Here is a 143,129-nt window from a genome sequence, read left to right on the forward strand (position 1 = left end):
ATCCCATCTTGAAGGTTTGAATCAATAGATATGTGTTGTTTCTCGATTTATTGATGTTTATTATATCATATAGTTGAATGTTAGGGTATATAATATGCAAATATGGTGACTAACATTAGCTTACTCTTTCAATGTTGATGATATGCAGCTATCATGATGAGGATATATGTGAAAGCATATGATGCATTAGACACACCATTAGCTTCATCACCATCTATCTGGATCCCTCTTGTATGCACGAAAAGCAGTGGCTTATTGTGATACAAGATGTTGTCGAATGACTTGTGAAAGTTTGTATCCGAGTAGTGCTGCACGTATCATAACCCCGTATATCTCCACAGTGTCAATGTAACTATTTGTGTCCATCAACTATAGAAGGTTGATATTGAGAAAAAAGAATGATCAAAATATGATAATAAGTATGTGGCTACAACTACAATAAAAGGGCAAAATATTTATGTACCAACATAATTTTATTAAATAATTATCTTATTATAGACTATAGAGGCATTTTCTCTAAGACTAGTATTTAGTAACATATCTACGTTCGCTCTGTTCTTTTACAACAAACCATAGGTTTTTATAAATTTATGTGACCTGAATAGCCATTACATACCCATCCGTTTTGTCTAAACATCAAACAAGAGGTTATGAGCCTAAATTCAAAACTAATATGTAGTATATAACTATTTCTTGGTAATAAACTCAAATCGAACAAAGTTTGTCTATCTTATGACTGATATGAGCATAGAAATTGGAAAAATACTAAACTAAACCTTATTCTTGCCCTTCACATTAGGGCCTGAAACCTAGAGAAACAAAAATATATGAACAAAGTTGTTAGAGAAAAGATCAAGGAAAACAAATTAAGAAAACAATAAAATTAATTTTAATAGGGATATTTTAGACATTTTAAAGTCAAATGTTTGACATGTTAGTGAGATAACTGATTAATTTAACGAAATTGATAAAACTATTGATGATATATGAGTTCAAGGATATACTCTTTAAATTTGAAACCCAATTAACAAAACTGTTTTTAGGTATATAGATAGTATAATGTGTCACAAGTATTTAATCCAAATCAAATCAAATACCAAGCTTGACATAAAAGTTTATTGACACCTAGAATTCCAATTAAAAACCACTGGAGACCTCATTCAACTAATTCAAATGGGTACCCAACGGATAAAATATGGACTCTTATACCAGCATAAAATTAAGTTGTATAGCAAATATGACTAATTTTGTTCCATTCCACCACACATCACCAAGCAATTGGTGAAGAAAGAATAACTGCTCTAATTTTGCAAAAACCTCAACAAAATCACTCCTTCAAAACTCAACAAATGCAGAAAACATCACATACACGCATACAACCCAGCACCCTAACCCAATCCCATCTATTTATCTCCAAATTCAACAAATCAATATTGTACAACAAAAACCCCCAAACGTGTGATTTATAATAACACCCATCACTGGCACAAAATCGAAATCCAAATTTCTTAAAACCCATTTAGAAAGGGATAAACACGTGGCAGCAAAGACTCGAGGAAACTTGTCAGCAGTGATTCCAATGCTGACGGTGGAGGAGAAGTGACAAGCCGACTACCGACGTCAGGGGTGCTATAATAGGAGGATGTGTTGAGGATTTGGGGTGACGAGGACATGAGGTTCTTGACGTCATTGTTGGGAGAAAGGAGGTAAAAGCCCTGGGGAGTTGTGAAAAATTAATGGCCAGGCGTTTGGCCAAAGTTTGCCCGTTGCTGTAAATTTGCAGAATGATTTATTCTCTCTCCGCACTTTCTCTATTTTGCAGAATATGATGGAGTAGTTGTTGGAGTGAAAATTGAGTGATTTTTCTCCAAAATCTTCGATTTCTCTAAAATGTACAATATGTTGGAAATGCTCTAACACTGAATGTTGTTGTTTCATGTTGTGTTATATTCTCAGAAATTGTAAGCCTTTTTTGCTACATTAATGATGGGATCTTGTTTCTTGAGGAATGCAAAGCATAGATCATTTCTTGTTTTCAGCTCCAGCGGTGAAACCTGTGATGTTAAAGACTGTTCGCAATTTAAAGGGGGAAACATTCAATAAGCCTAACACGTTTGTATGATAATCAGTTGTCGTTTGGTTGTTTCTAATGTTCTTGTACCTCAGATCGTCGTAACTCTTGTATATGCTGCAGCTACAGTTATAAATTTGTTTACCTGCCTCATTTTATTGATCATGCTACATAGTAAAAATGAAGCTTTTGCTGTATCTTTTCGGTGGGATGCTTCCCCCGGTGACAAGGTATGGGTTGTACATAGTTAGAAGTTGAAAAAAATAATTTGCAGCCAGTACCAAGGGAAGCCTTGCTAAATTCAAATATCGTTGCTTTCTCTTGTGAACTTTGCAATCATAGTCCTGCAGTTTTTTGCCGAAGTTAATTAGTCGTGTCCGTATTTCATATTAAGCCTAACTTGCTCTTTTTAGATTCAGTGCGACATGTAGCAGCTAAACTTGCAGTGATTAATTTTCACATGGTAGAAGGAATCGTTAGATTAATGATATAGTCTCATGCTTGCCTGATCCTCATTGTTTGAGCTTTTATTACTATATTATTTATTGATAGCTGGTTCATTTTCATTTCATTGAAACCTTTGTGTTGAGTATTTAGCCTTGTAATCTGTGGTTGATTTTTCTTTTGGTGCGATACTTTTACAAACACAATAGCATTCCACTTGTATGTATACAACGGTATGTACACCAACTTAAGGCAATAGTTTAAGCAATCACGAGTTTGTTTCTTTTTTAGGTTTCTCGCTTGTGGTTGGGAAACCCTCACTAGAAAATTCATGTAAGTTGCCTGTATAGAAGGATTCCATACAGTTGGAATGGAATTCTATAGTAGAGGCTAAAGTTTTGTTATGCTCTAAGCCTCTAAGGCTTATCTGTACAAGTTAGACTTGTTGGTAGCTGCATCTGTATATGATGTGTTGCTTGTGTTTAGTCTCGTTATTACAATAATTACCTCAATTTTTCTTGTTGATCATATAGAGCTTTATTTTAATACCCAGCTACGGCCTATAAGTTTCTTGGTGAAAATGTGTAATAGATTATAGATATATAACAGACTTTAAGACAATCATAATCACTCAATTAACCCCCTATCTATGTAGCACGGACAGGGACACGAGTGTCCGTATTGGACACGATTCGATACGTAGACACGACATATATAAATTTTTTTGGACACGGACACGTGGTGGACACGTCAATTAAAATTATTTTAATATATATATATTTATTAAAAATTAATTTAAAAATTTGAAAGTATTTAAATGTATATATATTAAAGTGTGCATAAATATAACAAAAACTGAATCTGTTGGAATGGTTGAGGATTTGTTGGGTCATTTGGATGACCAAGGTTCGAATCCCACCACAAGCATTCTTATTTTTATCATAAGTTTCTCTCCTTATATATATTAAAGTGTGCATAAATATAACAAAAACTGAATCTGTTGGAAAGGTTGAGGAGTTGTTGGGTGCCTTGGATAACCAAGGTTCGATTCTCTCCATAATTACTTTCACTTCTATTATGAGTTGGTGCGTGTCCACGTGTCCGGGCTACCCTTTTTATTAATGAATCTCTCAAATACAATAGGAAGACATAGACCCTGATCCTCAATTACAAATGAATTAAGTCCCAAAATAATATTGAAACTCTCTACAAAGTACATGTATTCTAAACAAGTACAAATTAACAAAAAATTGTTCCGGGAGAATTACTATTCTACCCTTATGTGTGTCTTAGCCTAATAGGTTTCATGTTAGGAGATAGATTAGCATCTCCGTAATAGATTAGGACTCCGAATCCTACGGGATTGTGGTTTTGTAAATGCCTATATATAGGCCACCATATCATTCAATAATACATAATTATTTCATCCTGCATCACGTTATCACGCACTTTGCCCTAAAACCCTGAACTTTTAGAGCCCTATTTTTTTTTCTTTTCTCTCTCTCCGCCGCCGGCCGCTGTCGATTCCAAGCTCCGGCATCTCCTCGCCGGCGCACCTCTTGCGCGCCGCCGCATCACTGCCACCGCATCACCGCACCTCCTGCCCGCAGCCCCCCTGCAGCCCCTGCCGCCCCTGCACGCAGCCCCTGCACACAGCCCCGCAGCCCCTGCACGCAGCCCCGTAGCCTCGCAGCCCCTGCACGCAGCCCCGCAACACCGCAGGGTCTCCTCCGCATTCGCTCCGCAAAAACATCTTTTTGCCCCGCAAGTCCCCGCATCAAAGCCTTCAAAATTGCTCCTCCCGCATATTCACGCAAGAGACGTGAAATTCACAAGCAAGGACTTCGATCAAGAGAAGCTACTCCCGTATACTACAAACCTTCAAAGGTAAATTTTTCATAAACGTTCCCGCTTTTGAACGTATAGATATATTATATCGGGCGCTATTAGCCTTCTTCTTGTCTTAATTCCGGTCTTTCTTATAACGCCGATGAGACTATAGAGGGATGGATTTCCCCTCTTGGTCGATGTTTTCTGTGTGACGGTCCTGGGGGAGTCACGATTGTTTTGAAAGGGAAGTTAATCGATTTTCGTGTGGTCGCCTGAGTGCACCGCTGTTTTGGGTGTGATCATAAGTATCGCCGCTTGCATCGATTTTTCTTGTGACCATATACGTCACCCCTTCTAATTCCTATTATACTTGAATCTAATCGATTCCGCATTCGTTTTGTAGATGTCATCACCATCTCGACCGGAATTTGGCCTTCTTGATTTAGAAGGAAAGGAATACCACCGCTGGGTTTCCGACATGGAACTCGCTTTCGAGAGCCGAGGGATTGAAGGCCTATTTGCCGACCCTCCTGCTGATTTCCCACCCATGGCTAAGACTCAGACTCTCATCTTCATGAGACGTCACATCCATGCCACTCTCAAGAGGCAATACTTGAACGTAAAAGATCCTAAAGAATTATGGGACAAACTACGCTTGCGGTACAACAACGTTCATGATAAGCTTCTTCCTGAATTGACCGTTAGATGGGATAACATCTGTCTATTGGACTATAAGAGAGTGGATGATTTCAATCAGGATATGCTATGCTTGCAATCCGATCTTGGCACCGTTGGTGTCATCAAGACCGACCTAGATCTTCTCAATAAGACATTGGACACGTTTCCAATCAACTATGAGGTTCAAGCTCATACGTACCGCACTCATGTAGAAGAAGGGAAGATCCGGTCTTTTACCGACTTAATGGCACTCTTGGCTAAGAAGGAGAGACATTCTGAGATTCTCCTCAACAACAACAATAGACATGTTGGCACTAAAAGAATTTCTACGCCACAGTCTAACCATTGGAAAGCTCCTAAGCAAAAGAATCAATCAAGGAACGCTCCATATCAGTACCAAAATAACAACTCTCGTGGTGGGAGGCAACAAGGCCGATCTCGGCCTCGGTCCAATACTTGGACCCGTGATGGTGGCGGCGCCGCACCCTTTGGGGGAGGCCGTCCCCGTCCCAAACTCCAAGGAGACCGTGCGCCTCCTAATGCCTCCACTTCCGGTAATGGCAAGTCTCCATGCTTCAAATGTGGCTCCTTCAAGCACTTTAATTGCGATTGTCGCGCTAGTAAATAGATGATCAAGGCTTACTCCGCCTACAAGAAGTTTCCACAACCCGAATCGAATCATGTGGATGAGGACCATGAGATCGAGACTCACCATATCTCCATGAAGCCCGAGCCCCTTGCTTCTAAGGCTAGGCCTCCGGTTGCTACCATGGATACTCCCGACTTTGATTAGTCGTTTTAGCTTCATTAGCTTTATAATTCAAGTATTGTTATGGCCGACCGCCATTGTTATTTTCATTGACTTTGTAATAGTCTTTTGATTTTGGAATTAGAAGTTCATGTGTGATGTATTAAAGATTGGCATTCAATAAAATTTCTCATTTCTTGCTTACAAGACGATCTCTTTGAGAATTTTATTTATCCGACACTTAGCATGATGATCAACGTGTGCAACTCACGTGGTTTTTAAATTGGACGCTTTTTGGGTCACATGGGACCCCAATAGCACTACATTGTAAATTTAGAACTTAAAATTCGGAAAACGAACCTCGGAACGTCGAAAACGACGTCGTTTTGCCTTGGCCGGACCCGGTTACTATTCAGGCGTTTTCGGCACGTTTTGCCGGCGTATTCGCCATCTTTCGGCCATTTCCCGGCGTTTCCGGCACCGCCACCCGGTTCCTGCCGGCGTCCCCTGTCGGACCTGAAGTTCCGGCCTCCATACCGGCCAGTTCCGACCGCCGCCGGCCGGTTTTCCGGCAATCGGTGCCGCCGGTTTTCCAACGAGTTTTTCGACGATTTTTTCCGTCGTTTCTCGTCATTTTTCCGGCATATTGCAGCAGTCCCTGCTGCCACGTTTTTCTCGTCCAAAATTCACCCGGTTTTGAGTTCTTTTGACATGGTTTTCCGGTTTGTTTTTCCAGTTTTCTCCAAGTCCGTTATATGCACTCACCGGTACTCTTTGTGTGCGTTTTCCACACCATTTTTGGATGGTTTATACCACCCTAGCTTACTGTTTGGTATTTCACTGCTTCAATACCATGATTTCCAACTCTTTAGTTGAATAATGTAGTACTATTGCCATGTGATACATTCGATGAGATCGACTTTTGTTCTGATTCCCATTCTTACAATATCCTATGGCGTATTGTATAGAATTGTTCCCGTGTCGCTGACTCTCTTAATTGTCATTTTGTAGATGTCCCGCGGTGAAATCGAATGTCTAGCTGATTGCGGAACCACCCACACTGTCCTACGGCACATGCAGTTGTTCACGGATCTAGTGTTTTCGACTTCTTCGATGACTACAATGATTGGCTCAAAATCCATCATTCAAGGAAGAGGCACTGTTTCTTGCATGTTGCCTAATGGTACGACTCTTAACGTCGTAGACGCTCTTTATGCGCCGAAGTCTCCCCGCACCTTGCTAAGTTTTAAGGACATACGTGCCAATGGTTTTCACCTCGATACTTATGTTGAGAATGAAGAGGAATATCTTTGTGTTACCTCTGAGAAAGCAGGCCATCGCCGCATCTTAGAGAAGATGAAGAGTCTTGGGAATGGTTTGTATCTTACTTCCATTCAGATCTTTGAATCATATGCGATTGAACGCAACTTTTGTGATTCAGACTCTTATATGCTTTGGCATGCCCGTCTCGGGCACCCTGGACTCTTATTATTTCATCCTGCATCAAAAATATTATTGTGACGGTGATTTTATATGTTTTATCATAGCCGTGATATAATAATTTTTTTAATATGCACATGAATACACACATATATATCATAATGTCCAATAAATCAACTTTCTTACTATGTTACCACGAAAAAAACATGAGTTACATGACAACGCACAGTTTCATCCGATCACTAGGGGGTTGTAACCAATTAAATAAGCAAACCGTACGCCTCCCACTAGATAGAGTTGATGAGGCACGCAGTGCATAGAATGAGACCAATCCCATTTTCTCATATTTTTATAGTAATAAGGTATCATTACTTGCATAAAGCCATAAAATACTAGATTTAAGTATAAAAAATAAAATTGAAAATATTAAAATTTGGAGACGACGCCGGACACCACCACAAACCACCCTCTGCCCTTATGGCCCTAAAATTAGTAGACCGCCATGCCACCTTCAAACCACCAGCCAAACTATCTTCATCCTCTCCAAACCATCCAAGACCCTATGATGAAGACGATGTCGCCATGCATGTAGTACTAATTTCGACTGGACCTCCTTCTACAAGACACAATGGGGACAAAACTAAGATTGGAAAATCAGGTGGGCTGCACCCTTGAAGTTTCAATTGAGGATAGAAACTGTATCATACTGAAATTCAAACCAAAAATCATTTATATAGAACTGTATCATCTGTACCATCACATTGCAATTAGGTTTGATGATTTTAGGCATGTGAGTGTCCTTGTTCAAAAGATCAGTTCCTCTTCTTCGATTTGTCTTCCTCTTCTCATGATGTCGTTTCGTTGAAATCTTTTTTTTTAATCGAAGAAAGTCATGTATTAGAACTGGATAAAGTACGATATAGCATGTACACATTCTACCATCGTGAACTACGACATAATTGAAATGTGCAGAATAAATAAAAATCTAGCAATTAGATCTCTGACACTCCTATGCTGAATCTCTGGGTACTGGCACCAATAACCAAAACAAAATTATTAGCAAAGCTAACTTATTCAAACTCAGGAAAAACCAATCAAGTAGAAAACACACACCCATCAGGGTTGTCCTTAGCAAATTCGGCCTCATCTTCCACCTGCTTGGGCATGGGCTTGAGCTTGGACCCACCATCATCAAGAAACCCTAGCCGTAAACCAGGCCCAAAGCCCATTCTTATAGAATGGACCACCAACCTCCCCTACCGCCATAAGAGCAAACATGGTACAATCTCACCGCAGCCAAAGCCAAAGGACGAAGTTTGCCACTGTGAATCTCAAAGCGCCATCGTCTCTAGTCAAACGTAAAACCTCAAGGCAAGAAAGCTTCAACTCACTTCCCAATGGTGGATGAACCTGATCCCAGCCACCACACAAGCAACCAAGACCTCTACGATATGGATCCGGCCAACCAGTCTACTACCGAGGGGAGAAATCCTTGCCGCTCGACGTTGCAATCACACTAGGCTTGGCAAATGGGCGGGTTGGGTGGGTGGTGTGGCGGTCTTTAGTGGGTGGCGATCTTAGCGGGCTCAAACCACTTTAACCCGCTAAGAAGAGTGAGTTATGGTGAGTGAACCGGTTGGGTTTGGGGGTTACCTGGGGCCCGTTAAGACCCGTCAAGGTTTTTTGTGTATTAAGTCCAAATCTAAATATTTTCTGTATTAAGTCCTATGAAAATAAATACTCATGCTTTTCTAAATCCACACAAAAACTAAAATATGTTAAAATGGAACAATTCCATATCAAATTAAGTCTAATGTCAAATTATTAGATGAATCTACTACAAATAAGCTTTTAACTTCTATAGAGCTATGGGTGACTATTCATATAGACAATCTGCTCAAATTACTAATCAAGTCTTACGGCTTTGTCACTCTTACTAGTTTACTGTTCACATACTTAATTTTTATAGAGTTGGAGACTAGTCATATAGATATGACTGCGCTCCTAGCCTCCTAGTATTGGTTTAAATCCTGACCTATATAAGAAAATCCCTTGATGGCTGCCTCAAGCCCTACATAGGACTATTCACATATATCACTTCCAATTATAATCAATCCAATGTGTAGTGAGTGTCAAATAACCATAAGTTGTGTGAGAACTCCATAAATCAAGTGTCAAACAAATATTTCCTTGAATTGAACTTAACATGCTATGTAACGTCAACTTCACAATAAGCACTGAGAATAACCAAATTGAAAACAAAAAAAAGGTATGTGTATGTCATACTTTCATTATTTACACCACCTTCGAAATTGAAGGATACAAAGGGGTTGATTACAATTGCCCTTACATCAATATCTTAATCTTCTCTTAAAGTTATTTCATGATTCAATGTAAAGAGATGAACTCGATCGTATTCTAAAGAACAAAGTAAAATGATCACATACGAAAGTCATTTAATTTGTTTTAATAGAAAATTAAATATCTACAGAATTTGTAAAAAATATGTTGTAATTAAAGAAAAATAATGAGAAAAATGGAGAGAGAATAGATATAAATATAGATTTATTAAGGTTGGGAAATGAGAATAGAGTATTAGGTTTTTTTTCCCTAAGCGGGTTCCACGGGCCCCGTTGGGAAATCCGTTACTGTCCAATTATTAGCGGGTTGTTAGCAAGTTGCTAACCCATTGGTAAAAAACACTTAACGGGGCGGAAATGAGCGGGTTTTAGCGGGTGGTTCACATGCGGGTTGGCAAGTGGCGGTCAAAATTGCCAGGCCTAAATCACACCCACAAAGGATCGAAAATCCCAATTCCCACATGAACTCGCCCTCACCTCCTCACACATGCTCTGGAAGGGAAAAGAAGAAGATAAGATAGAGGACATCCACCCGTTACCTGACTATAGTTGAGACTATCATTACTTAAACCACCAATGTCAGAAACCCAAGAGCCCATGCCACCAAAGAATAAGGTGAAGGCAAAGCTGAGAGAGAGAAGACAACAACTCATCTTATAACAAATATAATTAAGCTTAGACACAAGTTAAATCTAATTCGTGAAATTTTTATCCTTTTAACTTTTCTTCTAAAATATGATAGCAAAATAATTTATTTACTTCCTTGAAAAATAATTATTAATGTAATTATTCCGGGATATTATAGTGATAGCCATATGTGTGTCTTAGCTAAGTAAGTTTGTTTATTAGAGTAGATTATGTTTTAATATAATAGATATGAGAATCTCTTATTCTTTGGGATACTTCATATGTAATACCTATATATATGCCTAATTACTAATTAATAAAGAATTTCGTTATATTACACTACGTTGTTATTCTCGTTTCGTCCCTCATCGAACATTAATACTCCCTCCGTTTTTTAATATAAGTCATTTTAGGTTTTAATTTTTGTTTCAATATATAAATCGTTTTAACTTTTACTCCATATTAGTTTTAAATTTATCCCTGAGCCACAATAATGTCAAGAATTTCATTGTCAGAATTTGTATATGAAAACACAAAAAGAGTATTATTTTACAATTTTGTTTGGAAACTAAGTAATTTAATGTCATTTGTCATATCTAATCTAGTCCATTCTATTCATTTATATCTAACGACTCACATAAAGTGTAAAATTTTGTGTTAAATTGTGCATGCGTCCATTGATTAGAAATATATATATATATATATATATATATGTTCCGGGAGAATTACTATTCTACCATTGTGTATGTCTTAACCTAATAGATTTCATGTTAGGAGATAGATTAGCATCTCTATAATAGATTATGACTCTGATTCCTACAAGATTGTGGTTTTGTAATACCTATATATATGCCCACATATCATTCAATAACGATACAGTTATTTCATTATGCATCACGTTATCACGCACTTTGTCCTAAAACCCTGAACTTTTAGAGCCATAGAATTTTTTTTTCTCCCGCCGGCCGCCCTTGTCTCCGGCCTCTGGGAACCTCCCTGTCGAAGCTTCTCGTCGGCGATAGCCCCTGCCCGCCACTCCTGTTCGCCGCCACTGCAGACCTTTATGCAGCCCTTTGCCGACCCCTGCAGTCCCCGTAGACATCCCTACAACCCCCCTGTAGTCTTTAACGATCCCTGACCCCTCCTGCCACAACTCATGCAGCCTCCCTGCAGACCCCGCAGCTCTGCATGGTCTCCTCCGCATTCGCTTCGCAAAATCATCTATTTTCCCCGCAAGTCCTCACATCAAAGCATTCAAGATTGCTCCCCCCGCATATTCATGCAAGAAACACGAACTTCACAAGCAAAGTCTTCGCTCAAGAGAAACTACTCCCGTTTTCTCCACACCTTCAAAGGTAAATTTTTCCTTAACGTTCACGCTTTTGAACGTATATATATATTATATCGAGCGCTATTAGTCATCTTCTTGTCTTCATTCCGACCTTTCTTATAACACCGATGAGACTATAGAATGATGAGTTTCCTCTCTTGGTCGATGTTTTTTGTGTGACGGTCCTGGGGGAGTCACGATTGTTTTAAAAGGAAAGTTAATCGATTTTCGTGTGGTGGCTTGAGTGCACCCCTGTTTTGGGTTCGATCGGAGTATCGTTGTTTGCATCGATTTTTCTTGTGACCATATACGTTACCCCTTTTAAATCCTATTATACTTGAATCTAATCGATTCCGTATTCGTTTTTGTAGATCTCATCACCATCTCGACCGGAATTTAGCCTTCTTGATCTAGAAGGCAAGGAATACCACCGTTGGTTTTCCGACATGGAGCTCGATTTCGAGAGATGAGGGATCGAAGACATGTTTGCCGATCCTCCTCTTGATTTCCCACCCATGGCCAAAACTCAAGCTCTCATCTTCATGAGAAGTCACATCCATGCAACTCTTAAGAGGCCATACTTGAACGTAAAAGATCCTAAAGAATTATGGGGCAAACTACGCTTGCGGTACAACAACGTTCATGATAATTTCTCCCTGAATTGACCGTTAGATGGGATAACATTCATCTATTGGACTATAAGAGTGTGGATGACTTCAATTAGGATATGTTATGCCTGCAATCCGATCTTGGCATCGTTGGTGTCATCAAGACCGACCTAGATCTTCTAATCGTTGGTGTCACCATGTATTGGACACGTTTCCAATCAACTATGAGGTTCAAGCTCATACGTACCTCACTCATGTAGAGGAAGGGAAGATCCAGTCTTTCACCGACTTAATGATGCTCATCGCTACGAAGGAGAGGCATTCTTAGATCCTCCTCAACAATAACAATAGACATGTTGGCACTAAAAAGATTTCTACGCCACAGTCTAACTACGGGAAAGCTTCTAAGCAAACTGATCAATAAAAGAACGCTCTATATCAGCACCAAAACAACAATTCTCATGGTGGGTGGCAACAAGGCCGGTCACGGCCCAAGTCCAATACATGGACTCATAATGGTGGCGGCGGCGCACCCTTCGGGGGAGGCCGTCTCCGTCCTAAACCTCAAGGAGGCCGTGTGCCTCCTCATGTCTCCACCTTCGATAATGGCAAGTCTCCATGCTTCAAATGTGGCTCATTCAAGCACTTTAATTGTGATTGACGTGCTAGTAAAGAGATGATTAAGGCATACTCCGTCTACAAAAATTTTCTACAACCCGAATCGAATCATGTGGATGAGGACCCTGAGATCGAGACTCACCACATCTCCATGAAGACCGAGCCCCTTGCTTCCAAGGCTAAGCCTCCGGCCACTACCATGGATACCCCCGACTTTGATTAGTCATTTTAGCTTCTTGTAGCTTTATATTTTCAAGTATTGTTATGGTCGACCGCCATTGTTATTTTCATTGACTTTGTAATAGTCTTTTGATTTTGGAATTAGAAGTTCATGTGTGATGTATTAAAGATTGACATTTAATAAAATTTCTCAATTTCTTGTTTACAAGACGATCTCTTTGAAAATTTTATTTACCTTACACTTATCATGATGATCAACGTGTGCAACTCACATGGTTTTAAATTGGACGCTTTTGGGTTACATGGGACGCCAAATTCACAACCAATTGCACTACATTGTCAATGACGTCGTTTGGCCTTTGGCTGTACCCGGTTACTGTTCCGGCGTTTTGCCGGCATTTTGGACGCCTTCCGCCACTTGCCGACGTTTCCAGCGCTGCCATCCAGTTCTTGCCGGCATCCCCTATCGAACTTGCCACTCCGGCCGCCGCCGGCCGGTTTTTCGGCAATCGGTGCGGCCTGTTTCCAGCGCATTTTTCCAACGTTTTTTCATTGTTTCTAATTATTTTTCCGGCTGTCCTTGCTGCCACGTTTTTCTAGTCCAAATTTCACTCGGTTTTGAGTTCTTTTGACATGGTTTTTTCAGTTAGTTTTTATATTTTCTCCAAGTTTGTTATATGCACTCATCGACACTTATTTTTGTGTGTTTTTACACCATTTTTTCTACCACCCTAGTTTACTATTTGGTATTTCACTACTTCAATACCATTTTTTTTCAACTCTTTAGTTGAAGAATGTAGTACTATTGCCATGTGATACATTCAATGGGATCACACTTTGTTCTGATTCTCTTTCTTACAATATCCTACGACGTATTGTATAGAATTGTTCCCGTGTCGCTGACTCTCTTAATTTTTATTTTGTAGATGGCTTGCGGCGAAATTGAATGTCTAGCTGATTGCGGAACCACCCACATTGTCCTACAGCATATGCAGTTGTTCACGGATCTAGTGTTTTTGACTTCTTCGATGACTACAATGATTGGCTTGAAATCCATCATTCAAGGAAGATGCACCGCTTCTTTTATGTTGCCTAATGGTACGCTATCAATGTCGTTGACGCTCTTTATGCGCCGAAGTCTCCCCGCACCTTGCTAAGTTTTAAGGACATACGTGCCAATGGTTTTCACCTCGATACTTATGTTGAGAATGGAGAGGAATATCTTTGTGTTACCTCTGAGAAAGCAGGCTAGCGCCGCATCTTAGAGAAGATGAAGAGTCTCGGGAATGGTTTGTATCTTACTTCCATTCGAATATTTGAATCATATGCGGTTGAACGCAATTTTTGTGATTCAGACTCTTATATGCTTTGGCATGCCAGTCTCGGGCACTCTGGACGTGATATGATGATTAGAATTCTTAAGAATTCACATGGTCATCCTTTTTTCAAGTCCCGGAAGTGATTGGAGGATCATCTCACCCGTGCTCCACACGGTGAGGCCGTGCCTACCCGTGCACTGCATAGTGTGACCGAGCCTGCCTCTCTCGGCAGCTCCACGGCTTTCACGCTGTCGGTGGCGGCATCCCCTTCTTTATAGGAGCTTGTGATGCCTCACGTGCTTTCTAATGCCTCCATGGCGATTTCTGATGCCCATCGCTCGTTTTGCAAAGCTTGTTCCAACGAAGTCCTTCTTTTGCTAAGGTTTCGACCGATAACATTCCATTCTTACAACGTATCCAAGGTGACATTTGTGGACCTATTTAACCAGAATGTGGACCTTTTAGATATTTTATGTATTGGTTGATGCATCGACACGTTGGTCACACGTCGCTTTGCTATCCACAAGGAATGCTGCATTTGCTAAGTTATTAGCTGAGATCATCAAACTTAGGGCTCACCCCCTGACTATCCTATTAAATCCATTCATTTGGATAATGCTGAAGAATTCACCTCCAACACTTTTGATGATTACTGCATGTCTATTGGGATTGAAGTTGAACATCTCATTCCTCATGTTCATTCACAAAACGGTCTAGTAGAGGTTACCATCAAGTGTATTCAGCTTGTTGCTCGGGCAATTGTTATGGGTACTAACATGCCGGTCTCTATGTGGGGATATGCAGTGTTGCATGTAGCGATACTTATTCGTTTCAGACCCGCGGCTAACCAAGCGTTTAGTGCATACCATATGGTAACTGGTTACGAACCCAATATTTCACACTTATGCATTTTTGGTTGCGCCATCTATGTGCCTATTACGCTTCCACTGCGTACTAAGATGGGTCCTCAGAGACGATTATGTATCTATGTTGACTATAATTCTCTAACGATTGTCCGCTGCTTAGAACTAACCACCAGAGATCTCTTTATTGCAAGATTTGCATATTGTCACTTTAATGAGACATGTTTCCCGTCGTTAGGGGGAGATGGGAATGTTATCATTCCAAATGAACGTCAGGAATTGACGTGGTGTATCCCCACTATGTCTCATTATGATCCCCACTATGTCTCATTATGATCCCCACACTGCTCAAAGTGAATTAGAAGTGCAACGCATTATAGACCTCCAGAAAGTTGCGGATTCGATGCTCGACGGCTTTGTAGATATTGCTAAAGTGACGAGATCAAACATCCCCGCTGGAAATGTACCGACACGGTTGGATGTCCAGAAATATGGACGTGGAAGACAAGCTCCTGGACCTAGCAACGTTGGCACCGCCCTTGACAGTGGGACGGAGGTCGGCGGCAACACCACCGTACGCCATGGTGTTGTCGGCGCCCCTTGTGGCGATGATGCCGAGATGGCCCGACATGGAGCAGCTTCAGCCTCAGATTCTCCAAGGAAAAGGTGGAGATCGATAAACTCACCATCGTATGAAGTTGTCTATGATTACAGTTATGTCCATGAATCAACTCAAGTGTTATCGTGAGAGGTTATGGAACCTTGTTTGATGCCAGAGAACAACGAAATCTCAATGAACTTCACAAGTGAGCATTCGGTCTGAAACCGAGCCACTACATGCATTGATGACATTTTCGCTTATTCTGTCGCACATGAGATCATATCTGACGACAACGTTGAACCTCGCTCTGTATCTGAATGCGAACACAGCGCAGATTGGCCAAAGTGGAAGGAAGCAATCCAGGCAGAACTTGACTCATTAGCAAAGAGAGAAGTCTTCAGAAAGATTGAATTGACTTTAAGAGATGTCAAACCAGTTGGACATAAATGGGTCTTCATTCGTAAGCGTAATGAGATGAACAAGATCGTGCGTTATAAAACAAGAATCGTGGTGCAAGGATTCTCACAACGACCTGACATTGACTATGAAGAGACTTATTGTCCTATTATGGACATCATTACCTTCTGCTACCTCATTAGTTTGGTAGTGTCCGAAAGACTAAACATGCAGCTTATGGATGTGGTCACATCTTATCTCTATGGATATCTTGACGCAGAGATATACATAAAAGCTCCAGAGGGACTACCTTTACCTCCATCAAGTGCCTCAAGACCACAGAGTGCTCATGCAGTCAGATTACGTCGTTCGTTGTAGGGTTGAAGCAATCTGGAAGAATATGGTACAATCGATTGCACAAGTACTTGAAAGAGAGAGGTTATAAGAATGATGAACTATGCCCATGCGTGTTCATACGAAAGACAAATTCTGGATTCGTCATCGTTGCGGTCTACGTTGATGACATGAATATAATTGGTACTCTTGAGATTGAAGAGACCATGTCTTATTTGAAGTCGGAATTTGAGATGAAGGACCTAGGGAGGACGAAATTTTGTCTCGGCCTTAGGCTTGTGCATAGGGCCGACGGTATCTTAGTCCACTAGTCGAATTACACGCAGAAAATGCTTCGACGTTTCAATATGGATCTATGTAGTCCATTGTCTACTCCCATGGTCATCCAAAGTCTAGATATCAAGAATGATCCATTACATCCTAAAGAGGATGATGAAGAAGTTCTTGGTCCTGAAGTTCTATACCTTAGTGCAATTGGGGCACTATTGTATCTTGCTCAATGCACTAGATCAGACATATCTTTCGCAGTGAACTTAATAGCTAGATTTAGCTCCGCGCCTACGCTACGTCATTGGAATGTAATCAAGCATTTGTTTTCGGTACTTGAAAGGTTCCCTTGACATGAGATTGTTCTATCCTTACAACAGAAAAAACACCATGGCGGTGCCACCTCACACTGGCGCCGCAGGCAGCCCCGGCAGCACCTCTGTACGCAACAGAGCCGCCGCCGGCAGCCACAACGTGGCAGCAAACCACGGTGCCGATAGCAGCAACCGGTCCCGTGCAACTCCTTCCCCCGATGCAAAGACTCCAAACAACTTGTTAGTTGATTATGTCGACGCAGAGTACCTCTATGACCCTCACAAGGCTCGTTCTCAACCGGTTATCTGTTTACCATTGGGAATACGACAATATCTTGGAGATCCACGAAGCAAACTCTTGTTGCTACTTCTTCAAATCACGCGAATATCATCGCTCTTTATGAAGCAGTTAAAGAATGTGTTTAGCTACGATCAATCGTTCGTCATATTCGTGATTCTTGTGGATTAGTCTCTACAACTGATCAACCTACGTGTATTTATGAAGATATTGCTGCTTCCATAGAGAAAACAAAGTTAGGTTTCATCAAGGGAGACAACACCAAGCATATTTCGCCCAAGTTCTTCTATAACGTTCAACAACATAAGTTCTTGAATGTTCAGATCAATCAAGTGAGTTCAGAATCCAATGTTGCAGATTTATTCACCAAGTCTTTGCCTAAATCTATTTTTGTGAAATATGTGATGAGCATTGGCATGCGTCGTTTATTAGAACTTTAGAGTTTGGTAGACTTCATGGGGAAAATTAATATTATACACTTGTGTGTGTCTTAGCCAATAGGTTTCATGTTAGGAGATAAATTAACATCTCTGTAATATATTAGGACTCTGAATCCTATGAGATTGTGGTTTTGTAATGCCTATATATATGCCCACATATCATTCAATAGATACAATTATTTCATCATGCATCAATATAGTATTATTAAAGAGTATAATGACTTTGGATTTTTAATCAATACGACGAACTTATGATTACACGATTACGCACGTATAATGTATACAAGTACTATACATTCATCATGTACGTAGAGGACTCCAACCAATCCATCTCTAGCCATGAAGTCCGCCATGGTTCTTGTATCTTTGTTCATTACCTTCAATTATAGAGTTAAAATTGCGAAAACAAAAACTCCAACTCCCCCGTCAGCAAAACCCAAAAGCTATCCATTCTTCTCTCCTCCAACCACCGCCTGTCGCTTTTAACCGTCACACAGCCGTCAGTCGCGCCGCCTCTTCCTCCTCCGTGTTGAATCAGATTCCACCCTCCCACCATCTGCCAACTGTACACCCCCTACCCGCCAAATCCCGCCAAAATTACAAATCCACCCACGTCTCAACACATGGCCGTGTTTCATTGGCTCTTGACATCAACACTGGCTTCCAGCAAGGCAGAAGAGCCCAGCTCAGCCTCCAAGGCCCCACCATCCACCACCAATAATTGATCATTCTTCCCCTCCTTCTAATCCTCTCTGTACTCAAGCTGGCATCACTGTCTCCTTCCTCCCTTCTCTACACTTCTACTCTTCTTCTACAGTTCTACTCCTTACAATCCTTCCCCTTTTTCTCCATTCAATCCTTAAACCCTAACCCTAGTCCTGTATATACCCAATACCCTGTTTTCTATTTTCTTCTTTGATATAAACCAAACACCAAACTCACTTCATTGATCACTCTGTTCAGCTCAAAGCTCAAACATGATGCTCCTACAGTTCACTTCCAACTCCATACCGATTCTCCTCTTCCTCTTACTACTCTCGATCATGACCCTTACCTCGGATTCAAAGCCGCCGCCGCCGCAGTCGGTCTACGACGTTCTCAGGGCACATGGGCTTCCAATGGGGCTGCTGCCTAAGGGAGTGACCAAGTTCGATACCGACGGGGATGGTCACTTCCAGGTGTACCTGGATCAAGCTTGCAATGCCAAGTTCGAGAGTAATTTGCATTACGACAGAAACGTGTCCGGGACTCTGAGCTATGGTCGGATCGGAGGTTTGTCGGGTATTTCGGCGCAGGAGCTCTTTCTCTGGTTTCCGGTGAAGGATATCCGGGTCGATGTTCCCAGCTCAGGGATTATTTACTTTGATGTTGGAGTTGTTTATAAGCAATTCTCGCTTTCGCTATTTGAAACGCCACCGGATTGTACTGCAGTCGCCGCCTATGTCCTTGACGCCGGTTCCAAGGTCTATATTTTGAAATTCTTGGACCAATTAGTCAACTACTGTCTTTTTTACTAATTGAGAAGCTGATATGATTTATTTTGATTGATATGCAGAGTAACTCGGGAAAACTGCGGTATGGGATTGATCAGGAGCAACATTTTGGGAGAGGTTTTGTGTAGAAATTTTGTGGGGAGAAATGTGATTTAGAATTGTGGGTTATACTAAGGGATGGGATAGTGTGGTTGCTTGCCTTGTTTTAAGTTTATATTGGCCGGTGAATTCGATTCGAACCAGAGATTGGACGAGGCAGAAAGAGAGGTGTGTTACCAAAGATTTGAATACCAAATCACAGGTTATCAATCTGCAACAAGTTTATGTTGTAATTTTGTGTATTGTTTAAGCCTATATGGCATCACGAAAATCATTGATAGCATAAAGCTTCCAATAAAATGATCTTTACTTTTACTTGTACCAATGTTTTGAGTAATGCTTGAATTGGCCAATTGGGGGTGGAAGAGATGAAATGAAGAATGCCAGGAATGCTGACAGGTTTTGGGGTTTCGGGTTTTTGCTTCTGTTTTTCTTCTTGTAATAGGTTTTGGTTTGTTTGATTATGTCGTTGATATAATAGGGGTAAATCGAGTTGGAGACTAACAGTGTAGGGATTCATGTCGACTGCAAGAACATATGCCTAAACTCCAGGCTGATATGTATGAATTGGATTCTGGACCACAGTGTCGAGACTGGTCAAACAGTGTACTGAGATGATGGGGTGGCTTTTTTGCATTTCCAGTACACATTTCATTTACGACCATAGCGATCTTGAGTTATGAAAGATCTACCAATATTAACGATTAGAACACGGGAGGTTTCATTACTCCGAAACACTATAACTCTGGCATTTTAGCGTATTAAGTTTACAAGTCGCAATCCCATTTCCTAGTCACTCCAGTACCGAAATCAAGGGTCGTTTCGATAACACCGAATCCAGGCCGAAGGACAAGAGTGTAGTCTCATTTCACAATCCTCTTCGGCTCGAAAGTTAATTTTGCGCAAAATATGCCTCAAAATGATTAAACCAGCCTGCTTAATTGTGTTAGGGAACAGCTTCGAGTGGCCTGGCACTTCAATCCAAACTCATTGATTAAAGCGTGGGACTTTTCTTTAGCACATTAAGGTTTTGTTTAGACTTTAGATGAACAATAAACATTTTTGGGGTAGGCATGCATATAAATTAGTGATTAGACATGTAACATTGTAACATGTAGTGGTACCCAAAGAGTTGTGTCTATTAGCACTAATTCTGCGGCTCGTGGTCTTTGCACATATCATGATATGTTTGGAACCCATAATGTAGCAACACTATCATTATTTTTATGGATTGATCCTATCAGAGAGTAGATATGACAACGGATTTAGGGTTCACTTGAACATTACAGGAACCTTTTTTTTTGTCTCCTTTCATGTGGTTAGTGGTCACCTCTATCTTTGTTGCTCTCGATCTATACAGGATCCTCCTGCAGCCCAAGTCATTTTCAATTTATTTCTTTTCTTGTCAGGGAAACGACTTTAATTTGTAAAGGATCATGTACAGAGAAGAGAATAGATCTAGAGCAAACCCGCCCTTATGTTGCCGGCGGCTTCCTAAAATGGTCATGTGAACCTTGTATCTTGATGAACATGCTTGAAAGAGATGTATTAAAGTCACTGAATTAGCCATAAAATGATTTTGAAACTTTTGAGTAGAATTTAGTTTCTTTCATACTCTTCATACTCTTATTCAGGATCGTTGAGTCTCCGATGAGAATTTTGTGTTGGATTTTGTCGATGAAATTTAACATTCTCGAAGAACAAGAGCTTCAGCAAAGACAATATTGTTGGTCTACAACTTAGCGTATATGGTGTTTAGATGTTGAACCTAGCCTATAAGTCTGTCACACCTATACGATCTTCAGAGGATGAACTATTGCTCAGCCGCCGCTTCATGTAAAAAAGAAGGGATAGCGATGTCAGGATCCGGCAGCAAAAAGTTGGAGGCATAGAAGAATCCTAGAGATCTTATTGTAAAATTAGTCGAGGTTTGTGCCGTGAGATTTAGATTTAGAATGCCGTTTTACTAAGGCTGAAAATCGTAATCGTATATTTAGAATTTAGAAGAAGAAAATCACTTGGAAGTCTGACGGAGACTCAGGAAAGAGTCTAGAACTACACATGTTTTGAGAATTGCTGCCTACAGTACGTACAAATTCTGTGACTCTTTGATTTTTCATATCATGATCCAGTTCATAAAGGAATTTTATATTCTTAGAAGCTTTGAATTACATAGTTAACAGCTTCTTTTACATGTTAGTATATATCCTTTCGTTTATTAGAAACATGTTAGTTTAGATTGGACTAGATGGACTATTAGAAGAAGAAAAGAATCAAACAATTTGCTTGTGCTAGTAGTCCTTGTCTGGAAAAAAAATGTTGCACACTAACTATTATTCGGACGATCATAATTCCATATAACCATCACATTCATACTGGACCAGGTTCTAATACTAATCCAAACTTAAAGAAGCCAGTGCCTCCTCCAAAATCTGTTTCAAAAATCACTGTCGGCATCATCAGAAAATGACGACAGCCAAAAAAGTATCTTCTATCGAGTATTTTGGTATCATTCTCTTTCATTTCACCAATTTCACAACTGGCACTGGATTTTTCCATAACACATCACTCAAGCGTTGAACACGAACCAGAAAGGCACCACCAACACGCGGCCAAACACGGCAGAGTTGGTTGCAATGCATGGACATGCACGGCCTTGATCACGGTGCTCTCTTCTACTTCCGAACACTTGTAGAACACCCTTGTCACATTTGCATGGCTTTTCCTACCATTTTCAGTTACATACCACAAGGCTGGTTCTATTTCTGCATAGTCCTCACATTATGTGGTTATCATGACAGAGAGTTAGATCGACGACTACAACTGTGATAACTATTGTCTATTGTAAGTAGTATGTATCATGTAATATCTAATTAGGTCAATATATCTTTATCAGCAACGTCAATCTTTATCGATTTCATGGTATCTACACTAATGTCACTAAATTTCAAGATGTCTTCTGCACTTTGATGGACATTTACGCTATGACCAAACTCACTAACTTCAATCGATTAAGGTCATATTTTCTTAAGTTACTACGAAATCGTGCTTGGAACTTACAATTTACCATTAAATCAATTGCCTTAGTTAAATCGATAAGAATCAATCCCATACTTTTTTTATCCTTCCTCCATGATTTTCTCCCTTTCCTTCTCAATCACATATTTCATGTTTGAGGGAGACGTATGCATAAAGTGATAAAACGCAAAAATCCATGGGTCCCTGCCTGAAAATGCAACAAGGTTGAAGACAATGACAAACACAAATTACACAATGGCACAAAAATTGCAATAAACCAAGGACTCTCTTGCAAAAATCACATGGAAGCTTCACATTCCCAACGCCCCGTGGCAGCCATCACCACCGTCCATTAAAACCTTCCCAAACTCTTTCCTAACACAAATTCAAATGGTCTCCTTCTGAGTTATGACCTTCTCCTCTCCCTTCACAAATAAACAACTCCATTCGACTCTACTCAATCTATTCCCCCCCCCCCCCCTGCCTCATCTCTCCCACCACCTCTCCTTTGTTTCCCACTCCTAAACCCGCCGGAAAACCCACCGTTCTCCGGCGGCCAAACTTCCCACCACAGCCATGTCCACTACTTCCACACCCCTCATTTCTCTCACACCCAACTCCTCAAAACTCGTGATAAAACCAAACACATACACACCGAGACTTTCAAGCTCTAAGTTCTCGTGCAGTTCGGTTTCGAAGAGAGGGTTCAGAAATGGGGGTCTGTCGATAAAGGGTTGCTCGACTTCGCCGTTTATAGGGAGAGTTGGGTCGCAATGGAGGGAAGGGAACTCTTCTTTGCTTTCGTTTGGGATGATAAACCCGCCAATGGCTATGTCTAATGAAGCTGAGCAGAGTAGTGAGGACTCGTCTCAGGTCTTGTCGGCAATGCTTCCGTTTGTGGTTGCCGCCACTGCTGTTGCTGCTCTGGCTCAGCCTGCTACGTTTACTTGGTAAGGGAGTACCGGAACTTGTTTCTTTGATTGGATTACTAGCTTTTCAGTAGTTGCATGTTGAATTTTCTTGTGGATTTGAGCACTGGGATTCTGTTCTTTCTTTTTCGAAGTTTATTGTGTGTCCAACTTGGATTATTTTATTACCTTAATTTTTTGTATCTGTGCTCAGAATTAGTCCGAGGACAATGAACTGAAGTTGAATTAGTTTCGTATAAATAATGCAATTTTCAGATGCCCTTTTGCATATTTTTTATTGTCATGTACTTTGCTGTAGTCCTTGAGCATTTCATTGAACTCTTGATCACTGAAGTTTATACTTTATAGTTCCTATTGGTTATTTAAAGTAGAACTTTGAAGCTGGGAGCCTGGGACTGATTGCATGTATTTGATAAAAGGCGGATGAGGGACTATGTTTTTTTTTTCTGGTTCAAGTTGTTATTGTTGCCAAAAAGACTGTTTCTTTTAGAGTTCTTATTTGGAAAGTTTGAGATTGGATATGTCCTAATTTAGAATTGATGCAGGGTATCCAAGGATTTATACGCCCCCGCTCTTGGTGGGATCATGCTCTCCATTGGAATCAAACTTTCCATTGATGATTTTGCGCTTGCTGTCAAAAGGTAATGTCTTGATTCACCACTCTGCATATGTTCTGCTTATTGTCATTGTTCCAAATTTGTTTGTGAGATTTTGAGTGTGCTCCCAATATTCTTTACTTCTCATCTCTTGCAGACCTTTACCACTCTCTATTGGGTTTATCGCGCAGTATGTGCTGAAACCGGCTCTGGGAGTGTTACTTGCAATGGCATTTGGCGTTCCTAAAATGTTCTACGCTGGCTTTGTCCTCACCGCTTGTGTTGCAGGGGCACAACTATCAAGCTATGCTAGTTTCTTGAGCAAAGGCGATGTGGCCTTGAGCATCCTCCTCACTAGCTCCTCCACAATTGCCTCGGTGATTGTTACCCCTCTGCTGACCGGCCTGTTAATTGGTTCTGTTGTTCCAGTTGACGCTGTTGCCATGGCAACGTCTATATTGCAGGTAATGGGGAGTTGGGATACATTCATTATACTGGACATACATTTTATTGACATTCATTGTTTTGGTTTTCATTTTTATTGACATTGTGATTTGGTGGTTCAGTTGTTTTTAAAATTATTGACACTGTGATTTGGTGGTTAGGTTGTTCTTGTTCCTGTCACTCTTGGCCTTGCGCTGAATACTTATGCCAAACCAGTTGTCGCCATCCTTCGTCCTGTGATGCCATTTGTTGCTATGATCTGTACTTCATTATGCATTGGTAGTCCTCTTGCGATTAATCAAAGACGAATTCTGTCTATGGATGGTCTCCGATTGATATTTCCAGTTTTAGCATTTCATGCAGTGGCCTTTATAGTCGGATACTGGGTATCCAAAATTCCAACTTTGAGGTAAATCTTCCTTTACCCTTGAATGTTAAGTTTTTGCTCTGAAGTCGTATAGAAAGTTCGAGTACTCAAATAGTGTTTCTCTTTTGCCCCTTTCAATAGTGAATAGCATGCATGTTTGATATAGCAAACATTTATTATTCACTTCCATTGCCAACCCCTAGCAATTACAGATTTCAAGTTTGATGTCAGTGGTTATGTTAGTATGATGAGCTCCTAGATATACATTGATCAGTCATTTTTTTTCCATCAAACATTTTACACATCAATTTATACGTGTAACTCAGCTTTGTTAAACAATAGTCGTTAGTGGTTCTATTAGTATGATGATCTTCTAAATACACTAATAACACAGTCATTTAGTTTCCTTGCTACGGCTTATTATCAAAGCAGAGTGTTCTTCTAAATTAGCATCTTTGAATCATTTTACTGTTAGCCTGAGATATGATTAAGTCTTGCAAGCTAGCTTGTCAAAGAATATAACAATTTTGGTGGGGTCCAATCAAAGCTAGTTTAATTTGTGTAATCAGTTTGGTGATTTAATATCCCAAATCAGCTAATAGATAAACTTATTGCTATGACAGGCAAGAAGAAGAAGTTAGCAGAACACTTTCTTTATGCACAGGAATGCAAAGCTCCACCCTTGCTGGTCTACTTGCTAGTCAGTTCCTTGGGAGCAGTCAAGCCGTTCCTCCAGCATGTTCAGTAGTTGCCATGGCCATCATGGGTCTTTTTCTCGCCTCTTTCTGGGGCACAGGCGCTCGAATTCGAGACCTTTCTTCCCTACTACTGCCTCAAACCAGCTCTACCATGGAAGCTTCATAGTGAATCTACAACCAGAGAAAGCTAATGTGGTGCAGACTGATGGCAGGGAAACTAACGCAGAGCATTTCGAGGCAAGTACAATAGAAAGGAATGCGCGGGGTGTTTGTGTTGAGCACCTCAACCGGGGTGGAAACAAATAGTGCGTACAGAAGGAAGCCAAAGAGACGAGGGAAAGATAGTTTAGGCTTAGATTACCTGTAAAGTTGTAAAGCTTTCTAGTTTCTATACTACAGCTACAACTTGGTGTTGCTACTTTGTATAGGCCCTCATTAAGGTATATATAAAGGTTCGCAACTCCCATCCACCTTCACTAATTTCACAATCAGCTCGCAGTGCTTTTGAGTCCGACTCTTCGCAGAATCACATGCTTACGCCCAAGCCAACCTAACTTGAGCGCATTAATGCTTTGATGGTATATCAATTTTCTGCAGCAGTTGGAACAAGAACAACAAACCAAAGAACATATCAACTAGCAAGATAGTCAATTACTTTTCCATTAAACCAACATTGAAGTTCCCCGAGCATTTGTATAGCCGGATTTCTTCAAAGCATGTAAGGAACTTTTTGATTGATTACATTGACGCAAAGAAGATAATGATGCTCAGCATCTCTGACCTAAACTCCCGGAACGGAACTGTACAATTTATTCTCGATCTATATCTACACTTACATTTGAGTCCAAATCGGTCAAAATGCTTAACTATTTTCTTATAGTATTGCATGTATTGATGTATAGATCTGTAATATATATCTGCATTTAGGCATTTGTATTGCTTTTGTCTTTGCTTTGCTTAAATCTGAAGATCGTTCTGTTTCTGTAAGACTGTAACCGAAATAGAATTTGAAGTATATATCGAAATACTGAATTCCTGATTACAACACCAAGTCACCAACCATGTCAATTATGTATCACCATAGTTCCACGTACATCAATATTCATGAGTCATTACTTCTTGCATGAGATTGAACGTACACTAATCTCAAGTAACCTAAAGTCTTCACCTGAAGAGAAGAAATGACCCATGGTAGATCAAGGAAACCAAACCCACTCTCACATGCCATAATACAAAGAATTACATCATTATATATACTTCATTATTATGATTGTTTGTTAATTATTACATTATATAGCTTAAACAGAGTACGTATTACATTATTAGTATATAGTTTTATACATACATAGAAACATAAAACCCTTTATATATTTTCATGACCTAAAGGAAAAAAAAGTATACAGCATGGAAGTTGGCCGACGAATCAGATCTTCCTCAAGTCAACATATATAGCTTTCTCTTGTAAAACGACATGAGCTTATCGTGAAAGATTTTGTCGTTCTTACGGGCGTAGGTAAATCACGGAAATTACTAGGTTAGAAACTCTCAATACTAATCGATGATAAACACATCATATTTGCAGCGATGATCTATTTATATATACCTAAATAGATAAAAAAAAATTGATGAAAATAAAGTGATCATCAACTAGTCCTCAATTTAATTAGCGGTCCTCATCAGTAAAGCTTGCTCCCTACAAATTAATGGACATATGCACAGATATCCACGAGTGCGATACTCAAATCTCGATCAATCGATCAGCAAAAGAACTGCTTGCGATAGCTGGCTAATGACTACTTCAAATGTTTGAGAATGAAAATAAAGCACATACATAACTTTCAAGGTCGTTAAGCCATCTTGTGCAAGCCATATGTAAAACCCATAACTAGTAAATACGTTATTGTGATGATAAATTAAAGAACATGGCGATGGAATACCAAAAGTAGAATTCATATATTACAATTCTTTCTTATTTTGACAATGGTAAATATCATGGACTTATATGCATTTTCAGACTGTTATTGGGATGATTGAAACTGTTCTTATCTTATAATTTCATCCATAAGTATGAACGGCTATCTCAGTTAATTAGCAGAGTACAGGTCTGCAATCATTGTCATCACCTTTACCTGAGTGTTGAGGCACCTTATGTAATGGGCAGCCTCATCCATCAGACTACAAGCATCCATGGCGTCGCCACCAGGTACAAACTTCTGAAGCTCCGTCATCTCCTTACAATACTTGAGCTTCTTCTTCTTCATCTTCTCCCCCACGCTTTTCGCTTTCATGCCAACTCTTCTGGTAGATAAACTAGATGACCGGCATTGTCTGCTACGAATCTTGAGAAGCAAAGCACGACTCCAAGCTCTTCTAGACCCGACAGCTGAAGCCATGGATGCATCAGCAGCAATCCTAATTTTCAGATATCGTCTACACATCTCCCTTGGAGAAGATACAGTTTTTGGTGGTGGTGGTGATAAAGGTTGCCTGTTTAATCTCTTCAGGGCTCGAAGAAACCTTAGTGTGAATCTAGCTTTTAAATTGGAACTGTTAGGGCTCAAGGACGAGTGATGAGAATTCATGGTGGCTCAGGATTTTTTTTTTTTTTTTTTTGCTAACTATGGCTTTCAGTAGCAGGTTTTAACAAAAGAGCAACAACAGATGGATTTTGTTTCTGACACAAAGGGTCCTTTGGGTTCTCACAACTCAGAAGGACAAATAGAGAATCAGTTCTGACTTCTCACACAAATTGTCTCTGCTCGTGTGGGACTATGGGTGAGATCAGAAACAGAGCTGAAATTCGGAGGTATAAATAAAGAGAGAGCAAGGCATCAATTCTTGTGGTATTCCCCTAAAATTATTGCAACAGATAGTAGTCATACATTTCTTTTCTGAGAAACTAATAATACATTGCATTGTATGACAATATCTGCTGCTGTTTTATCACGTATATTTTGCTTATTAACTCATTTGATGTATTGAATAAGGTAGTTCTTACATATATACCATGTTTAATTTGTATAAAATTCATGGAGTTGATCGAACTTAAAACTCATGTGCTTATAATCAACTTAAATTGTGAATATTGGTAACATGTCAATGATTTCATACAACAATTTAACTAACCACACAGCTAAAACTCACTAATTTAACTATTTGACTAAACTGATCACTAATTTAACTAATTTTTCCTTTCTTTTTCATTTTGGATCTTGAATTTGCAATTTAGGAGGTGCAAATTATGAAGAGGCTATTTAGGGTTTTGTGGGGTTGCTAGGGCCAACCACCATATGAGCGCACGCACATGGTTCCATCACCCACTTGGATTAACGTGGGGCCTTAATCAATATTTCCCTTCAATTAATTATCTTTATTCTTTCCCAGTAACTCCATGATACCTGATTACGCATTTACGCTATCTAATTAGCAATAATAATCAGAATTATAAGGTCATTGGTGACCAGATGGTGTTGGCAAATAAGGGTATCCGTTGGTGCTAAACCACCAAAGCACCACTACTAATAATTTACATAATGTATGTATGTATATATATATATATATAGTCAATTTCCAAAGCAGAGCCTTATTTTGAAATTAAAGTGCGGAGCTCAACATATATATATGCGCCACCGCAGTCCGGCGTTTATGGAATAATGATGGTGCTCGAGGCCCAATATGTTCTTCCATTGGTCGATCCCAAAGGATAAGTATATATAATGTTAGTCGATCTCTAAATTGTTGCTCGATCTCCACTTTGGTCTAAGAATTCGTTTATAACTTACAGAAACAAAAACAATTACAAAATTAAACCTAACCACGTAGCTGATATAGCCTGATCCATATATATGGAACGTTGAAGATACTGCAGCCATTCCTGATCGCAAGTACTGTAACATGTTTACAGTACTCCTGGGGCAACAGCATATATATGTAAACTGATGTTTAGTCCGAGTGTTGTGTTTCTATATGTATATTTTCAGAATTTCAGGACTGGACTGTGCCTGTATCGATCACTTAATTACTGAGTTACTGTACTTGATCGAAGTCAGAGAGACTAATTTAGTTTGAAGCTTAAAACAGGAAAACCACATTATATAGCATCTCGATGATTTCCTTGTCTCCTTTCCTTGAAATATAGACAAACGCATGCAACCCTGCATGGTGGTTGTTGAAGGTCACATGCATGGCTTCAATTCAAATGAGTGCTGTCGATATATATGCCTCTAAATGTTTACGGATAGCTTCAAACTACAAATCTATCACGAAGAAAACCAATCTTTACATGCACGTGCAGAAGTATTACTATATCGATCAATCTTTTCATAAAAGAATCGTTGGTTCATAAGATTCTAAGAAGGTTGACCATTACGTCGTAAAAACTAACCTGCTGTTATATAGTAGTGTATACATTCTTCTTTACTTCATCCCCAGATTGCACTCTATTAGAAAATGAAAGAAGAGGAATATTTGTAGGTTAAACCATCCAGAAGATGATGCCTAAGCAATACGATAAAGACTGGTCGATATGTTAATACTTTGAGAGCATGAACTTCATGAATAACTTGAAAAGAACAAAATGCATGACAGATATGTATATGCATGCATTGCCAAAATGAACACTGCAGGAATTGGAGGTATCTATTGACCTATATTCAACTAGAAGGAATAAGAACAAGCTGAGGATGCATGGATAGCCATTAGCTAGCTAGCTTCTACTATTGCTCCAGTACTACTAGCTAGCTAGCTTGGAAGTAGTTAGGAGTAGTGATCGATCGATGAGTAGCTTGCCGAAACACGAACATGGGTGGGCCTTGTTTGCCTTGCTATAGCATTACATTACCCCGCAACAAGTTCCAGAATTAGACTAGTTAACCAACTCATAATTAAAAATTAAGTAAGCTTAATCATGTTCAGATAAGCTGGATCAACATGTGGCTAGCTTTGCTAGCTATCTACCTCTCAATTGATTAGCGTTGTTTGAACGTCCACTGAGTTTTTCGATCCATGCTGTCTCAGTCTTTGGTGTGCTGCATCCTCATTTATCACATAAAAGGAATTTAATTATAATCTTTTTGTTGCAGTATGGAAACGAATCTTGATTCATTTGGGCACACATAATAAGATAAAGCTCACTAGCTATAGGATTTGAGAGGGAGGTTGTGTTTGTAATACTGGTATACATAGACGTCTAGCTAGTAGTTATTTTATATATGAACCCTAATTGATGGGTTCTCTGCTGGGTACTCGTTTAGCAATCGATGCCAATAATGTTTTCCAATTGATACTCTTCTTCAGTACGTTCTGCCCCTCTTCAAGTTCTAGCTAACTGTAGACAGGTTTCAGAGTCTTATTATTGCCATGGCCATCACATAGCTAGCTAGTAGTCAAATTTAATTATGAGGGTTATAAACGCTCTGCAAAATCTCTATATAGAATGAAAGCTACTAGTTATATGAGGTGCAAAGTAACTTAACTGTAACATCCAATTTCGTCGAAAGTATTGATGCACAGAGTGTTGACTAATAATGTTGATGTATGTGGTTCTCTTCCTTCTGAATATTTCAATCTTCCCTAGCATTGACAGATTTAAACTTAAGGTTGTCTACTTTGAGCCAAAATAGCAGTTTAGTCATGAGAACGTACAGCATATAATTAACCAACCAATTCGTACGTAGGAGTTATTTGAAGATTTTGGTAGCACCTTACTTATCAGCGAGAGTCACCTTAGAAAATTCAACCGCATAAAGGTTTCTTGAACTCGCTCATCCTTGCTATTTCTCAAAAAAAAAAATTAGAGTAAAGATGTGCTGCTTAGTCATGTACTATAGTTATTTAGCTCTTCTGCATAATAAAATTAATAATTTAGTCCCAAATGTAGCTATAAGAAATACATCGAAATTCATGTAGTTTATATTGTAGCGAGATCATTATCAAATCCTTGAGAACAAAATACTTCTCTATAGGGTGATTAACGAGGCGATGATATTTGCAATACTTTGGATCGTTGACACGATGCATTTCTTCAAGACGCTTGCACTCTGGAAGATCTATTATCTTGTTTTCGAGCAGATCCTCTAACATGCCCACCACATCAGAGTCTGGGAACGGGTACGTCTTTCGCTCCATCTCCTTCCACGTGCATTTACTCCTATCGTAGGTTCGAGGAGGTTCCACCTTATTGAACTCCTTCTTATCCCGCGTAGAGATCTTAACCGGTGCAGTATTGATGACCATTAATTCTTTGGAAGACTTCTTCACAACCTTGTCAAATATGTTTCTGAAGACTTTGTCTTTTCGTTGGCCAACTAGGGACTCATTCTTTCCCTTATGACTTGCCAAGCTTAACTCCATGTCGTGGGCTCGAGTAGCCAACTCTTCGAAAGAACGAGATTTGATTCCTTGCAAAATGTATAGCAAATCAAAGTGCATGCATTGGATGCACATTTCAACGACTAACACCTCTGATAGTCGGTCCTTGCAATCAAGGCTAAGTAAGTGTCATCTATTGATGTAGTCGACCACGGGTTCATCCTTCCGTTGCTTCGTGTTAGTTAGCTTTATCATGCTCACGGTCCGCCTTGTACTATAGAATCGATTGAGGAACTCGCGCTCCATCTGGTCCCAACTGTCAACATACTCCGACTCTAAGTCTGTATACCACTCAAAGGTGTTTCCCTTCAATGAGCGAACAAACTGCTTGACAAGGTGATCGGCTTCTGTCCCGGCGTTACTACAAGTCTCCACAAAGTGGGCGACGTTTTGCTTCGGGTTCCCTTTACCTTCAAATGTTGGAACTTTAGTGGCTGATACCCTGGCGGCATCCTTAAGTTGTTGATCCTCTTAGTGTAAGGTTTTGAGTAAGTGAGGGAGTCATGAGGAGGACTTCCATATTGAGCCCGGATTGAGTTGGTGATGATGTCCTGCAATTACTGGAGTGACAAGGAACCAAGCGAGTCGTCATTGTTCTTGGACGTTTCTCCCTTTTCATTTACTTTGTTCCTGCCAGGCGACCATTTGGTGGAGTTCTCATCATCGTGATCTTCCAACTTGCTATAGAGCTCAGCAATTTGCACGTCCTTTTTTCCAACCGTTCGGGTGAGCTTTTCAACCATCTCCAAAAGATTGGAGAGTTGCTCCTCAATTGTGGATGTCTCCGTCACCAAGACCTGCGCATTGTCAAAAGATGACTCATGCGCCATAAAATGAAAGTTATCGCCATCTTCTTTGGGACTTCGATGGTATGATGTCGTGCTCGATTCGTCATCAGAGAAAATGTCTTCCAGGATATGGCCATCACCGTGAACGGATAGAGGAGATTGCTCCTTTGGCTCCTTCTCTTTTGACACTTGCTTCTTCCCACTTTGAGAGGCATGCTCTATTGCTCCCAAGCTCTCCAAGGTGATGACTGGTTGACGAGGTTTACTAGCAAGCGACATATAGCAAGTGCCATAAATGTCGTGGGTTGAGCTCTAGCCACGCTCCGGGTGATAAGGGCAATCGGTTCACTCCTTGATTTGGAGAATATTTGTTTGGATTTCTTGACCGGCTCGGTCTCTCCGCTTAACCTCGCGGTTGTGGACTTGGATTTCGTCGATGGAATGGCTTGGTTGTTCTTGGAAGCCATCGCACAAACGAATTTTAAGATTTCTTCAGAGAAGGAGATGAGATGTCAAAAAAGTCTCACTGGTCGTGCCAATTTCTAGAACGAAAATCAGAAAAAAAATAAGAGTGCAGACACGTGTACAAATAAAATGTAATTTATTGATAATCAAGCGCGAGGTTACAATCTTTGTGAGCTCCTCTGATTCTATCTCGTATATAACTTTGCTTAAGGGTGACATGCACTTGATCTTGAGAATTTGAGTTTGGATTTGGATTTGATGAAGAACGAGCGATTTGGTAGCTTGATGATTCTTCGTGGACTTGCTTTTGGGTTTGGATTTGATGAAGAATGAGCGATTTTGGTAGCTTGATGATTCGTCGTGGAATTGAGTTTGGATTTGGATTTGATGAAGAACGAGCGATTTGTGGCTTGATGATTCTTCGTGGACTTGGGAGACTTCGGGATTTTTCGAGAGTGATCTTGCTGAAGTGGTTTTCTCTCTTCTTCTCAAGTTCATTCTCTTCATGTTGGAAAGAGTATTTATAGTGTCAAGACTTATTTTTATATAATATTTTAATGACACTAAAATAATAATATTTCTTTAATTGTATAATTAAATCAATATGTATTTTCTGATTAATTTAAAATTAGTTATTATCATAACTAAATTAAGCGAAAAATAATTGATTTAATTATAACCGTTAAAAAAGTTATTAATTTAATCAAATGTCCGATTACCATTTCGAATCGTCAATGACATTCAATTTCCGATTTAAGTCGGAATCACGTAGTTAAGGTAGCTTCGATTACGATCATCATTTATATGTTGACACAAGTTTTATTCAGATCCGCACTAACTTTTTGACTTTTGAGCTACGTGTGTAATTTTGTCAGATTCTTGGTCGATTGATTCATTAATGAAAATGATTTAGTTTACTAAATTTCATGTGTCTACATATATATTAGTCAGTTTTCTTTCTTTTCAAGTTTTCAAATATCTACTGCATCGAGTTTCATGCATATTCCGATATCGACAAAGTCCAGATAATCAGCTCCAACTAGCTCCCTTACAACTATATGAAAGATCAATGCTCCCTTTGGTAATCTGAATTCTCTTTCTGAACTAGCTGTGCACCCAACGACTCAAATCCAGAGTATCTATATATATATATAGCCAACTTTGTGTTTAGTAGTAGCGTATAGTACTCATTCCATACTCTAAACCAGCGTACACAAAACCTGAGAGCTACATTTCAAGCTTTACCGGCCGCTTTCCTAAACTCTCATATGATTTACATGAATATTATCCGCATGCCCAGGAAAAGCAGCATATATAAGTAGACAGAAAGTAAATATTTTGCATGTGACTACTTTCGAATCCCATATCTAAGATGATGAGTAATTGGACGAATATCACGGGCACAGTGGGCACTAGTATGGTTTTTCTTTGATAAAGGGAGAAGACCATGATTATCTTCTAGTATATACTTTGACCATTATTTCCAGTTCAACTAATGCACTTCCTTTCTAAAGAAAAGAATAGTGGTAATATGTCTGGAGAAGTCTGAGATCGGAAGCATTCTTCAATTAATGTGTGAGATATGTTTTCAGGGAGTAATTAACTATATATCTGAAATTGAGCAAGGTCAGAAAATTTCAGATATGGGAGAATTGTGAGGCAATTCATTGAAACCAACCAGACAAGAAAATTAAGATAATACATGAGAAATTGATAACTTAAGAAACCACACCCGTGACAGAAATCACAGAATCTCATCAAATGACCAGCTATATACACCCAGGCAACTAATAAAATCTCTTATTTTGTCCAAAAAGAAACTTATAAATCTCTTAACAAGTAACATACATATATATCACATCTCTCCATTTTACACTTAACAGATTCCAGAGTGATAACTATAATCTTCCATCGTATATATTCTCTTTTTCATTTTTATTCTCCACCTTTTCTTTTATTTTCTTTTTAACATCCAGAAAATATATATAATCAAACATTTCATCTTTCTTTCTGTTCTATGGGAGGCTGTAAATTTCCACAATGCTTGTCATTACCTTTACCTGTGTAACAAGGCACTTCATGTAATGAGCAGTCTCTTCCAACAAGCTGCAAGTATCCATGATCTGACCTCCAGGAACAAGCCTCCGGAGCTTATCTACTTGGCCCATACCACCAACCTCGACCCGGTTCTTGCTTTGATCCCCTTTCTGCAGATCACATATTCTTTTCTTCATGGACAACTGACGAGAACTGCTGGTAATGTTTCTCCTCGCTGCATAGCCTCTGCGTGTCTGGTTTCGAATCTTCCAAAGCAACGCCCGACTCCAAGCTCTTCTATTCCCTACAGAAGAAGCCATGGATCCATAAGCAGCAGCCTTGATTAGACGATGGCGTTTCCGGATCTCTCTTGCTGATCTGGGTTGCTGAGATTGCTTTCTGTTTATTCTCGAAAGGGCACTCAACAATCCATTAGTGAACCTATATTTCAGGGAATTAGGGTTTGGAGATAGCAATAAGCTCCTAGAATTCATGGACATCGAAAAGAGAAGATAATAGAATTAGGGTTATGGGGAGACAAATGAACAAGATAAAGATTTTGTTTCTGACACAAATTTGGGGTCCAGCTTGATCACACAACACAAACCCAACCAAGACAAAGAAGAAGAGAATTTAGCTCTGAAACTCTGACACACTTGTCTCTCAAATCTTATATACCCAAAGAAACAGGAGAAATCTAGAGAGAGAGAGAGAGAGGTAATTTAAGGAAGGACGATGGAAAATGAGGAAAAAGAAGAGAGGAGAAAATATTGGAAATGGGAGGTGTAAAGAAGAAGGAGACTTTTTTTTTTTTTGACAATGGTAAAGAAGAAGGAGACTTGAAGAATCAAACTTTAATAAGAATAAATGTTATCACTAATATTGGATTAGATTAGGGGATACGAGAGAGAGAGAGAGAGAGAGAGAGAGGGCTCTTGTAACGGGGGGATAATTGAATAATGGGGTTTGATCTTTCATTTTCGACATGGAGTTTTTGGAGGTGAAAAGGGAGCTTCGTGGGGCAACAAAAGGACCAACCACCATATGATCGCACATGGTTCCGTTTACCCACTTGCACATTTCATTTTTCTTCTTCTAATTCTTCATTTTGTTATCGTATACATATTAATTTGATTCTTTTCCACTAGCTAGCTAACATGATCTTTGTTTATGTATACATATATCACTCTTCGTATTTAAATTTTGAGTTTTATCTACTCTTTGTGTCATATATATACTCCTCTTTTGTATATATATCCAAAAACTTCACTAAATTGTGAACTGTCAAATTTACTCTTCCATCATTTTATCCTCATATAAAAACAGAAGAACAATTATGTAAAAATATAAATATTTCACAAATGTGTCTTATTAAATCTATCATTTTTAGGAAACAAAATTACATAAAGGATTTTCTTTCATGAATACACTTCAAAAAAATTATATAAATTCGTACGATGAAAACACATGTATCACACGGATACAAGTCTAGTTTGTGCATATATATGATCCATAACGAAGTCCCTTATTTATATACACACACAAATATAGTGCATGGTGATGGAGTGGTGGTGGTGACTAGTGATAAATGGGTGATGACAATTACTAGCCGGCGGCCGACATGAAAATGGTATGTGTGCGTGTGTTCTCAATAATCTTAAAAAACATAAATGAGATCCATGGCTTTGCTAGGGTTAGGGGTGGCGGCTGTCCATAGCTTGGCTACTTCGGCAAATTCATCTATCCTCCTTGGGGAAAACAAAGGATCTCACTCTTATTATCGGAATTGGAACTTGTTGGCGGGATTGGCAAAGGATTGGAAATGTTTCTCTCTCGATTCGTGGTGCGGGTTTGGCAAGTGATTGGGCAGTCTGGAAGGTAGCTTGGTGATGTTGCGTCGCTTTGGAAGGCAGCGTTGGAGGCCTGGGTCGTGCGCCGGTCGGAATGGGAGCTCCTGCGCCTTTTTTGGGCGGCGGGGCTAGTGGCTTGAGTCGGGTGTAGGCCTTGGATATGGGATCCAGGTCTTTCTCGCTGGTGGCATTAGTGGTTTATGGGGATGTAGTGCTTGGATCCATTTGGGAATGCTATGGTGATCCACCAGTGCCTAGGTATTCGGCCAATAGACTTTTGCTTGGATAAGCGACCGGTGGTGGCAACAACTATTGTTTGTGGTTGTCGGCCATGGAAATTGGTTCCCCTACATGAGGTGCCCATAATAGTTTTGGGTGCTACACTTCAGGGTTGGGCTTGTGTGGGTTTCTTCAGGGTTTGAGCTTTGCTTTTAAGACCCACCCACTAATTGGTTCGGATTTGGGACCCGGGATGGTATTCTTGGTGCTCTTTTGGTTTTGTGTTACGTGTGGTGCTACACTCTAGGATTTGTAGCATTGAGACTACATGGGCTTCTTTCGGTACTTTCGCATTGTTTCTTGGTGGCCCACAAGGGCATTCCATGTTTATGGTGCATTCCTACATAAGACACTCTCTTAGGTAACTGGCCTCTCTAGTTCCTTGGTGATTCTTATTTGGGAGCTTATTCTATGGTGTCAGTATAGAAATTGATATAATTTTAGTTTTCTAAGGTTTTAGTTGTTTTGCATATTTCAATTTTAACATAACCCAGATTGGCCAGTGGAATATGTTCATGTTGTAACCTATTCATAATCTATCAAACTTAACGTCTTTGGCTAAAAAAAAAGTATATGTGCACGTGCAAGATATCCAAATATTCCTACTTAAATTCAAGATTTTTCTTCCTCAAATATGCAAAAAAATTATAGAAATGGACCATTTTTAAACTCGTTGATTTTTCTTCCTACTACAATCTTGCTTCTCTGTTAAGAATATTAATTGTGAACTAAATCATTGAGAAAAAAATAGTAATGTTTTGTGTTGGTATAAAATTTACTAGTTCGAAGGCCGAATATTGAACTTTATTAGAGAGACATAATAACGAATATAATGGAGGGTCAAGATTTAGCTACATACCTACCTTTAACCAAAATAGTTAAGTGAGGACAATATATTACTATTAGTACATTATCACGGATCTTTACTGATGTAGCTAAGTGAGGATAATGTCGTTGCAAATTGAGTACGCTAGCTATTTGATTATCGACTGATATGAGGTCTTTGTGAATTGTGACGTTGGCGACGATGTATTAATTGATGGTTCATTCCTAGCAAGATATATATTCAGTGGTAATTTGTTCGGTTATGTGTGTAAGTGTATTTATAAGAACATTTACAAATGTTGGTACTTCTCAATACTTAAAGTTTTTCCAAATTACGAGAATGTTTTCAACTAGGGTGTGAAACATAAATAGAATTAAGTATAGTTTAATTTCATGTCCTCGCAAGAAAAAAAAAAGAAAACAAATTTGACGACAACTCTTTATTTATACGCTTTGTGCACATTTTTATAAACTCATATTATGTGTCTTTTCTTAACTCATAGTTAAATAATAATTTAACAACTGAACACATGACATGAGTTTAAAAATGTGGACAAATAGATAATATTCAGTAAATTTATTTCTGAAAAAGAACGATTCAATTGTCACAGACCTGGAAAACAAACACAGTAGTTCTGCATGTTCTTCCTCATAGGCCCTGAATGGCAAAGGTTCATGAATGATCAGGGTGGGCCAGGCGTGCCTACAAATGAGACACACACCATTTAACCCTTGGGGATTAGACTTTAACAAACTCATAATTAGAGATTGTATTTAGATGAGTAAGATCACATGCTTGCGTATATATTTATTCATCTTAAATTGGTTGCTGATACACAGGTGTCATCCATAGTACATGCTTACTGTAGGACATGCATACCCAAAAAAATTGGTGTTAGTCACACTAATATATATTCATGATTAGAACTTGATTAGAAGCATGAGATATAACAGTGTCTGCATATGACTAAACAGCTGGGCAAGTGTCTCATGCTTATTGAGAAACTTCTCCGCAGTTCACATGCCTTATCAACTGGGAGGGATCATCACAATATCATCCCTAATTCATAACCAATGACAAATTTGAGAATTTCACGTGTCTCGGTCTGAAAAAATATAAGATTAAATATTTGTGATACCTTATATTTTAGGTGTAAAAACAGTTTTGTCTTTTATTTTTAAATTTAATCTGTACATCATTTAACTCTTATTTTTTAACAGTTTTGTCTATTCCGTTAGTTGACCGTTAAAAAATTCTGTTAAGCCGTTAAAATGTCTAAAATACCCCCAATTCAAATAAGATTTTTTTCTTTATTTTCTTATGCCTTTTTTATTTTCTCTTTTGGTCTTTCTTTTTGTTTTTCTTGTTTTTAAATTTAATTCATCATATCTGTTATCAAATATATATAATTGTAATCAACACAAATCATCAAATTAATTGTAAATATCTTATAATCAATTGGATAATGCCTACAATGACATGTGAGTGTCAGTACTCAAATCCAGTTAGAACTTTCCTTTATATTATGATGCTCTACAAATATATTTTGATTATTTTCTACAATGCTAAGACAAAAAAGACTTCTACTATCATAACCATACTTTGATGCAAAAATAGTTTTAAATTATTTATTTCCAACTTGATGTTAAGCAATTGTCATTAATTCTCCTCTTACTGCACAAGCAAATTAACAAAATTTTCAACAATGAGCTTGGGTGCTCTGACCAAAAAAAGAAAAAAAGTTTAAAAGTAAACATCTTGTCGTACGACAATGATTAGATTATAATTTGAAATAGAGTGCAATTATTAGTAATAAAGTTTTCAAGCAATGCATTCACTATCATTTACTTGTTTTACATCTGCTCCAAGTTCTCACAAGCGTTCAACAAAATTACAGATAACTTGATAGGGAGCAAGATCGTCATTCTCTTGTTTACAATTAATTTGATAATTTGTGTTTATTACAATTATATATATTTGATAGCACATATGATGAATTAAATTTATAAACAAGAAAAACCAAAAGAGAAAATAAAAAAGGCATAAGAAAAGAAAAAAAAATCTGATTTGAATTGGGGGTATTCTAGGCATTTTAACGGTTTAACGGAATTTTTTTACGGTCAACTAACGGAATTGACAAAACTGTTTAAAAAAAAAAGAACAAAACTGTTAAAAATAAGAGTTAAATGATATACAAATTTAATTTAAAAATAGAAGGATAAAACTTTTTTTACACCTAAAGTATATGGTGTCACAAGTATTTAATCCAAAAATATATTATGAATTTTTTGGTTTTATGGCCGTGATTATAGTATACCATATTGAACTAGACCTTTAACCATATCTGACTTTCATCCAAGATCAAGGACAAAGAGAGCTTGCCAAACAGACACAGATAAGCTTCAGGGAGCTGAAAAGAGAAAACAAGGATGAAATAGAGAGGAAACCCTCTGATAGGACAGATTAACAAGACTAACATCGAGTCACAGGCCTTCCATGCATCAGGATTTTCCATCTATCATCTTTGGCCAAACAATCTTTAATAATCATCAAGGACCATCAGTTCGGTTGATCATATTATGTGTTGCCAGAGTATTCAATTGCATGTGTGTCGATTCGGTCAACAAATATTAGGTTTCACCAATTTGGTTGAAAAGATCCTTGAAGGCTAGGTAATATTCTTGAAGGCTTTCACCAATCTGTAAAAGGTGAAATGAAACAATCTAACAAGAGGGGCAGAATCAAATTGCATTCAGATAATACAAATGTTTATCAGGAAGGTGGGGGTGACTATTTACATATGCGGATATGCCTGAGTAAAATTTGCTTCAAAGAACACTTAGATTCCTACTACTTCATATATTCATTGTTGCAATCAATTTTAATAAAAAAATTAAAAGAAAAACTCATGAGCCTTTGAAATGGTAATTTGACAAAAGATTCCCAATAGTAGGATTTTATAGGTTTCCATTCTCCTCCATTGATGACTCAGAAGCAGAGTCATCAAGGGTAGAGTTGGAGATTGTCTCCAACTGGCTGGAACCCTCACTGTCTGAAATTGCAGACGGTCTGTCATCAGTCGGTTGTTTCAAAAACCAGTACATAATGCTTGCAGTCAATGTAAGGATCATTTTTTGATTCACCTGATGAAGTTACCATAAACTAGTTTAGGTACATGTATCAAAAGATAGATATTGAGGAAGCCTTAGAATCCCAGATGTACCTCAGTTATATCTTCAGGAAGCAAAAATATCGAGCATCCAAGCTTCCTTGCAATACTGATGATGTAGGTTGCGTTCATCTTTTTTTCCTCATCTATATTTTCCACGGATTAAAAAGACATTTGTGAATATCGTTTTCATAGGTATTGATATTTTGTAATGGAAGTGAATACTTATCAATTAATATTTATGAGAAATTGATCACAAACTATCATTATTTAAAGAAAGATGTTGAATGCAGTAATGAGAATCTTTTTTTTTAGCAGAAGACATGGTAAGTTCAACCTTGAAATCATTCTTACCAGTTACTCCTTTGGTAACCAGACTCCAATTCACTACTCTAGGCTGCACAGCACTAAGCAGCTCAAGGAAAAAAATGCCATCTGACAAACTCTTATCCTGAAGCAATTGAATAAATAACAGATTAGAAATAGAACACCCTTTTAAGCACGATGAGCTCCAAATATCTCCTGCTAAACGGAAATTCTGACTAGTTTAAACATTCAAGGTAAGACAAAAGAATAATCTGAATGTTTGATTTGCAGGAAGTTATTGGTGCATGTGATATCAGTCTGTCCAGATTGCTCAGCGTAACTACTCCACTAATCAGCTGAAATTCTTAGACCTACTTCACTATCACTACCCAATATTTGCATTTTTTTTTGTTTTGTATTTGGATGGTCGATCACCCATCACAGGGAGCTGATCATACTGATCTTCATCTCTTTCCTTATTACTTATTCGGCTAACACATGGTACCATTGGCAAAAGCACTGGAGTTCATATTTTTGTTTCATTTGAGTTACTGTGAGTTACACACTTACATTACACTAGCATACCTCCGTAACCTTAAGTCACAATTAACAAACTCTGTTATACCTGAAAAGGAGAAAATTACAGAAATGGTAGGACGGTACCTTAAAACTTTTCATGCAGCTCTGGCTTCCGGTGTTGCTGACTTTAGTATTGGCCCATTCAAGGATATCAGCATCACTAATTTCCTTCCCATGTGAGTGAAATCTCAAGTTCTTTAAAAGTTGAAGAATGTTGAACCGCATCAATTGCCACAAGTAAGCTGAAAGTTAAATCCAATATCTAATGAAATACTTACTAGATTTGAAAGATTATTAGAACATATAATTTTAGAACAATTATAGGGTTTCAAGAATGCTATGGTATTTTGGAACAATATGTTTACCCTTCTCAGAATGCAGTCAAGACTAATATGATGTTATTTCAAGAATGCAAATCCTATATCATCTTACAACAATAATGTAAACTGTAGTATTATCCTTAAGTTTGTCATAGTAAAACGTACCAAGTATTAACTTTTTATTTCCCTGCACAATATCATTTCCAGCAACATTTACCAAGGAAAATTTCAATTGCTTCCCGATTTTGACAACTTGGTTACAGTTTTCAACTTTTCTGAAAGGCATCTTAATTGGAGGCTTGTTTGCAATTTTCCAATTTACAATCCCAGGTGAAATCTTGTCCAAGGACTCTAGAAGCGCCCACCTGCAGAGGACCAATCAAACATCAGCTCCAGATGCAGAAAGTAGTATATTTAGATGCTGATGTGATAATAACATGCCAGGTAGAAGACAATCAAAAGTTATATTGTTCATGAGACAGATAAAAGCACTTCAATGTTAATAAACTCAAGGCCATAAGTGTATAAAATCGAATAAGTTGTACCCATTTCTGAGGTCTTCAAAGACATTATTGATATATGTTGAATGTCCAAGACTATTTAGCCAGAAGCGGAATGCTCTCTCTTCTCTGGAAATTAGAGCATCATCTGGAGAAGTTTCCAGGAACGATATCTGCTTTTGGGTTGAGAGCCCATTCCTGGAGGCGTAGAGGTACAATTAGCAAATTATGCTCCCAAGTTTTCCAAGCAATGATGATAACCAAATTTTTAAAAAGTAAATCATTGCTTAGCATAAACTCTCACCTATGCTGGAAGACATGTGCTACAAAAGCAAGGTTGAGATTTGGGGATCCTTCAACAATATCTTTTGGAGTTAAATATCTCTTGCAACCCATCCTATCTGCATGTTCAAGGACTAACTTTGCTCTTTCCAAAATATTTTTTGCAGCCAGTGCAGATGGTTTACTGTACTCAGGTGCAAGAACATTTAAGAGGTGAGCATAAGCCTCTGCATCCTGCAAGGAATAAACATCTCATACTCTCAAAATAAAAGCAATGTCCTCTCAATATAAGTTAAACTAGTGTAGACATGAAAGCTGTTGCAATTTGTTGAACCACAGTACTGGCTTCGTTTCGAATGTGCTTATATGAATGATAATAGAATGCTATATATAGCACCTTGACAAAACATAAACTTGATTTCATACCTTGACATCAGAGGAGAAGTTTGCAACTATCTTTCTATATTGTGCTTTCTTCAATTGGAAATTCATCCACCTGAGCAATATCTTCTCAGGTGGTAGACTCATCAACTCTTCCACATCCTGTAGGTTTATATTACAAGAAACATTAGATATTTATTGGTTGAAAACCTCAGTTCCTAATTGTTCTAGGAATCGAGACTTCTATGATTTAGGCGCCATCCTTACCTTACTATCATCAACCAATTCCACCAATTGAGGTGTCTTCTTCAGGTTAAGATCTGCCAGTAGTTGTATCTGCATATCAGAACAATTAGTACAAAGCAATAGCATAATACTGTTCCATTGCAAAATAGTTTGAGACATGTGCCATATAATTCTACAAAATTAAACTTCTTTGTGATTAGGTTCTTTATCCGCAGAAAGTCAAAAAGAAAATTATCTGAAGTGATATAACCTTAAAATCCTCACCTTGATAATTTGAGAAATCACTCCAAGTACAAGATGCCGCTGAAAGCCAAACAAAGAGGAGAATATTCATAAGTTTCTACAAAAAAGATATAGTATTTGAACACTCAACTAAAGCCGTACAATAGCATGTCTATATATGGGAAAAGGCATGTATGCATAGTTGCATACCCTTCCTTCAATGAAGTCCTGAGTCCCTATATTGACTACAGTACATCCAACAGCCTTAGCAGAGTTGAGGCATAGAGTATGGTTTTCATTTCTCTCCCAAGGATTGAGTACTCTCTTAGTATTGATAGCGCGTTCATCAATTGTTCCAGGCACTGCCACATTGATCAGCTTACTGCATCCGAGAAACATATCCTTCATAATCCGATCAACATACAGAGAAGAGTACTAATTGAAAATCAAACATATGAAAAGTGGACTTATAGGTAGTGAGCAATCACCATAAAAGTACTCCATCTTTTACAATCTCAAACAAATTATTGGTCGAAGGATCAATGGGCAGGTATCTCTTCAGGAATTCATCTTCTCCAAGATAGTTATTGATATGAGCCACATAGGAAGCCTTTTCGGATTCGCTAATCGTGTGGAGCAAAGTGGTGGTAGCAGCTTTGAGAAAGGCAGATGAAGAGTTGTTCTTTGCACCACTTCCTGGTGTGGCAGTGGCATGAGCTTGCAGTTGCAAATAGACCTGACATTATTCCTCAACATTTTCAAAACTCCATTTCCCAATTCAATCAAAAGGGCCTCCAAATATCACAACCAACCAACCAACAGAGAATTGCCTCTGTCTAAATAATCGATTCACAATTGGGTTTGATTCAGAAAGTGCAAAAAAAACCAACCTTGAGGAAGAACTCGAAATCTATATCATCATCAAGCTTGGGATGCAAATCTTGAATCACAGAGGCCCTCTGCTCCTCTGTAAGATTGTCTGATCCGACAACCTTGAGTCCGGACATCTTCGCAGGAAGGTCTCCGATCGTGAGCTTCCCGCTCTCCCTCTTCATGCTCATGAACTGAAAAAACAGAGGAAGCAAAAAGCTTTCATTTTCAAATTTCGAACCACCAAGAAAAAGAGATACAGAGAAAGCACAAAAGACGGAAACTTTTACGTGGGTTTTTAAGCTGCGGAGCTCGACTTGGGTGAACTGATTCTGCAGCCATGGATCTGAAACCAGAATGCCTACGAACCCCGACATTATTGGAGCTTCAGATGGAACTGAACAGTTTGAAGTCTTGTGTTCTTATTTATGTTTCACTTCAAAGTTAGAGAAAGAAGAAGAAGAAGGGTGACTGGTGAGGGTGGCCAGCACAGTTGTCAGAGCTCAAAAGCTGTTCCCTTTCGAAATGAATTTTGATAGCGAATTTCAAATCTCAATCAATCTATCTCTCCATCACTATGCACTCCTCTCTTTTCTTTTCTTTCTAAATTTTACTCAGGAAGGAGGGAAGGGGCCCCCACAGTGTCGTTGGGAGAATTCAAACAATGACCGCTGTGTCCTCGTCATCCCAGAGTTGGGTTTCATAATTTAGCGATTGGGAGTTTAGACCGTCACGAAGTTTCAAGTTTGAAACTTTTGATTAAACAAAGGAATGTGTGTCACTGCCGGCCAGAAATTTCTACTGCTCAGTTGGCACTATGTTGTTCTTGCCAATTTGATTAATGGGGTGATTAGTAATGATAAACTAGTTTAGTAATTAACAGAAGCTCTGTTACGTTGGGGATTGAATTGATATTTTATAATTTAGTTTTAAAGTGGTCGGTCGTTTCTGCAATTGTGGTTGACAATGGCATTTGCCCAACTGCAAGTGTGCTTGGTCCACCGGACTAAAGGTCCTCTAATGGCTTTTAGGAAAGCAGAGGTGATAAGAGGACGGTGGTTTTTGACGTTACCCAGATTCCTATTAGAATGTAGCAAGTTTAACTACCAACGGGGAATAGTGCACTTGTTAGCTGTAGTCGAAAGATTCATATACAAGCAAAAATGGCGATCTAGCTAGCTATATATGATGTAAATGGCCTTTTCAGGCAGCCTTGAATTGGTGTAGGGTAACTTTCGCCAAATGTTCACTGACCAGTCCTCATTCTTCACCTATGGTATCATTTGGAAATGAAATGATTTGCCCAAAAGAGCAAGAACTTTTTCAAAGTTAATCATTTGGGTAAACTTAAGGGGATAATGGTTTCAAAAGAGCAGAAACGAAAATTGTTTGACCTAATTGATCAGAGAGATCGAAAAAACAAACACCCGTGCATATAGGTGCCACTCCTAGCATTTCTAGAATTTCACATATAATTTCAAGAAGATTTCTACCTTTTCAATCTTTGTTGTCCAGTTGTCCTGGTAGCTTTACTTCTTCCCAACCAAAATAGCATAAACTGTTTGTTTCAAGTTATGTGTTAAGAAACTAATTAACTGCAAGACCAACCTTCCTGCTTTACAATATGATCGGTGTCCATCACTGTCATTGAATAGATTGAATTATAGTGGGTAAGTTGGGTAAATCAAACTCCAAGACACATCATGAATAACCTTCATTGTCGTTGAATCAATTATATATCAATCTAACTTACCCACTACAATGATTTATCCCCAAAATTTCCAGAAGAATTATCACCGTCATTTCACCACTTCACGAATCACTTCTCAAGTCTCATGTGGCGATTGAGAGAATGTATCACTTTAATTAAGGACATATGTTACCGCTTTGAAGATTAATATTACAATTTTAAGAACTCATTTTACAAATTAAGTTAATTATATGCATGCATGCATCTTATATAATTTTTTTTGATTGATCGCTAATTAATATCAGTGCAATCAACTTGTACCGATTAGATTAGTGACATTAAAATAGTTAAGCTTGTTTATGAATCAAAAATCAATTAGGAGAGTTTTTTTATGTGATGAAATCATTTGAGGAGAGTTAGCTAGAGACATATGCACTAACATAGCATCCCCCACAGACCATGCATACTCATGGTTCTCTTTTCTATCTAGACACATCTCAATTATCATCATACAATAATTCATTGCTTAATTATTCTTAATCTCTAATATACATAAGAGCATACTAAAAGTGTCACCAGATCCGTGGGTCTCAACTTCTATTTATATCATATAGTTGTGAAGCACCAATTCACCAATATCGACTAGCTTTTATATGTAGATGTGGTTTATTCCATAAATAAAGAAGCTAATCCAATCGACAAAAAACATGGGAGGGACAACAATGGTAGACCAACCCCAATGTGGGTCGAGGAATATATAGATGAGAAGTAGGCGTGGTGCCAAATCCAAGTGGATACGTAGTAGGAAGGAGTTCATATTTATTCATACTATTTACTTTACAAAAATGGCAGAGAGAAAAAAAATTAAAAGGGGGAGTGATGATGATATATATTTTGAAGAGGGCGTGGGCAAAAAGCTTTGTCAAATAGGGTGATTTTACTAAGCAGTACTTCAATTATTAGTCATTCTAACTTTTAATACCTCATGTTTGGAAACTATTACATCGGTACCTCAAATCTCCATATTAGCCTAATTTTAGTTCCTTCCGTCAATTAATACCGTTAGTGAGTTCATCTCACACCAATTTTCAAGGGCATTTTTATCACTTCATTTCATAACAAAATAAATTAACATAATTCATTTATCACAACTATTACAAACAAGCTAATTAGCTTTTGAGGGATAATCTTATCGGCATCGTATCGTTTGAGGGTAAAACGATATCGCGTATCGGCATCATATCGGTTGAGGGATAAAATGATATATCGAGAATATATCGAGGATGTATTTGTATATATCAGATTTTATTGAATTTACTTATTTTTAATTAAATTTATAATATTTATAAATTTATAATTCAATCTGTACCGAATAAACTATGAAAATTAAAATAATTGAATATGTTGGCGATATAAATATATGAAACGACACCAAAAAATAAAAATATGTGTCTAAAAATGATTGGTTGAGCTCGAAATTCATCATAAACTCTCTTGTCATCGAATTCAAACTCAAACTCAGTATTAATATCATCCTTTTTATCTTCATCCTCATATTCCATTAGTTATATGGGTTATATATCCCCAAACGATGTCATTTAATAAAAATTAAATATAGATAATAATTATATATATATAATGAGAAACAAATAAAAACTTTTCAAAAAAAATTGGGTCAACTCGATTTTGACCCGATATATCGAAGTTTGATTGATATATTGGAATTTGATTCATATTTAACTGTTGACCGATAAATTCAACCGATATGAGGATATCGTATCTGATTGGAAATATCACTGATATATTCAATATTTAGAATATTGGTTATAATAAGATGCTCAAAAGACTAACATGGAGGCTTGAGGTACCAACAATGACGGAACTAGGATTTAGACTTGTGGGGGGTTCAAGTCCAAAATATAAGAGTTTAGAGTATCGTTATAAAAAAACGTTTAGTATGTTAAACTTACATTTTTAGATATTTTAAAATAAAATAGTTGAGTAATCTAGATATCTAAGATGACCAACTGTGAAATATTCAAAACCCGACAACATTTCAATATTTTTTATAATTAATTAGTATCGTGAGTGCACATTAGTACTATAAATATCAATTGTGTCTTTATTTTCTCATTTTCTTGTAAGTGATTAAAAGCAAAGTTTACAAACTCCTCTCGGTACTAATGTAATAGTTTCTAAATATGAAGTACTAAAAGTTACAATAGCTGATAGTTTGGGTACTATTCAGTGAAATCTCCCTTACAATAGCTGATAGTTCGGATTCCTGTATAGATATGGCGTCTTCAAGGCGTTCTCTGCTTCCAAGCACGTCAAAAAATTCCCTATTGAAGAAGTTTCTTAGAGAATACCCAAGACCCTTATATGCAAAGCTCAATTAGGGTAATTCGCAAGTTGTAAATTAATGACTTGAATGGGAAGTAAACTTCAAATGATCAGGAACTAAATAAAACACAGGACTCGTCATTACAATTTACAACAGATGAAGAAACCGAGATACTTCACTTCTGACTTGCTGGCCATTGTAAAAAGGAGATAGTCAGAGGCAAGCTCTAGCACTGTCAAACGTTATGCAATCGATAGCAAAAATAGGCATTTCATCCTAAATGGAGTTTACATTCTTCCTGCCAAACAGTGTTTTTCTGTACCAGCAGCTACCTGCTTTTGACAGTTCAAGCAGCTTGTTTCCACTGCACTCTAACCTGAATTTAGGAACTTTTCTTTCAGACTCCTTGCGAGCGTTCAAGCAGCTTGTTTCCACTGCACTCTAAACCTGAATTTAGGAACTTTTCTTTCAGCCTCCGGTCAACCCACCAACTGTCTGATAATTTTCGGTTAGCAATAATGACCAAGGAAACTAGACTCGTCTATATATTATCCATTTCAGCTGCTCAAGATTAAATCCATAGGCTGATCTACCATAAAACGTTTAAAATGCTATTTCCTGAAGAACTTCAAGTGTCTTTTGATGAACCTGTATGTGAGACAAGGATACAAATGAATAACCAGAAGAATGTTGAATAACATGACAGCAAAATGAAGGAAACTATAATGGGAGATGGTATAACAAAACTATTTACGCCAATCGTGACTTATCAAGCAATTTACATATCATACAGAAGATTGACATAGTGAAAGATGGTTTGTGTCATGACAAATCCTGTGACTTCTTCATAGATGAAAATAATAAGAACCATTTTAAAATACAATTTCAAGACAGTAACTAGTGAAGGTTACCCATTCTAGATGTTGTGCTGTGATGCCAGAGACATTTCCTCCATATATGCCACCTAAGACCTGGAAAGTTAAAAGTATCCAATCAGGATTCACCCTATCAAGTGAAGGTTACTTCATATGTCAGTAAGATTGATCAGAGTGACTCGGGCAACTTTCATGCTACACACAAGATGTTTCTTGATTACACATAGCACGTTTGCTTTCCCGACTTGACCATATCAAGCATTTTGGACACTATGAGGTTACAAAGGAATTGAAATAACTTTTGGACAACCTAAAAGCTAAATTGTGTGCATCAAAATGACTTCTCACCTTGGATACAGTTTCAAGAAACATGCCAGGGCGCACAGGTAGCGCTTTTCGTCCTGTAACACTTTCCTGCCAGCAATGATGCATAGGTCAGTATAATACAATATCTATATGGACAGATTGTGTTGCATGTTTACATAATATGCACTGTTTACACAACTGTCAGCAATATACTGTATTTGAACCCACCCTTCCTGCAATTCCACTTCCCTTCTTGCTGGTAGTATTTTTGTCATCACTGCCTGACTCTTCTGCACCTTCGTCTTTTCCTTCCATTACATTTTTTATCATCTCCTCCACAGTCTTCCCCGGTTTCAAAGCTACCAGTTTGGTTAAGAAGTTCACCTGCACAGACAGAAGTTTTAATATGGTCGTCGTACCTTATGATGAAATGATCATGGAATCATCGTAAGTAGAATGCAACTTCCAAAGCATAGAGATGAACTCTTAGGAAACATTATGATACTGACTCATTATAAAGAAACAAATATAGGGTACTGAATCAGTTTGGTATTCTATAATTTTTTTTTGTCAAGGTAGTAGTAGTTCAGACCTCTGATTCAGGAAGAGTCTTAAACCCACGATCATTTCTCTCATCTAGTATTCCACCGCCCATCCTATTTCGAGCTTCCTCTCTGATCAAAACAAGCCTTGCAAGTAACTTCCGATCCGGAACTACTGGCCGAGTTTCCATTGTCTTCATTCATAAAGTGGAATCATTAGCAGAAACAAGAACAGGCTTTAGTACTATGTTCAACTATTGAGAAAACAAAAGTAAGTTGTTTCTCAAAGTTCATCTAACATGATAACGCAATAAAACATGAAAACACAGTACTCAGTGCTAATGAATGGCACTACATATTGCAATACCCTAAAAGAACAGTACCTTATTTATTCTCACTAAAGCATATTAATTAAAATAGTTATTGACACAATAAACAAAATCTTTTAAAACGAGAATCTGATGATGTTGTACGAAGATTTGCCAACATAAAAAGTGTTCTGCTCATACATTTCAGTTTCAACATGTAGGAGTCAACATTCAACAATCCCCATTAAACATTACCCATGAAATGCGCCAACTACAAAGTTGATGTGGTAAACATAATTTACAAAAATGCAACAATTAAAACAATCAAGCCCGGTCAAGAGTAAAGTTTAGTGATGGTTTTAAAGTAGAAATACAAAAGCTGGTCAGTATCATTGTTAGTTTAGAGCTAGCCAGAAAACCAGCTACGAAAATGTTAAACTTGGTTTAATTGGATCAGCAACAGACAGAGCGCATCATGATTTGCCCAACATACAATGTTATTTAATGGAAAAGACACTCTATTCAGAACCTTATAGTATAAGTTTTTAGTGATTACCTCCAGTAAATCATCAGCTTGATTGGCAATTTCATTTAGATTTGCAGCTGGAACATGAACTTTGACGTCATTTTTACTTTGAAATACACCACCACCAGCAGCCACTCTGCGTAGTAATTCCTGTCTGCTGTCTTTCAGAGGAGTTCTACACAGTAGGCCAATCACTTGAACCTAAAATTAAAAACATTCATCGCATTCAAACAAGAAGTACCCTAATTTGCCAAAGACTAGCAGTCTAGCATTACAAAATAATCAGAAAACGACCTAAATGTAAAGTTCTCACGTGTGGGGGGCATTTTTTGGTAAGGTAGGATAAGACTGTGTCCTTGATCACCTCCAATAGCGACTTACGCTGACAAGTGACAATTAAAGATCATACCATTCAGAACTAAACATTGCATCCAAAGAATGTACAACAATTGACAGACCGCTAGCTGAATCATATTAACATCAAAAACAATAGCAGCAAGTAAAAGGCGAAATCGGAAACCTTGTCATCTTGGTCATCATCAGCAAGCTGAATCATGTAATCCAAAGCCATCATGAAGCCGGCCTCCATCTCATCCACTCTCTTCCCCAGCACTCCTTGTGCAGCTATCTCCACTGCCACCTCTTCAGACGCCTCATCCATCTTCATGTCTTCCAACTACACCAACATGTCAACACACTAATCACTTTGATAATAATAATAATGAAGCCTAACGTTTTTATAATCAAAATTAAATTCAAGAACTGGGTGTATTTAGCTAAGAGCTTACGAGGGTGATCATTTCTTCGAGGACAGAAGTGACTTGCTCTCCACCTTTGAGGAGGGCTTCAATCTGGGCCGGGTCGGTCTTCTCTTGGGTGGTTTTATCCCGGTTTTGGGCGCCCAATACGTCATCTGGGAAGCCTCCACCGACCTCGTAAGAGCCACAGAGTCGCTGGAATTGCGGCTTCTTTTTGGGTTGATGATTTGGAGGGAACTGGGAATGAGTGTAGTGATATGAAAAGGATGGGAGAGAGAGGAGAGTAATTGGGTGGCGAGATTGTGATGGTGAGAATGAAAGAGTGGGGAAGAAGATGGTGGTGGTGCTCTGCAACATTTCTGGGGATTTTGGTTGGGTTTATGCGACCCCAAACCCGGCTAGGATAAATAAAATAAATGAAATCACGCCGTCTGTGGGAATCGAACCCACGACCACACGGTTAAAAGCCGTGCGCTCTACCGGCTGAGCTAAGACGGCTCATGTCTTCTTTTGTCGTTTATTTCAATTTTAACTGTATAAGGGTAAAAGGTAATTGTGAAAACTGAATGATTGTTATTCCTGTGAAATTCCAATTTATATGGTTTGAACCTTGGAGGGGTTTTTGCTTCTCTGCTTCGAACACGGGCGGTGACTTTCTAGTGGCGGCAGGGCGTTTGAAGCCAAAGTGCCGCTCAGTGGCCGGAGGTCGGTGACGCCTCGATCGATCTCGGGGTGCTACTCTTTGGAGATTCGGTGTGGGCGCTTGGGCTCTTTTTGGGCCTGGGTATGGGTCATTTTAGGTGGTATGGGTCTTTGGGCCCATGTTTGTGTTTTATTTAGTTTAATTTTTTGCTTTCTTTGTTTTATGTTGTCCCTTCTCGATGAGGGGGTTTTGGGTTGGTATGGTGGTGTAATTGGAAGTGTCGCGGGGATGTCATGATTATGGTGTTAGGTCCAGGGACTATCTTATGTCGGTTAATTCTCGTTGTCAATGTACTAAAGAGGGTTGTTTCTGCATATATGCTGGTGGATTCAGTATGTAGTGCTTGCTATAGCGATTTTTTTTTTTGAGATTGGTCGAAAGGAGGTATTGAGACGTCTGGAGTAGATTACGCTACAATTGAATCCCTCTTGGTTTTTTGTCCACTGTAATCTCTATTTTCTTAGGTAGGGATGAGTGAGAATTATCACGTACCTCCCTTGATTTGTAATTGTTGGCATAGACTTATGCTCGCCATAATCAGCACAACTATCAGCGTATTAAGACTAATAAATAGCCAAGTCTCGCAATACTAACAGTGAGTCGGCCGCACTAGCTATGCAATGGGCCGCCCCGCGGCCCAAACCGACTACGGACGCGCCCTCACGCACATCCGAAGAAAGACTCCAGAGAACCACCTTAATTGGACATTGTCCCACACCGGAAGAGGAGTAAATGATCTACCTCGACTCAACAATAAAAGGTCAAACCCCTGACCTCATAAGGTAAGTACACTACACCCTCTACTGTTACTCTGCATAAATTACCATCAGCCTAACTAGAACGTCTGAGAGTTGAAGACCACGCCACCGTGGTCTCCACTTTGACAACTTGTGCCATTTTGTGACAGGAAATGAACAAGGAGTACGGCGTACTGCATCCGCAAAGAATACAACGTATCACATCAGTATAATTCACTACGTTAACAGTAATATTGGATTTTATTTAGATATATACTTACCTTTTCTAAAAAAAAATGTATATGGCTCGTATGCCGGTAGAGTTGTGTCCATGTCTACCATGTGCTATTTAAAGTCTAGCAGATACGTAGAAGAAGGTGAAGATAAATTACTATCATTTCCTAGAACAACATAATGATAAAATGAAAAAAAAAATAGTCATTGGAACTTCATACCAAACCGTATTTTTTTTACCAGTGGAACACACTTGTTCAATGTTGGATTTGTGACTATGATAAAAATTAAAGAGTACTTTAAAAGATTGACGAAACTACACATTTAAATTAGGGAGCAGAAATTTGCCCACCCAATTTTACAATCCACACTCAATTTATTTTTTTAATAAAATTAATTATTATCTTATTATACAAATTTTACTAAAAATGAAAATTAGAATGTGGATTGTAAAATTGAGTGCAAATTGCACTGCCCTTGATTTATCACCAAATTGAGAATTTTCTTTTTTCCTTGTACGCATAACCAAAATACAAGATAAACACAATGATCTAACTCACAAAATAACTTCCTTCTTCCTCATTAGCGTGAAACAAAAAATTCACACATGGACACACTCACACCACCACTGCATCACATTGGTCTCCCCTTTCTTTCTTGGTTTAATTTTACATTTACAGCATGGGCAGGGTAAAATTACCGTGCAGCACAAATTGAACAGTTATGGGTTGTGACAGTTGATGCGCCACCATCATAAACACGAGATAGTGGATGCGCCTCCCCTCAACCCCACACCAATACTGCCATATATTTCGAATATTGCTCCAAATTTAACCCTCAGTTATATTGATGGCCCCATATCGAATAATACATGAACAAAAATTTATGATCACAATTTATTAATGCAGCCCATTTTCACTAACCACTTATCTAAAAAAAGAACAGTAAAAGAAAATAAATTCATATTAATAGTTTAATGTGACAGTGCCTACCGGGCCTTCCTTTTGTTTCCATCGCTATCCACTTTTGCAGACCTGAAAACACACTGATCGGAAGAACGTACGGATTCATACCACGTGGACGGTTAAAAACTCGTCCCCACGCGAAAGGTCATGAAAAACCGAAAGGTCAAGCAAATTAACCCAAAAACCGGTGATCAATGCGTGACAGGCCGAAGGTCATTTCGGGAAAACGCGAGTGGCAACGCATCGTAATTTTCCCCCAAAATCCAGGGTAGCGCCACAACCCAACGTTTTTTAAAATCCCCAATGTATCCCCAAACGGTTGCGCTTCCTCGCTTCTATAAAACCCCTGCCCCACCATCAGCTCCAAACCCACGCCTTTTCTATTTTCGCCATCACTCTCACAGAGCAAGGGTTTCTCTTCCTTTTCTCCACTCTCTCGCTTTTTAAGCTTTTCGTTTTCTCATCAATGGCGGACCAGGAAGTTCAGAACGGCGGAGCTGTCAAGGCCGCCACTGTGGCTTTTGACCTCGTCTCTGTGCTCGAAGTCGAGGCTCCTAAGGCGGAGGAGGCTGTTCAGTTCTACAAGGAGGTCTTCGGGGCTGTGGAGGTCGAGCGCGGCGCGAATCCCAAGCGTAAGGCGGACCAGGAGCAACCTCTCATCCATGTGCTGCTCAAGTTTGGCTCCGGCAAGGTCTTGGTCGTCGATCGCCTTGAGGAGGAGTGAGTCAATATTTATCTTGACTATTTATTTTTTTTGCGCTAAATCGTTGTATTTTGTTAGATCGTTTAGATCTGTAGGTTTTAGAGGCTGTGACTGTTGTTATATTTTCATGTTGACTTTCTCTTTCTAGCTTTTGGTCTCTAGCTACGTTATTAGATTTTCGTTTATGTATTTGATTCTGCATGATATGCTATTTTTTTGTTGACTTATCCATTCGGTTTGTGCAGTTTGAAATTATTTACTGTTTTTGTTATTTGATATTAGCTGTTTGGTTATTTGTTTCAGTCCAAATAATAATTTGTATATAATTTGTCTTACTGGTAGTCTTCTTGGTCATGAAAGTTAATATTATATGTTTCTTAGTTTAGTTTACCAAAAGCCTGTGGAAATTTACTGTGTGGAAGTTATGAGACATTTTCCAGTGATGAACATAATCTGAGGTTGTTTCTAATTTTAACCTATTTTTGCCTGTTTATTATTTAGAAGAATCCGTTTCAATATGTTATTAAGTCTTGCTCCGTGTTGATTCGTTTTATATACTGTGCTTTGTTTATTGACCAGGTTGAAGACTAAGAAGAACAGTGCCTTTCAATTGGTCTCTGAGGATGATGTTGAGGCTGTGATCAAGAAGGTTGTGGCTGCTGGAGGGACTACTGAGAGTGGTGTGACTGAGGACCAGGCTTGCTTCCCTGGGAAGCACATCTCCGGCAAAGTCACGGATTCGTTCGGAGTTTCCTGGACAATTGTTGGCAAGAAGAGCACTACTGAGAATGGAGCAAACAGCCCTGCTGCCGAGACTGTGGCGAACAACACCACCGTTGCTTAGGTCTAGGCTTCTCGGCTATGATGATCCGGTTTTAATCTAATGTCTAATCTAGTAGTAGTAGGGTGAATCAGCTAGGCTTATTCTGGGTTGTGTCTTGCCGTTGGTGCTTAATCCGTGCGTTTATTTTGAGGATATGAACTAGTTTTTGCTATGATATTGTGGCATTGAACTCAGTTTCTATGTTTTCTTCGTTTTGCTATGCATTGGATAAAGGCTCTCATACTTATTTCCCAAATTGCCCTAAATTTTCTCATCGTCTCCCTTCTGCACCTTCTGCCTGCATCGTTCTTGACCGAGCCAAATTCAGCCTCAGACTCTCCATTTCGATTTTCTTCTCGGACGCTGTCATGGCTTCCCGCCGTCATATCTCATGAAAACGGCCACATCTTATTCCTTACTTCCCCCGTCCTTGGATTGTACATGCGCAAGATGTAGACAACAAATTGACGATGATTACATCTAGGTATTTTCTGCAATTTATGGCAACGACTTGGGCTACTTCTGGGTGAAAGAATATCAAAATATCATGCCTTTTCTTGTTTGAGTGAGTGGCTCTTCAATTCGATTTCATTTCAAGGAATTCTGCTCCCTCGACTTCATAGTAGAACCATTCCTTGTTCACTTCGAAGAATCGAATCTGATTTGTGGTATATATATGGGTTAATTTCAGATTTTAGTGAAGATGTGGTCAAGAAGAACAACCTTAGCAGCTATATTTGGGTTGTTGGGTGCAGCCTTGAAATTGAGATTATGCTTTCTAGTTCATTCCAAAGTTAGTTGGAATTGAAAGTGTGACTTCGTAGAGAGAAGAGTTTTTTTCACCAACAGTCCCTCAATTCTGGTGTACTTACCAATGTGATACCTCAACTCTTAATCGTATCAATGTGATACCCAGACTCTAGTATTGCTATCATTGAAGTACTTCCGTCAGTTTTATTTCAACTTCTCTGTCATCTTGGTGACGTGGCAAGTACGTGAGGCCCACAAAGAGGGTTAAAAGACAAAATTAACCCCATCTGAGAGGAGCAATGTTTTTCCTGCCCTTTACCTTGAGAAAGACACCCAATAATTCCAATTTTGGCGCCAATTTTCCCTCTCTACTCCTTAATTTGTGTCTCTTATCTAAACTAAAGAACTACCGCCAACCAGTCGACCACAATCTGATAAAATCTAGATCAAGCTCATTTTCTATTTTTTACCCTAGCACTTCTTAAACTAACAGAATAAATATAGAAATTTATATGGAACATCTCATTTCCACAATCTCATAAGAATATAGAAACACATAACTTAACGAAATTCAAATACATGTTTAAGTCATTAGTTCTTACAAGCAAAAATCATGGCAGATCAACATAAAATGTGGCAACTAATGGTACTTAAACATGTATTTGAATTTCGTTAAATTATGTGTTTCTATATTTTTATGAGATTGTGGAAATGAGATGTTCCATATAAATTTGTATATTTATTCTGTTAGTTTAACAAGTGATAGGGTAAAAATAGAAAATGAGATTGATCTAAGTTTTATCAGATTGTAGTCGACTGGTTGGCGGTAGTTCTTTAGTTTAGATAAGAGACACAAATTAAGGAGTAGGGAGGGAAAATTGGCGCCAAAATTGGAATTGTTGGGTGTCTTTCTCAAGGTAAAGGGCAGGAAAAACATTGCTCCTCTCAGATGGGGTTAATTTTGTCTTTTAACCCTCTTTGTGGGTCTCACGTACTTGCCACGTCACCAAGATGACGGAGAAGTTGAAAAAAACTGACGGAAGTACTTCAATGATAGCAATACTAGAGTCTGGGTATCACATTGGTACGATTAAGAGTTTAGGTATCACATTAGTAGGTACACCAGAGTTGAGGCACTGTTGGTGAAAAAAACTCTAGAGAGAATGAAGAGAAGTATTGGAATAAACATATTGTGAATGTTAAAAGAGTATTAAAAAAATGTGAGGGTGCGCAAATTGTAAAAGGGTGCCAAAATCAGCACTCTTAATTTAATTTAATGGTGGTGTCGGAATGTTGGTACAGGGGATGACTGACCTTGACAGTAGTCGGGCGGCCACCATGTGTGGTTGGATACGTGTCGAGGTTGTGCGTTTAACCCTTTTACTGTGGGTGGCCCTAGTTAGAAATTTGGGGAACCGAATGGACCAAATGGTTAAACTTGCTAGAATTTGCGGGTCGGGTCCCAATTAGATCCATCATTGAAAGTGACGACCCCGTTGGGGTTTTTATATGTGATCACATAATTATGCGGTCCTTAGTTCTAATTATTCAGTTAATTGGTGTCTGGTAACTTTCTATAGAAAATGACTTACCGCAATTTGTCATTGCATTTCTGCCCCCTGTTTGGTGGAGTAACAAAGTTCTTACTCAGCTAATATGGCTTTATTTTTAGATCCGTCTTCTGTTGGGTGTGTTGTAAATTTTCTCTAAGAAAATAACCTCGGTGATTTCTTATTTTGTATGTAAGCTATATATTTTCTCCATAATCCACGTATATAAGGTTTATTCGTGACCAATTCCATCAAGAAACTGTTTCAAAGGAATTGTAAACACAACTTTTAGATGAGTGAATATCAATTGTGGTGCTAAACCTCATACATTATATATTCCTGCCTCTAAATCATATTATTGCACACAACTAAGGATGATGATCCAAATTAAGACAGAAGTCTGATGATAAAAAAAAAGGTGCAACGAGGGTTTGCTAAAATGTGATCAGCACCCTGGAAATAAAATTCATGACTGGAGTTCCCTTTACACTCGTTTTATTAACCCCAACACAAGTATTCCAAAGCATGGTGCTTGAACATAGCACAACTATCATGACAGAAGTGAACAAACACGATCTACTATATTGGATAGAGCTAACCCTTTGCTTAGCAATTGGCAGGAGGGGTGAGGCCGCACTTAGCCGGAAGTCCCATGGCGAGCTCGGGATCGATTCCGAGAGTAGGCAGAACTGGCGAGGTCTTGTAACTGCAAAGGCAGTTCAAGTCAGCCACAGAAAGATCCTTGCAACACTCGGCAGTCGGATCAGACGGGTTCGGCTTCATCACCGATGGCTTGCAAGCAGTTAGAGCATCCTCACTCATATTGCAGAAGCTGAAAGCTCTTGACCCTTCCAAAGACACAAGCATTGCCACCACCATGATCGCCATTAGCTTATTGAAACTACCCATCGTCACCATTTTGATCAGATAAATGGAAACTGGCTAGTAGAAGTTGTATGATCAGTTGTGAATGTGTGACATTGTTGAATGTGAGAGCTTGCTTATATAGGGAAGGAGAGGGAGTTTTGGAGCCACAAGTATGAAGCCCGTGAATGAGGAGAATATTTTGGCTGTATTCTCACAGTCACGGGGTGCTTTCTCTTCCACGAATGATATTTTATGCTTTGTTTTCGGTGTCATTTTTGGATTGAAGGAGCACACAGGAAGGTCATGCTTTGTTTTGGTTGTCAATTTTGGATTAGACGAGCATACAGATAGAGGTTAAGACGTTACGTGAGTTAATGACCGCGTGACCAAAATGGATTCATAATTTTAGAATTAGAGGAATAACTTGGGTTGCATGTCTTTTTTCGCGTTTGTGTTCAAACCTAATTCTAGATGTGCCTAGGCAACCAACTATAGCTACCACAAAGGTAAAGCAAAAGCCGTAGATGATTTATAAGATGGAATCATGGAAAACATAAAACTCAAGCAAATCCGACCAGCTAGTGCGCCATGCATGATGCATCGGAACAGTGATACTTGCAATTTAGTTATATCGCGCGCGGCATTAGCCCTTGCGACGTACAGATGTGCCCCTTGCTAGTTTGCTCAAGTACCACTGCTTAGGTGGAGTAATTGCTGTGAAATATATATAATCTTTTTCACGTAATGCATGCATTTGATTCACTAATTAGAACTTGAAAATTAAATTTATAATTGTGTAACCAGAATAAAAATTAAGGATAATGCATGTTTCGTATATGCCGCAGATCGTGATGAAACTATGAAAGGAGAGGGGGCTCTCTTATATATATGTATTTTGTTCCTCAGGCATGCATTGCGCACACTTGCTCGATTATATAAAAAATCCATTGGTTGATTAATTTCCAAGTAAGTCCGTGACGTGATCGATATATCTTGTATTCTTGTTCCTTTGCCTTTTGCATTTGGATTAGTCCTTGTTATTAAGTTTATCTAATACAAATTCAAGCAGTTGCTCGTCCTTAGTTGGCTCGATATCAATGAGGCTACGATAACAAGCTATGTATCATGAAATTGTCATTGAAAAACAAGTTATCTAGATCCAGTTGTTCATCTAAAATCTAGCAGTCCGTGATATATATCACACGCGCGCGCGCAATTCACTACAAAAAAATTGAGCAAAGGCCACAAAAATTTACCACATTTGTATGAGTTTTGTGGGATTTTAAGCAATAGCCACCTCACTAAAGGCCACAAATTGACCACAAACTTTGCTCAACTTTTTGTAGTGATTATGCATGATTTCATCAGCCTTTAAAAAAATGCATGATTTCATTAGTTAGTTGTTATCGTGGAATTGATTAGTAAGCTTACGGTTTAAAATTTGGTGTAATATGTTTGTGGTATGTGACTATAAACTGATCGATCCATAAGTTAAACTGTTTTAAAATAAAGATGCATGCATTAATCATCTGAACCTTCTCTGATAGTTTCAGATCGAAGGAATAACGATACAACGTATAATTCACGAAGCAAATACAAACCATTGTAAAACAAAACATTGCATGGAACAAGCCCTAAACCCTCGACATGATCACAAAACACGACGTAAAAGATCACCACACAAAAGTTAATCAACGACTCGATATGAAAACGAAGAACATATTCTTGAGCATCACTCGCCATGCATATACGTACTGTGATGCTCCGCCCCATGTTTTGAAGACAACTTAGGCGCAATTGGCAGGAGGGGCGATGCCACACTTAGCTGGTAGTCCCATGGCAAGATCGGGAGAGATTCCGAGAGAAGGCAACACCGGCGAGGCCTTGTAAGAACAAAGACACCCCAAGTCAGCGCCAGAAAGAGCCTTGCAACACTTTTCGGACGGATCTACAGGGTTTGGCTTCGTCACCGATGGCTTGCAAGCAGTTAGACCATCGTCATTCATCTTGCAGAAGGTGAAAGCTGATGAGCCTTCGAAAAACACCAGCATTACCACGACCAAGATCACAGCCAACTTGATGCCCATCTTCACCATTCTGATCCCTAGTTCTATGGATTTGGAAGACAGTGTTCTTTAGCTAGTTAAAGTAGTAGAACTTGTGAGTATGTAGTATGGTTCAGCCTACTGCATCTTATATAGGAACAAGAGGAAGTTTAGGAGCCACTAATGTGAAATCCGTGAATGACAATTGGCAGTATTTCCGGTCACGGGGAGCATCTCCGTCCACATACTCGATTCTTTTGTTTTGGAACTCATGGCCAGTGGCCAGGTTGGGAGAGAGGGATGAGGAGCACATGCATAGAATTGTTAACAAATTAAAGAAACTCATTAAAGAATGACTTTGGTTTTCATCCGTGACTTGATTTTTCAGATTGAGTCTTGCTTATGTGCGCTGAAAATGATCACTTCAGTCATCGAATTGGCTAGGGTTTATCATACTTAATTATAGCGTGGCATGTTCCAAAATTCCAAATACTCAAGTTTAACAACAGCAGTAGACTTTTGTTCAGAAAGAACGTACATACACTCAATAATCCCACAAGGAAAAGCAAACTACCTAGCTAGGCAAAACACAGTACTGTCTAGCTATTCCATGCATAACTAGGACTCTAATTCGTTGATTTGCATTTCAGGCTTCAAATCGTTGTTCTCAATTCTTATTTATCATTTATCTACAAGAAGACTAGAGTGAAAGCACCAATTGAGCCCAATTTCGTTTGATTTTGATACCGTCGATCATATTTATACTTATTTCGAGCCCTTTATGTTCCGAATTGTTTTCGATGTTTGATTTATGTTTTTAAACGTGAAATTTCAATGTTGGTCGGTAAAAGTATTGTGGAATATATGAATGAATAGGTTATTATGGTGTGTATATATATACAGACCGTTTCAGGTGCGGACGTTTCAATCCGGCAACAGTTATTATGGTGTGTGAAATATGTAAAAATCAAGTTTTTGAACAGATTATGGCGATTTCGCGATTCCGGCCGCCGTGGGTTGCCGATGGAACTCCGACTGGCACAAACGGGACCGTCGGGAGGTGGGGAGTATGGCTGTCGTGGTCCGCCCCACCGTTGCGGCACGCCGTCGCTAGAATTGGCGAATTTGTACCTTACGTAAGATACAGACTTTCGCATCTGAAAATCCTCCTAATTGGTGGACTAATTGTAAAATCGTGTATGACCGAGCCGCTGCGCATGACGTCTGGTGCACTACATATTGCTCCCATGGGTGTAGTCTATATATGTATCCGCCTAACAATTACCGTTGCGAGATCATGCAAGTTCTAGATCTTGACATGGGGTATTTACAGTTAGATTCTTGCACAAGGTGTCACAATATCTGCTTCACCAGCAACATAATTGAGGATCTCCATCGAGTATTCCTTGCTTTTCATGATTGACCACATTTTGCTCTTCGTCTCCTTGAGAATATCATCTTCGTGTTGAGCAGCTCGATGAACAAATCAACATCTTTTGTCTCTTGTGAGTTGCACACTCGAGGCAAATCTAATACAACCAATGTATATATGAGCTACAACATTACTCCCATCAAGTAATGCCAACATGGCGTTGAATTGAGGAGAGTGATGCATTTCTGCTTTAAACAGTTCCTACTACAATCTTAGCAACATTAAGCTGACTCTTAGGGGTAATATACTTTTGGTTATGATTGATTATGACTTATGAGCCTTTTATTTCAAAATGATAGGTTCAATGGTATGTCGTAAATGATGATATGCCTTTCTAATTCTTACTTGAAAATGTTTAAAAAGAATATGCTAGGATGTTCAAGGGTTCAGGTGTGTGGGATATATCCCCATTTCCATTTGGGTAGGACCTCATATTTCTTTTTCTTTTCATGCAAAACAAAACTTCATTATGCATACAACAAATTATAGAAGGTAAAAATAGAATCAGTTTGACCCAATGGCCAAGCAAAGAGGTTCTTTTCCTCAATTCCAATACATACATACAGAGACAATACATGCAGTGATCTAACCCTAATTCTGAGCCATGTTGAATTGGTCAAATTGGCTCATAGACATATTCAATGGGATACCAAACTCCCATCTAATGCATTCAATGATGAAGATCAATACAGAATTTGAAAATATAATTGCATCTGGGTTCCGGTAGCTGCTGGTTTAAATGGAATTTGAAAACACAGAATAGGGAAGGGGCTCAAGGGAGCAAGAAAGCATTTTGCTTTAATTTCTTAGACCAGTACGCACTGCCAAAACTACTTTCTTTGATAGAGGATTCAGGTATCTTAAGAGAAAGGGCCCTCTCTGCTCATCTCCTTTTGCTCTACTCTGTATTCCCTGGTGATTCTTGTAGGGTAAGTTAACAGGTTGGCCAGAATCTCCATGAATGAAGAAAGTGGAGTTAGATAGTTTCTTCACTTATTTTGAAGGAAGAGGATGCTATGCACCGTAACCGACCCTTAAAATAATACTTAATACCCAATCATATATTTTATCCCAAGAGTGACGCCGTTAGCATAAAATAAAACCTACAATAAAGCAAGTCAACACTCAACACACTAACACAGTCGAAAACTATGGAAGGATATCTAACACAAATACATATTTGAATAAATAAGCAACGTATTATATAGTAATTAACATAACTAACATTCTAAAATAAGAGATACTTGGCGGATGACACATTATTGAGGAAGAAGAGTAAAGTTTGTAAGAGAAAAAATGAGTACCGTTAGTTATTTGGAGATGTTTGGCTTAGGTCATTAGGAGAATCCCAAAAATAAAAGATTTAAAACCTAATTTTTTTTCCTTGTCTTAAGCTTAGAGATGCTTGAGTCACCCAAAAAATAGGCTAGATCGGCCCCTAGTTGGATTTCCATATTTGAGGTCTTGACGCATTGCTTTTCTAGCGGATTGAGGTGTGGTTTTTGGGAAAGGGGTGTGCAGCATAAGGGGTTGCTCGGATTTGTTCACGTCATTGGAGTTTTGTTCTCTCATTTGGGCGTTTGCTAATGGATGATGGTTGGTGCGTTTCTCGGTTGGCGACATTGACGACGGTAACATGCACGGTTTGGGTGAATGCATATCTTTTTTTGGGTGGATGGTAGGGATGACAAAAATACTCAGCGGACAGGATACCCCACGGGTATTCGACCATAATGGGTGAGTGTTTCGGGTAAAATAGAGTAACGGATATGAGGATTCCCACTATCTGAATTAACGGAAACAGGTAAGGGACAAAGACGGTATTTCGATCTCCATCCACATACCTACCCAATAATATATTATATTTTTAATATATATGATTAATATATATTTACTAAAAAAATTAGTATACAAATTAAATAAATAGAAAAATATCAAAATACATTTTGTGATTATTTGCACGTATAACAATTTTTGATGTAAGAAGATAATTTTATCATTATATTCCGTATAGTTTACTGGATTTTTTTAATATTAAAAGAAATTACTATTAACGAGTATTGAGACATGTATGAGAATTTAATCCCCCTAAGGGTATGAGTGCGGAGAATACCTAGTATCCTACGATGAGAATCAGGCAGGCAGGTACGGGGATGCAAACAAAATTGAGTATGAGTATTATTTATCAATTCTCTAATCCTACCCTCTCCATTGCCATCCCCAATAGATGAGGAGGTTAACACTTAACAGAGTTTAAAAGCAAATCACATGTTTAGGTACGTACTTAGGCACGTGCTGCTGGTTGTGATCCACCGCTGGAGTTGTGATAGGCTCCCTATTTGGAATAATGAACAAAACCCATCAGCCGGATCAAGACCAAGAACTAATTAGAATTTTAGAACAGTCAAAATCAAATACAACCAAAACCATGAAAGTCCAAATTTCTTAGAGACCAGAGCTTGAAAAGCCTGATATAAGCCACACCCTCTAACTTATACAACCAGTTTCCCAATGCTGTCTTCCTCTTATTTTATGCAAATAGAATTCTTTATCCTGAGAGCAACCTTGTCTTCTGCAGCAAGTTTGAAACTTTTAACTGCAATTCTAACATGCTGCTCTTCTGATGCTCACTGCTTCATTGTGTTTGACCTCATAGGAAAAAAAAAACTGACAACCTACAACCTACTATGACTTGTCCTAAATCAACTATTTAACCTCGATTAGATTACTCATGCTTTAAACTTTGCACAGAGCACCAAGCCCTCGCTGCTCTGGGTAGGCGTGTGGGGTTTGAGAAAGAAAGCAAAATCTGCATATGTGCCAAAGGTCCAAGTTCACATGCTCTGCCTTCAGATATTGAATACAGCGACACACACTTACCCTCCTCAAGTATGAAAACTTGAAGAGCCAGGCCAAGGCATGAAGGCAAAGAAAGACCCTTTTCCAGGCTTTGGCATATGCAATATCTTATGTTAGGTCACAGCAGAGACAAGCCAGGCAAAAAGCAAAAATTTAAGGCCCTGAGAAAAGCCAAAGAGCCAGAATTTGAAAAAGAAACCAAAAGGGTATTAAAACTTACTCCTTCTCTTGCAATTCTCTTCCTGCCTCACCTCTCTGTCTCCTCTATGAGACTTCGTTATCTATAGTATAGGGTATTCACTTTTCTTTCTTTTCACTAATACCATACCCTAAATTTTAATTGCATTGCTTTGGATCCCATACCCCTCCATTGCTTTTACTACGTACCCACACTCCACCCAATTCTTCTTTATATAGCCTATATAAACCCACGCTCGCATTCACCAACAGAACAGCAAAAGAGGGAAGAAAGAAAGAAAGCAAAGAGTAAGAAAAGGAAGAAACTTTGAAGCACCCTTTGAGGTTTTGAGGTCAAATATCTCCAAGTTCAAGCTCAATGGATCAAGTAAGTTTGTTCTTTCACATAAACACTCCGATGGGTATTGTTTATCGCAGATGTTAATGGGATGTGATGTTTAACTTGTAGTGTTTTGTGAATATAGGACTACTTCAGGAGGAGTCATCAAGTTCCTGCCTTTGGGAGCTGGGATTGGAACCAAGACCTTCCCTTCACTCAGTGCTTTGAGTCTGCAAGACAAGCTGGGTTTCTACGATACGCTACTTACTCTGATGAACATAGTCAGGATCGCGATTTGTACGTCACCGGTGACTTGTACCAGAACGACATCGTCACTCCCGCCATGATCGTTGTTCCTCGTCGAAGGGTAACCAAATTTGAATTCTTCCATTCATGAAGCACTTCATTTTCCGTATTATGCAAAAAATAGCCCAAAATTTTGGTTTTTATTTTATTTTAGAAATAGCTATCCCAGAGTCCCATGTTAATTTTAAGTCCAAATTTGGGTTCTTTTTGGGAAATTAACTATGGATTGAGCTATATTTAGGGTATGAATTTAGTTCTGATGAGTGAATTTGGTGAAAAATGCAGAACAAGATGCGTCACCCGCAAGTGAAAGGAGCTAAAGAGGACCCTTGGGTCATAGGTGAGGTGAAGGAGCCACCAAGCCCACCTCCAAGGTCCAGGCCCAATCCCAAGCCAGTGGATGAAGATTTGTACAAAATCTCACCAGAGCTACTCTATGCTAAAGCCAAAAAGGTAATGTGATGTGATAATTTACAGTACCTTCAATTAACAAAATTGCTTTTTTACCTCTTTTGTTTACTGCTGCTACCTGTTCTTTTTGACCTTTGCCCTGCATTGAAAGTAAAAGTTTCTACTTTTGATATGTTTTCTTCTTCTACGTTTGCAGAAGAGAGGATTGGGTTTCTTTTCAAGCTGCTTGCTGCCAACATGTGTGGCATGAAACAATGAGCAAGTTTATGTGGGAGTATTAGTGAATATATGACTAAATATGAGGAAAGAGTAAAAATATGTGTTCTCACTTTGAGATTGTGAGCATTTGTAATATACTTTGGTCCCAAATTTCCTGTAATCCTTCATGTGGGTTATGAGGAGAGACTAGGTTCATATTATTAGGCCTACTAGCTTCTCCTTTGGCAATGGATTGGAAATGTATAACTTTATATATCTATGGATCTTTATATTTTTCACTGTGATTTGGATAGGAGATGCTAGCTTGCTAGGTTTTGTAAAAAGATAAAAAGGGTACTTGAATGTGGGATATAATTTGAATATTCGATCAATTTCATGGATGGCTTCAAAAGAAAAGATTATAGTTGTGTGGATATTTCTTTGTCATGCAAAGAACAAAAGAAGAAGGCACTATAGAATACCTAGACAAGTAGTTGGTTAGTTTTTATGTGGGAAATTGAGCATAACCTAACATAATTTGATGGACTGATGGACATGGTTTTTGTAATTATGGATGCTTTACAACTAGGGGTGGACACGGGTCTATCCGGTTCGGTTTTGGACAAAACCCATAACTCAACCCAAATTTTAAATTCAGTTCGGTTCGGTTCGGTTTTTCTATTTTAGAGACTGTGACCCACAACCCAACCCAACCCGTACGGTTCGGTTCGGTTCGGGTTCTTTTTCGGTTTTACCCGTATGTAAAATACGTAATATTATATATTAATTTTAAAAGTACAAAATTTAACATAAAGATGAAAAATTAATATTCTAATGATTATTTCATACCTAATTGACTTATGCCTCATCATTTAGCCCGTGAATCTGAAAAGCTCGCCGAGGCCCGCAAGCCCGATGGGCTTTTATCCGAAAACAACACTAATATGTCATAAGGGAATACCCATTACGAAAATGCGAACACTTAAAGCCGTTTGCATATATGAAATCACCTAATTTTTGTCACCGATTGTGTGCGGTCACACAAAAAAAACTCATTTGGCAAAGCCCCGGTCAATGAGGATTTTAATATGTCAAAACGCCTTTTTTTTTACCATAAGTATGGACGGTCAATCAATATCCAAATCGGACGAAATTTTTATGGGTTCCAAAAATATATATACTGATCACATCTGCTGGTGTTGATCGACCATATTTCAAACTGAAGTTATCGATTGCCGAAGTGTCCACTAATGTATCATACATTTATATTAGGTTTAAAATAAAACTATCGCATTATGAAGCGACTATATGAAGGAAACTTATAGGGATCGATCGACACCATCCGATGTGATCGGTATATATATTTAGTAACCCTATAAAAATTTCATCCAATTCGGACATCATTTGACCGTCGGAATTTTCGGTACATCGAAAACACCACTATTATGCTATAAGGGAGGACATATTACAAATATGCGAAAGCCGAAAGCCGAAAGCCGTTTGCATATCTGAAATCACCTAATTTTTGTTACCTATCATGCGCGGTCGCACTAAAGAAATCTATTTGGCAAAGCCCCAGTCAATGGGGTTTCAATATGTCAAAACGCCTTTTTTTTTTGTTGACCGTAGGTACGAACGGTCAAACCATGTCCAAAATGGACGAAATTTTTACGGGGTCCCTAAATAAATATACCAATCACATCTGCTGGTGTTGATCGAACATATTTCGAATTAGAGTTGACGATCACCTAAGGGTCAACTAATGTATCATAACCTTTATATTAGGTTTAAAATAAAACTATCGCATTACGTAGCGACTATATGAAGGAAACTTATAGGGATCGATCGACACCAGCCGATGTGATCGGTATATATATTTAGTAACCATACAAAAATTTCATCCAATTCTAACCTCATTTAACCGTCGGAATTTTCGGTACATCGAAAACACCACTATTATGCTATAAGGGAGGGCGTATTACAAATATGCGAACGCCGAAAGCCGTTTGCATATCTGAAATCACCTAATTTTTGTTACCTATCATGCGCGGTCGCACTAAAGAAATCTATTTGGCAAAGCCCCGGTCAATGGGGTTTCAATATGTCAAAACGCTTTTTTTTGTTGACCATATGTACGAACGGTCAAACCATGTCCAAAATGGACAAAATTTTTACGGGGTCCCTAAATAAATATACCAATCACATCTGCTGGTGTTGATCGACCATATTTCGAATTAGAGTTGACGATCACCTAAGGGTAAACTAATGTATCATAACCTTTATATTAGGTTTAAAATAAAACTATCGCATTATGAAGCGACTATATGAAGGAAACTTATAGGGATCGATCGACACCAGCCGATGTGATCGGTATATATATTTAGTAACCCTACAAAAATTTCATCCAATTCTGACCTCATTTGACCGTCGGAATTTTCGGTACATCGAAAACACCACTATTATGCTATAAGGGAGGGCGTATTACAAATATGCGAACGCCGAAAGCCGTTTGCATATCTGAAATCACCTAATTTGTGTTACCTATCATGCGCGGTCGCACTAAAGAAATCTATTTGGCAAAGCCCCGGTCCATGGGGTTTCAATATGTCAAAACGCCTCTTTTTTTTATTGACCATAGGTACGAACGGTCAAACCATGTCCAAAATGGACGAAATTTTTACGGGGTCCCTAAATAAATATACCAATCACATCTGCTGGTGTCGATCGACCATATGTCGAATTAGAGCTGACGATCACCTAAGTGTCAACTAATGTATCATAACCTTTATATTAGGTTTAAAATAAAACTATTGCATTATGAAGCGACTATATGAAGGAAACTTATAGGAATCGATCGACATCGGCCGATGTGATCGGTATATATATTTAGTAACCCTATAAAAATTTCATCCAATTCGGACCTCATTTGACCGTCGGAATTTTCGGTACATCGAAAACACTACTATTATGCTATAAGGGAGGGCATATTACAAATATGCGAACGCCGAAAGCCGTTTGCATATCTGAAATCACCTAATTTTTGTTACCTATCATGCGCAGTCGCACTAAAGAAATCTATTTGGCAAAACCCCGGTCAATGGAGTTTCAATATGTCAAAACACATTTTTTTTCGTTGACCATAGGTACGAACGGTCAAACCATGTCCAAAATGGACGAAATTTTTACGGGGTCCCTAAATAAATATACCAATCACATCTGCTGGTGTCGATCGACCATATGTCGAATTAGAGTTGACGATCACCTAAGTGTCAACTAATGTATCATAACCTTTATATTAGGTTTAAAATAAAACTATCGCATTATGAAGCGACTATATGAAGGAAACTCATAGGGATCGATCGACACCAGCCGATGTGATCGGTATATATATTTAGTAACCCTATAAAAATTTCATCCAATTCGGACCTCATTTGACCGTCGGAATTTTCGGTACATCGAAAACACCACTATTATGCTATAAGGGAGGACATATTACAAATATGTGAACGCCGAAAGTCGTTTGCATATCTGAAATCACCTAATTTTTGTTACCTATCATGCGCGGTCGCACTAAAGAAATCTATTTGGCAAAGCCCCGATCAATGGGCTTCAATATGTCAAAACACATTTTTTTGTTGTTGACCATAGGTACGAACGGTCAAACCATGTCCAAAATGGACCAATTTTTTACGGGGTCCCTAAATAAATATACCAATCAAATCTGCTGGTGTCGATCGACCATATTTCGAATTAGAGTTGACGATCACCTAACTGTCAACTAATGTATCATAACCTTTATATTAAGTTTAAAATAAAACTATCGCATTATGAAAGAAGCAAGACGGCTAAATAATGCGCCTCTTATACATTAGGTCAATTAGGTTAGAAATTAGGTGCGGTTGTGAGGTCGACTACACTATTTTTTTTATTAAAAAAATAATAATAATATAAAATTATAAATATGACAAAATGATGTCGTTTTGTAACGTTGACCATTGACTTCGGGTTGTTCGGGTCGGTTCGGTTTCTAAAGGACTGAACCCAAAACCGAACCCAAATAGAATCGGTTCGGTTCGGTTTTTTTATTTTCGGTTCGGTTTGATTCGGATTTCAGTTTTTTCGGATTCAGTTTGAGTTCGGATCCGGTTTTTTTCCGGTTTTCGGGTCAGTTTGTCCACCCTTATTTACAACAATCCTTCATTTTCTTTCTTTTGCTAAAGTAGAATGCATGTGGGTTTAGAGAGATATATAAGAATTTGATGTGTTTTAAAGTCTAATAGCACATATGCATCTACTGTATATGAATTTGTGAAAGGAAAGGAAAATCAGAGAAAGATTTATACAGGTTTCCTTTGATAGCCAATAAAGAACTACTCAAGAATCCATTAATTCAGTAGCACTTGACTACACTTCAACAACACTAGCATACAGTAGGAAGAACCAAGGAACCATATAGATGACCATGTAATGTGACATATGAGGACCTGAAATATATTAAGAGTTCTGAAATTCTGATTGAGTGATTAAAAGAGTAACAACTCACAACCAGTCTTCAACAATGAAAACAGTAAACAAATTATAATTATTACACCTTATCGGACGATGGAATCACCAATCATCATATGATTCCAAGCTGGGGCAGGAAGCCCTTATGTTGCGGTGATTTATTGGACCATGTCATCACAAGACTGGTCATGACTGAGACTTTCACCATATCCCTGACTCCCAGGTGGGGAAGTTGTATTTTTGAGACAACAAGTGTTGCGTCTCTATGCGTTCCATGCATGGGCGTGTTGCTCTCCCATTGGATTTCAATCTTTCACCACATTTTCTCTCGTCCTGTATTGGGGGATATTGCAGCACATCTATCTTCATCGTATTCAATTTATTATCCTTGATCAGTCATATGACTCATATCCATTAAATCAAGCCGATCTCGATCTACAAGATCGTAGGATCTACAGTGTCCTAGAACCCTTCAGTGTTCGTTTTATAAAGATAGAGAGAGAGAAAGCTGTCGACTTCTAAATCTTTTGCATATATATATATATATATATATATATATATATATATAGTTTGTTCCATTTGTTCATCAAGTCGATCGATATATATGCAATAACAATGCCGATCAACTGAGTTTACACAACCAGCCAGATCATGACTCCAAACCCATGAGTGGTACTACTTTTTGGTACGTAAGTTTTCTTTTCATTCCTTGTCATTTGATTGTGTAATCTTGATAACTATATATTGGCATCTATGATTTTGTTCTGTGATTGGAAGTTGATTGGATCCTAATAAACATCGAGCTAGCATGGGTATGGTAGCATCATCTTGATGCATTTTAATTGGGGAGCATAATTCAAGAATGTTTCGTGCATGGTTCTACACGGTTGGGAGTGGATCCTCTTCCACATAGGATAAGGTTTAGTTGAATCATTTTGATTGCTGTTGGTTTCTGAATCCGTAACCCCACCTAGGATAAGGATTAGTTAAATCTTATAGTTTCCTATGTGCAGCTTACAGACTCCTACTTAGAGATAGTTGTTTGGGCCTAAAATAATACTCCGGTATTATCTAGACTATTTAGGCTTGTGGACCGGTTATTTGGGAAAAGTATATCACAAAGCGAGATTACCTACCGTATTAGAATAGATTTAGGGGACTATCGCCGTATAGAATCTGAGTTGATTAAGGAAGGTAAATCTAAATTAACTAGGAGGTTCTTAAGACTTGATTCGCAAGAAAGAACAAGTTGCGTTCTCTATATAAGGGGGTTGAATGCACAGAATAACACACGCAACGTCAAAAAAAACTATCGCGCAACCGCATAGTCAAAATCTCCCCATGGAGTAAAAGTCCGATTCGCTTCAGCAACCAAGTCTCCCATCGGAGCGGAGCTACCCAGATGGACGCCTCGCGCTGCATGTAGCAACAAGTCCGGTTAGCTTCGGCAATTCGAGTCAAGGCCATCGAGTCGCTAGCCTAGCTTCTAGCAAACACAAAGTCTGCACTAGTCAGCAAATCCCATTCGCGAGAGAGTCCTGCTATTAACGACACAGTATAAGCTCTGCTTTTCCCCAAGAGGTCAAAAGTAAGATCGGCCATCTACTTGAGGTGGAGTGAAAGGTACCTAGCAACTCCGGTTGTGTATAGGTCATTCAAACTTCAGCGGTTTATTAGCAACTGCGGAGCAATCATTTGAGAAGAAGACAGTACGTGGAGCGCAATCATCATCAAATAAAGCAAGAGTTGTACCTAACTCAAAGGTACTGGCACGCTAGCAGCAACGGAGAACGAAGGGTCGAACCGTCTAGGGTTCGACACCGGGGCTTGCTGATTGTTCTCTGAGGAGGATCCGTTTTTCCAGCTCGAACATTAATGTTTGGGCCTAAAATAATACTCCGGTATTATCTAGACTATTTAGGCTCGTGGACCGGTTATTTGGGGAAAGTATATCACAAAGCGAGATTACCTACCGTATTGGAATAGATTTAGGGGACTATCGCCGTATAGAATCTGAGTTGATTAAGGAAGGTAAATCTAAATCAGCTTGGAGGTTCTCAAGACTTGATTCGCAAGAAAGAACAAGTTGTGTTCTCTATATAAGGGGGTTGAATGCACATAATAACACACGCAACGTCAAACAAACTATCGCGCAACCGCATAGTCAAAATCTCCCCACGGAGTAAAAGTACGATTCGCTTCGGCAACCAAGTCTCCTATGGGAGCGGAGCTACCCAGATGCACGCTTCGCGCTGCATGTAGCAACAAGTCCGGTTAGCTTCGGCAATTCGAGTCAAGTCCATCGAGTCGCTAGCCTAGCTTCTAGCAAACACAAAGTCTGCACTAGTCAGCAAATCCCATTCCCGAGAGAGTCGTGCTATTAACGACACAGTATAAGCTCTGCTTTTCCCCAAGCGGTCAAAAGTAAGATCGGCCATCTACTTGAGGTGGAGTGAAAGGTACCTAGCAACTCCGGTTGTGTATAGGTCATTCGAACTTGAGCGGTTTATCAGCAATTGCGGAGCAATCGTTTGAGAAGAAGACAGTACGTGGAGCGCAATCATCATCAAACAAAGCAAGAGTTGTACCTAACTCAAAGGAACTGGCACGCCAGGAACAACAGAGAACGAAGGGTCGAACCGTCTAGGGTTCGACACCGGGGCTTGCTGATTGTTCTCTGAGAAGGATCCGTTTTCCCAGCTCGAACATTAATGTTTGGGCCTAAAATAATACTCCGGTATTATCTAGACTATTTAGGCTCGTGGACCGGTTATTTGGGGAAAGTATATCACAAAGCGAGATTACCTACCGTATTGGAATAGATTTAGGGGACTATCGCCGTATAGAATGTGAGTTGATTAAGGAAGGTAAATCTAAATCAACTAGGACGTTTTCAAGACTTGATTCGCAAGAAAGAACAAGTTGTGTTCTCTATACAAGGGGGCTAAATGCACATAATAACACACGCAACGTCAAACAAACTATCGCGCAACCGCATAGTCAAAATCTCCCCACGGAGTAAAAGTTCGATTCGCTTCGGCAACCAAGTCTCCCATCGGAGCGGAGCTACCCAGATGCACACCTCGCGCTGCATGTAGCAACAAGTCCGGTTAGCTTCGGCAATTCGAGTCAAGTCCATCGAGTCGCTAGCCTAGCTTCTAGCAAACACAAAGTCTGCACTAGTCAGCAAGTCTCATTCGCGAGAGAGTCCTGCTATTAACGATACAGTATAAGCTCTGCTTTTCCCCAAGCGGTCAAAAGTAAGATCGGCCATCTACTTGAGGTGGAGTGAAAGGTACCTAGCAACTCTGGTTGTGTATAGGTCATTCGAACTTGAGCGGTTTATCAGCAATTGCGGAGCAATCGTTTGAGAAGAAGACAGTACGTGGAGCGCAATCATCATCAAACAAAGCAAGAGTTGTACCTAACTCAAAGGTACTGGCACGCCAGCAACAACAGAGAACGAAGGGTCGAACCCGTCTAGGGTTCGACACCGGGGCTTGCTGATTGTTCTCTGAGGAGGATCCGTTTTCCCAGCTCGAACATTAATGTTTGGGCCTAAAATAATACTCCGGTATTATCTAGACTATTTAGGCTCGTGGACCGGTTATTTGGGAAAAGTATATCACAAAGCGAGATTACCTACCGTATTGGAATAGATTTAGGGGACTATCGCCGTATAGAATCTGAGTTGATTAAGGAAGAGAAATCTAAATCAACTAAGAGATTCTCAAGACTTGATTCGCAAGAAAGAACAAGTTGTGTTCTCTATATAAGGGGGTTAAATGCACAGAATAATACACGCAACGTCAAACAAACTATCGCGCAACCGCATAGTCAAAATCTCCCCATGGAGTAAAAGTCCAATTCGCTTCGGCAACCAAGTCTCCCATCGGAGCGGGGCTACCCAGATGCACGCCTCGCGCTGCATGTAACAAAAAGTCCGGTTAGCTTCGGCAATTCGAGTCAAGGCCATCGAGTCGCTAGCCTAGCTTCTAACAAACACAAAGTCTGCACTAGTCAGCAAATCCCATTCGCGAGAGAGTCCTGCTATTAACGACACATTATAAGCTCTGCTTTTCCCCAAGCGGTCAAAAGTAAGATCGGCCATCTACTTGAGGTGGATGAAAGGTACCTAGGAACTCCGGTTGTGTATAGGTCATTCGAACTTCAGCGGTTTATCAGCAACTGCGGAGCAATCGTTTGAGAAGAAGACAGTACGTGGAGCGCAATCATCATCAAACAAAGCAAGAGTTGTACCTAACTCAAAGGTACTGGCACACCAGCAACAAGAGAGAACGAAGGGTCGAACCGTCTAGGGTTCGACACCGGGGCTTGCTGATTGTTCTCTGAGGAGGATCCGTTTTCCCAGCTCGAACATTAATGTTTGGGCTTAAAATAATACTCCGGTATTATCTAGGCTATTTAGGCTCGTGGACTGGTTATTTGGGGAAAGTATATCACAAAGCGAGATTACCTACCGTATTGGAATAGATTTAGGGGACTATCGCCGTATAGAATCTGAGTTGATTAAGGAAGGTAAATCTAAATCAACTAGGACGTTTTCAAGACTTGATTCGCAAGAAAGAACAAGTTGTGTTGTCTATAGAAGGGGGTTGAATGCACAGAATAACACACGCAACGTCAAACAAACTATCGCGCAACCGCATAGTCAAAATCTCCCCACGGAGTAAAAGTCCGATTCGCTTCGGCAACCAAGTCTCCCATCGGAGCGGAGCTACCCAGATGAACGTCTCGCGCTGCATGTAGCAACAAGTCCGGTTAGCTTCGGCAATTCGAGTCAAGTACATCGAGTCGCTAGCCTAGCTTCTAGCAAACACAAAGTGTGCACTAGTCAGCAAATCCCACTCGCGAGTGAGTCCTACTATTAACGACACAGTTTAAGCTCTGCTTTTCTCCAAGTGGTCAAAAGTAAGATCGGTCATCTACTTTAGGTGGAGTGAAAGGTACCTAGCAACTCCGGTTGTGTATAGGTCATTCGAACTTCAGCGGTTTATCAGCAACTGCGGAGCAATCGTTTGAGAAGAAGACAGTACGTGGAGCGCAATCATCATCAAATAAAGCAAGAGTTGTACCTAACTCAAAGGTACTGGCACGCTAGCAGCAACAGAGAACGAAGGGTCGAACCGTCTAGGGTTCGACACCGGGGCTTGCTGATTGTTCTCTGAGGAGGATCCGTTTTCCCAGCTCGAACATTAATGTTTGGGCCTAAAATAATACTCCGGTATTATCTAGACTATTTAGGCTCGTGGACCGGTTATTTGGGGAAAGTATATCACAAAGCGAGATTACCTACCGTATTGGAATAGATTTAGGGGACTATCGCCGTATAGAATCTGAGTTGATTAAGGAAGGTAAATCTAAATCAGCTTGGAGGTTCTCAAGACTTGATTCGCAAGAAAGAACAAGTTGTGTTCTCTATATAAGGGGGTTGAATGCACATAATAACACACGCAACGTCAAACAAACTATCGCGCAACCGCATAGTCAAAATCTCCCCACGGAGTAAAAGTACGATTCGCTTCGGCAACCAAGTCTCCTATGGGAGCGGAGCTACCCAGATGCACGCTTCGCGCTGCATGTAGCAACAAGTCCGGTTAGCTTCGGCAATTCGAGTCAAGTCCATCGAGTCGCTAGCCTAGCTTCTAGCAAACACAAAGTCTGCACTAGTCAGCAAATCCCATTCCCGAGAGAGTCGTGCTATTAACGACACAGTATAAGCTCTGCTTTTCCCCAAGCGGTCAAAAGTAAGATCGGCCATCTACTTGAGGTGGAGTGAAAGGTACCTAGCAACTCCGGTTGTGTATAGGTCATTCGAACTTCAGCGGTTTATTAGCAACTGCGGAGCAATCGTTTGAGAAGAAGACAGTACTTGGAGCGCAATCATCATCAAACAAAGCAAGAGTTGTACCCAACTCAAAGGTACTGGCACGCCAGCAACAACAGAGAACGAAGGGTCGAACCGTCTAGGGTTCGACACCGGGACTTGCTGATTGATCTCTGAGCAGGATCCGTTTTCCCAGCTCGAACAATAGTCTCTATTTCCACAGTAAATGTTACAGGCTCAGATCACATATGTATATAAATATGGGCATAGTGTAGATCATTTGATCAAGTCTTGAAACAGTAAACTTAGAGAGCTAGTGAGTCTTGAGTTTTGGTGAGAATTTTATGAGAATTCCTTGTATTCTTGTTTTTGTGCTCTTCTCTTTTTGTAGTGAAACCCAAGCGGTCTTCACAAGAGGGAATTCTAGGTCAAATTTCTAACATATAGCACATTGTTGGTATAATATATCTGATTTCAACACTCACCCCTTATGCTGAACAAATCCGAACAAATTTCCAGATGATTGATATTATTCCAACAATGTGGTATATGTTAGAAATTGATACCTGAGTAGAACGAGGTGTTTTCACATGTCACTTCATACTCCTCGTCGGATACAATTGATCGAAAATATTACTCTATTATATACATTTATATCCTTCAGTGTACATCTCGTGTATATATCATTATATCTCTGTAATTAATTTCATAGTTCCGTAAATAAAACGCCATCTTTGGCCTATATACATACTTGATACTTGTATGTTGCCGTCACTCCTGTCTCTCTCTCTCTCTCTCTCTCTCTCTCTCTCTCTCTCAAGCAAAGCTATCATTCTTCATCAGTACGATTATACTACCAGTAAGCGACCTTAAGGCTTAAGCATGTCTAATTTTCCTACTCACAATCTCAATACGGTCATCATGTCCCAATCAATCTCTTCCACCACAGAGGAAGAGACAACGGAATATGACGATCATTGCACTATTTGTTTGGATGACTTGGTTTCCAAGGTGAGGGTGATGCCTTGTAAGCATAGGTTTCACTCGCCTTGTATCGAGTCTTGGCTGCTCAGAAGTGAATCCTGCCCTCTTTGCAGGAGGCCTTTTCTGAGCGGCAGAAATCTCAGTCGTCGACTCTGGCGATTAGTATATGCATATTTTGCTAAACTTTTCTTTGTTTTTTGTTGGGTTACAGGTTGGTTGGGCGCATGGTTGATTTATTTGAATCTATCTATTTGCCCAGTATTCTCTTCTGTTTGCCCTCTTTACCCGTTTGCGAAATCAACTTGGATCCTCTCGTCCTTTGTTTTAGGTGTCATTGTCCCCCTTGTGATCATTCACCCATGTCGTGATGATCGCCATGGCGTTCAAGTGATCGATGAACTTGAAAGAACCCAGTTATGATCATGATGACCGTAACAAGTGATGGAATTCTGCAGCTAAGTTGCGCAACTGCATAGCTTTGATTTTACGCAGACCAACCCTAAAGCCTTGATTTTACGCAGACCAACCCTAAAGCCTTGATTTTACGCAGACCAACCCCTAAGCTTTGATTTTACGCCCTAAAAAAAGATTTGATTTTACGCAGAGACAAAGCCGCTAAAGCTTCCATTATTACAAAGACCAAACCCCTAATAATGTGATTTGAGTTATTTCCTTCCAAAAAAGACTGCAATATTCTAGGTTTCCGGCAGCGAAGACGGCGAGGTGGTGGCGGATGAGTGGTGCGCACCAAAATGGAAAATGAACATCAAATCACCTCGTTCTACTCAGGTGCCTCCCTTTTAAGCCTCCTCTATTTTACTACTGTTTTACTTCTTTCCGTATTTCATCTTCAATACCTATTTTACTGGAATGATGTAAAATGGTAAAGGAATACTTTATCTCTGTTTTTTTCATCACAGTCTTGGTTGTTTAGGCATTCGAATTTCTTGCGCTTTGTACATCTTTGTTGTGAATTTACGTACTTTGTGTCGCACCATGTATTTTCTAATGCATTTTATTGTTTTTCAATGCATGGTACTTGGTGATCGCACTATGGCTGAGTTCGTTGGTCAGAGAAATATTGTTGTGGACATAGCAGTTCTTGAAGGAGTGTTTATCAGTAGTTTTAACATTAGATAACATAGTGGTCTGTCATATATGATGTTGGATAACAAGTACCACATCTTATATATTCAATAAAGATATATAAGCTGAAGTTGTTTTGTCCCATAATTTTTTGGCCGATTGAAATCGGATAACTTAACTTCATTTATTTATGAGCGTTATGCACCCTACTATTAATATTGAGAGGTGACCTCCATGCAAATAAGCTATTTTGTTCCAACTTGGTTATTTTGATAGCACATCCCGGAACTCTTTCTATTCGTCAGTATTCAAGACAATATTTACTTCATCGGCCGACAGTAAAAAGGAGCCGGCGACGGGAACTGTAAAAGTAAAATTTATGTTTCCACTCAAAAACGACAAAAAAAGAAAAGAAGAAGAAGGTAAAAATGAAGTCAATTTACTAGCCCTCTCTGCCCTCACCGAACCAAATCAAGAGATCCGAGCTCCGATCGGGAATGAGCGGAGGCACACTGTGCGCGCTGCTGGGCGAGTTAGGTTACGAAGGCGCCGACGCATTAGACCCCGACAGTTTCGAATGGCCTTTCCAATACGACGACGCCCGCCCCATCCTCGATTGGGTCTGCTCCAGCCTCCGCCCCTCCAACGTTCTCTCCCTCTCTGAGCTCTCCCGGTACCAGCAGTTGTTACAGGAGGGGAAGCTTTTGGAGGTACAATTCGAGTGATTTGAGGTCTTTGGTGTGATGCATTGGTTGGTTGATGATTGTTGGAATTTTGCAGGGAGAGGATTTGGACTTCGCTTATGATAGCATTTCGGCGTTTTCGTCCAGCCGGGATAACCAGGAGGCGGTTTTCGCAGCCGAGGAGGGACTCAAAGATATTCGGTAATGTTTCCTGGTTGTAGAATTTGAAAAATTATGATTGACAATTGCAACTGTAATAGACTGTGAAATTATGTTGTGAGTTTGCATCACCGTTAGTTTTGTTTGCTTTGCCGCTATCCTTTTGGTTTGCATATGAAGCTGTAGCTTTTCCGGCAACAGGTGCTTTGTGTTATCCTGCTCCCAGTATTCATGGACTTTCTTTTATTCTTTAGGGATGCAACTCTGGCATATAAATCTGAAGCTCTACAGTTGCAGAAGCAGCTCGGACATCTGCATTCTCAATATGACATGCTTACGGGTCAAGCGTCTGCTCTGATCCAAGGTAGACGGGCTCGAGTTGCTGCAACATCGACTATTAATGGACATCTTACAACCATAGATGACACCCTTTCTGCAAAAAATTTGCAGGTATGTATAGCTAGAATAGCTACATTGTTCCAATATGTTCCGACTAATGTGCAACCGATCTTGAAATGGATCTGACTAATGTGCACATTGTTGTTGTCGCACATTATGTGAAATCTGCTACTGATAGGTCTGATAGCATGTAATTTCGTAATGTTATATGAATTTGTTTCCTTAGGTTTGGTTTTTCAATACACAGACATCAATACAGTAGTAGGTGGCATAAACATCAAGATGTTTTCAATAATAGTCCTTTTGATGCTTGCAAAGTTTTTATTTTTTTATCATCTTTTGAGACAAGTATGTATCTACATATATTCACTTAAACGTTTGTGAAGTTTTATAAATGTGCCATTGTAATTTAGATGAATGCAGTTCTTGGAAGAATCGCGTCTACGACACAGGAATTGGCTCATTATCACTCTGGGGATGGTACTAATACCTTCTGCCTTATACTTGCGTTGTCTATCTAATTTTACTTTGAAATTCTCTGCTATTTCCTTCCTACTTATTTTATATTGCCTTGTATTTCAATACGCAAATGATTGTGGATACTATTCACTGATGGGAGAAGAAATTAAGACCATTATCTCTGTAGTTAGGGTTTCATACTGTTTCTGTTCTATTCTTTTGCTGATGTGTTAGCACTACTGAAATTGCAGGGGATGGAATCTATTTAGCGTATTCAGACTTTCATTCCTACTTGCTTGGAGACACATCTTGCGTAAAGGAGCTCAATCAGTGGTTTGCTAAGCAGTTGGACACGGTATGTGGATAATTTATTTCCATTCAAAGAACTGCTAATCTAATGTCTATCGGTGTATGGATGTGCCTTATAAAGCTCTTTAAAGTCCTGCTACTCTGCTTTTCACAACCTTCCTTTTTGAAAATTCAACACAATCTGTGCCACATTTTACTTTTAGAATCATGTCCAATGAAAAGTCGAAAATTCTGACATTGCTCACCTCGTCAATGTAATAAAAGAAAAATGGTTAAATATCAAGCATGTGTTTTGACATTGCTCACCTTGTCAATTTATCCTGTAAGTGCTGATATTGTCTTTTGCTAGCACTATATTATCTGAATGCATGCTAAACTATGAATCCTTCGCATCTTGTACATATAACTTTACTTCCTATTTCTTCAGTTTTCTATCTTTGGTATTTTTTTCTCCGCTTCTCCAGTGATTCTTTGAATCTTATGTACACTCCTCATGTATGATGTAGTGTACACTTTGTCTAGTTATTGGAAAAAAGGGTCTTATTAAAGGATATGAACAGGGCCCATTTCGTTTAGTTGCTGAAGATGGAAAGTCGAAATGTTCATGGGTGAGTCTTGAAGACATCTCAAATATCATTGTGAGAGGTAATCATTCCTGGCTGCAGCTTGTGTTTTCACTTTTCGCTCGTTGAGATTTTTTGCATTCTCTTTGCATTTTCGTTGCACATTGAGTTTGGTTGTCGGGATTGCATAGGGATTCTGTTATCTGTGTCAATGGTACCATAAGCTATGCTCCCTTTGAAAATGTTTCTACAATAGTCAATGAATTTAATGAACTGATGAAAGGAGTGGTATACAGTATACACATTGGTTCAGAGTTAATAGTGTAACACACTCATTCATTCATTTTGTATGCCATAATAGAATTTTACCCTCATAGCCATACTTTCAAATAACAATAATAGGTTTTTAAGTTTTAACTTGTTCTGTTTCCTTCCTCTACTTCTTTGTCATTTTTGTGTTTAATACATGCTCACTATGGGTGCGATGTAATTTGTTGATGGCTATGAATACGTGTGATTCTCTGGTTATATTCTCTTAGCATTGTGATGTCTTATGTTGTTTTACTTACGATGAGTCACAGATATTCACTCCCATTTCTGGGTCTTTTTTGTTGCAGCAGATTTAGAAAAGTCCCAGCATCAACGTGTCTCAGAATTGCAACGACTGCGTTCTATGTACGTAATGAATTTTTAAAAGAAATTATATGCTTAAGCTATTTGGTATAGATAATGCCTACTTATTTCCAGAGACATGTTTCTGATACATCCTCTATGGGTGGCAATTCAAAGTAGGGGCAAAGCTACTTGGCAATAGATGGGTTTGCCACTTTGTATAAACTAGAACTGTGGTTTTAATGCCTTGAGAAACAAAGAATTCACAAGTAATTGATAGTTAATTTGAATTATTGTGGCAGTTAGAGGATTACAGTATTATTAATTACTTGGTGGCTTCTGACGTGTACAACTTAAAATATTTTGATTGTATTTTAGGTTCTTTGTTTGCATTTCTGTGTCTCTGTTCATGCTGGAATTTTTTTTATTAATGTTACAATTCTTGAAGATGTTGCAACTGTCTAATTTATGCAGTTTTGGGACGAGTGAAAGACAATGGGTGGAAGCTCAAGTTGACAATGCTAAGCAACAAGCTATTTTAATGTCACTTAAATCTCAAGTTTCATCAGATGAAGCACACATTCATCTTGATCTTCATTCCCTAAGGTGTTACCATATTTTCAAGCCATTACTGTTTCTGAATTGACTGTTTCCTGTTAACTATTTTATGAAGTGTATGTTTGACACTATTTGATGTACGTGACCAGGAGAAAACATTCAGAACTTGTAGGAGAATTATCGAATTCTTATAACAAGGAAGAAAAATTGTTGTCTGAGGTTCGTATATGGCCTGGTTCCCATGTTTCCTGCACTGTACTGGCTATGTCCAAATCTTCTTTCAAATATTAATGCCATTTGGAGCCATAGTTTCGATTAAAGATTTTTTGGAAGATTATGTATGTATTGAGAAAAGGATCAAAGAACTGAAACTTACTAGTCATGTTGCATATGATTAATCATCAATAATTTCCCTGGTAGCTTTGCATTCTTCACTTTAAGGATTAGATCTTCTTTGCATGGCTCTGTCCTGTCTCACTTTCTAGGTTTTATCTGTGTCTATGGGGATGGGTGCATGCTTAGATACTTCTTCTATTTTTTTTTTGTTCTAGTTCTTTCCACCATCAACATAGGTTCACTCATTAAACATAAAAAGCTCATGCATTTAGGTTGACTTTTTTTTTTGGTATTAACTGTGTCCTCTTGTTTATTCAATCTCTTTCTAGACTATTCCGGATCTTTGTTGGGAGCTGGCTCAACTCCAAGACACATACATATTGCAAGGTATTAGCAGCTATACCAGAAATCTAAGATGAATAAAGTTGCAAATACTTTCCTTTTATGCGTAAATAGTTATTTTCTTATCTGGTCAATTAACTTTGCTATATAAATTTGTAGGTGATTATGACTTAAAGGTCATGCGACAGGAGTACTATATCAATCAACAAAAAGCGGTAGGGTGACCTATTAAGATTTCAATTATCTCTGTCTTCTTTGATCTTGTAGATGCTTTTCTGGCTGAATATCCAAATCCTGCAAATAATTATCTGCCGTATCTGCAAAGCATGAGAATGAATTTGAGTCGTATATTATTCTTTTGTAGCTTCAATTGAAAGAGAAGTGAGTTAATAACACCAAGTATTCTGATCTTCTAACATTTTTTTTCTGAAACTTTTTGGCAGTTTATAAATCATCTTGTCAATCAACTTGCAAGGCACCAACTCTTAAAACTAGCATGCCAGTTCGAAAAGAAACATATGCTCGGAGCATATTCATTGCTGAAAGTTATTGAATCAGAGATGCAAGCCTACCTGTCGGCAACCGAAGGCCGTGTGGTATAAGATAAATCTGTCAATAGCCTCTCTCTCTCTCTCTCTCTCTCCCAACTCTTTTTCTTACAGTGAATCTTCTCAATCATTTATCCATTTCCTTTTCTTTTCTATATGGCTGACGTTGCTTTGCTATTGTTCCAGGGTCGTTGCCTAGCCCTAATTCAAGCTGCATCTGATGTACAAGAACAAGGAGGAGTGGATGATCAAGATCACTTTTTGCATGGCGTCAGAGATCTTTTGAGTATCCATTCAAGTAATGACATTGCAATCCTCTTGCATAAGCTTATTTATGCATAAAATGATTGTTAGATTTTCTTTTGATTGATATTAATCAGTTTTTGTTGTTCTCTTTTGGCAGATGCTCAAACGGGGTTGTCAACATATGTATCAGCTCCAGGTATTGTGCAGCAAATAGCTAGTCTTCATTCAGACTTGATGACCCTTGAGTCAGATCTTGAGACTTCTCTTCCAGAGGACAGAAGCAGATGTGTCAACGAGCTGTAAGTCAACCCACTATTTCATAAAATATTCATACTGCTATCATACAATCATTGACTCAGACTAGCTATAATCTGTTTGGTTTGTGTATTAGGTGCACTCTAATTCAGAGTTTGCAGAAATTGCTTTTTGCATCATCAACAACCGCGCAACCAATACTGACATCTCGGGTATGAATCTCACTTTTAAACTCGTGTAACAATTCTATTGAAGCTCTTTATGGTAATTTGTCTTATTTGTTATTATTGTCTATGATCGTGTGCCAATGTATGTTTTCTTCTTTCCAGCCTTTGATGAAGGAGCTTGATGAAATGGAGAAGATAAATGCAAAACTCTCGGCTGCAGTTGAAGAGGTGACATTAGAGCACCGTAAGAAAAATGAGGTAATGTTTTTTGTTTGTTTTACCTTCTTTCTCCTCATTAGTAAGATTGCATTGTGAAGCACAACTTTTAGTTTAAGAGATTGAGTATAGTACTAGACATGTGAAAAACTAATGTTATGTTTCTAATTTTATATTCTTTTACGTAATTGGCAAGCAGATTGTTAAACACCACTCCCAAGAAGTTAGGCTTCAACGGGGTGTGTTTGTTGATTTCTTCTGCAATTCTGAGCGTTTGAGGAGTCAAGTCCGGGAGCTAACTGCGCGAGTCAGAGCTATGCAGGTTTCATAATTCTTTTAATGGTTTGTGAGTGAGTGAGTGAGAGCTGATCATTTTGTTTTTGCTTGTATTTATCAAGCAATCTGAGGACTAATGATGTTTACGAGTGTAAAGTGGTGTACCAGCAAATGACAACTGAATCCATAAATTCAAAATGTATATTGGGCAAGGAACCTGCTAGTTCAGAGTTGTGGTACATAGAACCAAAATTCCGGGCTAGATGTGCTGACTAAAATCAGCAGTCTCTTACACCCAAACCTCATCACCGAAGCAAGGTGTGACAATAACTGAGCGACACTGTTTTTGGGTGACAACCATTTGCCTCTAATAAAAATTAATTTGCTTGTATATACTGCTTGCAATCATCAAGATTAGGATCCTACCTCGGACAAGCCATCGCCCGCTCTTGACACAGCAGCCACATTGCAACAGGCACATTCAAGTTCCACTACGCTCCACTATTAAACTTAATGAATGGGAAACAAAACATGCGCCTATGTATGCTGAATGCGGAATGCGCATGCAGAGAATTTGGCTAGAGCTGCAACGCACTGCCCTTTGTTGTCCCTCGCAAATTCCCTATACACATTCACTTTGAATCCACCGCGTGGAAGAAGTGTCATCTTCCTTCCGTTGGATTTAGCCGCTTGGTTTGCTTTTTAATGGTATGATAATTTCTCAGCCATGCTTATTGCACTGCACTCCAACCCCTTATTCCATACGTTACATAATAACGTTCAAGTAGACAGACACCAAAACCATATCCTAAAGGTCTGCGTTCAAGTTCTCCGATACCCAACTCAGCTACTCGTTTGACGCCTGAAACGCCGAGCCAAAAAGAAGGGAACATCGGACTGTTTAGAGAACAGATGGAGAGATGTTTCAACCCCAAAATGTCAAAGTATCAATGAAGGGTCCAATCGGATAATGTCAATGACTATTTTGTACAAGATCTTGCGAAAGTGCTTGGTAATGCTACAAAAGTTGTAGGATACAAAGAAATTAGTAACAGACGACCTCAATTTCATGTGGAGAATTCTAGGATATGGAAAAACCTAGAGAGCACCAGAGCTTTGAGAAACTTTGAAGTCCATTAAAAGTGCCAAAAGCCCTCTTTAATTCTACAAGGATCAGTTCAAATGTAATTCTACTCGGCTCTTTAGCAATACCCAGGAGACGGATACCACCAAAACTTCACTCTTTGTCGCTGTCAGAGAAGTATCTCTGGCTATCAAATGGCTGTCCTCTGGAGGATATGTCATGCAAGCTTGAAGAAACTTCTCCACGCATAGGTGCAAATGCTGCAGCTCAAACAAAGAAACCTAATTAATACTGCACAATTTAACAATTTCTCAATTGAAGTACAGTCACTCTGTAAAATTTGTACAGCTTTGGCAATTGATTTAGTTGGCAGTAGTGGGATTGTGGAGAATTCAGATCCCTTTCAAAATGAAAGAAGTCATTGCGGCATCAGTTTGATCTCAAGGGATACAAAATCTACTTTCACAACACAAAGCTTGTACTAGTTTTCTAAAACTCTGACTCTAAACATACTAGGCTATATCAAAGACAGAAAATTAGAGGTTTTACTCCAGTCCCTTGAGTCCTTTACAACAAAACTAGCAAAATAGCTAATAATCAGATCAGGCAACCGACTATTAAGTAACACCAATACTAGGAATGTCTATGTAAACGATCATTCTTCAATTAATGATTATCCAGACGGAACCAACTCAATCTATGACATCATAGGGGAAAATAATAATAATAAAAGCACACATGTTTCATAGCAGAAATGTGTAAATTTTTTTATTTATGAAACTAACCTTTTTCTTTCATCCTCCTTTCCCTGTCATACTCAAATTTATCCCTAATTTGGTTAACTTTTTCCCATGTATCACCTTGCCTATTCCCAAAGCCATGCTCCTGCAACAACACCAAGTGCATGACAATGATGACACTAAAATAGAACCAATGCAGAAAGATAAAGTAGCACAATGCACCTGAACTTGTACCATTAACTCATCGTAAAATAGAAAGAGAGTTGTAGAACAAAGAAAGTGAAGTCGTACGGGTATGGCAACTTAAAATCTTAGCTTAACAGTAATAAGATTTGGCCACAATCTATACGGCCGTTTGTTTCAAATTTCTCAGTCTGCTTGAGATGCTGTTCATTAATGATACGAACCCCTAATTTTTCTGTTGTAAGACATGAAATAACAAAGTACACCACAGAGGATAAGAAAGTCCAAATATTACAATAGTCACAGTCAACAAGCAATACACAGAAGCAGCCCCCAATCATAAAGAGCCATCATAAACTTTTTAATGAATTCTGCAGCAACCCCATGGACAGAGAGATGTCCTAAATTCAACCCTTTCCCACAAAATACCTTCCGCCCTCATCCTCCAATTTCATGCCACCAAAGCACTGCAATAACAGTAGATGGTTGCAGCATCTTACCACCCCAAAGTACTTAAAGTAACTTTCACAGTAGATCATAACATGACAGGAAAATCCCCGCTCACAATAGCCTCCCAAAGTTCCAAACAAATCAAAGCACATGGAAGCAGCAAATGATTCAAACTTTCTATATTATTGTACATTTCACAGAAATTAGGTGAAACACAACAAGAACTTCTGAATCATATCACAAGTAATCAAACTAACACCAGCAACACTCCAGACTAGCACTCACATCCTTCTGGGTACCTCAAAACTAAGAGTCGTCCTTACAAATGAAAGAATCATGACGACTCCCGCTTGCATACCCTCCTATCCGAAATTGATAAAAGCAGAAAATATTTCTACCCACAGTCAATTCCCTCAACTCCTGAACATTAATGATTTCTCTATAAACCCAAATCCCAGAAAAATATTGAGAATCAGAAACAGAACTATCACAGAATCTCACAAGTGGAGAAATCTGAAAAAGAGTGTCTGTATAACGGAAAAAGGTTACAGAAAGCTGTTTTCCCACCCAATGATCCACACAGAATTGAAAAATGGAATAAAACAATATATATTCCTTTAGATATCCTTCCAAGGACAACGACTGGAACCTCTTGTCACAATGCAAAAATGCCACCCTTCTCACAAACCCATAATTTCAATTTGGGACAGCATACCAAGTCATTTCTATTAGGGACAGCATACCAAGTCATTTTTGTCAGTGACAGCCTATTCAAAACACTCCCACTCAAGCAACAGATCATTTCTCCCTTTGTACTCTGTTCCCACAAAAACTTCTGATTCCACTTTCAGTCCTATCAGCCGGTATCAAATATCTGATAGACATTAACTTGCTTACGGTGATATTGACTCTTTCAGAATGGACATATTGATTAACAAAGAGTCAGAATCACCTTAGTTATGCTCTTTTCCTCCCCTCCATCCTTAACAACCCCAAAGTGAATTTTTTGGGTTGTTTCCATGTTGGCACTCCAACCTCACACCTAGAATATCCGTGATATGTAGAAAAACATGCATCTGTATAGAAACATATATTTGACCTATCGAAACTCATACATTGTGACATCACTTGCAACTTTATTATCCCTTTCTATTACATACTAATGGAATACATGAGCTACTTAGCAACCAGGTCACTGATCAAATCAACCAAACTCGCTTGTACTTGATTTCACAACAACTTTCAAAAATGAAGAGGTAGAAAAAAAAAATCTCGGTTAACTAGGTGCTCAGGATCAGACTTGAACAAATTAATAAGAAGATCAGAAATGAGAGTTTAAAATTATATACACTTTTATCTGAAGCACAATTGATTTATTTCCGTTTAACCCAGAGCAGCAGCTCTTGAAGATTAAATGAGAAGATGCTAGATGTCATTATAGCTGATAAAAACCTTTGTGAAATGCAGGTCAAAGTTAACTATATCAGTGTGACAGAACGAACCTTAAATTGCTCAAAATTGGATTGCTTGCTCCTGAAACAGAAGAAAAATAATGAAAACAGTTCCTGGGTGCTGTTATACATCAGACTATGACATTTTTTTTTAAATTTAGGTACAGAAACTGATAATGTTGATCACACTTCCATCTAGTATACACCTATAAACATTACTGTGCTTGTTAAGATCAAACATACATACCGGTATGGATTGAAATCTTGATCATCATCTTCAGCAGACTCGTAATTGGCATGATCCTGCGCAATCTTCTTCGAGTAACCTTCGTCCCAGTAGAGCCTTTCCCAATTCTCTCTAAGCTCCTGGTACAGCTCCATGTACTTTTTGCACCAAGGCTCATGCTCCTATTCAGTTCAACACATTCACTAACATCACATCACTATTAACATTCAATTCAAAACCTCCAATCACCAATTTCACCATTACACAATCTAAAACCCTCTACAAAGTTCATGATTTACCATAACCCTAGCTAAGAGTGAGAGCTAAAGTTACCGTTTCCTTGAGGACGAGGCGAGTGCGGCGCATGAACTGTTCCCGGAGCTGCTTCCGGCGCTTGTTGGGGACGTTCTCTCTCGGAATCACGAACCGCTCACGCGGCGGCACGTTGTCGCCGATTTCGTGCATTTCGCCGTCGACTATCCACCACTCCGACTTCTCCTCCGCCTTCCTCATCGCCATCGCCGGCGACCTAGACCTCCGCCTCGGCGACCGCGCCTCCGTTCTCACTCCCCTAACCTGGCTCCCGGCGGCCTCCAACCACCGCGCCACCGTCTTCGCTCTTTTCGCAACCGAAAGCATTTCGGGGAACGCACAAAAGACTCGCGACTGGAATGGCCAAGCAGTAAATTTAGTAGCAGAAAACCGGGTCGGGTCGGGTCGGACCCGGTTCAGAGGTGGGAAAGGACACGTGTCGAGGTTAATTTGCTGACGATTTAGGGAGAGCCACGTAAGAAGAAATCAGACGGTTATAAGGAAGGCGGTGGCGGGCATTGGGTTCCCGCCTTGTTTGAGATGTTCGAGGATGTGTGGGAGGGCGAGGTGTACTCTGAGAGCCGACGACATCTCTAGGGCTTGCTGTCGGAAGCATGGGCCGATTCGTACTGTTAATATGGACCGGTGATTACTCAACATAAATTCTTTTCTTTCTTATTTTTTAAAGATTTTTTTGCTTCTTCAATTGATTTATTTGACTGATTTTCAACGGATTATCAGGTATCGGCCGTCGTATAATGTATCGCCGGGAGCGAATTCGCCGGTTGTGCGGAGAGGAGATGGGGCTGATGGTGGAGAAGACGGCGTCGTTATTCAGTGTATGAAATGGGGACTGATTCTGAGTTTCACCAAGAGAACGGAGAAGCTTGATCATTACAGGATGGTAATTAATTCAAACCCTAGTTGTGAACTTGTGATTCAGTTTGAAATTGTAGTTGTCTTAAGGAGTTGATGTTATGGCTTTGTGCAGTTCAATGCTCGGTCTGAATCCATTTGTGAGAAGGCCTCTTTTCGGCGTCTGGTTCCTAAGAATTGCTGTGTCGTTGCAGTAGAAGGGTATGCTTTACAGTCTCATTGCTACTGTTCCACAAATATTTCTTTACATTTGGTAATGTCATTCCCATTTTTAAGTTCCCAGAGACTAATGAACCTAGAATGAGATTAGTTATGCTATTTTATATTATCCTTCTCCAAGGTGTAGGCACGTTGGCACCACATCATAATTCATGAAAACAATTATGTCAAATGTAAATGTAAATGTATGTGCAGCAGTGATCGTATGATAGTTGACAATTGTTAGAACTAGAGTGAACTCATCATCATGATTCAGTAAAGTATTAATCTGAACAAGAATCGAATTGTAGGAGATATAATCTTTGTTCGTACTGGTTTGTTTTAGGATTAAGTATATCTAGTCCTAAAAGGTAAGTGAATCTGTAATCTACATGTAATAAGATAATTGCATCATGAAATCTAATAAGAGTTAACTTAGGAATCATGTCGTTTCTTTATGGGAGAACCATGATGCTTAGTTGATATATATATATATATATATATATATATAGTCTCTATCCAGAGTGAAGCTTTACTCTGAAATTACAGAGTGAAGTTCCAATTTTGGCACACTTTTTCGGTCAAATGTTTTCACCATAAGCGATTCAATATTAAGGTATGCTATTCAAGATCATCTCTACAAAATTTCATCTAATTCGGATATCGTTAAGGTATTGAAATTAGATTAAACTAATGAATGAATTAAAACTGTACAACGTGAACCATTCGTGTAAATCTCAATTTTGAAAGTTCAAACCATTGTCAAATTGGATGAAACTTTGTAGAGATGATCTTGAATAACATACCTAAATATTGAATCGCTTATGGTGAAAACATTTGACCGAAAAGTGTGCCAAAATTGGAACTTTACTCTGTAATTTTAGAGTGAGTGAAGCTTCACTCTGGATAAAGACTATATATATATATATATATATATATATGATTGTTAGTCCATGTTCCCTCTACAACAAGATATTTAGTTTGCTTGCCCCATAGAAGGTATCTAAGTCTAGAGGTGAACAGAAGATCAACACAGCTGCTGCTTTCGGAGAGTTTTTCAGACAATGTCTTGATAGTTTTGATCATATGGAAGGACACGAGTTTTTTCCATATGTTCTTGTTACTAGTAAATATCTAAAAGTGAATTGGCGGGAAATTTGCATTTGCAGGTTTTATGAATGGAAAAAAGATGGTTCTAAGAAACAGCCTTACTATGTCCATTTTAACGATGGTCGGCCTCTTCTGTTTGCTGCTCTTTTGATTCGTGGGAGAAATCTGAAGGTAGTGTATGTACAAACATACTGTTATAAAACCGTCTTCCTAAAACCACAATTGTTAGAATGTTATAAAACATTCTGTATTTCATTGAATCAACTTGAGCTGAAAAGTGTTGGTCACTAGATATGGATCGGAGTATAATGTTCTTTACATATAGGTACTAATTTATATACTAAATGTTGGACTGCAGGTGTGAAACTTTATACCTTCACAATCATCACTGCTTCTTCATCTTCAGCTTTGGGTTGGCTCCATGGTGAGTCCTGCTCATTCTTTTCATATATGTTTATGTTTCATACACTTCTGTCTCTGGATGGATACAGCTTTAGACTAAGCATTACGTGCTCAGTGTGTATTTTTTGTGTGAGGTTACTACTTACTAGCAGTGATACTAGCAGAGTACCAGTACATTTTCCGTTTTTAATCGTTTGACTTACTATATGTTTAATCCTTGTTTAGTGTGAAATGTGGTTCTTTCCTCCATTGATCTATACCCTAACATTTTTGTTGATCTTTTTCCTTTATAGACATGATGCCAGTAGTTTTGGGTGACAAGGAATCCGTTGATACATGGCTAGATGGTTCTTCGCCTTCCGATTTTGATAAATTATTCAAACCATATGAAGGGACTGATCTGGTAAGTTGTTCTTAAACTTCCACATGGAGAAATATAAACTATTATTTCTTGGATCCTAAATTTTTTGATCACCAGGTATGGTACCCAGTAACACCAGCAATGGGTAAGGTGTCTTTTGATGGGCCAGAGTGCAGCAATGAGGTTATTGTGTATTCCTTTACACCTGATGCATATCATAATTATCATTTGCTAATAGGAAGGTTTTAGACTTTTAGGTGAATTACGCAATAATTTTGACCTGTATCCCCTAGTCAGAGTATAATGAGAAGTTTTGACTTGTAGGAGTTGTAGCTTTGAATGTCAGGAATGATTTTTCACCTATGCATTTCCTTAAGTTGGTTCTCCTTTAGCAAGTTTCCATGGACAAGATAAAGTTATAAAGATGGTTTTGCCAAGAATATAAAGTTATAAAGTTAATTCATTCATTGATTTAATCTAATTTCAATACATTAACGATGTCCGAATTAGATGAATTTTTGTATAGATGATCTTGAATAACATACCTAAATATTGAATAGCTTATGTTGAAAAAATTTGACCGAAAAGTGTGCCAAAATTGGAACTTCACTCTGAAATTTCAGAGTGAAGCTTCACTCTGGATAGAGACTGTATATATATATATATATATATATATATATATATATTTGTAGATATCCAGGTTCTGAACCCAAATAATATTAAGATGCTCTCCTTGAGAACTTTTTTAAAAGGGAGATTGTGCTGTACCATTCCCTGTTAAAGTTGTTAAAGACTGGCTTTTGATACCTTTCCGCTTACATGATGAATAATAAGCCACAAAGCCTGATGTATGAATCTAGATTGATTGCTGCAGGTGAAACAATTTAATTCCCAGATTGAAAAAATTTAATGTGCACTCATGTTATCAGAACAAGTGATTTTCCACATTGAAATTCTTGAATCACCAATGTGCATAAAAATTCTGTCATGTCAACAATAGGGTTGCTGCAGCACCCATACATATTATAGAGTTGAAATGAAAACAAGCCAAAAGAAGTTGCAGTTGGCAATTAACACATGGGAAATATCTGTGGACGTAAGATTGGCAAAGACCAGTTATAAGCTTCTGACCACTTTCCATTAGGGACCATCTCCATAATGATCTTCCTTACCATCCGAATAGGACCAGCCATTGCCCCCCATTGTAGCACTGGACGTGAGCCTAGGCAGAACCGCCGCCGCTTATTCCCGAGCCATAATGTGCTACCCCTCCGCCTTCTAATCCGCCTCCGTGGCCGGCACCACCCAATCAACATTGTGGAGTCTGACAAAATAGATATGGTGATAGAACCTCTCCGCAACATTGCCACTCGTAGTTTTATTAAGTTTTGCAAAGTGGTTTGTGATGTTCATTACAAAGCTATTTCTTATATAGTGTGATTAAAGATGAAAATTTATTGTTAGTGATGATAATCATAATGGGATCAATCATTACAATCATGGTTTTTAAAGGCCTGATGCTGGAGTGGAATAAAGTGATGCCTAAGGATGAGCTTTTGTAATTTTCTTTTTTGATGGGGTTGTGGTAGTCATGATCAAAACAGAACTTTATGATGCAAAGACAATCAGTTCAAATTTGAGCTTTCAGGATAGATCTAGTAGTTACCAAAGACATAAAGCTCTGAGTATCCTTGATTAGCTCGAAGTTAAACATAATCACTCACTCTTATTGCTTTGTGAAACTCTCTCTCTTTCTCTTGATATAAACTCTGTTTCCATATTCACTAAAGTCAGCAATACCGACACTTGATTAACCAGCACTGGTGTGAAATATTTATCTGGAGAAAAGGCAGAACAAAAACTATATGCTTATGGAATTAGGAACTCTGATAATTGCCCATGGGAAATGATATATCAGAACAAGTGGGTAGTATTATTCCATTAGTTTCGAGTTGGCATGCGGCCCCTGATCAGTGATCACCAAACTATAGATAAACTACTAAGATGAGTGCATAAATTCAACTACTTTTCAGATTCACTACCTTCATTCTTCAATAATCAATATAGACTATTCATTACTGAAGTACCAAAGCTACAGAAACAACTAACAAATTACCACATAAAGCCCCATCCGATGAATCACACCAGAAGGAGGTGTTCAATTTATCCTCAGAACTTTGACAAAAAACAGATGGGAGTGTTCAGTTTCCAAGATACATTTTCCGTTTGGCATGGCTTGCCTGGCAAGCAAACCAGCTGCAGCAATGAACTCCTTTTTTCTTCTATGTGAGTATGCTAATCATCTATTTTCTTTGCTGAGAGGGTAAATATCCTACACATTCTTTGGGAAGAAATTAAGGCACAGCAGGCAAATCTCCATTAAAAAAAATCTTGAAAATCATGAATCTTTCGTAGCTTCAAACCTCCTTCAGCATCCATACAGAATTCAAGTATGAGAAGTAGATATGACCAAAATCTAATGATCTCTAACGATAACAATGGTCACTGCCATCACAGTTGATCTTGATTGTGCTTGGGGAATGCCAAACATCCCATTTCAGAATTGATATCAGCTTGAGGGAAACCTGTATATGGAACCACTAAGAAACTGCCAAAAAAACAGCTGTATAATGGAGCAACAGCTGCTCCAATACCGTGCAATTTACCAACAGGTTAAAAGACGGATGCTCATAGACAACTATCGCTGTTGCACATACAATGGCGATGTTTTACATACTGCACATCAAATTTTGCCATTTCTAACAATAAGCATGCCAGCAACTAGTTAAATTTCCAGGTTCTGATGTAGTCCCTATCGTGAGCGGTGATAATTTTCTTCATCCCCACTGCCAAGTAGGTGATCGGAGGTGAAGGAATGCCGACAATGTCAGCATCTGGTGCAGTCCTTTTTCCTCTTAGTCTCTGAATTACCATGTTTCGGTAACAACCACCCGTTATTGTAATAACCCGATTTTTCGGGACGATTTATTAGATTATATTCTAAAGTTATAAGTTTGTGAAAAAATTATAAATCATGTTTGTTCCGATTTGTGACGTCGGAAGTCGAAAACGGAAACGTTATCGGAACGTTTATTAGAAAAATGTTACGTTTCCGCGACATGAGTATCGACTTTTATTTCATCGCTCGTTTGCAAAAACTTCCTTCACGAAAGTTGTAGAGCTCGTCGATACGAGTTCGTGGACATGTCACGCGTTCGAATCGGACGTCGGACGTGAAAGTTATTAACGTCGGAAGTTAGTTTCCGATTTTGGAAACTAGTATAAAAATGACTTTTTTTATTAGGGTTTCCAGAGATGGAAACCCCTCTCTCTCTCCTCTCACCCGCCTCCCTCAGCTCTCTCTCCCCCGATTCGCTCTCTCTCCCTCTCTCAAAAACCCAGCTTCGGCGATCTCATCCTCCGATCGTCCGTGTCGCAAACCGCCGGCCTAAGAAGCTTCGCGCGACCCTCCGCAGCCGACCCCGAGCTCGACACGCCGTCCCACGCCGCGCCGGAGCTCCACCAGCAACCCCAAGATTCGGTAGAAATCGTCTCCTTCCTAGGCGCATCTCCGGCGACTCCCTGGTGGTTCTAGAGCTTCGTTGAGGTAAGGGTTTTACTTGATTGATGGATTGGTGTGGTTGTTTGTCATTTTGGTGAGGTTTTGGTGGTGGATTGGAGGAGGAGGAGCGGAGGCGGAGGGGGGAGAGATACCATCGCCTTAGGCGGCGCGTGAAGGGCAGTGGAGTGGCCTAGAGATGGCGTGAGGCCGTGGGGAGGAAGAGGAGGAGGAGAGGAAGGTTTTGGGGGCGGCGGTGGCGTGCTACGCGCCGGCCTTAGGCTCGGCGCGTGTGCCCCACGCCGGCCTTAGGCTCGGCGCGTGTGCCCCACGCACTGCCACAGTGAGTGGTGCGTGAGCGCCACGCGCGGCCTGCCGGAGGTGGCGCGTGGGGTCACTTGAAATACGTACAGAAATATGTAAACCGTATGTAAACAGTATGTATACGTACGTGGATACGTAATTGATGTATATTTATACATAAATACGTGAATAGTAAATATGTGAATAGTAACTCCGAGAACAGTAATTTCGTAAAACCAGAAATTGCTGAACAGTAACTTATTATTACTGTTTCGGTATTTAAGGTTTACGAAACGATTCTAAATTCTTTTCTTATCTTTTCAAGGTGATCGATAAATCAAGGAAATGAATTACCTTCGGAAATTGTGGAATTACGCTCGAGTTGATAAGGTGAGTAAAATCTCACATATTTACGAATCTACCCTTGTGGAGATTCAAGATTTTGCAGAGTTTTAAAGATTGAAATACGACATGTATATGATATAGTGGAATATATATATATTTGTATAAATGGTAAATAAGTACATATATATAGTTTGCTATATTATATATTGTTATGATTTCATTGTGAATATGTCATTTTGATGACGAGAATTATATATTGAGCATGTCGAGTTAATTTGTACAATATGAGGTGATGATTATTGTATGTGGTTTTAACATGGAGTTTGTTAAAACGTTTTGTCTTCGGACGAGTTTTATGTCTTCGGACGGTCTTCAGACGTGTTTTGTCTTCGGACGTGTTTTGTCTTCGGACGAGTTTTATGTCTTCGGACGGTTTTCAGACGTGTTGGCATGTCGGAACCTAGCCTTTGGCCGGGCGAAAGTTACGATACAGTTAGAGCTCTAGTCTCTCTGTCGGAGTACTGCATGTGAGGTATCAGATGGGTTATCGGCTCATGAGTACTCATATTTTTGGATGTTGGGTAGCAGAAGGTTGCCCAATATCGACAGTGTACTACGTGAGGGGTAACAGATGTGTTCCAGCGTTCATTAGTACCCGTATTATAAATGCATTTGGGTAAACAGAGGGGTTGCCCAATTTCTCATGAGGACTTTCATTTTCATATTTTTGGGACAACCAGACGGGCTGTCCATTGACTCATGAGTGCATTTATATTTGATGTTTTTGTGGATTTCCGTATATATTGATATGCGAGTTTTATTGTTGTTTTTACTCATACGAGCTGTAAATCTTACCGGGTTTGTGTTTACAATCCCGGTGCACCAATTCGATGGTGTAGTGGATAACTCCGCATGTGTGGATTAGCTGGAATTGACGGACCGCTCAGAGGACTTCAAGTTATTTATTCCAGCTTGTGTGAGGATTTTGTGTGACTATCTTGTAAGGTTGTTGTGAGGAATATACATTTCTATTTGTTATAATGTCGAATTATAATTTGGTTTGTAATAATCGGTTTGACTGAGTTGTATTTTGAACTCAGAGATGATCCGCTGTAGCATTTAAAATGATTTCGATCCATTGAGATTGTTTTAGTGTTTTGCATGACTTCAAAATTTGAGTTTTATGCTTGAAATTTCGGGGTCGTGACAGTTGGTATCAGAGCCTAAGTGTGTATTTGGCGATTATCAATATCATCCGGGAGCGATGATCCGACTGCAGCGGGCACCCATCACATGCTCCTCGGTATTGATATGTCGTCGGGTACGCGAGAGTGTTAGGAGCCATACCTTACGGTTTGGTCCTCTAGGGAGTATTGTGATAATACTTTGATGATTCACATTCTTCTGAAATTTCATGTTGGACCTCTTTATTCAGATTCGAGACTTCACCTGTAGTGACTAAGTGTTTCAAAGTGATGAATTTAGAAAAGGGCCGTGGACAGAGCCGAGGATGGGTGAGAGGTCGCAGCCGAGGTAGGGTTGCAGGCCGAGTCCGCTATGTGGAGAACCTTTACGAGGAGCTGCTCCACGGGCAGAACAGGATGACCCTGCTGCTGCCGTTAGAGACGACATTCGTGTGCTAAAAGTTGATTAAAGACATTAGTGGTCTGTCAATGCGTTATTTCATGGAAACCTATTTGGTGATGATTTAGTGCTCTAAGATAGAGAAGAGGATGATAGCCATTCATTTATTGCTAGTTCGGTAGTGGAGATGTTAGGATTTATTCCTACACCTCTAGGGAACTCTTATGTGTCACTTCGCTTTTGGAATGTTCCTCGAATGTGAGACAATTTGCAAGGCTTGTCCTATTGTGATTGGAAGAAGAGAGTTCTCTGCTTATTTGATAGTGATTCCGGACCACACCTATGATGTGATCTTAGAAATTGGTTGGTTGAGGCCGCAGTACGCGGTGAATGATTGTTGTGACATGGTGGGTTCTTTCATAGACCCAGGAAACCAGAGTTTCGTATCTTTGCCTCGAGTCGGATAATGCCATGAGACCTTGAGTCTTGGCAAATGTGGAGTCTGTGGATCTGGAAGTAGCTATCACAAACATTGGTGTGATATCCGAGTATAGTGAGACGGTTCAGGAGATACTTAGTTTACCTTCTTGGAGAGTTGTCGATTCTTTATTGACGGTGTAACTGTTATAGCACCTATATCGAAGGCGCCTTACGGGATTGGGACAAAACGAGTGTAAAGAATTGAAAGCGCAGATAGATGACCTATTAGACCTATGGTTCATCAGACCTAGTGTCTCACTTGAGTTGTGCCGGTGTTATTCGTGAATAAGAACAGTGGTCTCATGCGGTTGTGTGTGGATTATAGGGAAATGATTAAGGTGACCATCAAGACTATGTATCATTTGCCTAGGATTGATGACTTGTGTGATATGTCCTTAAAGTGGTAATACAATTATTGAATTGAGATTCACATTTTGTCGTCGTGGCATTCCAACTTGTTTTGGTTCGGCCATAGACAATTGATGTTACACATTGTTCTTGGCTGAGCAAGAAATCTAAGGTGATGGAGAAATCTCAACATGGCGTCATGAATTAATTATTTTCTAGATGAGCATTTAATTGAGAACGCTGATCTTTCAGGATTTAATCATTTTGGTGTTGGGGATTGGAACTTCACAATGCCACATGTCCAAATGAGACGCAATGGCGGTGAAGTAACTCTATTGAAGGTAAGGTATGAGATGACCTTAGCTTAGTGGTGTTTTAATGAATTTTTCGTGACAAGTACCTTCCAACTGGTAAAGAAATGGTTGATGACCAAATTTTCTTTTCAAGTACAAGTGGTGTTAGTGTTGGAGACTTAGTGGCTCTTTTCCCTTTATGCATCAGATTGTTTATTGTTGGATAAGACGATGTTGATTGAAGTGTTCAACAAGGGATAAATTTGACGATAAAAGGGTAATCAATTATATTGCTGCTTGCAAATAAGTTATTTTGGCCGAATGCGTTGGCCATGAGGGTTCTTAATGAAAGTAAAGAAACAACTGTTTAAAGTGGTGGTGTAACGATCATTTTGGGTTAGTTTTGAGGAGATGATGGACCCAATATCGGGTTCTGTTGAAGTAATTACTAAACTTATTAGTACTAAAACGGTGGGGGAAACCAATACTTTAGATGATGCCACTGAGGCATTTGTGTGGGACCGTATGTCATGCATTTGAGGCATGTATGAACCAGGGGGTAAAGTATATCTCAGTTGTGGTCATGATGGATTTTGCGCTGTAAAGTTCACCTAATTTTCACGTTCCACCGTTGGGAGATAAATACCTTCTTTGTCTGACCCGTAAATTGTGGCATACCACTCATGAAGACAACATGCTATAATTAATTTTCGACAGTAAGTTTTGGTGAGGGTGGTAGGATGCGTGATGCGTCACTCTTGTGGTGGCGGTAGAGGTTCTCTACTGCCTTGTGTGTATATTAGTTGATTCTTTGGTGAACTGTTTGAGAGTAATTCTTTGTCCAAGGTGGTGTTCTGTGGTGGTTGTGAACTTAATGAGTTAAGACTTCTTTATCGTGTTGCCGATACAAATATGGTACTTGGGTGGGTATCATGCACGACAACTTTTTATGGTTATAATAAGATGATCATGAACGGAGATTGTTTTGTGGTTTGAAAGGAATGGTAGGTTCATGGTTCTAGCGATGGGTTGAGGTGAAGTCATAACGGTAATGATGTGGATAAAAGTACGATTTCCTTGAAAACCGATGTGTGTTATGCAAGTAGTAGGCATGTGTTAAACATTGATTTTGACTCGTGTTAGATGTCGAGAATTTTTTACCATGCTTAGTGGTGGGGGCAAGCTCATGACGCGAGAATTGTCTGATAACCGCAAGGGAGTGGTGAATTAGACAAAGGGGTATGTTGACGTCTCTACCGAGAACATCATTATAGTTTGGTGACTCACATGTGGCTGTTAATGTTAGAACACGTGACAAATTGTCTGTTTGGAAGAAATTTGAGGCAATGGAGGATATGCTGAGAGCTTATATGCTGGATATTAAAGATAGCTGGGAAGATCATTTGAGGATCGATTGAGTTGCTTACAACAACAGTTACCATTCTAGCATTGACATGACACCTTTGAGATTCTTGAGAAGGTGGGAAAACCAGCATATTGACTAGCCTTGCCTACTAGCCTGTCGGACGTTCACAACGTCTTCTACATTTCCATGTTGAGGAAGTATGAATCTGATGAGTCGCATGTGTTTGATCATAGCACCATTGAGGTGAAGAAAAATGCCACCTTTGTTATTGAGCCGGTTCGTATTCTGGATAGATCCACAAAGAAGCTTCGTAGGAAAGAAGTATACCTAGTGAAGGTATTGTGGAGCCATCATGATGAGGGTGATGTATCTTGGGAGCTAGAGTCGGATATGAAGTCAAGATATCCACAATTGTTTGTTGTGTGAACTTGAATTTCGGGACGAAATTCTTTTAAGGGGGGTAGAATGTAATAACCCGATTTTTCGAGACGATTTATTAGATTATATTATAAAGTTATAAGTCTGTGAAAAAAATTATAAATCGTGTTTGTTCCTCTTTGTGACGTCAGAAGTCGAAAACGGAAACGTTATCGGAACGTTTATTAGAAAAACGTTACGTTTCCGCGACGTGAGTACTGACTTTTATTTCGTCGCTCGTTTGCGAAAACTTCCTTCACGAAAGTTGTAGAGCTCGTCGATACGAGTTCGTGGACATGTCAGGCGTTCGAATCGGACGTCGGACATGAAAGTTATTAACGTCGAAAGTTAGTTTCCGATTTTGGAAACTATTATAAAAATGACTTTTTTTATTAGGGTTTACAGAAATACATAAACAGTATTATACGTACGTGGATACGTAATTGATGTGTATTTATACATAAATACATGAATAGTAAATATGTGAATAGTAACTCCGAGAACAGTAATTTCGTAAAACCAGAAATTGCTGAACAATAACTTATTATTACTGTTTCGATATTTAAGGTTTACGAAATGATTCTAAATTTTTTTCTTATCTTTTCAAGGTGATCGATAAATCAAGGAAATGAATTACCTTCGGAAATTGTGAAATTACGCTCGAGTTGATAAGGTGAGTAAAATCTCACATATTTACGAATCTACCCTTGCGGAGATTCAAGATTTTGCAGTTTTAAAGATTGAAATACGACATGTATATGCTATAGTGGAATATATATATATATATATATATATATATTTGTATAAATGGTAAATAAGTACATATATATATATATAGTTTGCTATATTATATACTGTTATGATTTCATTGTGAATATGTCATTTTGATGACGAGAATTATATATTGAGCATGTCGAGTTAATTTGTACAATATGAGGTGATGATTATTGTATGTGGTTTTAACATGGAGTTTGTTAAAACTTTTTGTCTTCGGATGAGTTTTATGTCTTCAGACGTGTTTTGTCTTCGGACGAGTTTTGTCTTCGGACGAGTTTTGTCTTCGGACGAGTTTTATGTCTTCAGACGTGTTTTGTCTTCGGACGTGTTGGCATGTCGGAACCTACCTTTTGGCCGGGCGAAAGTTACGATACAGTTAGAGCTCTAGTCTGTCTACCGGAGTACTGCATGTGAGGTATCAGATGGGTTATCGGCTCATGAGTACTCATATTTTTGGATGTTGGGTAGCAAAAGGTTGCCCAATATCGGCGGTGTACTACGTGAGGGGTAACATATGTGTACCAACGTTCATTAGTATCCGTATTATAAATGCATTTGGGTAAACAGAGTTGCCTAATTTCTCATGAGGACTTTCATTTTCATATTTTTGGGACAACCAGATGGGCTGTCCATTGACTCATTAGTGCATTTATATTTGATGTTTTTGTGGATTTCAGTATATATTGATATGCGAGTTTTATTGTTGTTTTTACTCATACGAGCTGTAAAGCTTACCGGGTTTGTGTTTACAATTCCGGTGCACCAATTCGATGGTGTAGTGGATAACTCCGCAAGTGTGGATTAGCTGGAATTGACGGACCGCTCAGAGGACTTGAAGTTATTTATTTCAGCTTGTGTGAGGATTTTGTGTGACTATCTTGTGAGGTTGTTGTGAGGATTATACATTTCCATTTGTTATAATATCGAATTATAATTTGGTTTGTAATAATCGGTTTGACTGAGTTGTATTTTAAACTCAGAGATGATCCCCTATGGTATTTAAAATGATTTCGATCCATTGAGATTGTTTTAGTGTTTTTCATGAATTCGAAATTTAAGTTTCATATTTGAAATTTCGGGATCGTGACAGTTATACTTGAAGCAGGTCTAGTGCTTGGCAGAACACAGTAGCTGGTGTCCAAGACAAATTGCGTAACCACATTCCCTGTGTCCTGATCCAGCATATGAAGCACACAATCCATTCCACCCACAACCAAAGTTGATGCTTTATTCTGTGATGAACACACAGCACTCCTACTCACTCTTGTTTCCCACAGAAGTCTACATGTCCTCAGGTCCCAACTGAAAACATATCCATTCCTTGATCCAGCGAACACTGTCTTAGCATTGCCACAAGGGTTGTAACTCAAAGTCTTAATCTCATCTGCCATATGAAATTTTGCTGCGTACTCATGATCAGGTAAAAGTACAGAAGAAACTGTGATAGAACAATTACCACCAGCACGAATAGACAACCAACTATCTTCATCACTCAACCCTAAGCATTTCACTGGGACCTCAGGATTGTGCATTCTAAGAGTACGAGAACATTTACTACTGTACATGTAAACCACTCGAGCAGTCCCGTCAGCACATCCAACCACTGCCTCTGGATCACAGTAGCTCATGCATAAACCCTTCAGAAACATACCCTTGCACTTAAAGGGGTTCAATATGCTAGTCAAACCACTATGCCTCCATATGCAAATTCCAGTATTCTTGGAGCCAACCAAACCAACAAACTTGCTCTCATCAAAATCAAAATCAAAACCAACCAAAGGGCCATATTCTTCAGGAAATCGATATTCTCCTTGAAACTTATATTCAAATTTACGGCCATTTTCCAGGGACCACAGACGCATGAACTTACCCCTTGTGCTACCAGTAAGAAGCAACCCGTCCTTCATCCAGCATTAATCAATATTAGCAGAATGACCCTTCCATTGGTCAACAATAATCCGAGGGCTCTGAAGTAATGCATCTCTATGGGCCATCCTGGCCAACTCATCCAAACAAACACAATTAAAGACAGCCGTCCTCCAGGTTTTGCAAACCAGGGAACAACTGGCCAGGTCTGGGTAGCAGTCAAGAAAAGAGAGCACGACCGAAAGCCCATCTTGGTCAAGAGCATTGTTAGCCGGCGGTCCTCTTCTCGGCCTCTTCTTCATGCTGCTGGCCGGAGCGAAATCCCTCCCGTATAGGATTGAATGTGATTTGTATCTCAAACAAGACATCCAAACAGGGTCTCAACTATCAACACAGACGACTTTCAGATAATTGTTGTTTGTTCCTATGTTAATTTGGATCAATGTATATGTAAGCGTAGAACAACCTAGTAATATAAGATAAGATCACAATTCCTAATTGCACTAGGATTCCTATAATCTAGTTCAAGAAGGACTGAGAGATCGATGACTAACCTCTGTACAATTTGTGATTCGGTGCAGCTCCTCCATGGTTGATAAGCTGTGGATCAGCTCTTCACTCCTGAACCTGCACGAAAAGTACACAAGTTTGTAATGAGTAGTGGAAAATTTGAATGATTGCACAATTGGGTGTTCCCCAAAGTCAGAGGAGATTAATGGGTCCTACGAATCTCTCTGTTCTTCGTTGTTGCTGAAACGGGTGTTCTGTTTTGTTGTCGTTGTCGTTGTCGCTGGAGAGAGTGAGATATACTGGGAATGGGACCAATCGGTTTGATACGTCCTAAGTGAGGCCATTATTAGGCCATTATTAGGAGAGCGTATCAGCACACACCTGGTATGTTGGGGAATGCGGAAAAATGAATTGTCGAATAGAAATCAAAATAACTCACAACCACAAGCGAAAAATATAAATGATAGAGAACACTTGAATTTAACGTGGTTCGGCAAAGTGCCTACGTCCACGGGTAGCAACAATAAAGAACCTCCACTATACGAAGAAATGTTATACCGAGAGAAACACTACTTCAAGACTCACACTTGAAGGGATACACTCTCACACTTTATTTTGCTACACACACAAAACTCTCTACTCTCTATCTCTCACTCTTGATCACACACAAGATGCTCTCTCCCTTATTGTTCTTATATGTTTATTGCACCATTTCTCATGCCTTTATATAGGCAAACATCTTTATGCAATTCATGCATTTGCATGTAACATGCATTAAAGCAAAGTTAATATTCTTCCTTGATTCATGCTCAATATTGGCATGCTCATCAATGCATTCTTCTTTTTTTGTCAAACAAATCAGCCACCTACCACCATAAGGTTGTAGATTTGTTTCTTACATTCAACAAAGGTTGCTCCAAGTTTCAACAAAGGTTACTCTAAGTTTCAACAAAATCAACTCCATCAATTAATGGGTCACCAAAGCAATAGGTGTGTTTTATTTACTCATGTGAATATCACATAGTTTTCTCACCTCCATTAAGGAGGGATTGACTCTATCAATCTTCCCCTCCCGACTTAGATGGAGGGATGCGTCATTCCAGACGCGCTTCTGCAGAACTTGAACTTCTCATTCGGTAGAGACTTCGTCATCATATCCGAACTGTTCTTGTCTGTATGAATTTTCTTCAGTAGCATTTCCTTAGCTTCCAACACATCACGTATCCAGTGATACCTCACATCAATGTGCTTTGACCTCGAGTGAAAACTCAAATTTATGCTCAAGTGAATCACGCTTTGACTATCACAATACAAGAGAAACTCTTGTTGTGTATGACCCAGTTCCTGTAGAAATCTCTTCAACCATATCTACATCTGTGTAGCCAACTAGTTTAGACTTGCCACTTCCAAATCATAGACTCCTCTTTGAAGTTCCTCGGAAGTATCTCATAATCCACTTGACAGCATTCCAGTACTCTTTGCCTAGATTAGATAATAATCTGTTAACAACACTAACTGCATGTGTTATGTCTGGTCTAGTACAAACCATCGCGTACATCAAGCTCCGTACTGCTGAAGCATATGACATTGTTGTCATTTATTCCTCCTCCTTCTGACTCGTATGACTCTGCTTTGAACTTAGCTTCATGTGACTAGCAAGTGGAGTAGCAACTGGTTTTGCTTTCTCCATATGGAAACGCTCTAGTACATTCTCAATGTACTTTTCTTGTGATAACCACAATTTCTTGTTCCCACGATCACGGGCAATCTCCATGCCCAAAATCTGTTTGGCTGGTCTCAAATTCTTCATATCAAAAAACTTTGATAAATCTGTCTTTAACTGCTGAATCATAGCAGTAGCTTTATCAACAATTAACATATCATCTACATAAAGTAGTAAGATGATAAAATTACCTCCAGCGGGTTATTGAATATAAACACACGGATCTGCTGACGTTCTCTTATACCCATGACTCACCATGAAAGAGTCAAACTTCTTATACCATTGCTTGGTGCTTGCTTCAATCTATACATGTTGTTCTTCAACTTGCAAACCATATGCTCTTTTCCATTAACTTCGAAGCCTTCTGGTTGCTCCATATATATTTCTTCATCTAAATCACCATGAAAAAATACAGTTTTCACGTCCATCTGCTCCACCTTTAGATCCATGCTCGCAGCCATGCCCAAAATGACTCTAATCAAAGTCATCTTGACAACAGGTGAGAAAATCTCATCAAAATCAATTCATTTTTTCTGGCTGAATCCTTTGACAACTAAGTGAGCCTTGAACTTTGTTAGTTTCTCATTCTCATCTCGCTTTAACTTGAACACCCACTTGTTCTTGAGTGTTTTTCGGCCTTTAAGAAGCTGCACCAACTCATAGGTGTCGTTCTTTAGTAAAGACTCAATCTCAGACTCCATGGCTAGTCTCCATTTGTCGTGGTCTTGATGCATCTTTGCTTCCCTGTAACTTTCAGGCTCTCCGTCACTGGTCAAAATGATGTAATTTGCATAAGGATCATCTCCATCATTAGTCACCAAAATATATTGAGATGATGGATACTTAGTAGATGGAATCTGCCTCTTGGTGCTTCTACGAACAACTACTTGATTATTCACATGTTGCTCCCCCTAATCAAGCTCCCCTTCATCTTTGACTTCAGCATATCCCGTGTCAGGTACATTTTCAACTCTCTCACCTTGCAGCCCAACATTGGATTCCTGCTGCAACAATGAATCATAAATGCGACTATCACTTGTTGCATTTGGTAGTACCTCTTTGTCGATATCTGTAATAGATTGGTCTTCATGGAACACCACATCTCTGCTTCTTATGAATTTCTTCGTCTTTGACTTCCACAACCGGTAGCCAAACTCTTCTTCACCATAGCCGACAAATATGCATGGTGTCGCCTTGTCATCCAGCTTTTTCCTCTGCTCCTTGGATACAAGTGCGAATGCTTTACATCCAAATACTCTTAAATGTGAGTAGGATGCATCTTTCCCAGTCCAGACTTCATTTGGAGTCTTAAATTCCAAAGGTACACACGGTGCTCTGTTGATTAGGCAGCACGCAGTTTTCACAGCTTCTCCCAAAAATTCTTTTGATAATTTTTCCATCTTCAACATGCATCTGACTTTCTCCATAATGGTACGGTTCATCCGCTCTGCTACGCCATTATGTTGAGGGGTACCAGGAACTGTCTTCTCATGTCTGATGCCATGTTTTGCACAATAATCTCTAAATTCGTGCGCTATGTACTCTCCGCCATTATCACTACGAAGGCACTTCAATTTTCTTCCAGTCTCCCTTTCCACCATTGCGTGGAAAATTGTAAACGTCTGGAATACCTGGTATTTGGATTTCAACAAATAAACCCAAATCTTTCGTGAAGCATTATCAATATAAGTAACAAAATACTTATGCATACCTAATGATTCTTCTTCCATCGGGCCACACACATCTGAATGTACAAGATCTAGAATATTTTCTTTCCTAGTGAAAGTCTTTGAAAAACTAATTTTCTTATGCTAACCAAATAAACAATAATCACAAGAGTCTAGTGAGTTACCTTTGACAACATGATTTAACGACCTCTTTGCCAAAAACTGCAGTCATTTCACACTCATATGGCCGAGACTTCTATTCCACAAACTTAGAGAAGATTCATCGACTGCATTCAGCTCACTCTTGCATATATTTCCATAGGTCTTGTAGAGTGTGTAACACATTTTTCCTCTGGCAACTACAAGAGATCCATTGGTAAGCTTCCACTTTCCATCACCACCATGATGATGAAAGCCTTGTCGATCAAGTACATCAGTTGACATAAGATTGAGACGTAGACCAGGAACATGTCTCACATATTTCAACAATAATTGACAGCCCACATCTGTCTGTAAGAAGATATCTCCAATCCAGCAATATTGGAGTAGCTGTCGTTGTCCATCTTCACTTTACCAAAGTCACCTTCTTTGTACGTAGTGAATAACTCTACGTGAGAGGTGGCATGAAACGAGACTCCGAAATCAACGATCCATTGAACTCCAGGATTATCTACTAGTAGACATTCACCTCCAAGTGACAGGAACTCACACTCATCATGAGACACCGCAATATCAACATTGTTTGTGTCCTCCTTTTGTTGATGAGTAGCATCTTCTCTCGCTTCTTTGAATCTCCGCTTCAATTTGTTACAATTTTTCTTCATGTGGCCTGGAAGATCACAATGATGACACTTTCTGTTGAACCTTGTTCTGGATTTGCTCATACTCCTTTCGTGACCTCTGTGTCATTTGCTCGTGCTCCTTCCTCTCATTTCCGCAATGAAGAATTGACTATTTTCTGAACTTGATGAAGAACTCCTTCTTGTTTCTTCGTTCAACATATTATCTTTAATTTTTTCCATAGATAATACACCATTAGGAGCAGAGTTACTTACAGTGACAACAAATGTCTCCAAGCTATCTGGTAACGACCCGAGCAGCAGCAACGCTTGTAACTCGTCATCAATCTTCATGCTCATCATAGCTAATTGATTGAGTACACTTTGAAAGTTGTTGAGATGCTCGGTCACTAGAACGCCTCCCCGATACTTCATGTTGACGAGCTCTTTAATGAGAAAATCTTTCTTGACAGTAGTCTTTTTCTCAAATAAGGACTCAAGCTTCAACCAAAGCTCATGCGCGCTGGTTTCATTGGCAACATGGTGAAACACACTATCGTCCACCCATTCATGAATATGACTGATGGCTTTGCTGTTCATCTTCGTCCAAATTACTGGTGAAATCTCACTTGGCTTGGCATCATCTCCCTCGATCGGCTCATGCAAATCTTTGCAATAGAGAATATCCTCCATTCTCGGCTTCCAGGTAATCCAGGTAGAGTGGTTGAGTCTGATTATGGTACTATGTGATCCTTCCATTCTAGCAGCTCCCAATCAGAACCAGGAGCTCTGATACCACTGTTGGGGAATGCGGAAGAATGAATGATAGAGCGTTTTTTAAAACGTCTATAAAATACTCTGAAAAACATCATCGTTAGTATAGAATAAGCAAGGATCGTTCAGTCCGGGGAATCAAAAGGGCCTCAATAGTTATCATGTTATTGGGGGATTTGATTTGGATTCTAAAACTACAACTTAAAATAAATCCTAAATTACTTATATACAGTTGATCAACCACTCATCACATAACCAAAACACGAATTCTACTCAAGAGACATATGACACGCATAGAACAACATATAGGCAGCGAATTATTTCGATTCTTTCTAAGTCCATTTCAATTCCAATTCTAATTAGAGTCCGAAGCGGTTCATCTAATCATTAAGACTTCTTATTTATTTAGAATCAACGAAGCGTTCAATCCTAAACATATGCTAAAAAGAGTTCAACATAACGAAGCGTTCTAGTTAAACAACAAAGTAGCACATAAGCACATTAAGTCGAATTGGAGACATGTAAGCAAGCATGGCGTCACTCATCTTGATTAAGCATGCAAATTCCTAGAACTATCACAACCCTAAACAAGTATCAATAATTGAAACACGAAGCGCATATTCAATCAATGAACACTTTGGTGAATTAAATCGCAACCCTAGGAGAACCATGGCCTTGGCTTCCTCAAGCATTGATTTAGATGTACGAATTCAAGGAATTAATTGAAATAAAACCTAAATTAATTTCGAAAATCCTACTGCCCATAGCTATTACACATGACATACACACATATTTCATGAGTTCATGCAATCAAAACATAAAACCAAAGAAGTCTGAATTTATGTTCTTCATATATGAAACCGAAAATAACATCCAATGATTCATACAATAAATTCAAAATTTGCAGAAAACCAAAAGAAAATTTACAAGTCATGGATGAATCACACATTAGAAACCTTGAAGGATGGAGGAAGATGAATTCGGTGGTGGAAGAGGCAAGAGAATGGCACGGCAAAGATGGAGATGGATGAAGATTTTGGCTCGAATTTTTCTGGGTATTTTTGGGCAGCAATTCGGCTGTGATTGTGAGAGAATGGGGATGATGAATTGTGAGGGAGGCCATGCCTTTTATAGAGGAAGGAGGAGAGGATGGGCTGCTAGGGTTTTGAATGGGCTGATCCATGTATTTCCTTTTTTTTCTTTTCTTTCCTTTTCGATTGAATGATGATCATCTTTGTTGGTCACATACATTCTCCCTTCTTCTAGACCACATGCATTCTTCAGAATTATCTCTTTGTTCTCTCCTTCCTTTTTCTTCTTTTGTTTCCTTCTTTTCTTATTTTTTCCATTTAATGGCTGGATGAACCTTCCCTCCTTTAAGGCTGCATACTTCTTCCTTTTCATCTTATTCAGAAACTAAATTACTTCTTTCCTTTTTCTCCTTTTGTTTCCTTCTTCTCCTCTTTCTTTCCATAATTTCCAAGTCATTATCTCACATTTAATTCTGAAAATAAGGAAAGGAAATAATAAATATAAATCACATATGTTACAGAAATATCGAATAATAAAAATCCTAACCAAACTAGGTTTTCCTAGTTCGACAAGGAATACTACTCTATAGCACTCTCGACAATTTCTGCATTTTACACCCGTTTTAGCACCAAAAGGGAACAAACGTCACTAAAGACTCCTAACTCGACTCAATGACTCTATACTACAATAATAAGGGCTAAGTAAAGTACGAATGGAGGTAAAAACATGTTAAGAACGTCGCACAAAGTGCTCCTATCAATGAACTGTACAATGAAAATCGAAATAATTCACAACAACAAGCGGAAAATAAAAATGCTAGAGAACACCTGGATTTAACGTGGTTCGGCAAAGTGCCTACGTCCACGGGTAGCAACAATAAAGAACCTCCACTATACGAAGAAATGTTACACCGAGAGAAACACTACTTCAAGACTCACACTTGAAGGGATACACTCTCACACACTTTATTTTGCTACACACACAAAACTCTCTACTTGGAGTTTTATCTCTATCTCTCACTCTTGATCACACACAAGATGATCTCTCCCTTATTGTTCTTCTATATTTATTGCACCACCCTTTATATAGGCAAACATCTTTGTCCAATGCATGCATTTTCATGTAACATGCATATAAGCAAAGTCAATATTCTTTCTTGATTCATGCTCAATGTTGGCATGCTCATCAATGCATTCTTCTTTTTTTGTCAAACAAATCAGCCACCTACCACCATAAGGTTGTAGATTTGTTTCTTACCTTCAACAAAGGTTGCTCTAAGTTTCAACAAAATCAACTCCATCAATTAATGGGTCACCAAAGCAATAGGTGTGTTTTATTTACTCATGTGAACATCACAAAGTTTTCTCACCTCCACTAAGGAGGGATTAACCCTATCATGGTCTCCTCTAAAAAAATAACACGCTTGGTCTAAAGCGACGTCGTTCGATTCCCCTAAACTATTTTTTTTTTCAGACCAAAATTGAAAATGTTGAGGTTGTACAATATACAAAACATGATCTTCCGGATCGTAGCTCTAGATTTTTATATCATGTGACATTGGCTAAAGAAATTAAACAAGTGAATAAGTTTTATAATCTTCAATACTATCAGAAGCGTTTTTGTATAGAAAAGAGACTAATTAATACTTGTAAACGCGGATACGATAATCTAATCCAAATTTATTATTAAATTCATTACAAAACTACAACATAATCCATCTCAGCAATAAAAATCATAACGTTTTGCCTCACAAAGTGAATCTCCCTACTATATTGCAACAAAATATGATTGCAAAAAAGCCAATAGTGCCCTCCAATATCGGAGTGTAGTTTCCTTAGACCCTAGGGTTTGCAATAGGGCGGCAGAGAGATCCGGTTGCTTGTTTCTTTTGAGGCGTAGTGGCATCTAGCGGCTTTTGCAGGTTGTGTAAGTGGCATTTCAGGCATTGAGGTGGGACGTTTGCAAACAAGGGGTTGGGTCTCTTTGATTGTTGGATCGGTGTGCGTATAACAGTTGGTTGTGGATTGGAGGCTGGCGACAATAACCTTGAGCAACGTTGGTGGTGGTCGGCGGATTCTCTCGGCTAGACCTTATGGCGGGCCTAGGTGAGTTTTATATATGGGCTTGACAATGGATCAGCCTATTGGGCTTTGCACTTAAGCCTACTAGGTTTGGGTCGTCTCTTCTCCTATCTACTTCACTTCGGTAGCACGACTATCCACAATCTATTAAAAATATTGGTCATTATTCAAAATGAAGATAAAGAAAATTGACTTAATATATATAACTTTACATGAGTGATCTATACATTATATTCTAAGATATGTACAAGTGGAGATATGAAAATGTGACCGAAAGGTGAGTTAAGTAATGAATTTCATTATGTAATTTCAAAACAGATCTTCGCTATGAATAGAAACTATATATATACACAAAAATAAAAATAAAGGCATTTTCATAAATGAAATAGTACTGAATTTCCAGATTTAACTACCTTGCTTGTAGTTACATTCCTGCATACATGGGGCCATTGAGGGGTGTATGGAGACTAGAAACCAGACAATGGCTAGTGATACAAGCTGGTGTGTAACATGCTTGGTGCCTTCCACAATCCTAATCTCAACAATAGGTTTGTTGATTGTGTGATTATTATTGCATGCATAGCAATTTCCAGATACCCATGGGCGTAGCTACATTGACACCGGAAGGGTCAATTGCCCATTCTGACTAGGTTGACAATTATGGTATGCCTTCAATTTTTACTGTGATATGAAAGTAATATAAGCCATTTGATTCATTTTACCCCTTCTAATGTTATAACATATAAATTAACTTTTGACTATGTTATAAAATTGAAGCAAATCAATGTATTTCTCTCTAGATTTTTCTCACCATTATCTTTCTCTCCTTCATTTGGTTTATTTCATACATACTATAGTGTTTTTCCTATTCTTAATTTCTTATTTTTAATAATATTCAGCAATAATAATTAATTTGTAACTACATAGTTTGGTCACTTAATTTGTAGAATCGTAACTATATATAAGTTTGACCCCTCTTACCAAAGTTCCTTGCTACGCCACTGCAGATACCTAACTACCTTATCCTGAATAGAAGCATAAACTTATTCTAACTCATAGTCATCATTCTTTTACAATACTTTGTACAAAAGTCACGATTCACATTCATCTTTCTAAGGTTACAACTTGGTCCCACCAGTATATGCATATATCATTGTCTAGGTTGAAAGATTTTATGATAGAATTTTTTTTACATCAAGTCTTAAACTATTGTGGCAAGGTCAATGTAGTACTTAGATTCAGAAAGCTACCAATGTAGTACTCAAACTCATATTTCACTACCAATGTGACGCTTGAAACCATTTTCTATTACTGCGCCGTTCTGTTGGCCACGTGTCGTCTACGTGCCCAAATATTGAAATTGCTTTAACAAAAAGTTTTAGCATCAGTCCCCAAATTCTTGTGACATAGTCAAAGTAGTATCCAAACTTGAAAAATTACCAATGTAGTACTTAAACTTAGAATTCTTTATCAACATGTCATCAAAGACAATTTTCCTCAGGGCACTGTCTCATCCTCGAATCTTCCATTATTCACCAAGATTAGTTTGCGTCAATCTTAAGTTCGAGCTCTCCTAGGGGAAAAAGTCTGACGCCGACCTCTCTCGCTCTTCAAGTAGTACGTGATCATTACCATTGACGAGGTCGAACATCAACGAAGTTTGGTGGCGAAGGCAGTGCTGTTGGCGATAAGTGAGCCATACGGGAAGAAGAGAATAGAGAAGATTGAGGCAAGCGAAGAAGATGAAAATGTAGAGCGTCAGGGTCAATTCTCAGACGGAGGTATTAATCACAATTTTCGTTGGTTCCAGTTCTATTTTTAATCAAAACCGGAGCTTCTAAAATTTTTCTCTCAAAGATTGGGAGCCACAATTTGGTTTCAAATCTCAAAATTAGAAGGAAAGAAATTTTTTTGAGATGTGAACATTTCAATTGCAACAGAACTTCCGCTTTCATTAACATTAAGGTCATTGTATTAATTACTTTTTCTCGGAGCATGGGAACAAAACGTGACCAAAATAAGGCTTTGTGATATAAAATGGTCTTTGGCGTCACATTGATAGGAAATTGTGAGTTTGGGTACTACTTTGACATTACCACAAAAAGTTTAGGAACTGATGCGGAAACTTTTTGTTAATATAATTTCAGCATTACCTTTTATTTAAAGACATGTGATGTGACACTTAACCAAAATGACGGTGCCGTAACGGAAAATGGTTTCAAGCGTCACGTTGATAGCGAAATCTGAGTTTGGGTACTAAATTGACATTGCCTTCATAATTTAGGAAATGATGCAGAAATTTTTTTCTTTTATGATATATGTAGACACCTTTTTAGCATCTTGTATCATGTCTAGCTACATGACATATCTACAACTATGCATGCAGTTTCCCAGTCTTCCAAGACTCCCAAGTCTCCCCAACCCAACCACTACCCGACCAGCCATGATTGCATTACACAACGTAGAGTTTGATCTGGTTTTCCTCAAAGGGGAAGAGTAATTGGCTTCCTAGTTCCTATCCTCTTTCTCACCAGTTCTCAATTCTGAATTCTCACCTACTGCATGTCCTTGACGGATAGGAGGGCAAACATGCTCTATAATGATATGGAAGGGCTAGGGCCCGTAGTTAGGTGTGCCTCCACATATATATAAATAATATAATCCATGGCGCTCCCATCTATAATTTTTTTCTTTTAGTTTCATTTTGATCATCATATATCTCTTCCTGGTCAGATGTATAACCAATATGCCTCACTTGTTCCTTCTCTATGTTAGAACTTAGAAACTGTGATAGAACTGTGCACAAGGATGGACCGAACGCAATCAAAGGGGAGACGGGTGACTTCTGAATGTGTTTGCCAGATTAGGTTATGATATTTGGTTAATTAAGTGGCTTGATTAAGTATAAGATACTGCTTAAGTAAGCCAGGAGAGGAGTTCGATCTCGTCTTCCGTGAACTTCATAACATACTTGTGGGTATGGTACCAATTTTGCTAGTTTGGAGTCGCTTCTTTACAATTCGGAAGGAGATGAGCAAACCCATGTGCAGTTGTGTGCAATCAAGATGAAAGTCATGGCTCCATGAATATGATTGTTTGCCAACCTCAGTTATTAAGTTGATATTTGACTTATCAAGTTATTTAAGTCATTCATCTTAATTCCAATGAATAGTAACCTTCTTAAGTGCAATGTTCAAAATCATATTCCTGGTTAAGGAAACCAAACGAACAGGATAACACAAACAGTGGTGGAGGAAGAAAACAAAACTGGATATGTAAAAGAGGAAGTCAGCAATGAACTAGAAAAGGAAAGGGAAATATTATAGTATCTGCACCGTATCTCACAACTGTCAGAGGGATTCGATTCAGAAGCCAAAAACGTGAGAATAAATGCCCAAAAACACCTCCTATGCCCCAACCCAGCATAGCCCTTACATAACCTAATGCACCCAAATATAGTACTAGTATTAACATGAACCCTGCAGAAAGCAAAAGATGTGGTGGCCCTTTCTGCCACTGAAATCAACCGATGATCTCCTCTGGGTGATTATTACCATTGCTGGTGTTAATGGTGGTGGTTGTGTTGAGGCTGTTGGAACCATTGGTCTGGTTCTGTTTCTGTGAAACTGGGTACTTGATGGCATTGAGTTCAACTTTGCGCAGAGCAGCTTTGCCAAGATCAACACCACAAATGTCAGAGAGCCTGACAAGGTAGAGAAGAACATCAGAGAGCTCTTCACCCAGGTGTTGCTTTTCCTTTTCTTCCCAACCAGGAAGACCCTTTGGAACCTCTCCTTTCCATTGAAATATCTCAGAGAGCTCCCCCACCTCACCCACCTGAGATTTCACAGAAAAGACCAAACCCTTGACATCAAAACCCATCATCCAAAGGAAGACACAGAACAAAGCTTTTGTCTTGGAAGATTTTTCCATGACAAAGATCAGAAAAGGAAGATCTGATTGCACTGAAGTCAATTTTGACTCCCTGGTGAAAAAGTTAAAATCTTCAACTGTTTAAGCTATGAAATGGTGAAATGGAATTTAAATACCAACTTCGAACGCAGGGAGCGCATGCAATAGAATAAATCAAAGCCAACACACCATAATTTGTTTATAGAGTTGTGCAGTCTATGTGTTTGGTCAAATCTTCAAAACTCCAAGAAGAAAGCGAAAGCAGAATAAGATGAATAAACAAAGAGAAACCCAGCTTATATTTAGATCCTCCCCATATCATGGATCACAAGATCAAACCAAACAACTGATCACGAGCATTAATTTAACAAACCAAACCATCAAACACGTTCTGGGCACAACAAGAATGACACGAAACAAAAACAAAGACTTAAAAGCTTTCATGGGTTTGGGAGAGGTGCACAAACCAGAGCCAAGAGCAAGTTTCTGGGGCTGTGGAACTGGTCCCAGTTCCTCTCTTTAGCAAAATCCGCCATCTTCTTCTTAAGCAAGTCAAGCGTGACGCTTTCGGCTTCTGAAAACCCAGTCATATCTCTCTCTCAAAGTCTCAAACACAAAAACAAACAGAGAGAAAAGGAGGAAGACTGAGAAAATAAATAAGGGACTTTTGAAGAGGATAAGAAGGAGAGGAGTGTTAGCTAGAGACACAAAGCTTTAAACCCGAAACAGGCTCCTCTCTCTCTCTGTCTCTGTGAAGCGCAATTACTCGATGGGTCAGGGACTCTCAGCTCTGGGGATTTAAATAAAACTTGGGACTCTCCGTGGGGGAAAATAAAAGCTTCCAAATCTCTAAAAAGAAAAAATCATCTATTTTATAATAAAATTAAATACAAATCTATATAATTAAATAAAAATTAAATTAACATTTATAATGCCATTAAACGTTCATTTTTTGGATTATTTTTTTGGATAGACAGTGAGTTTAAAAAAAAATGTAGAGATTGTTTTCAAATATAAATTTTTTGAAAATTCCACAAATTTAGAAATTTTATTTCTCTTTCTTTCTATTTTCTCTATGGGAGCTTCTATACATACCTCATACATCTTTTCCCAAGTTCATTTTAACTTTTTCAACACATGTGAAATTACAAAAAAAAAACATATAATAGGAAAAAAAACAAGAGAATTATCAACCTGCCTATTTTAAAATAGTAAATATAATTTTTCCATTTTCGTCAATCAATTATTTATGTATTTATTTCAAGAAAACCTCAATTTGGAATAATTAATTAAATAATATGATTTTAATTACTTTTATTTTTATTTTTTTAAAAAAATAATAAATAACATTATTAATCTTCATGTATCAATTGAAAAGTTACATAGAATTTTTTATAAACGTCGATTAGGACCGGAAAGAAAAAATTGTTCAATAGATTTTATGTTCCGAGAGAATTACTATTCTACCCTTGTGTGTCTCTTAACCTTATTAGGTTTCCTGTTAGAGATAGATTCGCATCTCTATAATAGATTATGACTATGAATCCTACGAGATTGTGGTTATGTAATGTCTATATATAGACCCCATTATCAATCAATAAATGGTTACGTTCTGTTCCATTACGTCGTTATTATTCTCGTTTCGTTCCTCTTCCAACACGTTATCATGCACTTTGTTCTAAAGTGTCTGAGCGACAAGTGCACCACTAAAAAAAATTAACCCTAGCCCATAGATCTTGTCCCCCGGTGACTTATTTTCCTTGTATCGCCGGAAAATTAGATCATCCGCCGACAAATTGTTGTCGGAAAAGAAAGAAAAAGAAACAACATAAATCGTTTCTGCTCTGGGCACCCATACAATTGCTATGGGCACTCATCCTCTTCTTTCGCATCTGGTTTTGGTAGCACAACGCCGCAACAGCCTCCTTGGCTGCTCGCCCAACGTCGTCTTGTCGTCGTCGAGGGACCACAGACCAGCGTCGTCGTGCGCCCTCTGCCCAGAATCCGTACGTCCTCCGCCCTGGACTAGTGTCACCGCATGGCGGGTTTCCCGATCCGCAATCACGACTTTCTTCACGTCCCAACAACGACGCCTATTCTGGGTCGTCGACAACCCAGGTAGCATCACATCGCCGACGCCTTGAGCTTCCGACAACGATGTCTTTCTCCATTCGGTGACCCAGGACTGTATCTCCAAACTGGCATCGACCCAGATTTGTAGAGTTCGACCCGTCTGACCCGATCTCAATCCTAACCCAACCCGTCTCGGATTTGGGCCTATGGCCTGACGAGCCCGACAACCCTTTGGGCCTTTAAACTATTTTTTTCCTTTTCTTTTCCTATTGATTTATTACATCGTTTATTTGCATGGTTTAGTTTTCTAATTATGTTTCACGTGCTTGCATAGGAAAAGTGATCACTCGTCGTACTATGGTGTTGACATTCATGCCGAGATGGACGATACTTTTATCATCTACATGCGATTTCGATCGTATCCTCGCAAGATATTTATGTCATCGGGCGAAGATCGAAAAGGAATTCATCAAGTAGCTTTCTGTATGATGATCGAATTACAGAGAAATTTAATTATATGCGGTCTATTTGGCCGACCAACAAGTATGTTTTTCTTAAAGTTGCTGCTTTTGAATATATATATATATATATATATATATATATAAATTATCGGGCGCTATTAGCCTTCTTCATGTCTCTTTTCCGGCCTTTCTTATAACGCCGATGAGACCAAAGAGGGATATGTTTCCCCTCATTGGTCGATATTTTTCGTGTGACGGTCTTGGGAGAGTCACATTATTATTTAAAGGAAAGAAATCGATTTCGTGTGGTCGCCTGAGTGTATCGCTGTTTTGGGTGCGATCATGAGAATCGCCGATATGCATCGATTATTTTGTGACCATATACATCACAACCCTTTTTATTCCGGTTACATACTTGAATAGATTTGATTATTCGAAACCTATACGACTCTCATTTCTTATGGATGCGTCGCAATTGCGACTTTTATTTGAATGTTTGAAATTTCTCTTACTCATGTCTATAAACGATAATCCCAAGGTCTATACTCATTTATTTGAGTTGAAATTCATTACTCTGATGCAACACTATTTGCTGACAAAAGATCCCAAAAATAAATAAAAAATTCTATGGGACACATACACTTAACGTGATTCAATAACCGTCTATGACGTTGTATTACCAGAGTTGACCTTAATGCATATTCCACATCCAAGAAACACATGCCATTTTTTGGCACCTGTATCTATTTATATTGAGAGAATATTTGAAATGGAAACGTAACATTCTTCCATTCTAAAGTAAGCAAATTTTTGAGCCTCAGGTTAAGGCTCCGCCCGATCCAATATGCAAGATTTTGTTGCTACGGACTTTTGATTAGTCAATCTATTTTGACTATATTTTATGCTTACTATTTTTCAAGTATGACGTTGGCATTGGCATGTTTCTTTCTCGACTTTAGCTTAAGTCGTCTATTGGAATTAGAAACTTGGTTGTGTTGTATTAAATATTAGTATATTCAATAAAATTTCTCGTATTCCTTATTTATAAGATGAACTCGTGAGAATTTTATTTGCCTTAAACCTAGCATGAATGGTCAACATTTGCAACTCACGTGGTTTTTAAATTGGCCGTTTTTGGGTTACATGGGACTCCAATAGTACTATATTGTGAATTTGGACCTTAAACTTTAGAAAATGGACATCGGAACGTCAAAATTGACGTCGTTTTTTTCCGGTTATTGTTCCGTTTTCCGGTGTTTTGACTGCCTTCCGGCTACTTGCCGGCGTTTTCGGCACCACCATCCGGTTCCTGCCAACGTCCCATGTCGGACATGCAGCTCTGCCTTCCTTGTCGGCTAGCTCCAACAATCGGCGCCGCCGGTTTCCGGCGAGTTTTCTGGTGATTTTTTCATCGTTTCTCGTCATGTTTCCGGCATATTTTCAGCAGTTTTTACTGCCACGTTTTCCCAGTCCAAATTCCACCAAGTTTTGAGTTATTTTGACATGGTTTTCTGGTTAATTTTCCGGTTTTTCTCCAAGTCGTTTCATAGCTCAAACGATTTTATTATTATTGGTGACCACCCGCACCAATTGAATGGTTTTTACCACCCTAATTGTTTGGTATTCAGCTGCTATAATACCATATTTTTCCAACCTTTAAAGTTGAAGAATGTAGTTCTATTGTCATGTGATACATTCGATGGGATTGCACTTTATTTCAATCTCCACTCTTACAATATTCTACGGTGTATTGTCTAGAAAAGTTCACCGCGTCGTTGAATCTCTTAATTTTATTTTGAGAATGTCCCACCGTGAAATCAAGTGTCTTGCTAATTGCGTAACCACGCACAGTGTTCTACGGAGCAAGTAGTTGTTTTACGGATCTCGTGTGAAGATTGTATTGTATATCTTTGTGCCTTGTTAAGTTTTAAAAGGCCATACATGCTAATGATGAATTTTCATCTTGATATTTGTGTTGAGAATGGAGAGGAATAAGTCTGTCAGATTTCATTGACATTAGCATTTTCAAGCTTCGACAGTAGCTTTGTTAGCCTGCAGACATAGCTTTGCTTGCCTGCAGCAGTAGCTTTATGTAACTCAAAATTCTTTGAATCATGGGTTCAGTTTTGATGTCTTCTCGGTTTTGACATTATCATTTTTGGTCATTTTAAACGAGATATGATGATTAGAGTTCTTTGAAATTCACATAATCATCTATTTTTCATGTTCACGAAGCGACTAGAGGACCACCTCACCCGTGCTCCGCACGGTGAGGCCGAGTATGCCCCTCTCAGTGGCTCTATGGCATTTAGGCCGTCGGTGGTAGCATTCCCTCTTTCACATGAGCTTGTGATGCCTCCCGTGTTTTCTAATGCCTCCATGGTAATCTTTGTTTCCCATCTCTCGTTTTGCAAAGCTTGTTCTCTTGATAGATTTCAAAGAAGTCCTTCATTTGCTAAGGCTCTAACCGAGAATCTTTTATTCTTACAAAGTATTTAAGGTGACATTAGTGGACCATTTCCAACTGAATGTGGACATTTTTCGGTATTTTTATGGTATAGGTTAAGAGCATTGACGCGTTGGTCACACGTCGCTTTGCTTTCCACATTGAACGCTGCATTTGCTAAGGTTTTAGCTATGATCATCATACTAAGGGCTCACCACCCATCCCATCCTCTCAAATCTATTTGATTGGATACCGTTTGAGAGTTCACCTCTGAGACTTTTGATGATTTCGTTTTGCATATCTACTGCGATTGTCGTTGAACATATTATTCCTCATATTCATTCACTACATGATCTAGCATAGCTCAGACTTGGTTATGGGTACTAACATGCCGGTCTTTACATGGAGATATGTAATGTGCATGCAACGACACTTATTCGTTTCAGACCCACAACTCACCAAGCGTTTAGTGTGTACCAAATGTTCACTGGATACGATCCCAACGTTCTTTTCAGTAACTCCTATTTGGTTAAGTTATTTATGTGCCTCTATTATAGTAATCTCAATGGGTCTACTTGAAACGCTTAAGTATTTTGGTTAGTTATGATTTATGAATCACCAACACTTGTCCGCTATTATGCAATTTTTAGCAGACAGTCACTTTGATAAGACATACTTCCCGTCGTTAGGAAGAGATATGGAATGATCCCATTCCGATTTTAACGCCAGGAATTGACGTGGTGTGACACTATATCTCATTAAGATCCCGCACTACTTTGAGTAAGCAATAAGTGCAACGCATTATCGACCTCCAGAAAGTCAAAGATTCGATGCTCAATAACTTTACCGATATTGCGAAAATGATGAGATCGCACATAAATGATGTGATGTGCCGGTAAGGTTGGAACTTTCGAAATAAGGGAGAATTTCATATGACCTAGTCCTAGCACCATTGGAACCATCCATGACAGTGGGAGGAAGCCGACGATGACATCATCGTACGTGATAGGAGCACTTTGTGCGACGTTCTTAACATGTTTTTACCTCAATTTGTACTTTGCTTAGCCCTTATTGTTGTACTATTGAGCCATTGAGCCATAGTAAGAGTCTTGAGCGGTATTGGATGCATTTTTGTGCTTACATGAGTTAAAACGCATAATTGGTTTAGAGTCCTAATTTGACTAGGAATCCTTGTTAGGTTTTGAAACTAATTATCTCTTACTTATGATTTTATTTTCTTATTTTCAGATTGGATTGAACTCATTGAAGAGATAATTAAAGAAAAAAAGATGGAGCCAAGTCATGCAACAATTAAATAGAAGATGATCATTAAAGGCATAAAACATGACATGTTTTAGGGAATAAAACATGGCATGTTTTAGGGATTAAAGCATTGCATATTTTAGGGAATAAAACTTTCCATGGTTTAAGAGATTAAAGCATGACATTATTATAGGAAGAAAGAAGCAATTTCAAACCCTCCATCTTTCCTCTATATATACATGACTTCACCTCTCAAATATCATCACTTCTCATTAGCATTCAAGAGCCAAAACTCTACCAAAACACCACCATAAACTTCCCTCACAAATTAGCCAAGCCGTCCACCCCAAAACCATCATCATCTCCACCGAGTTTCACCATTGAAGACACACCTCCAAGGTTCCTACAACGTGTGATTCTCGCAACTCATCTCCATGGCTTCGTCTATTTGTGTTAATCTACAATTCTTTGTCTATGAAGATTGTAAGTTGTTGTTTATGTGGAAATATTGGTTTTGTATTTGTTTTAAAATTTTCAGATTGTATTTGATATTTTTTTGAGACTATGTCGAATCTATGTTCTTATAATTAATGAGTTTGTATTTCTATTGTTGTGTTCTAATCATCTTTCTCATACTTTTAGATAATTTTCAGATATGTGCATATGAATTTAGTGGTTGGATGCAATCCCTAAGATTGTGTTTGAGTGCTAGATTCATCAACCATATTGACACAAATCGAATCATGCCCTAAGTAGGTTCGGTTTGTGTTGATTAAAAGTGGTAAAAATTCTGGAAATTTGCATGTGAAACCATGGTGGGTGACACCACACATGAAACATGTCTCCAACAAAGATTTGGTGCTTAAATGTAATCTTGTTTGATTTCTACTCTAAGTGTTATTGAATTTGATTGCATGCAAATTTAGATTAGGCCCTAAGTCAATCTAAATGTTAATTGAAATCTTGCATGATTAGATGATCCCCTAAGGCTCTAATTGTATTGGTGTCTAAAAAGTATGTAATTGGTCGAATTAGAATGCATGATAGGTTCGAACTTATAATTATGTGATGTAATGATAAATTTGGTTTAAGTTTGTTAAAGAGAAGTCGATTATGTAAATAGTAATTTAGGTTTTATTTTAGTAGTTAATAATCAATCTCAAACCCCCAATTATTTGTTAAAACTAAACGTTTAGAGTGCCCTTCAATTCCCCGGAAAGAACGATCCCTGCTTATGTTATACTAACGATGATGTTTTACAGGGTTTATTATAGACGTTTTAATAAAACGCTCTATCAGTACGCTGTGGTATTGTCGACGCCCGTGGTATTGCACCACAAAACAAGGGCGGCAAACGCAAAGATGGACTAGTAAGGGTCATAGCTTCGGTCTTGGCTCCTACCTAGATGAGGGGGAGACCATTATTCTCTGGAACCAAAAATCAGAAACAAGCGAGATACAAGTATTTTGCCCATCATCAAGAGATATTTTCTAAACATGTGTATCAACTAAGTTTCTGTGGGACGCTACAGACTCCTTTTGTTGATGTTAGAGAAGAATAAAAATCTCTCAAATTGATCATATAAAGAGTGCGCGTGTGTTTAATAGATTGATATCCCATGATTGATGATGTATTCGCTTATGCTCTTATTCTGTTGTAAAGTATCAACAATGAGCAATAGAAAAAATCAATACATGTTGAACTAAATTTGTTATATTAGTCATTGTTCGTAAGTGTAATGAGAATGATGAAGTCATGTGATATTTGCAGGACATATGGCGCAAAGATCGTCTCATTATCCTAGTATTGACTACGATGAGTTATATTCTCTCGTTATGGACATAATTATTTTCCCCTACTTGATCAGTAGTAGTGTCCATGAAAACTGATTTGCAGCAGATATGAGAGTGCCCGAGGGACTTTCAATGCCTCCAGACCACAAAGAGCTTATGTAATCAGATTGCGACGTTTGAGAGACGTAGTACAATCGGTTGCAAGAAATTCTACCCATACGTGTTCATATGAAAGCTAATTTTGGACTTTCTATTCCATCTAAGTAAAGATGATGAAGAGATTCAATGAGCTATGGATTCATACATGTAAGTGTTATTGTGACATTATTGCTTTCATTATGATGTGATCAACTATGTGCCTATCCAATGTCATTGGACTTGCATTGCACCTTTGACATGGGTTTAGTTCTACACTTAGTGAACCAACACAAATCATATCCACACCAACGCTGCCAACAGCTCTAGTAACATCAACGTACGCCTTGGTGTAGCAGTCGACACTGGTAGCGTAGAAGATGCGTTCGGCTCCGTCTCGGACCAAAATCAGTTCTTTATTGGTCCATTCCCCCATTCCTTTGTGAAAGACACATTGAATGTGACAAATGAGACCTACAAAACAGCTCGCTCAATAAAATATGCTGAATTTAGTACCGTTGAAAATGTCTATGTGTCTACTTTCCAGGGACACCAACAATGTATTCATAGCTATCGTATTGAGTGAGTTATGACCGTTTTAGCAAAGTATGACAATTGTGTCCGGGAATTTGCAAGTCAGTCAACTTCGACAGGGCACTGTGAACTGCTCTGATCGAATTAGGTTGTGAACTTTATGTCATTAGAAAGCCACATGTATTTACGGTTCGTTGATACATATTGTGACGAAGAAGTTATGGCCGTTTAACTGAGTGAAAGTCATTCTACCCGAGTATATGATTTTCATTACAAACTCTTGTTTTGAGTTGTTATGCAATCTTGTTTCTTAAGATCTAAGTTTGGCTATTTATAGCATGTATGATCTAAGGATGTGTGGTGAGATGAATGATTAATCATTACTCCAAGATTACGTTTGAGAAGCATGTAATGAACGTTGTATACGTTGTTCTTTGTACTCTATGATTATGACACTAATCAGGAGTTGTTTCGTAGACTTCATGGAGAGTCTATCTCACATAATCCTATCAAATGTAGACGGTGCGTTGTGTTTTTTTTCCCTTCGATCAAGTTTTTATTTTTCACCCAAGAGGTTTTTATTTTGCTTGACAAGATTTTTACCGAGGCAACGATGTGTGCACCATGCAACTTAGGAATGCGACACAAGGGGGAGTGTTATGGGAGAATTACTATTTTACCATTGTGTGTGTCTTAGCCTTATTATGTTTTCCGTTAGAGATAGATTCGCTTCTCTGTAATAGATTAACACTCCGAATCCTATGAGATTGTGGTTATGTAATGCCTATATATATGCCTCATTATCAATCAATAAATGGTTACGTTTTGTTCCATTACGTCGTTATTATTATCGTTTCGTTCCTCCTCCAACATATTAGAATTTTTCAGGTTGATTTTGCTATTTGGTGAGTTTCAAATCAATAAATGAAAAAAAACAATATTAATAATTATAAATTTAAGAGTGAAAGAGAAAATTAATTTAAGAAGATGGATAATATATGTAATTATTAAGAATTTTTTTAGTTATTTTAATAATTGAATAAAAGTAGAATTGGAAAGGTATTAATGGATAGTATATTGATTTGATATCTAATAATGATATTAATAATGATATATTGATTGAGGAGGTCCAAATACCGTTTTTTGATGTATGAATAACAGCTCTCTTTCTCTATTATAGAGGATGATTTACATGATTTGTTGGAGCTAAAAATTGATATTTTTCCTTTATAATAGAGATTATTTGGGTTTTAGAGGAGCTGTTGGAGATGCTCTTAGGTCTTGGTTTCGGTTAAGACAGTTCTTAAACTCTTTATCTATCTTATTTTTCGTTTGAGATGGAAAATAGAAGGGAAATGAAATTCCAACGAAATTTTTATTCTAATGTTTGATAATTTTAGAAAATATCGATGTTTAGGGGGTATTTCACTCTAAAACTCAATTTTTAGAAGCTCTTTTAAGGGCACGTTTACTAACTTGGAATAGAACTCTTCATGAATAGAATTCATCAAGAATATGAGATGGAATAGAATTGTATGTGGAGATTTTAATTTCAATTTTTTTTATGACAAGATTTTAATTTCATTGAGTTGTTTACTTACAACATAGAATCAAATCAGAAATAGAATAAATTATGATTGATGTTGCTAATTTACCATAAAAAAATCAAAACTAAAACTAATCTGATTACTGAAATACCCCTATATAAAGAAGCCGCAATTTTTTTTTTACTTACCATACTGTAAGAACTTATACCTTTTAATAATGACCAACAAGACTTTACTCATATTATTATTTACTTTTTGTTTGATATATTTTACTAGTACATTTCATAATCTCATGGTATCAACTAGATGTCACATATCGATTATATAATATTATATATATATATATATAAATCTTCTCTAATTTTTAACTAAACAAAAATTTTCATTAACTTGAGAACTTTGACTCTTTGAGTCTCACGAAATATTTATGTCTGTTTTTGAATCTTAACAATAGCACATATATAGAGTTTGACGATTATGAGATATTAAAATTAAATGAGGGTAGTTTTAGTAAGAAAAATTGATACCCGAGATTTGATATCGATATCACCTCCCCTCTTAGGTATCAAGTTAGGGGGTTTGTCATGAATCGATTCCTGATTAAGAGGTGAGACCCACATTAATTCAAATTTCTTCATGTATTAGTAAATTTACTCATCTCGTAATCAATTCCTTAATTCTCAATTTCATTCCATGTTAGTAAATGTGTCATAAAAGAAATCTACCTATATTTTTCTTCATTATTCACCAAATTATTGTCATCCACTTAAATCTAAATTGCAAAATGTCACTATTAAATGCTGATATACATTAATGATTAGTCAATGAACAAATTATACTCTAATTTATTACCTTAATTATAGATTTTCATAGTTGCTAACTAATTTCAATTTTTCTTTTGCTATCATAAATTTAGAAATAGAAATAATGGAACATTTTCTTAATTACATATCTAGAAATCAGATGTTTTTTTGTAATTTAAATTAATTTAATATCAAAATCACATGCTTTCCAATTTTTTGAATAATTTTAAACTTTCTGTTTATAAATAGATTTTTTTTTCATATTTCATCAATGCAACCTATGTTTAAGGTAGAGATATAAGATTTTTTTCCCTATCCAGTAGGTTTTTTTAATTACAACCTAATTATTAGGTACGTATCTATATAGATGTTTATATCTCTTCTAGGAATTTTTACATCAACCTGCTTGTTAGGTATTCTACCATTCTAAAAATCTCTCTCATAGGTAGAATGTGAAATGAAATTTAGATTAATATGCATGTTTTTATCTATTAAGTAACAGTGGAGTGAAAAAAAATTAAAAGTTGAAACCTATAACAAAGGTTTACCATACAAAAGTTCATGTACAATGATACAAAAAGAAAATATTTGAGAAAACATATATACATACATATTGCCTAGATAACATATCGTATTCATGCAGTCAAAAAATTGAAACGAATGAATGATACAAATACACAACAAGCTTGAAATTCTCTTGTATGATTCATAAAAGTTGGAGTAGTGTTTGTATTTTGAAACTTCAATATCAGCTATATAATTATATGAAGAAGTTTTTCTCAAGGAAAATCTGAATTCAAATCTTTCAGCAATTTAAAGTAATGAAGAATTAATTGAATGTTTGAATTGGACATGTACAACGAAATATTTTAAATAGATGCTAAGATTAAACAAACAAAAAAATATTAAAGGGGAAAAATAGACTTGTAAAAAAAGAATTTGGGTGTAAATTGAAAAAAACATTTGGGTGGGTTTTAAGGGGGGCTTCAATATTTGGTTTATCTCTAATTATTTCTTAAAACGAACTTATAACTAAGTCATATAATAGAAAGGTGTGTTAGAGTAATTATTCTGTGTACCCGCTACACCACGTGGCACTACCATGTGGTGTACCCAGCTAATCATATTACGTCATGGTATAATTAACATGCACGCGATGAAAATGACAAAAGTTTATTTATATATAAGAACCAATTAGAAACAATCACAATAAAAATAGACTAATAACATTAAAAAGGTATGCCATGTGGAATATGTGGCGGGTATATATAATAATTTCTTAGGTGTGTTAACACAACAAAAGTGAGACCTCCGAGTTTTCCGAAGCGATCATAAACAACAAAGGTCACACGGAGATTCTTCAGTCCAACTTGTGGAGGTTCGCTTTTCTAATAATTAACTACGCGTGTATTACACATGCTAATAGTCAACCAGAAACAACACAAGCCAATTGACGCCTACAAACAAGTAATCCTCAATAACTGGTCAGTTGTCATTTCAATTTGGTTCATGAGGTTGGATTGGGGGATAGGAGAGGATTTGAGTTGAAATTTGATTAAGAATTCTTAAACTAGATTCTTAAACTGGGTACTGATCAAACCTCAATTGGTGTCTAGCTCCAATCCTTACCAGTGAGGAAGTGATGGTTCTCAATTTATGTTGCACGGATACAGACACGAGTGTCCGTATTCGATACGATTTGATACGCGTATGCATCAAATAAAATTTTTATTGGACACGGACACATTTTAGACACATTAATTAAATATTATTTTAAATATATATATACCTAATTTAAAAAAAAAGTAGCAACTAGCATAATTTCTTAAATTAGAACAAGATCATCTCAAATATCAAATACAAATACAAGTCCAACAAAGTTTCCAATTACCTCCACTTTGAGGCTTGCTAATCTTCTTCACAAATACCCACAACAGAGTTTTATCATCTATTTGACAATCTTCAACAATATTACCATTGGCATTAACTGATCCGACACTAGAACTAATAGGAGTTGATCCTCCTGTACTCATAACCTCCTGAAAAGAAAAAAAGAAAAAAAATCAAACTTAGCAGTTTATAGACATATTTCTATTTATATGTTCAATTACATCAAACCCATCTTAAGCTCAGACATATACAGTGGTACTATGAATGAGTCCATATCAATGTCTGACCTGTAACAACAAGCTCAGTCATAATCAAAATCAGATATGGACATTGACTGATTGACGTACTCCTACGGTACAACAAGAAAGTTTACAGTACTATGAAGGAGCCCAGATCAATGTCTAACCTGTAACAACTAACAACAATTTTACAATACAAAAAGGTCATGACACTACAAGTAAGCTATCAAATTGTAAATGTAGACATATTTTAGAAACTTCAAAACAAACTAATGGCCTCTTTGGCAATGTCAAATTTCTTAATCAAAGCAAACATTTCATAATCTCCAACCATATATTTCATAATTTTAACATAATCAAAGTCAAGGTATTATACATAGATAGTGTTCCTAGTTACATAATAGTTTTTGCTGAAACTCGTTGGATAGAATTGATCTTGAATTAAAGGTGGTATACATAAATGTTGCTATTACACAGACGATGGGTATTATAGCTGTTGCTTGTTCTTTGGCCTAGCGATAACTTGTTACTTCTAGAAACATGTTTTCTTTATCATGGTTGTGGTAGCATCATATCTTTGTTTACTTTCATATGCTTAAGCCAATATGAGTGTATCAGGGGAGCATGCAAATCAAATCACAACTATGCAGTGCTTTTCCCTTCAGATTGATAGGCAATGCACTTTCTTCATATTGTGATTTTATAGTGATATTTTTTGTATCATATTGTTCCATAGCCATCTGTTGCCATGAGCAGTACATCATTATTTCTCTAATAGGCGTTAGTAAGCATCCTATTTGGTTCACCTACCAAAGGAATTTAATTCAATCCTCTACTTTTGTTTAATATCGCGATGTGTAATATAGACTGTTATGTTGTATTCTTTTACAATTACAAGTCAAGGAAAGAACTTGCAATTGCGCCATAGTTCTAGATCATAGCCTAAACTAGTAATAAACAGACACGAAATTGAAACACCCAGAACACACTAAAGACTTTTGTAATTCCCATAAGTCTCAGACTTGACAGCATCACCCATAACTCAATTCATCTTTGTTACTTCAATCAACAGAAGAAGAGGGGTGAGAGATAGCTCGGACTTACCTTACTAAAAAGATCGTCGTTGGTGGTGGTGGCGACATGAGAAAGAGGTCGACGATGTGGGAGCGAAGTGGTCGGAGGTCTTGTCGGGATTTGATTTGACTGAGAGAGTGAGAGGCGAGACTGCGAGATGTCGACTGAGAGAGTGAAGGGGTTGACTGCATGAAGGAATGAAGGAATGAAGGCGAAACTGCGTGGACTTAGGTATATGGAAAATAGTTGACAAAAATACCTTCGCGTCCTTATTATTTGCGTGTCCACATTAGACAAAAATACCTCCGCGTTCTCAATACTTTGGCTACCAATTGCCGCCAACAATCGTGGTCGAGGTTGATGAAAACAACCCCCTCCGAGCTTAGTACACAAATTCGAGCTTCACTAGTTTTCCTTGCTAGATTCAATGGTAGACCAAGCAGCGAGTGCTGCCGCTGGCAAACATCATCATTCTGCCAATCCGAGGTCGCCGAAAATCCAAAGGATGAATTAGGTAGGTTATGGGTGCCTCTTCACCGTGATGTCAATGGGTGCTGCAAATAAGGAGATTCAGATTAGGAGATGAAGAATATGATGGTGGTGGTAACATTTTAAATTTTTGTAAGATGCCGAAAGGTGCAAAACTAGTAACATTTTTTGTTTTCAAACAAACGGTAACAAAGAGAATTAGTATTAGTCAGTTTCAAAATTTGACTCGAATATGTGGCTATGCATTTGCCACCTCATCAAGTGAATCTCCACGGGATGGACTAAAGAATTTTCTGAGTGTCACAAAACCCTTCTTGGGTTTAGCGGCGGTGGAGTCGTAGCACCCTGAGTTTGCCGTTTGGGTGTGTCTCACGTTTTTTTTTTTTTTTTGGATCGAGTGCTCTTTTTGTGCAACTTGAGAACTGTCTTATATAGGGTGTACGCAGCACATGTTATTGAGAAATTCACAAGAATTGTATAGTAGTGTCATTATTACGAACTCAGCTTGCTTTATATTAATTATGCAATTGTGTGAGATTGTATCACATTGTGATCTTCTGACTTTTTGTAACTTATTATCAAAGTGTTGGAACCGAATAATCTTAATAATCTCTTACATTTGCGTTATTCTTAGTTCTTCATACTTACGTTTAATGGCAGTGTTGTGCCTAAGCCCTTGCTTCATCCAAGAAAAAAAATCATGTACTAAGGATGATGCATTCCACATACACATGTTTTGCCTTCCGGGTAAAGTATGAAGGGAGTGTCGACCGCACGTTTTAACGTAAATCACATAAACGTATAGGGTGGTGTTATCGGCATACCATTTTTCTCACACACACACATAGTTTAATGAATAAAACATTCAAAATGTGTATTGACAGAGAAATTAGATATGTTTTTTTTTTAAAACTTAGCGACTTGAATTACTCAAAGTTAGGTCAAAAGACCCAAAATGTCGGTTGGGGGAGACCCATACCAACGATAAAAAATAGAAGAGTGAAGAGCCAATTGTGCAAACTTATGTGCAACAGTATTGGCCTCCCTAAAAACATGAGAAAAAGAAGAAGAGGGAAGAGAGTACATATGAAACTGAATATCTGAAACAATAGTCCCAAACTCTGAATCGTCTTCACCCTCATCCTGAATAGCCTTAACCACCAAGCAATCAGACTCAAAAACTAATGGGGCCAAATGAAACTCCACCCCCAACTCAGTAGCCGCCCGAGCAAACACCACCAACAAATAAGAACACCCAACATAATATATGCTTAAGGCTAAATAAGATACATGAATCTCTTTTTATTTTTTATCAAACGATTTATGTATCTTTGTCAAGATTAGCCGATTAGGAGTTAAAATTTAGATTTAAGTGGAGGAAATAAGAGGGAGGGGGGGGGGGGGGGGGGGGAGGGGGGGGGACTGCGTTTAGGACACTAATACGTACACTATTAAGCTTGAGTTCGATTAATATGTAAATACTCCTCCATCTTCAACGTCATACCGATCGAGGACATAATTATTCCGGATCGGATAATACAGTAGTTTCCGTTAGGGTTAAAGGACCTCCCTTCTTGTCTATCCAGTCTCCCTGCTCTTCATTTCCATTCATTTTCTTCATGCCACTCGAGTATCAAAGACTTGTTATAATGACAGTACGTACACTCGGTCATGCTATAGAGTGATTGGCAAGAAAGTTGGCATATATGTATATCGATCTTCATATCTCTTATTTTAGTCGCATGCAACTGAATCTACGGTTTTGTGCGTCTGACTGTCTATGCAGCTCTAACTTAAATTAAGACTTCATCAGCTAATTAAAGCTTTTGATTGTTTATCACATTGTTTGATTTAAAATATGTAGCTGGTTCAAAGATTTAGATTTTATACGAGTATTAAAGCAATCAAGTTACATATGCATGCATGATAGATATTCTCAACTTACAGCAACGAAAAAAGATGGTGTTGTTTACTTGTTTTAAAAATCGAATATTTATGTGGGTGGGACAGTGTGAGAAAGAAAGGGTACTTTGAATACAAGAAGAGCATTGGAGCTTAGTTATGTATATCATATGTATTGGTTTTATATCGACCTCCTACTAGATTATTCGATCGATCCTCAACCAAAAATCAATGGACAAATAATCGTGTTTAATTATTAAAAGCTGGAGATCGAGGAGCTAAAAAGTATTGATTATGTTTGACATGAGGCCAAAGATAATGATGAAAAGAAATACGTTATCTATCTATATTTACGTCTTGCTAAGTTACCATTATCATATCCTTATCATATCATATTCCTCGCCCACTTAAGACTTTTTCACCATTCTCTCTATATGTACGTATATCTTGCTAAGTTGATTTTTTTGTTTTTGAAGGGATCTTGCTAAGTTAATTAATATTTAATAAGTTGCAATGCTCGACGCCTTCGACGGCATTCTCGATCACCATTCTCTCTCTGCATGTTTGTGGGGGATGAGTAACCAATTGATTCACGCGTATGAGGCATGCGAAACACCCTCACATAATGCTATGATAATCCTCTATTGTTAATTGGTAACAAAACTCTTGATTGAAAGGTATGCTTCTAAGATTACAAGCATTCCCACCTAGCTGGCTAACTGTCAATTATAGCAAATGATTTTATTCCATACTACTAGATCATCACTATCATGCATTCGTATATCTTTCAATTCAACTTCGATGACCGGCCGGATCGATTTCTTTATATTGACAGTCGTCCCGGATTCATGGCCACGGGCAGCTAGCTAGCTAGCTTCTCAAAAAACAGAGAGTTACAATTCTCTCGTGAAATAAATCAAATAATTACTCGTGGAGTCGTGGTCAAAGGCTTCACGTAGGAAGAATGGATATTAAAGTTTTTAGTTAGGTAATTAGGTCACAGTCAAATGCATACAAACAAAAAATGTACGAGGATGTCAATTAGACCCAACAGTGGAGCATCATGAAGGTTTTCAATTACAATTCCGTAAATTTGCTCCGCACACGTATTTTCCCACCTCCATCTCCACCCACCTATCTATTTGACACATGCCCACTAACCATAGTTACTCAATATAATAAATTTTATTTATTTTATAAATCTCATCTTATCTAATTTTTTATTTTGAAAACAAAATATCAAATCCTAATAACTCATTCCATTTATGTTCTTGTTTTGAATGTTTTTCTATAATTTTTTTCCATGTTTACATATTTTATAGAATCGACGCAATGTCATATATTAATCATAGGAAATGTACGAAACAACATGAACACATTTCGCCCTCGCGGGCCACGATATTATTTGAAATGTACAGAACAATCAAACCCTTATGTTAGCTAGAGCTCTAACTATTCTTATGTTGAATCTCTAAGGAGAGACATATAATTCATCACCAAGGAACCAGAGGAGCTGGTCACCCCGAAGAGTGTAAAATGTAAGAATGCACCATGAACATGGAACACCTTCGTGCGCCACCAATGAACCATGTGAAACTGTCGAGGAGAGACCCCAGCAATCTCAATATTGTAACCCATGGACTGTAACACCACACAAACACAAAAACAAGAGAACACACCAGGTGATACAACCTTCTGGATCCCAAACACGAAATGAACAGTGAGTGGGCCTTGAGGCTAGAGCCCAACACCTATTAGCATGGTCCAACTCAATCCAGGCTCAAGAGCAGAAGGTGCCCAAAACAAGCTGATCCACACATGCCGACCATTGTCGACGCCGATGCACACCAAGAACCTCCGACAGAATGGAGCCCACCACCGGCCGCCACCCAAGACGCAACCAATTCCATAGTTCACCACTTACAAACGACGGAGCCAACCCACCCAGAACCAAGCACGGCCACCGTCGCACCAACCATGAACTTAACCTAGCCGAAAACAGAATTGCCATTGCTCAACCTGGAGTTATCCCAACCACTGATTAACGACGTCGGCCTACTCTTGAGACGCCCCGAATCCCAAATTCGGATCCAGGATCCCTTATCTGGCCCTTTAACCAGCTGAACCCTTGACGCCGGCACGCAACGTAGCCCAGCCACGACGATCGTCACTGGGCCAAATCTGCTCCCGAAGCGCAACACAAAACCTCTATGAACCTTTGCCACCCCCCCCCCCCCTCTGTATACCAATGGAGAGAAGGCCATGGTGTTCCTCTCGGGGAGGAAGAGAACTTGCCTGAGCGGTTAGGCCACCACCCCCTAACCTTAGCAGAGCCCTGCTAGGTTTCATTCAACATATGGCCTTTTTCCATGTGTTACATGATCAACTTGCAAAAAATATATAATCAAACTTGAATTGAATTTTTTTTTATGGAAGCTTTTTACTCTCTTTTTGAAAGAAATAAAATTCTAAACTGAGCGTTGGTAAATATTAGACTTTGATCTGTTTTACTTCAACAATAGAAATTATATTAAGATTTAATATTTTGTTTTAAAAAGAAAAAGACAGATAAAATCATAAAATAATAAAATTAATTATGTAGAGTAACTATGGTAGTGTGCTTAATGTTAAATGACATGTGTAGATATGTGGGTGGGTGAGGATGGAGGCGGGGAACTATGAGTGTGGAGCAAATTTGCTTCTTACAATTTAAAAAAGAGACTTGTTTCAAATGAAGTTAAATTCGTGGGTATTGTACGTTTTGCTAATGTACGCTAAGAGAGACTTGACTCCCAAAATACTAGAGAGGCCTTCTAATATTTGCTTGGAAAGTTTGAAGGGATCATGCAGATTTAGGTGTGACCTAAACATTTTAGATTAGTTAGTAATAAAGAGAAAGAAAAAGACAGATCAAAATGTTCATGGATACTTGGATAGAACTTGAATGTCTTTGGGCTTGACTTCAATAGATATCGAGCGTACATATACATGGAAGTGTACGCCTATAACAGTATATAATCTATTTCAGTACTGCATACGTAACTCCGTGAATGTGCAATTTATTATAAACTTTCTTGTACTATTTCTCAAAAAGAAACAAAAAACTTTATGATTATCGAGTTGAAGGCTCGGACCCCTTAGGGTTTTGAGCTGCGGCGGCTTCCTTCTTGGGAGGTTGTCTGTCGAGAAGGTCTGAGGGTCGGCGTTGCGTGCGACAGGGGCAATTCGGCGACAAAATGAGGGCGGTGCTCTCTAGTCTCGAGGCGATTTTAAGCTCTCTTGATTTAGATCTCGGGTTTCTTGTTGGTGTCTTCGAGTTTTCTTCTCCTGCTCCACATTGCAGTCGTGGGGGTTTGTCAGATTTGCAGGTTAGGCAACACTAGGCGGAGTTTTTTTGGTTGCCGAGTTTTCTTTGAGGCCTTGTTGCTTTTTTTGGGGCATGCCTTCGAGTCATCTTCATGGCCGAGGGGAAAGGATGGCCACCGGAGTGGTGACGATTGCGTCTAACAACCTAGGTCAGCATCCGACTCATCTGGTGCAAGGAGGATGGTGGTAGGTGATGGTTGGGCTGGGCCTTTAGGGCCTATCTCCTTGTGCCAGTTATCCTTACTTCTGGTTTCTCTTGGATTGGGTTGAGCTTTTTGCCTTCAATAAGTTAGTCGTGCTAACATGGCTTTGTTACTGGTTACTTTGTGCCGATTACAGAGATTCAGCATTGAGATGTTAGTTTCTAGTTCTAGTTTTGCTAGTTTGCTAAGAGTTAATCATTTCGCAAACTCTTAATTATCTTCGCTTCCGAAAAGAGAGTGATAGTTTGTTTATGTAGTTTCGTACATTACCTTTTCTATTATATGATAATTCGTCGTTTCTTCAAAAATAAAAAATAAAAAACTTTCTTGTACTATTATTTTGCCGATAGCATGTATTGCCAGTTTTATTTATACTAGAAATTGCCCATACTCGTATGGGTGTGGAAAAATGGGCGGTTATTATTGTGAAGATGTGATTTTCTGAAAATATTTATGTTTTGACTATAAAACCCATGTTTGTTTGAATGTCAATGTGAGATGTGAAATGATATTTTTGAAAGTTCGTAATTTGGTAGTACTTGTGATGCTGACTTTATAGTAGTAGAGATTACCAATATCTGCATCGCAAATTATGTTGATTGATATATATTACTGATGCATCACAGATTCACAATTATATGTATGTACTTACGTACATGATCATATGATCCATGTCATATGCAGTGGCGGATATAAGATTAAAAGTCTGCCTAGGCTAGTTTTGGAAGATTTTTTTGATAGATGATTGAAATCAAAGGTTAGGCTCACTAAAAAATAATAGTTTTAGAAGATACTTATTGCAGTGTAGAATTATGAGTAAATATTTTCTTTACGCATACTAAAATTGTAATAGAGTAGTGCAAAATTCATTGTTTATTGTTTATGAAAAAAAATTTAATTAAAAGAAAAAGAGTGAAGAAAATGGGAACAAAATGAAATTCAGCTAAAGAAAGAAATATGATAAGAAGGAACTTCTCCATTTTAATTAAAAACACCCCAAAAACATTCACTTAGAGAATCGAACCTATAACCCCAGTGTAGGAAAGGAAGGCCAGCTTGCCAACTGAACCAACGTTGCGTTTGATCGAGACCTATACTTGGTTTTAATATATCTCTTAAGTCTTATCTCCTACTACATCTATCCGCCCAGACAAGGCTAAGGATTGATAGTTTATATCATAACTGAAGCACACAAGTGGCCGGGAATTATCTTTAGTCGACTCAACTTAATCCACAATTGTGTGCGTACGTATTGAGCTAGCCGCTCGCATACACAACTGTAGATTGAAAGACGATAAATTCCTGGTTTTGCCCCATATATACGGATAATTCTGCAATACAATACATGTTTTACAACCCCCGATCCATTTTTATAATTGTCTAAACCAGGGTTATGTTTCTCAGAGAGAATGATATGATCGATAAGCCCTCGGACGAAGATGTTACTAATCTGTCTTAACTGCAGGCGTACCATGCATGACAAGATTTTCCTATAATTAGTCATGGATATATGAGATAAATTGGTCCTTAACATGCATGCAGATTAAAATCTTAGGTCACAATCAAGTAAAAATAAAGAATAAGTTAATCAAGATTAGGATTAACATGTAGCTTAGACCATAAGTAAACTTCGTTTGCCATATTATTCAAAGATTAGGATTGGAATGTATCGGTGATTTTCTGCGTCGCAACAAATGTAGTAGTTAAGATATGCCGAGTCAAACTAAACCTGGTTAGTTAATGAGCCAGGAGACAATTGATCGATCCTAAGTTCCTAACGTCATAATCACACGATACTTGTCAATATGTGCTTGGAAAATTTGAAATGTGACTTTTGGATTATACATTGATACAATATGCCTTCGATAATGCATGAAAATACCTCAGTATATGTCTTTGACAACTCCACTTCTAATGAAGAACTGTGAATCACCACTTCACTAGTTATATCGAGACGCACAACCTAATAATGTTAGCAGCAAGCTCATTGTTTTGTCTTAGCCTATGTTGCCTAAGATTTGTATATCACCAGAAAGAAAAGAAAAGGTAGCAACAGAAAATGCAATGGAGAAGAATGGAGCTACGCAGGAGGCAGCGCATGAAGCAATTCCTGACTGGTGTTGCAATAAGCAAACTAAGCATGCGTTGTTTGTACACAGTACACACCACGTTACTACGAATACACTGCAAATTTGGGTCCTCCATTCTGCCTTTTAATGCCTACAGATTTGTTATTTTGTGCAGATGAAAAGTATTCTAACAAGTTGCCCATGTGAATCCTCTTATGTCCCAATTCAATTAGGACCACTTTCATCTGTCTCCTTGCAAGAAACTACCTCTTTTCACTACTATTGTTAGTCTAGCTTGGACTAGAATATCACCAAGACACCACCCCCTGCCTTCAAAATTAGTGGCCAAATGTCTCACCCTCACCCCGAATCAACAAGGTGAGGGTTTTCCCTGTTTCTCATAATTTTGGTGGTAATAGTATTAGCCAAGCAAACATTGGATTAAGAGGAACTTAGCATGGGAGTTTTAACTGTTACAAAACCCTGAACCTCAAATACTTGCTTCAAATAAGTATGAGCAAATGGAATCTTGAGGATTATTTGATGTATAACATGGTCAAATACCATGCATGTCAAGCAAGAAATTATGGAATGTGGATCTGATGATAAATTGTCTTACATAAGCAGAGGATTCGTATGCAAAATGAAACAGGAAACATAAGTTAAAAAATCTATTCTAGATATTCATGGAGTACTACTGCTCAGAGAATACTTATGAGTTTGGAAGCTTAACACGTTAAAAAGGATGAAGATGTACGTACTCTCAAACTTGCAAATGAGATGACAACAAAATGGGCACATTTTACCAAAATTGATACAGCTTTCATCATTTAAAAATTCATAACACACATTGGACTTAAATTTTTGCTATACCAGCAAACATGGGACTACAGAATGTTCTTGCATGATATATTGTGCCACAGCTAGCATAATTTCCATTGGAAAACAGACTCGATCCTCAGCTGAAACTCTCATAATAAATGTGGTTGTTTACCTATGACAAACACATCTGTAGTGGTAAGCACTATTGATTGGGTCATTTCCTTCTACTGGAACTTGCTCAGCTCTGCACTTGTACTTGCATCCTCGGCATTCATTATAAGTGCATGTTGGTGCTGTGGATCCAATCATCAATCTCCTTGGAGATTTCTTCTTTTCCTCACTGCCCTATACACACTCAAATAATAATAATAAATTACCCCACGAAATCTAAGGAAACTAGAAGAACAAGAAACAAAATCTCATACTGATCGAGTCTCATTAGTTATTATTTTTTATTTGGTTCACCTGCTTAAGCTGCCCTTCTTTTGAAGGAAAGGAACCATAGACTCTTTGGTGGTTTTGGAGTGCTGCTACTTGAGTCCTGGATCCTGCAGGAAACAATGAAGTAAACCACAAGTTTGGTAGTTTGTAGGCATAAATTCAAAAGCAGACTTGGTATTTATGAATAAGCTATCAATGCTGGTATATGTAGTGGTGGTGAGCAGCAAGGAGAGAAAGGAAGAAAATTTGTTCAAGAAACTGCACCTGATTAATTTCAAACAAATCTGGAAAAAAATGCAGAAGCTGGGGTTTAAATATATAGGTAAAATCTTGTTTAAGGCTGATGTACACAATGAAAGAAAGAATCTTTGTAAGAGAACACAAAGTGTGAGAAAGAAACTTGAAGCAGTAGATATACCTTGTATAACATAAGCAGCAAAGATTAATGTGTAGAGCAGCGCTAGGATTATTCTAGCTCTGGCCATCTTTCTCTTACTACTTCAGTGTTTAGGACTTGTAATACCTTTATGTGAGAGAGAGAGAGATGGAATATATGTGGTCAATATACACGCAGAAGGATAAGAGAGAGAGGAAGGGAGAGGTGTTGAAATCAGCAAGGTAGCTAGAAACTCCCTTCAGTTACAAGTAGTCAGTAGCACAGTAGCAATGAGCAATATATGAGAGAGAGACCAGACACGGATCTAGGGGTGGGCTAGGGTTTACTGTAGCTCACCTCACACAAAAAAAAATTGAATATATATCAAATATGGTTGTTTAAGAAAAATGGAGTCATTTGCTCTCTTTATTGAGTTTCTTTAATATGTTTTTTTAGATTTATTTGTCAACACAAAATACATATAATTTTTATCTTGTTCCAATAACCGTAAATTATTATTTTCGTGTTGAAATAATCACTACTCTATTGTGAAGTCCTAAATTTTTTTTGTACTTTGTTCAAATTTAGCACACTATTATTAAATCTTAAATCTGTTATGAAGAGAGACAAAGAGAACTGGCAAAATCTGCAGCACTGTGACTCAGACTCGGAGGGGGAGCAGACCTAAAAATGGGCCCTAAAACCAGTGGGGCTAAATCACCAGTATAGAATCTTATTCAGAAATGACCAACCTGCCATTTGCTTCTGTTATGAAGATGTGCTTTGCTCCACATTGTTTGAAGGGTGGAAGAGGGATTTTGAGTTGGGGCAAATCATATGACCTGGCTCTGGAAGCTTGGGGAAGTGAAAGATGCTCAAGTGAAGAGTGAAATCAATCGTTGTTGTTGCTTTTGGTCGAGAAATAGTTCAATGTAGAATCCAGATTGTTCATGTTAATAGGTCCAGATTGCTTAACACTACTTAAAAACAGGATAAACAGCTGCTAAAAGATAATATTTCAGACTGGGATTTGATGTTTATAAAGATCGATGTTCCTTTACCTTTTACTGCATCACAAAAGTCTACTGCAAAACATTTGATTTATAACACATTTGCAGGTTGGAGTACATCATTTACAATTTTGACATACATTTGTATTGTGTTGAAGCATCTCCGTTGTTATTGAGCCCTAAAATTTACATGAGGTAATTAAGGTCACTCTTTTTATATTTTCGTGGAGAAAATTCTCTTGACATCTCTATTGCACTCTAAGTCTTAATGCTATTCTCCCCTCAGCCACTACAAGTGACTCGGTAAACAAAGGGGCCAGGCGTCTGTGTAATAATGAATAGTTGAATCATTTCACATGCATGTCAAGGTATTAGCTTCTCGGCCCAGGAAGTTTTTGTAGATCCTAACACTGTCAAACAAAACGATAAACCACTATTCTCTCATTTGCCATTTGTCCATTACTTGATTACCTTTAGAAGAAAGGATTACGAGTAGAAGTGTATAACCATACAACTGGAATCCTTACCTCTAACCTAACAGCCACACCCTCCGGCTTAGAATTCACTTTTGTAGTTTGAATAGATAAAAGAAACTATACGATTTTGTCAATCAATCGACATAAATTCATAAATTTACCTTGTCTATGACAAACTAAGTCAACAGTTTAATTGGTAAATCACCAGCTAACCCTAATTTACCTCGTCTACGAGAACAAGACTACTCTGTAACAGATTACAGATTTTTATCGGCAGATAATGAAATATACAAGAGTTATATATTTATATTGAGATAAGTAAATAACGAAACTACTTTAGTGTAAGAAGTTGAGATTAATCAAGTTGGTGAATAGAGTAGAGGAAATACCAAAATTAAAAGAGATAATTAAACATAACCCTAATTTTGAGGAAAATTCTAATATACATCAATGTATGTTATACATCTCACATCCGACGGTCGATATTGTTTTGTGAGTGTGTCAAAAAAATGATATCCGTTGTCAACCGTCGGATGTGAGATGTATAGCATACATTGATGTATAATAGATTAACCCTGATTTTGAAG

The 143,129-nt window shown here is 38.4% G+C and overlaps 14 protein-coding genes, 1 non-coding gene and 1 pseudogene across 18 annotated transcripts; 6 read left to right on the top strand and 10 right to left on the bottom strand.

The window, feature by feature from the left end:
• The first annotated feature begins 18,561 nt into the window (after positions 1-18,561).
• On the top strand, positions 18,562-19,693 carry LOC126784975 (uncharacterized). The gene is made up of 2 exons (XM_050510541.1): positions 18,562-19,249; positions 19,342-19,693. Exons 1-2 carry the CDS (start codon positions 18,764-18,766, stop codon positions 19,405-19,407), a joined length of 552 nt encoding a protein of 183 aa, XP_050366498.1. The 5' UTR covers positions 18,562-18,763; the 3' UTR covers positions 19,408-19,693.
• Positions 19,694-22,877: 3,184 nt separating this feature from the next.
• Positions 22,878-25,904, top strand: LOC126784974 (probable sodium/metabolite cotransporter BASS3, chloroplastic). The gene is made up of 5 exons (XM_050510540.1): positions 22,878-23,346; positions 23,871-23,966; positions 24,079-24,385; positions 24,527-24,774; positions 25,356-25,904. The coding sequence occupies exons 1-5, from the start codon at positions 22,973-22,975 to the stop codon at positions 25,594-25,596; spliced, it is 1,266 nt and encodes a 421-aa protein (XP_050366497.1). The 5' UTR covers positions 22,878-22,972; the 3' UTR covers positions 25,597-25,904.
• A 1,544-nt stretch (positions 25,905-27,448) lies between these two features.
• On the bottom strand, positions 27,449-28,034 carry LOC126784976 (transcription factor IBH1-like). The gene has a single exon (XM_050510543.1). The coding sequence runs from the start codon at positions 28,010-28,012 to the stop codon at positions 27,515-27,517; it is 498 nt and encodes a 165-aa protein (XP_050366500.1). The 5' UTR covers positions 28,013-28,034; the 3' UTR covers positions 27,449-27,514.
• Positions 28,035-34,826: 6,792 nt separating this feature from the next.
• Positions 34,827-35,837, bottom strand: LOC126783794 (transcription factor IBH1-like). The gene has a single exon (XM_050509331.1). The coding sequence runs from the start codon at positions 35,587-35,589 to the stop codon at positions 35,068-35,070; it is 522 nt and encodes a 173-aa protein (XP_050365288.1). The 5' UTR covers positions 35,590-35,837; the 3' UTR covers positions 34,827-35,067.
• Positions 35,838-40,777: 4,940 nt separating this feature from the next.
• On the bottom strand, positions 40,778-45,460 carry LOC126782290 (fimbrin-2). The gene is made up of 14 exons (XM_050507509.1): positions 45,210-45,460; positions 44,940-45,113; positions 44,538-44,785; positions 44,260-44,431; positions 44,092-44,130; positions 43,849-43,917; positions 43,627-43,743; positions 43,223-43,434; positions 42,964-43,116; positions 42,584-42,783; positions 42,183-42,340; positions 41,568-41,664; positions 41,268-41,359; positions 40,778-41,187 (listed from the first exon to the last, which is right to left on the bottom strand). Exons 1-14 carry the CDS (start codon positions 45,294-45,296, stop codon positions 41,002-41,004), a joined length of 2,004 nt encoding a protein of 667 aa, XP_050363466.1. The 5' UTR covers positions 45,297-45,460; the 3' UTR covers positions 40,778-41,001.
• Positions 45,461-48,958: 3,498 nt separating this feature from the next.
• LOC126783702 (protein PEP-RELATED DEVELOPMENT ARRESTED 1, chloroplastic) lies at positions 48,959-52,625 on the bottom strand. Its single transcript, XM_050509218.1, has 9 exons — positions 52,299-52,625; positions 52,031-52,186; positions 51,824-51,892; positions 51,541-51,711; positions 50,727-50,870; positions 50,363-50,518; positions 50,177-50,242; positions 49,865-49,924; positions 48,959-49,601 (listed from the first exon to the last, which is right to left on the bottom strand). Exons 1-9 carry the CDS (start codon positions 52,623-52,625, stop codon positions 49,557-49,559), a joined length of 1,194 nt encoding a protein of 397 aa, XP_050365175.1. The 3' UTR covers positions 48,959-49,556.
• A 68-nt stretch (positions 52,626-52,693) lies between these two features.
• Positions 52,694-52,766, bottom strand: TRNAK-UUU (transfer RNA lysine (anticodon UUU)). Its single transcript has one exon. It is a non-coding gene; the product is annotated as a tRNA-Lys (tRNA).
• Positions 52,767-55,281: 2,515 nt separating this feature from the next.
• On the top strand, positions 55,282-56,636 carry LOC126783630 (uncharacterized protein At5g48480). Its single transcript, XM_050509134.1, has 2 exons — positions 55,282-55,627; positions 56,190-56,636. Exons 1-2 carry the CDS (start codon positions 55,374-55,376, stop codon positions 56,452-56,454), a joined length of 519 nt encoding a protein of 172 aa, XP_050365091.1. The 5' UTR covers positions 55,282-55,373; the 3' UTR covers positions 56,455-56,636.
• A 4,473-nt stretch (positions 56,637-61,109) lies between these two features.
• LOC126784498 (putative lipid-transfer protein DIR1) lies at positions 61,110-61,743 on the bottom strand. Its single transcript, XM_050509962.1, has one exon. The coding sequence runs from the start codon at positions 61,694-61,696 to the stop codon at positions 61,388-61,390; it is 309 nt and encodes a 102-aa protein (XP_050365919.1). The 5' UTR covers positions 61,697-61,743; the 3' UTR covers positions 61,110-61,387.
• A 4,314-nt stretch (positions 61,744-66,057) lies between these two features.
• On the top strand, positions 66,058-67,673 carry LOC126784400 (uncharacterized). Its single transcript, XM_050509865.1, has 4 exons — positions 66,058-66,501; positions 66,599-66,820; positions 67,045-67,212; positions 67,367-67,673. The coding sequence occupies exons 1-4, from the start codon at positions 66,493-66,495 to the stop codon at positions 67,418-67,420; spliced, it is 453 nt and encodes a 150-aa protein (XP_050365822.1). The 5' UTR covers positions 66,058-66,492; the 3' UTR covers positions 67,421-67,673.
• Positions 67,674-80,261: 12,588 nt separating this feature from the next.
• On the top strand, positions 80,262-86,164 carry LOC126782774 (AUGMIN subunit 3). 2 transcript variants are annotated; one of them, XM_050508081.1, is made up of 17 exons: positions 80,262-80,502; positions 80,573-80,676; positions 80,889-81,084; positions 81,447-81,513; positions 81,744-81,847; positions 82,362-82,446; positions 82,985-83,039; positions 83,451-83,582; positions 83,684-83,753; positions 84,200-84,257; positions 84,372-84,427; positions 84,656-84,808; positions 84,947-85,058; positions 85,164-85,305; positions 85,398-85,473; positions 85,591-85,686; positions 85,844-86,164. In XM_050508081.1, exons 1-17 carry the CDS (start codon positions 80,290-80,292, stop codon positions 85,973-85,975), a joined length of 1,851 nt encoding a protein of 616 aa, XP_050364038.1. In that variant the 5' UTR covers positions 80,262-80,289; the 3' UTR covers positions 85,976-86,164. The 2 variants fall into 2 exon arrangements, with proteins under 2 accessions (XP_050364038.1, XP_050364037.1); XM_050508080.1 differs by having other exon boundaries at positions 82,982-83,039; positions 85,844-86,163.
• Positions 86,165-86,899: 735 nt separating this feature from the next.
• LOC126782775 (uncharacterized) lies at positions 86,900-90,761 on the bottom strand. Of its 2 annotated transcripts, XM_050508082.1 has the most exons (5): positions 90,388-90,761; positions 90,076-90,236; positions 89,880-89,910; positions 87,790-87,889; positions 86,900-87,264 (listed from the first exon to the last, which is right to left on the bottom strand). In XM_050508082.1, exons 1-5 carry the CDS (start codon positions 90,691-90,693, stop codon positions 87,158-87,160), a joined length of 705 nt encoding a protein of 234 aa, XP_050364039.1. In that variant the 5' UTR covers positions 90,694-90,761; the 3' UTR covers positions 86,900-87,157. The 2 variants fall into 2 exon arrangements, with proteins under 2 accessions (XP_050364039.1, XP_050364040.1); XM_050508083.1 differs by lacking the exons at positions 86,900-87,264; positions 87,790-87,889 and adding an exon at positions 88,401-89,453.
• Positions 90,762-90,916: 155 nt separating this feature from the next.
• Positions 90,917-93,562, top strand: LOC126784058 (uncharacterized). The gene is given in 8 exon segments (XM_050509559.1): positions 90,917-91,011; positions 91,108-91,270; positions 91,358-91,443; positions 92,610-92,695; positions 92,698-92,721; positions 92,909-92,974; positions 93,246-93,355; positions 93,431-93,562. Coding segments are annotated over 8 exon segments (762 nt in total).
• Positions 93,563-103,846: 10,284 nt separating this feature from the next.
• Positions 103,847-105,019, bottom strand: LOC126784059 (F-box/WD-40 repeat-containing protein At3g52030-like; annotated as a pseudogene).
• An 11,495-nt stretch (positions 105,020-116,514) lies between these two features.
• Positions 116,515-117,884, bottom strand: LOC126783477 (uncharacterized). 2 transcript variants are annotated; one of them, XR_007670878.1, is made up of 3 exons: positions 117,597-117,884; positions 116,658-117,054; positions 116,515-116,621 (listed from the first exon to the last, which is right to left on the bottom strand). XR_007670878.1 is itself a non-coding variant. In XM_050508952.1 (2 exons), the coding sequence occupies exons 1-2, from the start codon at positions 117,717-117,719 to the stop codon at positions 116,740-116,742; spliced, it is 438 nt and encodes a 145-aa protein (XP_050364909.1). In that variant the 5' UTR covers positions 117,720-117,884; the 3' UTR covers positions 116,515-116,739. The 2 variants fall into 2 exon arrangements, 1 of the variants encoding a protein (XP_050364909.1); XM_050508952.1 differs by having other exon boundaries at positions 116,515-117,054.
• Positions 117,885-140,375: 22,491 nt separating this feature from the next.
• On the bottom strand, positions 140,376-141,189 carry LOC126784891 (EPIDERMAL PATTERNING FACTOR-like protein 9). Its single transcript, XM_050510429.1, has 3 exons — positions 141,099-141,189; positions 140,705-140,787; positions 140,376-140,584 (listed from the first exon to the last, which is right to left on the bottom strand). The coding sequence occupies exons 1-3, from the start codon at positions 141,163-141,165 to the stop codon at positions 140,408-140,410; spliced, it is 327 nt and encodes a 108-aa protein (XP_050366386.1). The 5' UTR covers positions 141,166-141,189; the 3' UTR covers positions 140,376-140,407.
• Positions 141,190-143,129: the final 1,940 nt, after the last annotated feature.

The sequence above is a fragment of the Argentina anserina genome, chromosome 2 (genome assembly GCF_933775445.1).
Source record: "Argentina anserina chromosome 2, drPotAnse1.1, whole genome shotgun sequence".
Classification (NCBI taxonomy): domain Eukaryota; kingdom Viridiplantae; phylum Streptophyta; class Magnoliopsida; order Rosales; family Rosaceae; genus Argentina; species Argentina anserina.

Excerpts from the sequence above, each read along its gene's own strand:
- LOC126784975 (XM_050510541.1), top strand. The coding sequence starts at position 18,764 with ATGATGCTCCTACAGTTCACTTCCAACTCCATACCGATTCTCCTCTTC. Across the intron at positions 19,250-19,341 it reads TCCTTGACGCCGGTTCCAAG|AGTAACTCGGGAAAACTGCG; the intron begins GTCTATATTTTG and ends ATTGATATGCAG.
- LOC126784974 (XM_050510540.1), top strand. The coding sequence starts at position 22,973 with ATGTCCACTACTTCCACACCCCTCATTTCTCTCACACCCAACTCCTCA. Across the intron at positions 23,347-23,870 it reads CAGCCTGCTACGTTTACTTG|GGTATCCAAGGATTTATACG; the intron begins GTAAGGGAGTAC and ends GAATTGATGCAG. Across the intron at positions 24,775-25,355 it reads TCCAAAATTCCAACTTTGAG|GCAAGAAGAAGAAGTTAGCA; the intron begins GTAAATCTTCCT and ends TTGCTATGACAG.
- LOC126784976 (XM_050510543.1), bottom strand. The coding sequence starts at position 28,012 with ATGAATTCTCATCACTCGTCCTTGAGCCCTAACAGTTCCAATTTAAAA.
- LOC126783794 (XM_050509331.1), bottom strand. The coding sequence starts at position 35,589 with ATGTCCATGAATTCTAGGAGCTTATTGCTATCTCCAAACCCTAATTCC.
- LOC126782290 (XM_050507509.1), bottom strand. The coding sequence starts at position 45,296 with ATGTCGGGGTTCGTAGGCATTCTGGTTTCAGATCCATGGCTGCAGAAT. Across the intron at positions 42,784-42,963 it reads TTTGAAGACCTCAGAAATGG|GTGGGCGCTTCTAGAGTCCT; the intron begins GTACAACTTATT and ends GGTCCTCTGCAG. Across the intron at positions 41,188-41,267 it reads TTCCTGAAGATATAACTGAG|GTGAATCAAAAAATGATCCT; the intron begins GTACATCTGGGA and ends TAACTTCATCAG.
- LOC126783702 (XM_050509218.1), bottom strand. The coding sequence starts at position 52,625 with ATGTTGCAGAGCACCACCACCATCTTCTTCCCCACTCTTTCATTCTCA. Across the intron at positions 52,187-52,298 it reads TCGAAGAAATGATCACCCTC|TTGGAAGACATGAAGATGGA; the intron begins GTAAGCTCTTAG and ends ATGTTGGTGTAG. Across the intron at positions 49,602-49,864 it reads CAGCACAACATCTAGAATGG|GTTCATCAAAAGACACTTGA; the intron begins GTAACCTTCACT and ends TCTCACATACAG.
- LOC126783630 (XM_050509134.1), top strand. The coding sequence starts at position 55,374 with ATGGCGGACCAGGAAGTTCAGAACGGCGGAGCTGTCAAGGCCGCCACT. Across the intron at positions 55,628-56,189 it reads GTCGATCGCCTTGAGGAGGA|GTTGAAGACTAAGAAGAACA; the intron begins GTGAGTCAATAT and ends TTTATTGACCAG.
- LOC126784498 (XM_050509962.1), bottom strand. The coding sequence starts at position 61,696 with ATGGTGAAGATGGGCATCAAGTTGGCTGTGATCTTGGTCGTGGTAATG.
- LOC126784400 (XM_050509865.1), top strand. Across the intron at positions 66,821-67,044 it reads TCGTTGTTCCTCGTCGAAGG|AACAAGATGCGTCACCCGCA; the intron begins GTAACCAAATTT and ends TGAAAAATGCAG. Across the intron at positions 67,213-67,366 it reads TCTATGCTAAAGCCAAAAAG|AAGAGAGGATTGGGTTTCTT; the intron begins GTAATGTGATGT and ends CTACGTTTGCAG.
- LOC126782774 (XM_050508080.1), top strand. The coding sequence starts at position 80,290 with ATGAGCGGAGGCACACTGTGCGCGCTGCTGGGCGAGTTAGGTTACGAA. Across the intron at positions 80,677-80,888 it reads GAGGGACTCAAAGATATTCG|GGATGCAACTCTGGCATATA; the intron begins GTAATGTTTCCT and ends TTTATTCTTTAG. Across the intron at positions 81,085-81,446 it reads TTTCTGCAAAAAATTTGCAG|ATGAATGCAGTTCTTGGAAG; the intron begins GTATGTATAGCT and ends ATTGTAATTTAG.
- LOC126782775 (XM_050508082.1), bottom strand. The coding sequence starts at position 90,693 with ATGCTTTCGGTTGCGAAAAGAGCGAAGACGGTGGCGCGGTGGTTGGAG. Across the intron at positions 87,890-89,879 it reads CCAATTTTGAGCAATTTAAG|GAGCATGGCTTTGGGAATAG; the intron begins GTTCGTTCTGTC and ends GTGTTGTTGCAG. Across the intron at positions 87,265-87,789 it reads AAGGAGGATGAAAGAAAAAG|CATTTGCACCTATGCGTGGA; the intron begins GTTAGTTTCATA and ends TTTGAGCTGCAG.
- LOC126783477 (XM_050508952.1), bottom strand. The coding sequence starts at position 117,719 with ATGACTGGGTTTTCAGAAGCCGAAAGCGTCACGCTTGACTTGCTTAAG. Across the intron at positions 117,055-117,596 it reads GAAACTTGCTCTTGGCTCTG|GTGGGTGAGGTGGGGGAGCT; the intron begins GTTTGTGCACCT and ends GTGAAATCTCAG.
- LOC126784891 (XM_050510429.1), bottom strand. The coding sequence starts at position 141,165 with ATGGCCAGAGCTAGAATAATCCTAGCGCTGCTCTACACATTAATCTTT. Across the intron at positions 140,788-141,098 it reads TGCTGCTTATGTTATACAAG|GATCCAGGACTCAAGTAGCA; the intron begins GTATATCTACTG and ends TGTTTCCTGCAG. Across the intron at positions 140,585-140,704 it reads AAGAAGGGCAGCTTAAGCAG|GGCAGTGAGGAAAAGAAGAA; the intron begins GTGAACCAAATA and ends GAGTGTGTATAG.